This window comes from Lonchura striata, chromosome 12 (assembly GCF_046129695.1).
Source record: "Lonchura striata isolate bLonStr1 chromosome 12, bLonStr1.mat, whole genome shotgun sequence".
Classification (NCBI taxonomy): domain Eukaryota; kingdom Metazoa; phylum Chordata; class Aves; order Passeriformes; family Estrildidae; genus Lonchura; species Lonchura striata.
Genome location: NC_134614.1, coordinates 17,780,366 through 17,902,261, shown reverse-complemented (window position 1 = coordinate 17,902,261; position 121,896 = coordinate 17,780,366). Strand labels below are relative to the sequence as shown.

At 47.0% G+C, this 121,896-nt stretch overlaps 1 protein-coding gene across 3 annotated transcripts; it reads left to right on the top strand.

Annotated features, from left to right (window-relative positions):
- Positions 1–2,824: 2,824 nt before the first annotated feature.
- On the top strand, positions 2,825–106,195 carry PRICKLE2 (prickle planar cell polarity protein 2). Of its 3 annotated transcripts, XM_021537258.1 has the most exons (9): positions 2,825–2,932; positions 3,148–3,233; positions 73,993–74,176; positions 85,582–85,695; positions 87,388–87,525; positions 88,096–88,299; positions 89,964–90,150; positions 92,420–93,283; positions 103,537–106,195. In XM_021537258.1, the coding sequence occupies exons 1-9, from the start codon at positions 2,891–2,893 to the stop codon at positions 104,400–104,402; spliced, it is 2,685 nt and encodes an 894-aa protein (XP_021392933.1). In that variant the 5' UTR covers positions 2,825–2,890; the 3' UTR covers positions 104,403–106,195. The 3 variants fall into 3 exon arrangements, with proteins under 3 accessions (XP_021392933.1, XP_021392935.1, XP_021392934.1); XM_021537260.3 differs by lacking the exons at positions 2,825–2,932; positions 3,148–3,233 and adding an exon at positions 48,803–48,981; XM_021537259.3 differs by lacking the exons at positions 2,825–2,932; positions 3,148–3,233 and adding an exon at positions 63,985–64,473.
- The last annotated feature ends 15,701 nt before the right edge of the window (positions 106,196–121,896 follow it).

Below are 121,896 nucleotides of genomic sequence, written 5' to 3'. Positions count from 1 at the left end.
ACAGGGAAGTTTGGTAGCTTCATGGACAGCTTGGGAGGGGACCAGCCAGCCTTGTTTTAAGTAGCAATTTAGGACTTGCATCTTCATCAGAAGACTGGAGCTGTGATTCAGTACAGCCACACCTCCAAGGAATTTATTCTCCAACTTTGACTTACATTTTCTGTTTTAAACTCATAGCAGATGTCCTCACCAGCCCTGTTATTGAGGGCGCACAGCATCTCATGCAACAGCAAAGCAATTAAAGAGGATTTGCAGGTCACCTTTAAAGCTTTTCCCACAGCACGTTGAATCTTGTTATAAATCCTGTATCCAATACTGCTTTTATTTCAGCAGTTTTAATTGGAGTTTTAAATACTCTGACTCTTATGCAAGACACCCAAAGTGCTGGAGATTTTCAGGCCCTCTCTTGCATGACACCCACTCCTTGAAATCCCATTGTCCTTCTGTAAAGCTAACAGTAACTCAGCACCCTGATAATGTATTAGACATGGGATACAGGCTGTAGGTTGAGATGTTTCAACATGAGGTCCAACCCCAGTCTGCAGCCAGTTGCCCACTGTGTGATGAAATGTATACTTGGAGAGATTGCCTCTTCCCTTGAGAGTTTATAATATATTCATGCACCACTGTATGAGTTGGAAACTGGGAGAGAAACCAAGAAGGAAAATGATGAGGAACTTTAGCAGAAGGGAGGAATAGAGGGAAGCTTGGAGGGTTTTGGAAAGGTAAAAATAGCAACCACAGAAAAACAGAGCAGGGAGCATTCGATATTTTCTCAGTGCCATGAAGAAGGAAATTTTCTCCATTATAAAATTCCCTGTGTGGAGGGTTTTTTTTTCCTTAGGTTGGGTTTGTTTGTTTTATTTGGGTTTTTTGTTTTTTGCTTTGTTTTTGTTTTGTTTTGTTTTTGTTTTGTTGGAGGTTTTTTGTTTTTGCTTTTAAGGAAGCACAGTATTTATGGCAGGAAAGAGTGAAAATCTCCCTGAAACTTTTGTCTGAGACTCTTCAAAAGGCCACCTCAGCTACACAGCTCCCAGCCTCATTTCAGCCTCCCAGGGAAGAAGATACAAGAAAAGAATTGACAAAAATGAGAACGATTGAATGAAAAAAAGAAATTATCAAAGGGTTACCATTTTAACCAGCTGTGAGGCAGCAAGGCAAAGGAACAAAGAGGCAGGGAAGGAGGGGAAGGAGCTGACAGGATCTGCAAACAACCACAACCCTGGGTGAAGCTGTGAAATGCTAATGGCAAAGCCGCTCCAGCCCCACTGGGGAAGAGTTTCGGAGGAGCCCTGTGCTCTGTGAAGCGTTTGCTGCTCCTCCTCTCCCCACGGTTCATTTTGCTCTGCCTTGCGCCAGATGAGCTGTTTGATTGCAAACCCCAGGGGCATGGGGTGGGCATTGCTTTTAGTGCACTGTATGATAGGAGTGGGTTGATGTATGGGCAACCCCACGGCTCCCAGACCCATGAATCCCAGGCTACCAGCCCCATGGATCCCAGCATCCCAGCTCCAAGCCCCATGGATCCCAGGCTCCCAGCCCCATGGATCCCAGCTCCCATCCCCATGGATCCCAGGCTCCCAGCCCCATGGATCCCAGCTCCCAGCCCCATGGATCCCAGCTCCCATCCCCATGGATCCCAGGCTCCCAGCCCCATGGATCCCAGCTCCCAGCCCCATGGATCCCAGCTCCCATCCCCATGGATCCCAGGCTCCTGGCCCCATGGATCGCAGCTCCCGGCCCCATGGATCCCAGCTCCCATCCCCATGGATCCCAGGCTTCCAGCCCCATGAATCCCAGGCTCCCGGTCCCATGGATCCGAGGCTCCCGGCCCCATGGATCCCAGCTCCCGGCCCCATGAATCCCAGGCTCCCAGCCCCATGAATCCTGGCCCCATGGATCCCAGGCTCCCAGCCCCATGGATCCTGGCCCCATGGATCCCAGCTCCCAGCCCCATGGATCCCAGCTCCCGGCCCCATGGATCCCAGGCTCCCAGCCCCATGGATCCTGGCCCCATGGATCCCAGCTCCCAGCCCCATGGATCCCAGCTCCCATCCCCATGGATCCCAGGCTCCCAGCCCCATGGATCCCAGGCTCCCATCCCCATGGATCCCAGGCTCCCAGCCCCATGGATCGCAGCTCCCAGCCCCATGGATCCAAGGATCACAGCCCTGCTGCTCCACAAGCAGCTCTGGGAGCACCGTGAGCTCCGGGGCTGCAACAGGTGCTTTGTGTCCCGCTCCAGCATCTCAGGCCGCAAATCTATTTCCTGTGACAGTGTTTTTCCTGCACCCTGCTTTCGTTTGCGGGCTAAACCTGTCCTCCTTGAGGAGGGGCTCAGACGGCCGGCAGGAACCCGGGATGATCGCTCCCTGCCTGGGCCAGCAAAACCCCCGTGCACAGCGCAGGCAACCTCAGCGTGCGCCCTGCAGAGCCCAGCTCTGCCCTCGGGGAGCTCGGCTCCTCTATCGCCACCCGGATCGGAGCCTAACGAGGATGCGGCGCTGCCCACTGCACACGCGGCCGAGCGCGGCGAAATGAGGGCGGCGGGGCCGCGGCCGGGCCGGGCTCGGGGAGCGGGGCCGGGGCCGCGCAGGGCTCGGGAGCCCAGCTAACCCTGAGGGGAGCGCCGGCAGCGGGGCGGGGGAGCCGGTCCCCGCCGGGCCGAGGGGCGGGGGAGCCGGTCCCCGCCGGGCCGAGGGGCGGGGAGCCGGTCCCCGCCGGGCCGAGGGGCGGGGGAGCCGGTCCCCGCCGGGGCGGCGCCTGCGGGGCCGAGGGGCGGGTGAGGGGCGGGAGCGCGGCCGAGGGGCGGGCCGGGCCCGGACGGGGCGGCCGCTGCTGCCGCGCATTCGGGCTGGGCTGCGCCGGGCTCCGCGCCGGGAGCGCTGCCATGTTCGGCCGCGGCTCCCGCAAGCGGCTCTCCAGCCGCTCGGTGAGTGCCGGGGCGTCCCTCGCCCTCCGCCCCCCGCCCCGCTCCAACCTGTGGCTCTGTCCCGCCGCCCCCATGTGCCGCTCGCTTGGGGTGCGTCCCCGCTCCAGCGCTTCCCCTGCCCTCTCCCAGCCTTTCCCCCGGGCGTGCCCCTTCCCTCTCCCCCTGTGCCTGTTCCCTCGTCCCGCGGCCGGCGCTGACTCTGCTGTTCCTTGCAGCTGACGGCGTCGGGGGAGCCGGAGCGGGGCCAGCCCTGCAACACCTGCGGGGACCAGTGCCCGGGCTTCGCCCTGCACAAGTGGAGGTAAGCCCGGGGAGACCCCCGCCTTCCCCCGGCCCCCGCGCTGGTCCCATCGCCGCTCTCCCTGCGCGGCGCCCTCCCGGCTCCGTGCGCGGCCGGCGTGCAGGTGTGGCTGCTCTGGGCGGGCTTGTGCTAGTCCGGAGCGCGTTGCCCACCCACGGTGGGTTCTGCGGACACGGGTGGGCTGTCCCCACACGGGTGTGCCCGTGGCCGCCGTGGTGCGGGGCGCAGCAGGATCCAGATGCGGGACTGGGGTAACTGGTTTGGCAATTAACAACTCGCAGCTTCTCCAGTGCGGTCAGGAGCTCGTCCTGCTGCTCCGGGTCGTGCCGGGGGCTGAAGCCGCCCTCACCTGTCGGGGATAACCTGGGTGGGGTGGGGAAAATGGGGCTGAAGGGGTTTTTGCGGTCTGCACCAAACCGCTGCGTGAAACTCCGGCAAAAATAGTATTTCTGGTTATTTCTGTCGAGTCTCTGAACAAACCTGGCAGTGCCGGTGCCTGCTAAGCGCAGCAAGCCCTGGCCTTCTCCTGGGTCAGCCCTTTCTCCCCTCCCCATGTTCTGCTGCCTCGAAATGAGTTCCTGCTGATGTGCGATCTGGGACTTGGTGATCTTAAATCTGGGCTGTGGGCCCTGGGAGCTCCACACAATCTTAGTAGGCCAGGGAGCCCTTGACGACCTTTTAACCTTATTTTTCAGGGTATACCCTTTTCTCCAGCATCTGCTGTGCTTGGCGTTCCTCCCAGCCTCTGCCCTACTTCTCAGAGCTGTGTCTCACCAGATTAGAGCTTGGATTCAGAGCAAGGATAGGGGTTGGTATATTCCTCTTGAGTTGGATCTTAATGTTTAGCCTTGCAAATCATTGTTTCCTTCAGCATTTGCCCCAGGGTGTGGTGGGACGGGTTCCATAGGCTGAGGTCTGCCCTGAAGGATGCACAGCAGCAGGTGGGGCTTGCCATGGTCCTCCGGCTGTCCCGGATTTCCTTGTGTCCCTGCAGAGCCGCTTTGTAATCCTTAAAAGTGCCAAGGAGAACTTTCAAATGCAGGATAAAAAGCCGTGGTCACCAACAGCATTACTTCCCTGCTCCAAGGACTTGTGATGTGCTGTGCTTCGTGTTTCCTTATGTCAGAGAGTACAGCTGTACAGCAGCTTTTGAAGAATTAAGTGAATTTTTATAGGATCCCACCAGAGGCCAAATGGCCCAGCAGAAGGAGCACACCACTGCCTGGGGAGTGTCAGATGAAAGAGATGCTGCAGCTCTTTTCAGATTGTGCCCTCTGCATTGGCTCACTGTGCCTCTAGGCCAGATCCTGCCAAACCCCATGTGCAGGAGCCTCCAGCCTGCCAGGACTACCCATAACCATCCCCTTTGCTGAAGACCCCCAGACATAAGAGAGGATTTTTGCCAAAACAGTGTGGATTTTCCCAGCAGCTTTCTCTCAGGAAAGAAGTGGTTATGTCCCCTGGGGCAGGAGAAGGATGGGTTCCCTTTGGGTATGGGTGGGGTCAGCCCCCAGAGGCATTACAGCCTTTGTGCTCCAGCTTTGCATCCCACTGAGCCGGTTAGACCTTACACCAAGTTTCCTTACACCAGGACTCGATTAGCTGAAAGCCCTCCTGCAGACATTCCCATTTAATTGCCTTGATGTAGGAGTAATTACGCAATTAAACCAAATAAAGGCAGTCTATTTGCCAGAACACAATAGAGAGGAAATGTGTTCATTTTTTACTAGCCAGTGGTCTATTAATGCCAGGAATAGGTAAGCAGACAAATTATTCCCAGTAGTTTGTAGGTTGAAAACATGCTGAGGAGCCCTTGCCCTCTGTGCAGGAGATGTTACAGTCACTGATTGGTGGGGCTGCTCACCTGAATGAGACTGAAAGAAAACAAGGTTTGCAAGGAGATCCTCAGATTAGGGGTATAAATTCAGATCAATTGACCACTAGAGATTTGTAAGGCTTTTCATAATCCTTTGACATCAGAGTTTTGCAGATAAATATAAATGGGGTGGTTTTTGCTTCAAAGATGCAGAGTGGTGATAATGCTAAAGGGAATTTATAAACTTGCAGACACTGAAGCCATTGCTGAGACAGGCATGGTCTATACCTAATTATGCTGGACTGTGTACTTTCTACTTACCTGTGATTTTAGGTGTGATCTGCGCAGGCACTCCTTCAAGCAAGCAGATTGCTTTGTCAGATGAAGATTCCTGTGTTCCTGTGTTTCCTTAACAGCCACTTTTCTTAGAGATGGCTCTGAGCATTTGTTGAATTTATCATTCCTGGAAGCACAGGCATGCTTCCTGAGACAAGGGAGACCTCTTGAAAATAAATTATATTCTGCAGAACTCTTTTCAGAATAAGCCTGGTCTCTCTACTGTAGGTGATGTGCAAAAAGAAGATGACAGGGGATTCTTAAATAATTAAATAACATCCCTGGTTTTTGAAGTTTGTGGAATCTTTGTAATTTTATTCTGAAATTATAATCCCACATTTAAGGTAGTGGGTGAATGATCCTGTGGCAGTGTCAATATATTTAATGCTAATATGGTGGAAGCAAGGAATTGAAAACACCTCAGTTAAACTAGAGCACAACTAGAGCCTACATCTTCCTCCCTCAAAGAGCTCTCTTCCGCATGCCGCAGATCTCTGCCTCTCGTTGTGAGGCAGAAATTCAATTTTTAGATTTAAAACATTTAGTCCCAAAGAGGAAAAAGTAACCAGTTTTTCTGAGAAAGTCTGGGGGCAAAGTCCATGAAGATACATCTATCAAACTGTAACCAGTAAAACCCTGAATTTCTCATGGGCTGAGCAGAAAAACTACTCCTTCGTCTAGTCTCATCGCTTTCTGCTGTGGTGGGTTGTCAGCAAAGTGCCAAAGGACTGAGTTCATCTGTGTGGGCTCCAGTCTAGAAGATGGAAATGGCATGTACGTAACCAAATCCTCATTAAAAAAGGTGGCTTTGTGTAGAAAAAGGGAAATCAAATTCAATAAAAATTGAACTCCTTAGGAGCCCCGTTGCTGTTTTCTAATCAGATCTGCATTACATTAAACTGTGTGCCATTCAGCTTGTTAACAAGCTTTGGCATTAAATAAAGCTGTCACTGGAGTTTGGTGAATGAATAGCCATTAGCAGTGTCTTTTGCATAATGTCTTGCAGAGAAAAGCCTTCCAGGGAGGTGGTCCAGGAGCAGGGAAGGGAATTTATAACTTAGTCCCGGTGCAATTAGTGTGAATATGCAAACCTTAAAGGTGACAAATGGTTCGCTTTTGCTGCTGTTAAGCTTACTGTGAAGAACTAATTTCAGATTTACTCCGGGTGAAGTAAAATTACAGCTTTAGTGCCACAGTTAAAATAGTGGCTCCTTCGTGTTGGGAGATTGGCATGTGTTTAGCACACAGAGCCGTGGTTTGTTTGCTCCTGAAGAAAGCCAAAATACTCTTGCAGTTCAGCAGACCTTGCTGTTCCCTGCTCCCAACCTTCTCCAAACCCACCAACTAAAAACATAGATGCAGGACACCCAGGTCTCAGGATGGTGTTTGAGCTTTGGTGCGAGGTAGGGGGGATGTGCCACCTGGTTTGCAAAGCCTGCAGAGGCAGTGGCATACGGCTGGTTTCTGAGGGAAGGAATTTGGATACTGTGACAGAGAAGACAATTTTAAAAATAGAGTCTGAAACCCTTTGGAGAAGTCTTTGTTGCCATAGTTATTCTTCTGGTTTGCAGAAGCATTTGAAAAGCAGTAATAAACATGACATGAAGACAAAGACTGGCTTGCCAGAGTTTTATTTTCAATGTGAAATAATGTCTCACCTCTTTTCTTGGAGCATCTTTTTCCTTGCATACGTCACACAATCTTTGTCCCTTGGAATCACATTTTGCTAGGAAAGAGATCAGCTTCTCTTCATACGTTGCTGTCACACGCTGTGCTCTTAATATCAGAGGTGTGTGTTTGTACAGCCCTTGTGTACTGGCCCTTGCCTTTCAGGGCAAATTTAAGTGACCTGATGTAGTATTCAGTAGTATTAACAAATTCTGCTGCATACAGTTGTTTCAAGCATTTATTTATTTCCATAACTTGGCATCTTGCTATAATCTACTGCAGTTGGTCCTGCTGAAGTCTGATTTCATCTGGCCTTGCTGGATCAGGGAGTGTCTGCAAAGACAAACTTCTCATCTTCTCAGGAGAGAGTTGCCTGGAGATCCCAGGTGATCAGCCCGAAGGGTTGTGATTGACCACTGGATCACAGAAACCTATGGACAAGGAAAAGAGACCGTGTCTCATGAAACAGTGACCCAAAATGAGGTGGTGGGCCAGAATCTCTGTGATATTTGATGTTGGGTGATGGTGCACAAGTCGTTTTGCAACTCCCTTCTCTACCTTGTTGACTGTAGGCAGGGAGTTGCTCATGGCAGTGGATTTTTGATTTGTTTGTGAGTTTGTTCAGTGCTCTGGAGATTGCTGTGCACAAGCAATGAGAAATTCTGTGTGTCTGCAGCCTTTGTCTGCATTCCCAGGGCTCTGATCCTGCCCATGGGAGGTACACTCCAGCAGACTCCTGTGTACATCCCTGGGTGCCTTTGGCTCTTCAGTTTGCTGCCTAGTTCCTCATCCAGAGAGCAGAAACAATAATATTTGTAACGCAGCACATGAACGAATAATACCGAATTCTGAAGCATTTGTTTCTACTTCCAAAAAAAAAAAAAAAAAGAGTACAGATTATTGCTTCCATATGTTTTCAGTATTTCTCATAGGTTATGTCTCTTGCACACACACACTCCCAGCTTTTCCCTGGCATGAATAACAGGCTTTGTGCCTCTCTTCTTTAGGATTCAGATATTCCGCATTTCCTTGCATGTTTATTTGAAAGGATTTGGAGATGTGAGAATAGCAATACCTTATCTTGAATAGTCTGATGTTCCTATCACTGCCATTGTGAATTGTGCTGGCCTGGAAGCTTTTAGAAAATTCATCATGTTGCAGTTGGGAACCTGCTGAAATGGGCAGAATTCAGCCAGTGCAGGTCTAGCCCAGTGCAGATCCATCACAGCACTCCTGAGGTGAGGGCTGCTATCCCTAGGGGACCTGTTCCTGTCCCTAGGGGTGGGCAGGAGTCACCTGCTTCCCATAGATCTGTCACCCTGGCAGAGGGGATGCAAAAACAAAGGCTGGTTTTGTTTGCTGATTTTAAAGCCTTTCACAAAGCAGTTGGTATCATTAACTTGTTTTTTATTTATTTTCTGTGTGCTTATTTGGTCACAGGTTCAGAAAGGAGAAGCCACTCCCTGCCAGGCTCTTCAGTGGCAGTCAGTGTCCTTCAGCCCCTGTGCCCAGGGTGGTTTGGTGTGGGTGGCTGTGTGCACTGGAGCTCAGCTCAGGGGGATGCTGCACTGGCTTGGCATCAATGACTTCAGCTGTCCTATTTTCTTACATCTGCAAGGTTAAACATTTGTGTAAGTGTTTGGAAAATCAGGTCTAGTTTTTGTGGGGGGCTTTTCACCCCCATGGCAGCAGGGAGAGCAGGGGTAATGAATGATGGCTTGTGCTGCTCCCACTGTTCCAAAAGCAGCTCTGCCAGGGGCAGCTGGGCCACTGGGATGGGGGATTGGGTGGATTGTGGTGTAGGTATCAGCTTTGCCCTGCCTTGGGACAATTATTTTCCTAAATATTGAGTGCACAGTTACATTTAAAGAACTCCCAACTATTTTTTCTGACTTGTGGGTTCCATTTCTTTGTGCCCTGCTGCTGAAACAGCACTTGAAACAGCACTTAAGACAGCCAAGACTGATAAGGTATCCTGTTTGTGTTGGCTGGGAGACACAGTATCCACATTACCAGAGCATTATAGTGTCAGAGGCAGTGTTGTCCCTGGCAAAAAGCCTAAAATAAATTCTTTAATTTTTTGTATGTGATGTACAAAAGAGCAGGTGAGGTATGTATTTGTTTCCGGGCAAGCCCAGGGAGCCTGTTTGAAGACCTTTACAAGCCACTCAGGATTGTATTGCAAGAATTCAAAGGAGTTTGGACACTTGTTGATTGAATTTCAGCTGAGCACAGAGCCCTGTTCTGCAGCTGCTCTAACTGGAGCTGCTCTGCCTAGCTCCATTGCCACTGAGCAAAAGCCAGGAAAGCAGAATTTCTCCTAGGGAACAGGCAGTGCGGGTAGATTTTCTGTCTGTTTTGAAGTGGCCTTGTGCAGTTCTATTTTTATGAATGGTGTGAAAAAACACTTATAAGCTGTTGCAGGATTTGAGCTGATTTTGTGGGGTTTATTCTGTATCTGGTGTGATTGTGGATTGCACTGATGATGGATAGCTGTCTGCAGAGCAGATGCACTGAATTCTGAGTTTGTGTGATATTTTACTTCTAAACAAGTAATTTAAAAATATGGGGGTTTTTTAATGTGTTTTTTTTTTTTTGGTTTTTTTTTTTTTTTTTTGGAAAGTGACTACAACTGCTTCTTGGTTTGCAAAGAGTAGAAGCTTACCTGCTACAACGCAGTAGGGTTTAGCATCCCAAAGGCAGAATTGGGCTGGTGAGTGCTTTGCTGGTGCCTCAGCCACGGGGCTGTGCTGCCGGACACTGGCAAGCACAGTTCCCTCATGATGGAGCCTTTCAAGATGGATTTGCCCAGGAGAGACCCACAAAACTTGGAAGCAGGATGGATTGGCTTGCACTGGGATCTCCTAGAAGCAGACAGCTGTTGGTGCTGGGGGCTGCAGTCGTGGATTTGGGAGCTGTGTTGGCTGCGATTTAATGGAACGTGGTGAATGATTTAACAGCGCAGTGCTATGGGATATGTAAGGTCCTGAGCTCCATGTGCACCCTCCCAAGCCCAGGGAAAAGGGTTAAATCGCTGGTTGGAGCCTCTGCTGAGCGGGAGGAGGTGGGAGATGCGGAGTTGCAGTGGTGCTGTGACACATCCTTATCCCGTTCCTGGGCCGGCCGCACAGAGCCGCGCTGCACCCGGCGGTGCTGTGCTGCGTGTGGCCCGTGTTGGGCAGCCAGGAAAACTCCTACTGCTTTATTCGAGGCTTTGCAACACGCCCTTGTCCCCCAGCGCGGTGTGGCGTGAAAGAAAAGCTGGCAGCCACCGCTTTGGTGAGATAAAGGCTGGAACCCGCGGCCCCGCTGGAGGGGCCGGGCGCAGCTCTTTGGCTGACGCCCACTGAGCGCTGCCCTCCTCTTTGTTGCTCTCGGCTGTAGAGACTCTGCTCAGTGTTTTCGAGAGTTTTTCTTTGGTTTTGTTCTTTTTTCTGTTTGCCTTTAAGAAGTCAATCTGCAGTCTTTTAGACTTTTTCAAAAACATTCGCCCCCACTCATCCCCCCCCCCCCCCCCCCCCCGCCCAGTAATCCATCCTTATTACACCAGTGAGTCACTCTTCAAATAATGAATTGCGTTTTCATTGTCTGGCTCGTAAGTCTATCACCGAGTTTAAGGATGGCCGATAGTATCAGCTGAGACCTTTGGCAGCTGGCTTTGCAATTTGTGGTTCTCGTTTGGCTATTTGCTTTTTTCTCCAATGAATAATCTCCCAGCCGTGATGGTGGAAAGCCGGACCCTTCCTGTGCTTGTAGCATCTCTGCGGTCACTATCTAATGTTGAAGGAATTTGTAACATTAGCAGAATTGTCTGATGTGAGGAAAACTAATTTCAGGGTAAACCTCATGAGCATGGCTGTAAAGAACATTTTTCTCCTGCTTGCAGACCCCAGACATGCATCAGTGCAGTCCCAATGGCCAGAACCTTTCTCAGTTCCCCAGTGCTTAGGTCAAGAGATGTACAGAAAACTCAGGGTGCTCCTGTCAGCTGCTGGAGAGGCTGTTGCTTCCCACATGCAGCTCTGCTCTTCACAGGACCCTGATACCAAAGCTTATCACTTGGAGAGCTCCGTGTGACAATTATTCTCACTGCGGAGCGAGACACTTTGTACTCAGTCATTGCAGCAAATATTTCATCCCCTATCCATTGCCCTTGTGTGGATGCTGCCTCTGCAGTGATAAAAAACATAATGGCTGCTTTTGCTGATAAGGGGAGTGTGTAAGTATAATTACTGAAATCCCTATGCAGAGCTCCGTGGATGGATGGAGAGTCCCTCTCCCTGTGAGGGGTTTCTGTTGCTCTGGAGCTTGTTGGGGAGAGCATGAGCCTGCAGCTCCTGGCAGCTGAAGTGGGAACTGCTTGGACACAGCTGTGAGCAATTAGTAAAGGATGTCTTTCCCCCTCCCTCCACTTGCTTTCCTCCTCTTCTCTTTGAAACCAAGTCACAGGCTCCAGGGAGTCCAGAGGAGAGCTCAAGCAGTTCAGATTTGAGATGCTCCTGGTCCAGCTCGAAGGTGGCCGCTGCTCAGTGTGTTCACATTCCAGCAGCAAGGTGAAGGTCTAAGGATCCAACCCAACCTTGCAGGAAGCATACTGCAGCCAAGGAGCCAGAAATTTAGATCAAGACAACAAAAAGAAAAAAAACTTCCATGGCAGCGGTAACCATAGGAAACCTCCTCAGCATGTCTTGGGTGGTTCCTGTTTCCCTGCCTTCATCTGTTTGCTTTGCAAGCGGAGCAGTGGTTGTGCCCCTGGTGTCACCAGGAGTGGCCCATGAGCCCTGCTGTCCCCAGGGGCTTGGCAGCCGCACTAGGGGTTGTGTCACTGCTCCTTGATTTCTCTTTTGCTCTAGTTGGTAAAAAGATGCTTTGAGAGGCTTCTTTAGATGCAATAAAGTCTCAAAACCACTTCTTTACCTGGTGTCAGCTCACAAATGTGCATTTGATCCTTAAATACCCAAGGCATAAAAGCGAATTGTCTCCTAGGGTCCAATTCTTCTTCTTTTCTATAGCGCCTTATAAAGATACTTTTATATTCCCTCTGGCTCAGCTAGTGATGCTTGGCCTTCAACCAAGACAGGGAATCTAGGACAAGAATCCCTGAATGCTCTGAGAAGAGCAAGATTAGAAGTTATAAAAAACCACATCATTTTGTTGGCGGAAAAAAAATACTGGTAAAAGATTTTGTTTAAAAAAAAAATAATCTGGAATATTTTTGATCAGCTTCACGTGGACACATTTACAGGAGGGTGTAAGAGGAGGCTTGTTTTCCTGGGTAGTGCCTCCTCTAGGAAATCCAAGCTGTGAAGTGAATACAAATGCTGGAAATTGAGAGGTTTTGCAGTGAGTCACAGGAAGGGATGAGGAACCAGTTGTTCTGGTGTGACTGTGCTGATGATAACCAGCTCTTTGACCTGCTGGGGACAGGTGACTGTGTGAAAGCACCTGGGGGCTTGGGCATCTCAAGCCAGCACCCAAGGGTGCTTGGATCCCCCAGTCTCCCTCCCACCCTCCAAGGGCAGTGTGGAGGTGTCCTCACGGAGCTCTGCAGAGCAGATGGGCCCTGCTTGCAGTGCCAAGGTATTGCACAGAGACAGGTTAAAAAAAGATGTCTCCTTCTGTGGGAGCATGACACAGAGAGGGAGAAAATACATCGTGGTGCCAGGAACTGGGATTTTGATGCTTGTGTAGCAGACAGTGCTGCTCTGACCTCTCCAGGCTGCCGGGTGCTTGTGGCAGGGTTTGCTCTGTGGAGAAAGACCTGGCTGCTCTTTGACCCGTCTGCCTTGGGTGGAGGTGGAGCCCTGTGCAGGGATGCTGCTGGGCTTGGTGTCCCCTGTCTTGTCCCGACTCCTAGCAAATTATTTAATCCCTGTTTTTGCAACATTCCAACTCTTTCAAAGTCAGATTTTTGCTTGAAATTACACATTTGAAGAAGTAGGAGCAGGTTGGGGACAAGGCTGACTCCCTTTCTCCTCTTGCCTGTCAAACAGTGGGAGCACTCATGACATTGCTGTGGCTGGGCCCTATTACCTGCATTTGATGCCATAAAGGCCACATATCTAAAGTGCAGCCCCTTTAAATGTCAGATGTGAGAAGAACTGAGATGTGAGAAGACAATAAAAGTTAATATTGTAAAGTCAGGTTTGTGCAGCATAGCTTGGATTTTTAATATCAAGTGCATAATTTATTACAAGGTGTAGCAGTTCGAAATACATATATTTGAATATTATCTTTCCTTTCAGTAGCAGGAGCAATGCTGCATTACAATAGAAAAATGATTTCATATTGCCACGTGACAGTTTCAGCTTGTATCTCTAATAGATGTGTGATTTGCTGAAGTGTGAAGGCTATCTGATAAATGCCTGAATAATAAACCTGTATTGTTTGTTCGGATCTCCCTTTGTCATTTTCAAGTGTATAAATAAAACATTTTCACATTGGACCCCGTGCAGTTCCAGCCCAGACTTATTTACTTTCTGCTGATATAACTTGGAAGAGACATTAATCTTTTAGTCTGACAGGAGAAATCAGGTGGTATCATTATTGTATGTCACGCTTGAAATGGTCAAATATAATGTTAATAACTATTTTCCTAAGAAAAGTTATAAGTATTTAAAGAATATTTTTAAACAAAGAAGCATTTGTCTCATGTACAGCAGAGGGCACTCGGCATCGCTGCTGTACTACTCGCTGCTGCTCCAGCTGCCCAAAGGGGGAAAAAAATCCCTGTGCTTAAATTATAGTTTGCAGAAATGAAATACTCTGTGTGTGTTTGCTTATAGAGGGGTGTGACTGTGTATATAAAAAGACACAGGGTGGCGTATATATAAAAATAATCCCAGCACATAATGTAAAACTTAAATATTCATAGTGGTTGCTGAAGTTAGGTGAAGCACATGTTGTGTTGATTAATGCTCTGCCTGCTGTTATGCTCATTTTCAGAGGGGACTGAAGTGTGCTGAGAGGAGAAAATGAAGAGGCCCTGGCTAGTGAAGGGTTGCAATCTTCATCTTCTTGAAGGCACAGAGTCTGGTGGTAGCCTAGGATGCTGGCACAACTACCCAAGCAAAGGAAAGATCTTGAAAGATGGATAATATTGGAGGGTGCAGAATTAAGGGTCCTTCTGTCTAGAAAAGCAGCAGATCTGAGAGCTTGGGGGTTCTGTGTTTCTGTGCTGGAGTTTGCAGTGCTGAGGTCTCGTTCCCAGCAGCACCAAAGCTTGTGGTGTTGTGAGGCTCTTATGAAAGTCCCTGAGATTGTTCTTATCCTTACTGTAGAAGTTTATCTGTGTAAGGAGATTTAAAATACTGATGTTTGTGACTGGAGCAGAAGCAGCTCCAGCCCCAAGGATGCTGTGGAAGGGCTGGATGTTGGCTGGAGTGTTGTTAGTTGGAAGATGAAGCACCTGCTTGCTAGGGGAGGGACTCCATCCTGGAGGTATAGATGTGTGTGCTTTCAGAGATGATCACAGAGATTAGTGTCATCTCATCTTCCATAATAATTTTTTTTCCGAAAAAATGGGCTTTTTAAATTTTGTTCCCTTTAGCTAATTGCTCAGACACTGCCGAGGTACAGCCAAGGTGTGTTTCTAGTTTAACTCTCGGCGTACCTTATATTTTTCTTTTAAGAGGGAATAAAGAACTCCAAAGCCAAGTCTTTGATCAGCTTTTGGCTGCATTGTAATGCTGTTGAAGTATTCTGGGCAGTTGAATTTTGTGCCATGCTTTGGGTGACATGTTTTGTGGTAAAACCATATGATGCCATGCTGAATTTTCAGATTTTAGTAATTAATTCAAGAAGAATTCAGATTTCCTCCTGTCTCCCTCATTGAGCTGCTTGCATTGGGCTTAATTTAAATCTCTCAAAGCAAGGGCCCCTGCAAGAGAGTCTGGAAGTGTCAACGTTGTATAAAATATGGGCCTGGTAACAAGAATGAGGGTGCATGTCGTTCAAGATAACCAGTTTATGCAAAATACACAGCTGGGTGGATTTTGCTACAGAGTATCTGTGGAGTATAATGATCAGAGAAATATGGAAATGCCAGAGGGGCTTTTTAATAATGGGTGCTAATTATGATGAAATGGATTTGGGTGGTAGGGAGTAATCCAAGATTACAATAGTAAGGGTTTTTTTAAAGTAGCTCCTGCTATTTGGGAGGGCAGCAGAGTTCCTTGTTACATGGCTTAAAACAGCCTCTCCGTGGGATTGTCGCAAGCAGCGTTCGCCCTTGGCTGGTTATTTCACAAGGGCTTGGTGCAGCTCAGACATGACATATGTGAGTAATTCCAAGGATACAAGCTGGCCCACGTGCTGCAAAGCACCTTCTCACTAGGATAAAGATGATGTTATATCATTGTGCCTGGATAATTACTTTTCTGGAGGTGTCACTGGAGATGGGCTCTGGGATGTGGTATTTTGTCCCATTATGATGGTTCCTGGATTGGTTCCTGGTTGTTTTGGGACTGTGAGAACAATATGGTGCTGCCACCACCAGTTGCTCCTGCTTCTGCTGGTGGGCTGGGAAGTACTGGGAAAGCACTCTGGGAATGAAGTGTTGCAGTTCTGGGACTGGGACCAAAAGCAAGTTGTAGCACCACAGCCTGGAGCACAGGATCCTGGTTCTGCCCTTCTGGCTACACGTTTTTGAACAGGAGCACATGTGTAGAGCCAGGCACGTATCTACTCGTGCTGCTTGGCTTTTCCTTTCTTGTAAGGATTTGCTGGTCTTTTCAGTGTTGACCATGCCACAAAGCACTGGACTTAGCACACAGAGGGCCTCAGGTACTTGTCTCCTTGGGAAACAGTGGTTGCGAAATGTTTTGTTGTTGTTAACAGAGATGTGGCAATGCAGAACTTGAAAAGCTGCACTCGTGAATTGTCTGGCCTTGTGCTGGTGACCAGCAAGCCTTATGACTCACCTTAGCCAGTGTCAATAGAAATGAAACTATTTAAATACACAATTAAAATATGTTGTTATGTTAGCATGTGGACCTCCATGCAAGCTTGCTCTATAACTAGACCAATTAAAGGAACCCCATGGAAGAGATGTAGGAGGCTGGTTAAAAAAAAATCCCAGTCTTAACTGCTTGTTTGCTGCCAAATACATTTTGGTCTGAAGTGAAAGGCATAAAAGCACCTGGGTTTGGGGGATTTATCTCCACTCTGGGACTCCAAAGTCTTGTAGGCAGTGAGAAGAAATGGGTTAAAAGGATGCTGCATTCTTCCTTTCAGGGGATGAAATCCAGCTGTGTGCCCGAGCCCTGGTAGCAGAGAGGGTTGTTAGCCATGGCCAGCACATCGTAGTGGTTCAGCTCCACCATCTCCCTTGGCTTTTCCAGATGATCCAGGAGCTTGAGTAGTTCATAAACGGAGTGAATAGCCAAATGGACCAATAAAAGGAGTTTGTGGAAAGGCCCAATATATTTTATGAAGAAAGAAATGGATCCTCTAATGTGAGGGTTGTGTCTTGTAAAATTTTGCAGGGCTGCAAGTGCTGTTAAACACTGGCTTCCTGCTCCAGCCACTCCTTGGAGCGCACACAGCAACTGCCAAAACTTTCCTTTTGACTTGAACTCTTCCAAGTTTGGAGTGAAATCCTGACCTTGGGGAAGTCATGTCATGAATTTCCCAGGGACCTAAAAAGTAGTAGTCAGTGTGAGACCTGTGATAACAGTCTTTGAATAAAATCTGGCCTTTGTGGGATTTTTTTAGGCAATGTGAAACACAGCTTTATATCTTAATGCTCTTTGATGGCAACAACAGCAGCTGGAAGGCCAAAATTTGGCCTGACCATGGTTATTGCTGGGAAATGCCTTTGTGTGATCCAGGAAAAGTGAAGCTGTTGGATGTGAGCAATGAGTGACTTTGCAGAGTGGATTGCTGCATGCACGCTCAGTGCTTCCAATGATGGTAACCCAAGGAGTGAAATTTCAGCCCAGCATGGAGGGCACACACAAAGGTGATCAATGATGTAAATCTCACCTCTCCCAAGCTGTTTAAAGGGTTTGAAGCTGGCTGTGGCACAGGGAGCTGGGGTACCCTGCCACCTCAGGTGACACCATCTGTAGCTGCAGAGATCTCATCTCGCCATGCCCCCCTGAATGCTGTAGGATGGGGAGGCAGCAAGTGAGGCACAGCATCACTGCATGTGGCATTGAAAAGATGGGCAGAGAGCTGCAGGAAAGCAGAAAACAAGGATCTTGCTATTGATTCATTGCTTTCTGTGTCTGCACAGGAGTGTCTGCAGCTTCGATCTTGATGCTAGCCAACCTGTGAGATTTTCAGCTAAACCTTTTTTAGTATTCTCCTTGTGTAGTTTCTGATGTGGTGGTGTTCAAGCCAGGCTTGAGTTTCTTAACTGATAAAAATTTGATAACATTTCTTCTGTCTTGACCCCAAAGAGCAAAGCTTCAGAGCTCAGCCAATCTTACAAAATTCCCTGTCTTTTTGATCTGACAGCTTCTGAGAATGGTTTCTGCTGCACCCAGACTTTAAAATAGGACAAATTCCCCAATTTCCAACCTGCAAATTCCCAATTTCCAACCTGCAATTAAAATTTTGCTTCAAAATCAATGTCTTTGATTCTAAATGCTGAGCAGAGATAAATTTTGGGTTGTGTCCATCTGCAAAATGACCACAGAGATGATGCAAGCAGATGCATGGCCTTTCACTGAGCCAGGGATGGGGTGACCCCCAACTGCAACCTAAGAGAAGAGTCCAGATTCTAAGGAAATGGCATTCCACTTCCCAGTCACTGGAATTCTTTACAGTAAAGGGAGGATTACCTTTGGAGATGTTTTGGTCTTTCCCAGTTCTGGAGAACTGGTTTTGCTGAGATCTCCTCACTGGGAATGCTGAGCTCCCCTTCTGCTTCATGGGAACACAACAGTGTCTCCCCTTGTGGACAGAGATGCTAAAAAAAAGAGGTTATAGGACTATGTGAAGTTGCCATGCTTTTGCCTACCAGGCCCCTTCCTGTGAGCCTTCTCAAAGGCAGAGGTTGGGTTTTACTGCTGGAGCTTGGCTGTTGCTCTCACTTTCCCCACGGCCACCTCTTGAGGGGATCGATGGTTGGTTTTGGCAGGAACTGTTTTATTTTGTGCTTGGAAACACAGTGATCTCAGCTGTGTGCAGGTCTGCGTGAGGCTGGATATTAGAGCTGCTTTGATGTCTGCACTGATACATCTTAAGGCAGCTCAGGATGATTTTATGCAGTAGCCCTAAGGTGCTTGCAGAGAAAAAGGTGCTTTAGAAATGTAAATTCTGTTTGAGAACACATTTTCCTCTGCTGTTCTCTCTCAATTCAGGATGAGGTGGTAAAAATGTGGCATTTAATTAAAGTTTGTAAAGGTTTGGAAATGAATTGCCGTAAACATAAAAGATGTAATCAAATGTCTGCCTAATCCCCACCTTAAGGGCACATTAAATACAGAAAGAGTATAGTATGTTAGAGACCAGGATTGAAAAGCGATGTGGATTTGGGAATAGATCTTTTTTACCTGAAGCTTATAAATTATTTTACTTCAGGCTTAGGGATTTAGACATCTACGTACAATAGAAAGCCACGTAGCAGCCCAATTCTCAGTCAGCACAGCTGGCATCATTCTACTGAGTCATTTCAGCTCCAAATCCATACGGCACAGCCCTGTGACGTGCGTTACAGCGCACTGTCCTGACGGAGTGTGGCATGGGAATTGCTCCTCAGTTCATCACTGAGTAGGGGGCTGCTTCTCTGAAATCAGTAGGTAATTAGATAAAAGCACCTAACAGGTTTTCATTTGTTGGGATACAACAGGATGAAGAAGGGGATGTGATATTGCACAGTGCCAGCTGGGGAGCTGGGCTTCCTTGGCTGCAGAGATGCCTTCTGCCATCTCCAGCTTCAGTCTTAAATAAAAAAAAAAAAAAAAAAAAAAAAAAAATCCAACCAGTTTTTTTTTCCTGAAAAACTCAGCAGGAACCAAAGGCTGTTATCTCTCTGAGATATTTTTTTACCTGTGACATATTTTATTTCTCTCTAGAGAAATAAAATCAGGACACATTGGTACTGTCTGGCTCCAATTGCCATTGCCCCCATATCCATGGGAGCTAGGCATCCCAAATATCTGCTCTTTTCCATGGAACTGCTGGACCCTGAGGCTCCCCTTTAGCAGTGCCCTATCAGCAGGACCATGCTGTGGTTTTGGTTTGCAGTTAGTAATATTTGGCATTGTTCGGTTTTGGGTAGAAACCAGGCTGTGTTCTGTGGTCCAGCTGTGATTCCTGTTGTGATCTGTATGGAAATCAAGAATATTTCTCTTGGTGAAGAAAGAGCACAGAGGTGTCACCAAAACCCCAGCTACACCCATGTCTTGTGACACTTTGCTGGTGGCAGTAGAGCTTTGCATTCTTTGGGACCAAGGCTTGAGCATGTGGGATGGAAGAAAGGGCTGCAGGGAGCTGGCTGTCATGGATTGTGGTGGAGGTGGTGATGACAAACAGAGGAGCAGAGGTGGTGGTAGGCAATTGCCCTTGATGGTAGGTAGCAGCAAGGAACCAGCAAAGGATTAACTCATCCTCTAAATGACTGGCAGGAAAAGAGCCCGGGCTAAAGGGAAGGGGCCAAAATACTGGTGGTAGAGCTAAAAGTAGCCTGGTTAAAGGTAAAAATCAGTCCCATGTCTTATACTGCAGGGCCCCGTGGAAATGGGGAGGGCTTTCCTTTTCTGTTGAATTGGGCTCTATGCCAGGTGAAAGAAAACATTTTCCCAACACCAAATGGAAAAATGCAAGGCAGACATCTTAAATGAACTGTTAAAGGAGTAGAGCCGTGAAAAGAATACGTTTGCTGTGCACTGGGGTTATGGATTTAACAGATTTTTTACTATATGCGACCTTTGCAGTTTGTAAAAAGTGAAATCTGCTGCAGAAATTCAAATTGTTTCAAGGCTGAAGGCAAACATCAGGTTTCATCGCTGTTCCTGGCCTCAGCTTTGCTCAGGAGGAATGGACAGTGTATCTCTGTCCTCCTCAAATCTTACAGTGATTTTCCTTTCCCTTTTAGCCCTCTCCTTGCTCTTTCTACAGATCATTGGCAGTTTTGCTTGTGCTTTAAAATAACCCAGGCTAAAAAGTGTGATCTGCATTTCAGCGATTTTTGATTACACCCACGTCCTGTATTTATTGCCATTTAAATCATCTATGTTAGTTTGAGATGTGTTTCTTTTGAGCAAGGCAAAAAAACCATGACTCTGTTGCTAACTGTTGCTAAGGCAAAGAAGATATTTATTCATCAGGGCACTTCTTCAGTACTGCAAGGATGGTAGCCATGGAGGAGGAGTGGAAGGAAAAGAACGGTTATGTATTGAGCCCTTTCTGTTATTGTTGTTGGCCTCTTGCCATATCTGCTGATGGTCAGCAGATGTCTTTTTCCTCCCCTCCCAGCATTGTGCATCTTGGATTAGAGGTGCAGTTTGGGTTATGGTGCAGGACAGCTGGTCTGAGGAGCCTGGTGTGAAACCCAGAGGGTCCCTGGAATGATCTGCAGGGCTTTGGAGGGTCCACAGTCCCACAGGCGTTACAAGGCTCCCATGTTTTGTAGCTCTTTCCCCTCAGTCTCTTCAAAGACACTTTCTACTTCCTGGCTTCAGAATATCCTTTTAAAAAATCCCATCAAATCAAAGCCACCAAGAGCCAAAAATGATGCACATGGCTGTGTTCCCTCCCTGAGCTGCTGCTGGGGGATGTGCGGCAGTGCTGTTAGCTGGCCCTTGCCAAGGGAAGAGGTTTTCCTTTCAGCTGTCATAGCAACAAGAAAATATTGTTTTGATGGGGATCAAATTAAAAATTAAATTTGTTTTTTTCCTGGTAAGCAAATTGCTCACTCATGAAAAATATAAATCACTTTGATCAGGGTAGACGTCTTTTTAAGCACCTCTGTGGAATTCCAAAGTGAATTCTGCAAACGTCTCATGCCACGTTATGGCTCTGCTGGGTTTATGTAGACTGTCCCGTGAATCTGAGCTTTATTTAACATTAGACTTGGGTTGAAAACCTCCTTGGTAAAACTTCCTTGGTCCTTATAACTGGCCAAAGCATGTGGGGGAGAAGTGGGGAAACAGGTCTGAAAAGTCTGGAAGCAAAAGGAGTGACTCGTCAAATGTAGCATTTCTGTGTTTTCAACCAAAAAGCCAGACAAGCAAACTTTAATTTGGCAGTTTACAGGATGCTCTGGTTCTTGGAATGCAGAGGTGAACACAACCTGAGAGTGGAGAGGGGGGTGTGAGTCAGGTAATGGAGACTGTCTGTGGCAGTGCTCGGGAGAGAACAGTGTGACGGTCTCTCACATGTGTTCCACATCCAAAGTATTTCCAGTTTGGAGACTTTCTAAGCCATGGTGATTTCCAGGTATTAGGCATCCCTGAGTGCCTTTCTGTCCCATAAGTTATCTTCTTCCTTTGAGCCCACATGGACTTGTGGCATCAGCAGCATCACTTGCCATGGCTAGGGGCCCTGCATGGGGGACCACCTTGCTGAGTTACCTTCCTCAGATACTTCCTCAGGTACTACCTTCAGGCAGCTTCCTTCAGCAAGGTCACACCATCCAGGTGGGGAAACAGAGGGGGAGGGAAAGACCTTCCCAGACTGCTCACAGGTCCTTGCCAGCACCAGAGCTGCACTGATGGCCACGTTTCTTCTCAAAGCAGTACTTGGAAGCTCAAGTAAGCTGTATTTCTTCCATTATTGTCTCATAGCATAACAGCAGTTGCAAATTTACTCAGCCTATCTCATTCTCTCATCAGTTTATCTGTAATAAAGATTCCTGATAGATAAGCTTTGTGGTTGGATGTGAAGCAAAAAAAGGAAAAGGGTTTTCTTGGAAAGCATTTAAACATCACAGGCATTCTTCTGCAGAAGTGAACAACCCCCTGTCCAATGTTATTCAAATAATTGGGTTTGTTTTGTTCAAAAGACATCCTGGCACTGCGGATGCTTGCATCTGGATGTAGCCAGTTTTTTTTATTGCATGAATGACTCTGACCTGACATCTGCAGTGGAATATAATATATTGAGGGCTGAAGAAGTCCATGGTGCTTTGATTGAAAATGGTCTCCCAGACTTTGGAGACAGAGGGAGGCCAGGAACTTCCTACACGGTACATGGGGTGTGCAAAGAGTCCAGCTGTCTGTGAGAGGGGCTGTCCCTTTGGCTGTGTCCCTTCAGCTGCTCTTGAGACAGGCTCTGGCTTTGGGTTGCCAAAACCAGGGGAAGAGGGAGAAACCATCCAGAAAATAACCATTTTATACAAGTGAGTGGTGGGCTTTGGGACATCTGAGCTCTCCAGGTGCCCAGGCCTTGTTGCAAAAGTGCTGACTTTGCGTAATGACTGTGCCACACTCTCACACACTCTTGCACACTCAAATAAGCACTCACAAACACACAGAGTTACACACCCACTAACACACGGACACACTCACACACATTTTCCTCTTATATATTTGAAAAATCAATACTAAATTACATCTATAAATGGCAACATCTGTTACGGAAGCCTGGTCCAGGCAAATTACTGCTTTAGAAAGTCAGTGCAGATCCTCCTGTGATTCACTTTTGTGCTTGCCAGAGTCACATCATACCCACAGCGCATTTTTCCAGCTATGTTAGGTGTGTCTTTTTTCTTTTACACCCACATCAAATTCCTAAAATAAGAGGAGTGTAAAAGGGAAAAGTAACTGGAGTTTATTTTCCTCTGGAGTTCATGGGGCTCTGGAAGTTATTATTAGAGGTGAAGTCATCACAGAGGAGGCTGTAGCCCTTGGGGAGGGGTGTGGGCGATGCTGCTCTTGCAGAAAGAGGGATGGTGGAGTCCTGGGCCAAGGGGACACAGGCACCAGTGGGAAGACTGGAGAAATCCCTGTCTACACCTTGTCCATGTCCGTGATTTTGGCTGGATTGGAGACAGTATTCTCCTGTGTGTCCCTCCTCCAGTGTGGTGGCTCTGGCAGCAGAGCAGAACTACCCTGAGTGCTCCAAGCTTCCCCACATCTGCAACACCATCCCGTCACTGGCATAAATTGCCCTCACCACTACAGTAGCTGGATGGAGCTGTTCTTTATTTTTACTTCACATAAAAGAGTTGGATCCTTGTTACCTAGGAAACCAGCAGTCCTAATTACAAGGAGTTTGATTCACTGGATGTAAAATGCTATATGATTCTCCCTTTTCTCTTTAAAAAATAGAAATTAAAAATGTGTTTCATAAAATGATAACCCTGTACCTAATGTAAGGTTAATCTTGAATGTTTTCTGTATGAGTGGTGTCCTAGAAATATAGAAAATGACAGTTCTGCTGTAACTGTAGTGGTGAGCCAGGCTGGGATCATCAATACTATCCTTTTCTGCCCACTGTTTGTGCTGAACTATGGCTGTCTTCAGGCCAGCACTGAAAACAAATCAAAGTCATCACATTCTCTATGATTTTCTTGAGGGGAAAGGGGGAAGGTTTGGTTTGATTTGATTTTTGGGGATTTTTTCTTTGTTTGGTTGGTTTGGGCTGTTCAGTCTTTTGGCTGTTGCATCATGTGCAGCACAGAGAGAGGAGATAAAGCCAGAGGGCAGAAGTGAAAATATCTCCTGCCGGGAACTCCAGATTGCAGCCAGGCAAAGAGCTCAGCACTGCTTGGTGCAGAAAGGATTAAAGTCTGTGCAGGGCTTATGAATAGCCCCATTGAGCAACTGCTGGACTGGAAGCTAAGCAGTGGCTAAAGTGTTTTGCCAGATCTGCTGGAATTTGCATTTTTCAGACAGCAGTGAAGTAATATTATGGTTTACAGCAAAACAGGATGCGAGTCAATATGTAAATGCTGAATAAAGAATGCTGCGTGTGTGGAGTGGCCTTTGCAAGTGGTGTCAGAGTTCATCCTCCCCAACCCTCTGTCCTTTGAGGGTAATAGCTGAGAACTGCAAAAATTAGGGAGCGTTTTGTGCCTTGGCTTTCTGGCTTCCTTTACTTGATGCATACAGCAAGGGGACCATCCCATGCCGGTCAGAGCATTGGCTGTATTTGGGTCAGGAAGGTTACCAGGAGGGCAGAGATTTGCACATGGAATTTATTATTTTATTCCGTTTTTAGAATGTGCTTACTGTGGTTTAAGGCTAGAATTTGTCTTGTAACACAGATATTTAAATCCTGGCCTGGAACTGTAGCTAAGAGGAGAGCATTTAATACTTGTTAAATCCCTGTTTCAAATAAACATGTGTGAGAGGAGCTTTCTGGTTTATTGGTGAAGAAACAAAGCTGATATTTTAGAATGTATCCAATTAAATTCTGCAGAGTGGGCTTTCATGTGAGGATAAATACATTTAGAGCCATGTCCCTTCAAGCATGAGAAGCAGGGACTGATGAAGAGGTGTTTAGCTGTAACTTCATCCATGGTTTTGACAAGGACTTTTTCCAGACCTGGGTGTGGTCACTGATGGGATGGGAGCCTGTCTTCTGTTATATGTTCTGGTTATATGGCATCATGGAGGGAGCAAGGCTCATTATGCAAAATCTATGCTTGGAGTTGATGATCTTAAGGGTCTTCTCCAACCTAAATGATTCTGTGACTGCCACCCTTGGTTGGGTCTGCATCATATGGATGAGAAACCAATGTGGAAATGGGTTGGTGGGTCACAGCAGTTCAGGGCCTTTGCTGGGGAAGCCTGGGCTGCCTTGTGGTCTCTCTCCATGGGCTGCACCCTCTGAGGCACCAGCATCCCTCTGGCACATCCTGCTCTCTCATCAGGATGCTCCTCCATGGGAACGAGCGACTGAACAACCTGGGTAGAGGGAATACTTTCTATCCAGGGCAGCCCAAGGGTGGCTTGATGTGTTACTGCACTTAACTTTTGTGGGGATGCTCAGCACCACCAGACACTCTTTTAAGGCCTGGGGGAATAATTTGGGAGTGGGGAGGCAAGCAGCATTCTCTGTTTGCAGGAGTGGGATGGGTGCCTGCACCATACCTGTATGCAAATGGAATGAGGGAGATGGAAACCTCAAGGATGCTCATTCTGCCAATGGTTTTCAGTTAATGGGGTCCTGATATCCATGATTATGTGACAAATTGTGTGCTTAAAGTTGTATGCATGAATGGTTTATCAAAGGCAGCAGAACTGACTCCTGTACTCAGTATTAGGTGTGTGTTTCAGTGCCTTGTTGGATTGTAGAGAAAGCAACTAACCCCAGCCAGGACTTCAGCTGGGCTTTTTCTGGACTGAAATAATTTTTCAGCGTTTTAAATACATCAGGATTTTCACAAGACATCCATCTCTGGTTTTAAAAACCCATCACCATGGTATAGCCTATCAATGTCTGACAGCTGTGACCAGGTAAGAATTACCATGTCTTGAAGAGAATTTATGAAGCTACAAATTACCTTTTACCTATTGAAAATTAATGCAATGCTAGTAGTTTTGGACTAACACAAAGGAACCACAGTACTTTTTTTTTCATTTAACAGTCGACTTGTGACTGATACAATTTTTTAATGTATACCTCCCCAAATGTTTGGAATGTATAAATATATATTGCACGTTAAAAAATATATAAAAACCATTAGGCAAGAATAGCGTATTAAAATATATTTTACATGTTTTTCTTAGGCTCAGTTGGCCATATGTTAAAATAAACTTCAGCAATGGCAACAATTCTTGTTTGAGATTATGTCTTAATAAAATAGTATGTGGGTGGTAAATACAAGCAGATAACATTTCTGCACAGGAACTGGGATTCAGCTATTTTATATGATGCTTATCTAAACTATCCCCACTGAGCAGCTTCCACCTGCCTCTTCTAGGTCTAGAAACAGTCCCCTTCTCACAGCAGGACCTCTCCAGTGGAATTGGTAGAATGTGCTATTGCAAGGGTGCCTGTGGGGTAGATGGAGCTGGGCATCCCCAGGGGCATGGTGCAGAGCTGCTTCTCTCAGAGCATCTTAGAGCTCCTGCATCTACTAAAATCCTTGGTAGATACAGTACTGGGACAGCAGGCAGGACCTGCAGGGCTCAGTGCCTCACAGAGGCTGTCACATGCAAGGCTGGATGCAGGCACTGGGAACATCCCACCCTGTTTTCCAGTATGACATGGAATGGTTGGAATGGGGAGGATGCCAGGCAGGCTGGATAATAATTGCATTTTCACCTGTCACTGTAGTAGTGAGGTGCCATGCAGCAGAAAATGAACAGTTACGTCTTCAATAAAGAAAGTGAGCGGTGTCCTGGTGTCACTGTCACCAGTCTAAGGGTCAGGATGGGGACTGGCTCTACCTGGGGTCAGTTTGGAGACTGTGCCATCACCTTCTGTGGTGTCCCAGCCCTATGGCTCCCACCTCAGTGCCAGACCCATCCCTGTGCTATTTATCTTCACTGTTCATCATTTACTTAACTTCACATTGATTTGGGATTTAACTCTGCAGCCTGTTTTAATTGGTGGGGCTGCAGCGTTGTTGTGCTAAACTCAAGACAGATGGTGCTTGATCAGGGACCACACACAGAGCCCACAGAAATGGTGCTGGCCAGGTCCAGCCAAGCAGGGTCCTGTGTGGATACTGGTGGGTGGGAGCCAGCCCCAAGTCAGGGATGCTTTGCTGAGGCGCGTTAAACAGCATGTGGGAAAAGGCAAAGGGAAGGGAGCATGCTGGATACGAGGGGTAGCATTGCCTCTCCAGCTCAGCCACCTCTGTTTTCCCCATGGAATGGAGTTTGTCATAGAAGAGCAGTGGAGAGTCTGCCCGTGCAGCTCCATCACCTCGATGGGGAGCCTGTCGCTTGCTGGAAGGGCCCTGCAGTGCAAAGGCTGAAGTGCTCTCTTCCCTTTGCAGGGAGAGAGGGCAATGCCAGCAGAGGCTTTCTAATGAGGTAACTGTGTAATGATGTAACTGTGGCCAGGCAGCATTAGCTCAGTGCACCAGTTGCCATGGCATCTGGCACATGTTGGCACAAGGGCTGGGATAGCAGTCTGCCCAAATGCTCAGACAGTTTGTCTCATTGCTTGGAGCCCAGGAAGGGGCACAGGGATGATTCTCTACCAGGAGATCCCAAAACTTGTGCTCTTCTACAGCACCTGCCCCAGGACCCCTCAGGGCATCACACGCCAACCCAACCTATGTGGCTGTAGGGATGCTCAGGCAATCGCTGTGTCGGTGTCTCTCTGCACACTCTGACAGCTCTTTCTGCTGCTGGTGAGCTGAGGGTGAGGAAGATGTAGTCCTGGCTTCAACAAGGTGAAGCTGCTCACAGGGCTTTCTCAGAAGATGCTGGTAGAAATAAAAGGGAGGAGCATTCCCAAGGACTTAAGAGGATTGGTGAGTGAACTGGGAGGGGGCTCAGCCTGGAGAAAAGGTGGCTCAGAGAGGCTCAGTTTCTACAGTTCCCTGAAAGGATGTAGTGAAGTGAGAGTCAGCCTCTTCTCCCAGGCAGCAAGATAGAGGACAAGAGGAAATGGGCCTCAAGCTGCACCAGGAGAGGTTTGGATTGGATATTAGGAAGTAATTGTTCACTGAAAGGATTGTCAAGCATTGAACAGGCTGCCCAGAAAAGTGGTTGAGTCATCCATTATCTCTGAAGGTATTTAAAATCAGAGTAGAAGAGGCACTCAGGGACATGGTTTAGTGGTGGGCTTGGCAGTGCTGTGTTAATGGTTGGACTTGATTATCCTGAAAGTCTTTTCTGACCTAAACAGTTCTGCGATTCTGTAAACTTGTTCTCTCCTTGAGATGATTACAAGCACCGTGGGCACAGGTTTGTATGGTGCCTGCTTTGCAGCTGGGCTTTTTTCCCAAGGTGTGTGGGTGCCCTTCCTTCTGCCCACGCACCAGCTGTTGGAGATGTAGGGCAGAACATACTGAACTGAGAACACATGTTGATGACCTCAGACTGTGAGAGGCCATGATTCACCAGAGCCCTCTGATGAGATTAGAGATCTAACCACTTGAATTTCTTGAGACCTCTGAAGAAGGAGGAAGCTGCTGGTGAACTGACTTGTCCTCTCTTGTCCAGTCCTGCAGGCAGGCAGTGAAGCTGGTGGACAGTGTTTTTGTGAGCTGCCAGGAGAGCCAATAGAATGTGCTGACCTTGTGAAAGTGCAGGGTGGTGCAAAGGCTTTCTCATCTCCCTTATGGAAATTGGTTTGCAAGTAGAAACAGTTCTGCAATTAGAAGTTCATCTGTCTGTGACTCGGTTGTATAAAACACCTTCACACCTTCCTTGGACTAAATGCAAGGTAACAAATGCTGGGATGCTGACAGCTGGATTTAGGGTGATTATCACAGGATTTCAGGAGAATTAAATGACAGTAAAATCAGAAGAAACCCTGGGAAACAGTAAGAAGTACAACAGGAGAAGACCCATCCTGTCAGTCTGCCAAATGGCTGAGTGCTTGGTGTGGTCCAGTCAAAGCTGCTTGGAAAACGGGAGCAGATCCAGGGCTATGGACCTTGGATACGTGACTGGATGGGAAAGGCAAGAATCAGATATCTGTCTTGGGGTGTAACTCACCCATTATGGAGTAAAATGCAGTCCTGGACTGTTGGTTGTGCTGCAGCCAGGGTGCTGTTATGTGCATTTTTATGAGGCATTTTATCTAGAAGTGCTTTTTCTCTCGAGGACCCTTTAAATTGATTTTCCACACCAACTTATTTTTATAATTGCATCATGTTTACTGATTCTGGTTCATGAACTTATAACATCTGAATGCTGTAATTGCGAGGCAGCCAGCCTTTCTGGGGGGGCTGCCTTGAATAAATACAGTACAGAGGAACAGATAAAGTTAATTAATTAGCTTGCGCACAGCCTCAGTAATGAAGTGGCTCACAGGGTGTTTATCCAGGGAGTTGCACCTTGCCCTGGGCTCTGCTCAGGGACAAGCAGAGGAGAGGTTACCTTATTTCAATTGCCTGCAAGTCTGCTGGTGCAAGATGAAAAGCAGCAGAGTGGAGCCAATGTTCAAAGCTGAAGTCTGAAATCTCTGAATAGAAAATTGAAGTAAACAGAATAAGAAAAGGAATCTTTATTGAAATTCTGACAAACAGCTGAAGTAATGCAAAGTGAAAGATTTTGTTGTCATTCATGAAGTAAACAAGGGTCAGATGGGATTTTAATTAATTTGACCTGTAGATTTTTTTCTTTTTTTGTACTAAATTAATTTGAGTTGCCTGGTCAGTCATTCAGGGAATACCATTTTACTGAGGAATATTGGTTTTCATCACATCAGCTGCTGATATGTGGTGCAAATCTCTTGCCATAATATTGTAACTACCATTTCACTCGATTCCTCTGGCAGGATTCCCTCCAACTGTGGGGTAAAATGGTGACAACAAAGCAAAAATCTGTCCTGACCTTGCCACAGTCAGACATTTCCCCTCAGAAAAATATGCCTTTTTAGAACCTCTTAGGACTTGCAGAAAATGGGTTTGCATTTAGGGCTGGCTTAAGGTGCTCGGAGCTCCAACAGCTCCCTGGTAGCAAGCAGGGGTTCCCTCTGATTTACACTCCATCAAACCTTCCCACATTTCTCAGATTTTCTGCCAAAGTGTGGGTGCAAAGTTTCTCAGGCCTTGGTTCAGGTGTTGCACTCTGTCATTAATAAACATGATTTACATAAGTAAGAGGGTGGAATATTGCTCACAGCCCTCATCTGGTGTAGAGTAGCTCTCCACTGATAAACTGTTTATGTCGAAGAGGAGAATAATGTTTAAATAAGCAAATAGCTGGATTTGGCAAACAGATGTGAGAAGTGGAGTAGAAATCAAACAGTGTAACAACAGGTAAAATATTGTCAGGATTCAGTGTCCTAGTACCCCTCCTCCTCTGGTCCAGCCTCCAGGCAGACAGGAGGAGCAGCCACGTGGTGACCTGCCCCACAGCAACCCAAGCAGCTTGGGCTGGGAATTCCAACCCATAGTGAACATTTCTTTCAAATCACTGAGAAGCAGGAAATTTTTCAACAGCTTTGAGAACAGCATGTTGATGGCAACAAAGCAAGTTTTTAATAATGAGGAGTGGAGAACAGTGTCATACTCCCAGGATTTGTTGCTCTAACACACAAGTTTGTATTGGGATGATTTCCTAATGTGATTTGTTACCAGCCTCGTTATTATATGGCCTTTCTAAATGATATTTTATTAATTCCAAGTATTTGGTGCTTTTGAAATAGAAAAGAGCCAAATCTGACACTATGATAGTTTGATGTATTTATTGAGATCTCCGTGCTCTGGTTATCACTCCCTCCAGCTCCATGATAGGTTTTTTTACCCTGAATAGGTGTTTATGTACTGCACATGGAAGTACTATGAAAATTAAAACCTTTGTTTTTCTTGCTGTCTGAGCTCCAGTCTCATATTCCATGCCAGCCATCCAGAGCTGGGGGAATTTGGGGGGAGGGCAAAAGCAAGGTGTGGCCATTCTCATTCAAATTATTTTCTAAAGTAGAAGGCCCCATTTTGCATCAATAAAATGCCTTATGCTTAAAAGATAAGTCTTGGTACAAAAGTGGCACAAATTATAGGAGAGCTGTCATAAAGGCTCCTTGGAAAAATGTAAGCAAGATATATGTGTGCTATAGATATACTGTATGCGTAGATACTAATCTTTTTATTCTGTTTTATTTTAAAAAGAGAGGTTTTTTTCAATCTCTCTTTACCAGTGGTGTGGTCCCATCTGGAAATCATTCTTTCAGGCCTGCATCCCTACGCAACAGATCACTATTTTGTTGTTTAATATGAGCCCAATTCCCCTGGGCATTCCATATATCCAGGCACTGGACATATTTCTTATCATCTATATTGCCTCATTAATGCTGCACAAACTGACCCTGTAGCTGAGGAGCTGCTTTTGTGTGCCTGGTGTCACCTCCTGCAGGCAAACTGAGGCACGTGCCAGGGAGCCCAGGTCACAAATCCGGGCATGCAGTGTAAAAATAAGGACTTACAGGGCCATTAAACACTACAGCCTAATTAAAGTTGGACTCCCATTTTCTAACCTCCGATCCAACAGATTGCTGGAGGTTTTTTGTTTTGCTGGGTTTTTTCTTAAAAAACAAAAAGCAAAACAAGCCTCAGATGAGAAGTCTGAAGGAAGGGTACTTCTGTGGTGGCTGAAGGGTCACTGTGTGCTGAGCATGCAGACGTACCTTGGAGGCAATGGGATGGGGATCATGTGCTTAATTTCAGGTGCTCACCTGGGCCCTATTTTGGCACCCATGTCACTAAGCAGATTTAAATGAACCCCAAACAAATCTCCTTAAGGTGGGAATTACTTTTTTCCAGATGTAATAGAAATGAGAACTTTTTCTGCTGATGGATAGGAGAACATGGCAAGTTCCCAGTGCAGCTCAATGTGTAAGGGAGCCCACTCCAACAAGGAGGAAAGAGAAGTCAAGTCCATATGGAAACCCCTATGGGAACTGGGAGGAGGGCAAAGGTGTGCATGGGCTCGACCTTACTGAATCCAGCAGGATTTGTTATCTCAGTGAAGAGGCTTTTGAGCCTCTGTGTTTGTCTGGGAGGAATGATATGCACCCAAAGAACCATAGAAACAACAAATAATAACAGCGGCACTAAATGGCTTGCTCTAATCAAAAACAGACTGTTGTGGTTATATTTGAGCACTGTCATTACAAGAAACTCTGTAATGAGGGTTTTTTTTCATTGTTCATTTGCATCTGATTCCCTGTATTAGCATTAACATCCTTCTGTGGAGCCCAAGATATTTACAAATTCGATGGTGCTGCTTCAGTTTTGTGGGAAGATTTTCAGTTCTTATTTAAATCACCCAAGACAGTTACACTGGGCAGATTGGAAGCATGAACTACGTGGATAATAGCACACATAAGCTTTGCTGTCGATGAGTGCTCTTTAGTCCTATGCCTTTGGAGATCCAAAGTACTGATACATAACATATGTAATATATATAATATGTCTATTGACTCACTGTGTTGTGGTTGTGATGCCAAATGCCCAGAGCATCTGGGAAAGTAAAGATGGACCATCCTTCTGCTAACAACAAGTGCGTCTTTGTTTTCCTCATTTGATTAATCCCCTCTTGTAGGAAACTTTGCATTTTGATAGTTAGTAATTGGGTTTATTCATAAGATAGTGCTCTTATTAATTGAAATGTGAGTTGCCAAAAGTACTATGGTTAATCTGCTCTTTGTAGGGGGAGAAAACATATCTCAGACTCATGTTGACATTCTGGAAGCAGATTCTGCTGTGGCATTAGTTTTGTTTGCAAACAAGAAGCATGTTTATGGTGAAAGGAGTCTATCCCTGATCGCTTGGCATAAAAACGTGGCTGAGGATTCATAGGGGATTGTACACCCTCACCTCACAGTTACCACAGTGCTTCTGCTTCATGATGACTTCATTTCTTCAGCAGCTACTTGAAAGCAAACTGTCCTCCAGCCTCAGCCTCTCACCTCGCCAAGGGGTGAGCAGGAATCATATCTGCTCCTGAGTCAGTTATACCACAGATAGCCCCACCTTGCTGGTGCATTGCATGGATTTGCAAGTCCTACTTCTGCAGAGGTGGTGGCTGAGGATTTGATGTTAGGTCAGTCAGCATCTAAACTCTGCCCATGTCCTCTGAAAAAAAGCTGTAAAAAATTTAAAAAGTGTGAAAAAAACCTGGGCCAGCCAGTCTGTCAAGGGGTATCCCAGAGGGGTTTAGTGGAGGAGAAGGTAGTGGCCTAGAGAAATGCCTCCTTATTTCTAGGGACAGGTATAATGTGGTGATCCATACTGATTTGCTGTGGGTTAGAGCCTAGAATAACCAGGATTACTTTCTTTGGTAGAGGTCACAGCACATGGAGGGCATGTGGTGTCCTCCAGTAAAGCACAACAGTGAACGTTTAAAGGAATATTACAAGTATTTTAAGGACTTTTTACAAGTGTATTTGTCCATTTCCTGATCCTAGTTATGTCTGATGGACCTTTAAAAGCAAGGAGACTCAGTGAAACCATACACAAGCAGCATGGGACTGCCTGACAGGAAAGGACAGAGCTGCTCTGAGGTTTCCAGAAACAAAATTGCAAGCCAATTCAAGATTCTTTGGTTCCAGTCAAAATTTTGCATCCCAGTCAGTTGAGCACTGTGATTGCCCTGAGAAGAGAACAGGCCCCCAGTGTGGGGTGTGATGAAGAGGGACTTGAGGTCTCTCTCAGGGGATGTTTCCCCAGCAAACCCCCTTTTTGGGAGCAAGGCATGGCCATCTGCATCCTTGCCATATTTTGGTGTGCATGAAAGCTCTTTTGTATTGTTTTTTCTTCCCTCCCTGTTTTTTACTCGCCAGTACCCCTTAATTTAATGGCACTGTTTCCAGGGATCTGTGTTGGGGCCACTCCTGATTAATATCTTCATTGATGATCTGGACGAGCACATTGAGTCTACCAACAGTAAATTTGCAGATGTCACCAAACTGGGAGCATATGTCAATCTGTTGGAGGGTAGGAAGGCCCTGCAAAGGGACCTGGACAGGCTGGAAGGGGAAGTTTAGGTTAGAGGTCAGCACTGAAAGAATAACTGGGCAATGGAATTGTCTACCTAGGGAGGTGGTGGAGTCACCGTCCCTGGACGTGTTTAAAAAAAGACTGGATAGTTTAGTTGATGAGAAGGTGTTAGGTGAGGTCATAGGTTGGACTTGGTCATCTCAAAGATCTTTTCCAACCTTGTTAATTTTGTGATTCTGTGATTCCACTTGATCACTTCCCAGAAAAGAGTTCGTAAAGCAAAATCTCTTATTGTTTCTGCATTACTATGTGATCACTCCATCTTACAAGGTCATCCCTCATCAGCTGAGACATGGGGTCAACACCCTGGACCAACATGCAATTTAGCACATGTTTAAACTGGGAATGGAAAGTCTCCTTTTCAGGTCACGATATTTCTTTAGCTTTCAACTATCCAGAGTGTTTGCAGAGTTTTGGAATACTTGCATCTTGTGTCAGCTTTCATTCTCTTTGGCATCCAGATGTTAATTATGGATGAGCTAAGCAGCGTTGCTGATGAGCCTATTCCCACACATAAATGCATATGAAGAATAAATGAGTATCTTGGCTGGAGCAAGCACACGTTCCTGCTCTGCTTATATGACTCCACATACCTTTGAAATAGATTCAAGTCCACATGTCACCATGTCACCATATGTTCTCAATATAGTGAGCATGTGTGTCTTGGGAGATGGAAATAATAGAATCAAAGTGTAATTCAGGGCCAGTTGTTGTTGGTCCAATATAATTTATCATCATCATCGTCCTTATCAATTGTGATTCTGACTGTGGGCTGCTGTTGGGCAGATATTGGCTCTTTTGTGGATGGTGTGGTTGGTGTGTTTGGTCACAATGCAGCTATTTTGGCACCACAGCATGAACTGGGAAATTCCTTTTTCATAATATTGTTTTCTGCTGTTCATGTGTCTGGCGTCTTGGAAGTAGAATGTAATTTTGCACATGATATTTTACATTGTGGAGAAGTAGTCCAATCCTATTTGGTATTAACAAGATGTTTTTTAATGGGAAACATCTCTGTAGACAGAGACTCAAGTTTTCATAGCTGTCTGTTCAGTAACTATCAGTTGTGTGCTCATTTAAGCAGATGTGTCTACCCATTCCCTTCAGTTTGTGTTTATTAGGATGATTTGTTTGCTTGGGAAGCTTGGAGAATTTCAGTCAACCAATTTGCAATAGGAAATAAGAGAATAATAAACTTTGCAAAAGTTGGTGCGTGATCTGTTTCAGGTACAGGGATTGCAAACTGTTTTTTCAGACATGAGCACAGCCAAGGCTGTTACACACAACAATATCCTGCTGCACTTGATTTCTTCCGCTGCCTCTTCCTGCATGCACAGGCGTAGCCAAGGTCCAAGACACACACAATTACTCACACAATCAATTCCCCTACCCCTTGGGGCAGGTGGTTGGACTAAGGGACCTTGCATGAACCCTTCTTTTCTCATTATTAGTTGGTCGAAACATTGACTTTGTATCTTGTGCACACATAGTTTTGCAGCAGGCTACCAGTTCGATACCATTCCCTGCTCTTTAAAAGATTTGCAAGGTGTTACCATTCATCAGACATTTACTATTGAATTCTGTGGTTGTTCAAAGTTCCCAGCAGCTGTTGGCTTTGAATCTCCCAGATACACATTGCAGAAATCACTCTTTTCCACAGTAATCATTGTAGCAGGGAATATCTTGGCCCCAGCTGCTCTCCAGTGCTGTCACTGCCTGGTTTGTGGTGTGCATTTTGCCACCTGCTGATATCTCAAATACTGTTTTGCACACAGGTGGACAGAGTTCTTTTAGAAATGACCCTAGCACTGTTGTGTTCATCACAAGACATGAAAATTCAGCCTTTTTTTATATTGTCCTTATACATCATAGTCTTCTGTTGGGTTTTTGAAAGCCAACTGTGCAGTGCACAGTTGGGCTATCAATAAACATGCTTGACACTTTCCTGCAGAGGCTAGAGAATTGTTTGAATGCCTCTGTAGATTTCATGTGGCTTGATAAACATGCTTAGTCTATCATCCCTCCCTCTCTGTTTCCTGCAGTGATAATTGATTGTAGAAACCTTAATAAATAAATTCAGGCCAATCCATCAAATAACCAGCTTGAAATACATCATGTCTTTCTCCCACTTGGCAAACAGATGCCAGATATTAGGGCTGCGAGTCACAAACCTGAGTGAATTTAATGGGGAGGTTCTCATCATTCCCAGGGCCTTTTCTGAGAGTTGTAAAATAAATTATCCTCATTAATTTTAATATTTCATGAAATCTCACAAAGTGATGGCATTCTGGGCAGATTAATACAAAAGCTATAAAATTCACATGTGCCATATGTTATATGAGCACAAATGGGATGCCTGGGCATCAATATCCTTTTAAATTTGGCTTCAGCAGTGATTCATGACATGCTTGTCCCTGATGAGAACCTTGATATTGTGAGTGACATTATTTCAATGTGCATTTGCTGTGTTATTGGACTGCATTTATGAAATTCCACCATACATGGCTGGCTGGCTGTTTCACTGCCTTGGTCTGTGTGGTGGCACGGTACCACCAGTGAAGTCTCATTCACTCTGGGTTAAATAGCTGGGCTCAGTTGGCCAGGTAGGTGTTTTGGTGCACACCTGAGCTCTTTGACAGCTGTTCCACACTAATGAGCCAGCTCGGGTTTCTGCATTAAATCCACCCCTACTCTTTTGTTTTCCTGCTTGCAGCCTCCCCAGGCTCCTCACATTTAGACAGCCCTGGCTAAAAGCAGGTTGGTGTCCTCTCTTGGTCCTCCTGACTGTAGAGTTTATTTGGAAAGTGCTCCACTCAGTCAGCATTATCAGGTGCTGTTTGTAAACTTACAATATTAAACACAACTATACTTTGGATATTCCTCCAGTGTCTGTGCAAATGTCTGTAAAAGCGGTCTGCCGGCTGAGTTTAGCGGGTTTTATAAATTTTTTTTTTTTTAGTTCTTCCTTGGAAACCCTGGCAGCATCAAGGCTGGACTCTGCCAGCATAGTCACAGGCAGTGCTTGCTACCTGGCACTGCATTTTGCCCTGCCTCTCCTCAGATGCTGCATCTGTTCATTTATCTCAGAGCTGTCCATCATGTCTCAGGTCTCAGCCTGTCTCACCCAGACTATTTTTGGAAGGGGGATGCTGTGAGGAGCCTTGGCATGCCAGGCCCTCCCACAGTGCCTGCATCCTGCAGCAGCAGATCCTGGTCCCTATGCCTGTGCCAGCCCCAGCGAGGTGGCCAGGATAATTTACTCCAGCCACTAGCAGCAAAACAATGGTGTGGTTTGGTTGTGTTCTTTTGCTGAGAAGTTAAACCTGTCCCTCAACAGGGATTTGAGATCCACCCTTGACAGAGATGTTTTGATTATCATTATCTTAATGCACTTTTAACCTGGATGTTATTCTGCAGCTCACAGAATGGTTTTAAAAATCCTATCCCATGGGCTTTCCTGTCTGCTGGGGATTAGTGCCATTAACAAGGAGCACAAAACTATGTGGTTTTTTTCTTCCTCTGATTGCTAATATTTAACATAACGGTCTAATGTGCTTAAAATAGCCCATGTTCTTCCTAAGGCACCAATACAATTTATTTCTAAAATAGTCAGTTTTCAATTTTTCAGGCTGCTGCTTTTTCTCTGAAGAAACAAGTTTTCAGAGAAAGAGCTGCAAAACAAAAACCAGATATAGTTACTATGTAGGAAAGAGGGGATTAGTTGGCAACATACTTAGGTTTTTGTAGAAATGAGCCCATGAGGTGTGAGTCCTTAGCCCAGTGGAAATGTAGCTGCTGCTAGACAGGATTTTATACCCTTTGCATGCTGATTTGGTAGCACTGTAGATGCCCAGGGATGGTGTAAGCAGACCCAAGCCCTCGCTGCTGTGTATGTTCAAGAGAAAACAGAGCCCAGCACTCTGGGTTGGCACTGTGAGTTTATGCCTGTCTCTTGGATACCTCTTGAGAGAAAAGTCAAAGGTCCCCGAAATCATCTAATCAAGGCAATCCAGGAGCAATTAAAAGCCTGCAGGTGTCTGTGCTGCAGAGTGGGTGTGGGCATTGATGAGGAAAGCATTAAGAAGCAACTGGGAGAAAGGCATCGGGACTGAGGTTCAAAACAGAAAAGATGTGAAGTGTGTGGATGTGAGCATTGCCTCCTGCTGCAGCACATGCCTGAATCCCTGTGTGCCCCTCGCTGCCTCCTGGCTCTGGGGGGAGAGGGGAGAAGCCCGTGCTGGGAGATGAGTGGGAGCCCCACTGTACTCATTAGCCATCAGTGAGGAATTAGCCGTGTCTGGGATCTCACTTATCCCCTGGGCATCCTCATTCCTTGAGCATCCTTGTTCCCCTGGTGTCTTTACTAGGCAATGGCCGCCCTGCAGTGGTTCTCTCCTCTCCAGGCCTTCTTTGTCCCCTTCTTGGTCCAAGACAGGCAGGCAGGAAGCAAAGACTGGCAGGACAAAGGCAGGGTTAGGCTTTGTGACAGTGCTGCCATATCATTCATTGGTGCTGGGCAGGCAGCTTGCTCACAGGCAGCTCTCTGGAGGGAATAGAGTCATCTGGAAAGCTGAGGCACACATTTTTCCTGTGCTGCATGACAGTGGGGTATCACTTTAAATAGGTTTTCTTGATGCGATTTCCACTGTTCACTATCCCCTCGGGATTTTGGCGCGTGTGAGGCAGGCGGGGCAGGTTTCCTAGGAGAGGGACAGTGCAGCACTGTGCCTGCTCACCCGTCTGTGTCCCCAGGGTCATGTCACTGGCTGTCTCACTCCTGGCACAGCACTGTGACATCCCTCCCTGGCGTTATCCGCCTGCGGTGCTGGAAACCTCGTGAGGGTGCAAGAGTGTGGAGAGAAAAAAAAGGTGCAGCTCTAAAAGTGTTATAGGGGTGTCACTGTGCCAAACCCACCAGGGCTGAGCAGGAGTTCAGCCCAGACCCTGGTACAGATCCCTGCTGTGGGATGCAGACATGTTGTGGGGGTGTTGAAAGGAAACTCTCCAGCAAACAATGTGGTTTCCAGAAGGAGAGGAGGAGAAGCCATCCATGGGTCAGGCAGCCCTGGCCACCACCAGAGCTGTTGGAATTTTTCATCCTTCCCCTGTCCAGGGACACTTGTTTGGATTTTCTGGTGGCATTGCTGAGCTGGGTCATTCCTACCTGTCAGGACACTTGGGGGTTAATCTCAGCATTTCTCCACACTTTCAGCAGAAGGACAGCAAGTCCTTGCTGTGTTTTGTTTTTAATCAGTTGGCCAGTTCAAGTAAAGCAATGTCAGAAAAAGCATCTTCCAGTGACAATATGATTCATTCTTTCTTAAAGAAAAATAACAAAAAGAGTTGGGTGTTTTTCCATCCTTATTTTGCCATTACCTGGAAATGGTCTGACAGTAAAGAACCTATGATTAATTGCACTAAAGGAATTATAATAGACACCTTTTTTTGGCACCATCTGTATTTCGTATGATTTTGCTGTTATCTCGTTGGCTCCATGCAGAAAAATTATCTCCAAGACCGCTGTAAGGAATGTTAACTTCCTTTCCTTATTACAGATTGATCTTTGATATCTGCTTTTCTTCAGGAGCTCTTTTATTCCCACAAGTGATACAAACCCTTTGCTGTTTTCCATATATTACACTTAAGTAGTTCAATACCTTTGGAAGCCCATATGGGAACATTTAATAAAGACTCAATGATTGCTGTGTTTTGAAGGTTATATGACATGAGAAATTATATATTGTTTAACAGCTGAATATATCTGTGCTGTTGATTTCAGATAAACCAATATTTTTAATAAGACACAGAAACTATACCTTCTTTTTGTTGTTTATATCCAATAGAGTGTGACTATTTTCCCATCTGTGGTTTCCAGTTAAATGGATTTTCAATCTCTCTGAAATTTCTGCCCAAGTCTCAGCAATATTTGCTTAAAAGTAATCAGAGTATTACCCAAATCTCTGTTCAAAGCAACAGTGACCTTAGCAGTGGTAAGCAATAATTGGATTATTTTCAGAGCTGTAGTGGAGATTCACTGTAATAAGAAGAGAAGAAATACCAGATGATAACACCACTTGTCTTCAGCACTGTAAGGCACAGCACTTTCCATAGGATAGTTTTAATAGCTTAGCATATTATGGATACTGAATGAGAAAGGCAGATCTGGGGAATAGATGCTGTCTTGAAGTATGAGTTGATGCATATGCTTATGGCAGGGGAGTTCTTTTATTATAAAATCCTTAAGGTTGGAAAAAACCTCTAAGATCACAAGTCAAACCATTAACTCAGCACTAAACCTTATCTCCAACAAGATCCACGTGCCTTTTTGTTTATTATTATTATTGCTGTTGTTATTATCAGTATTGTTGTTATTGAAGTACTTTTGTCAGGGTTTGATGCTCTGTGTTTGTAGCCAGGGCAGTGCTCACCTGCCTGCAAGGTGAGTTTCAGCAGCGCTGCCTCACTGGTGGTGCACACACAGGCACAGCACAAAACATCCTTGGTGCTCCGTGTCCAGGTCCTGCTCACACAGCCTGGCCCTGGGGTGCAGGAATAGCAGTCCCATGCAAATACCAGTGGGGTTTCCTCCAGAAGACAAATTGGAAACCATTTGGGAGAGCAAATCCATACCCTGAGCCTGATTGCCTCCCTCTCTGCTTTTAATTGTAATGAATTATCTGGCTCAGCACAGCAGGGTGCTGAGACTCTTGGCTGAAACTTGTGTAATTCATGTAAGTGTTTACATAAAAGCCAAGTAAATGTTAAGCTTCCTACAGATTCCAATATACATGGAGCCTTGTTTGTATTCAGTTTGGGAGACTGGGGAAGCAAAGCAGCCCATATGGCTGTGCACTGGAGCAGGGAATGTGTGTGTCTGTGCATACACATGCACAGGTCTCTTGTGGCACTTCAAACAGAGTTCAGTGGTGGATGTGGTAGTACTGGTTAATGGGTGGACTCGATGATCTTAGAGGTCTTTTCCAACCTGAATGATTCTGTGAATTGCACATGTTAAAATAAAAATGTTGACCTTAAATTTTCCTCTGGAGTGGGTTTTGTAGGTACTTGTCTGGTTGCCCTGCCAAAAAAAGAATTCTGTATAATTTTGGTTTATTAAGAGAAGCTCATGGGTACAGAGGAGTTTTTGCCTGTTGACCACTAGAAAAAGAGACTTGTGCCATCGAAGCTACCAGTGTCCTTTGATGTCCTCCCATGTGCCCATATCATGCTTCTAATTACTACAAATGAGCCTCCTGCAGCCCAAGCTGCTGTGTAATTCTAACCAAGTCTGCTTGCCAGATGGGATCCTTTCTAGGCAAGACCTTGGCAGTGTCTGTCCCACACTGGGGACAGGAAGCATGTCACACAAGCAGGACGAGGTGTTGGTCCTGACCTGTGATGGCACCTGGTTGTGGAGCAGAGCTCCCTTAGCCTGGCTGTGCCCTGGTGGGTTGAGAGGTGACCTCTGGCTCTAACACAGGCTCTGCCCTGCAGAGCTCCAGCTCTCTTCGCTTCCCTTTGACCCAAGAGGAGCCCAAATTTGTGATGCTGTGCATCAGCCAAGCCCTTGTTATTGTCCTGATGAGGCCAGGTCTGCTTTGAAATAACCAAACCAGGCTGTTAGAGATTTTGCATTAAGATAATTCCCTGGGCACAGTGCAGCCAGGAGATCTCTATACCTGGATGTAATTTATTTTTAGAAGGCATGTTTAGGTGCATAATGACCTCATTACCGTGCCAGTTGCAGCCCTGCCTGTTTAGGAGTATTTAATTGTTTTCATTCCCTGCACACAGCCGTTTGAGTGGATAGGGCAGAAGTAGGAGAGAGAGGGAGGTTGCATGATGGGAAATAATAAAGAATGCTGAGGCAGAAATCAAAGTGCTTGTCTTGAAGCATCCTTGTAAGATTCCCCTTCCAAAGCATCCCAATATTCAGGGAGCCTGCAGTGTTTTGGAGCCCTTTCCTCCAAAAAGGAGATACAGCTCCTTTCATTGCCTTCTGAGGAGCCACAATTTTTTCCTCTCTTGGGTTTTTCTACTGAGAAAAAAATGTTTGAAAAGCAACCTGAGCTCCCCTTTGTCAAATGTCTGGAAGCTGGGGATTGAGGAGGGAGACAGTGTGCACACTGCCCCTTCCTAGCTGCTCCCCAGGGATTTCTGTCATGTCTGCTTGCCAAAATCTCGAGGTGTCTCTGCCTTTCCACAGAGAACCCCCCCAGCAAAGAGAGTAGCCAGCTGCACCCTTCCCCCTCCCAGCCACATCTTTTGTCTCTTAAGTTACTGTCGTTATCATCTCTTAGGCAGCAAATGGGACAAAATTCCCTGAGAGAAAGGGATAAAAAGGAAAAATCCTAACCTTCAACACCTCCTCACTGCTCCTGTGCAAGAAAGAATATATAAAAGCAGGTAAAAGAGAGAGAAAAAGGAAGAGGAAAAAAATACTTATGTTTCTCTGGCAGTGGTTTTCTAAGGAGCCTTGATTATTCAGCAGCAGTGGAAAAAAATACAGAAGATGTAAATAATCTTCAGGATTATGCTAAAGCCAAGGTTCAGTCATTTTCCTGGGGAAAAAAATGCAGGAGGTCTGTGCATTTAATAATGATCAACCAGCATTTCTCTAGGGCTTCTTATATTTTCATTAAAAGGATCAGTTGTCTTGAAGAGAAATGGTAATTCTGGTATCTACAAATACCCTTTGGTTGGGAAGTATGTGGTTCAGGTTGGTGTGCTTCTGTGATTGGACTTTTTCTTCCCGTTTTCTTTTTATGATACGAATGTACATTCACATCCATGGTTACACACTAAATTGATCAAAAGCAAAGGGTGGGTTTATCATGAAATGGCAAACCAGGGCTGTACTTTGTGGTGCAGGATGTATCAAGATAAAAATGCAACATGATTTTTAGCTTTCCCTGTGTTTATGTTTGGTGCCAGAGGTACTCAAGTGATTTTTCAATGTGTATACATTACAGTCAGGTTTTAAAAAAAAAATGATAGTATCTGTTGAAATCTATACAGGATCTTACCCTGCTGAGCTTAATTTTAGACTATTGAGTTTATCGTTCAAGTAGAAAAAAAATGGGTTTGTTGTGTGTATTTAATCAAGTGCAGCAAAAAAGTTTCACAGGCATCGTTCATCTTCACAAGCCAATTTTGATTTCTATTTTGTAGAAAAACCCTATCCCAGTAAAATGAACTCATTTATTGTGCAGATCTGATGGCACCAAGATTAGAGCTGCTGGCAGGTATCGGCTGGTTTATGGGAACACTCCCCATATGGATTTTTGTTTTTATGGGGTTTCAATGTTGAGAACTGTGTGTTTAATCACTGTAGAAATGCCGGGAGCCAAGGATTTAGGGATGCTTGGAAAAAAGGGAAAGTGCATGGTGTTCCCATTGCAGCTTCCAAAACACGAGATGTGCTGCAGATGCCTGTGGCTGCTGGATTACCAGCAACTGGTAGGGTTTAGGATGCTGATGCATCCTTAGGCAGCTTTTATCCTTCACATCCATTTGCCCTCCTGGGAAGCCCCATCTATGGAAGAGGCACTCATCCCTTTCGTGGTGAACCCAGGTGTGGTCAAGCAGTTGGCACTGGGCATGAAGGAGGTCTGTGGTCTTTCTCTGCTCAACTTGTGCTCCATTCCTCAGCCTCTGGGTGTTTCCATGGAGTGCAGTACCCAAGGTGATGAGAGGAGGGTGAAGAAGGGAATTGTCCTTCATAACTCGTGGCAAGGAACCACTTAGGCCAGCAATAAATCCATATCTTCTGTGTTATGCCAAGGTTATGCTTCCCAGCAGCTAAAGTTATGCTTCCCAGCTGAAGCTTTGTCTGGGGGAAATCCTATTGGCTACAACTACAGAACATTTTAGTATTTAATAAAGACTTGAAGAAATGTCGTGATTTGCCAGTCTGGGCTTTGGTGGCACATGGGTAGTTGAGAAGGTGCTTTGGCTGTGGTAGTGGTCACACATGCAAGCAGCAAGGGAGGTGTCTGGCTGGCATAGCCTGAGCAGCAGGCATCCATCCTCATGTGGGCAAATTTTGGGCAGGCAGGCATGAAAATCCACATCTCAGGAGCGGGGTTAGTAAAAATACTTGGCTTTGTATCAGGTAACCCTTTGTGTGTGGGAGATGCTCTGATTTATTAGTGCAAGAGCTTGTCAAAGTGGGACAGTGTGGCTCACATTGCTCACAAACAAATCCCGGTCATCACTACTCAGACACCCGCCTGAGGTTTGTTTCCAGCAGCCCTCAACTCAAGAAACGGTTTATGTCCCTTCTGGGTAAGACATAGGCAAAGAACTGGCAGGGGGAGAAAGAAATTATGTGTCCTAAGCTGGAGAAAGAGAGCACTGGTATTTTTCACAATTTGAAGTGCTAAAACCATAATCTTCCAGTTCTGAGCACCCTGGCTGTCTCATATATCTGCAGGCTGCTGCAGCATTATATTCTTCTTCAGGTCCAGACATGCCAGGGATGATGGCTTGGGAACTATTCTGGCAATACAAAAAAAACCCCAAAAATCCCAAACCAAACAAAACTAACAAACAAACAAAACAAAGGGAAAAAAACCCTGGGAAGGGGGCAGGGAGGGTATGTGATGCCAAGTGGAACAGCTCTGTCTCACCCGTCTCGAAGAGAAATGATGGAACACTGAAGGAGACAGGTTCCATAGCACAGATTAATGTGCAGTGTTTGAAAGCAGCCAAGAACATTTTATACACACACGGCGGGGCTGGAAGGAGCTGGGTGGCTCATCTCTGCAGAAACCATTCCTTTCCCTAAGACAGCATTTTTTAAAAAAAATAAAAAGGAGAGTACAAAGGTCTCCAGGAGAGCTCAGCTGCTCAGGCAGTTTAATTGGCTGAAAGTAGAGCTTTACAGTTGGGATTAATATGAATATTTCTTAATAATGTGTGGTGACACATTGTCAGGAGTTCCAGGGTCAGGACTGCAAGGCTGCACAGTGGTTGCAATGAAAATTCTTGCCTTTTCCTTCTGTTTTTTATTACTACAATAACTCCCAGTAGTGTGTATTGAAAGGAAGATGTTGTTAAGTTGGTTTCTTCATTTATTCCTGTGGAAGTAGTGAAAAAAGTGGAAAGATGAGAGGAAGAACAAACTACAGAGCCTGGCAGTGATGTCTGCATTGTGGGCTGGCTGGTGGATCCACTCAGGTTTTGACCTGCACACGGGGATGTGCAGTGCATCAGCACAAACCTAAGCAAAACCCACCAGAAAGCAAGTAAAAGTGATTTAGCAGTACTTGAGGTGGCTCAGAAGGACCTGAGACCATTAGTGTTTTTACAAGCATTTTTCAGCTGGCTTTAGTGCCTTTTATCTCTGTGGGTCTTCCCTGAGTGACTCCCAGCAGGGGTTGCCTGCAGGGAGGAGGTGGCTCTCCTGTCCCTGCTCCCAGGCAGCCAGGGGATATCTGTGGCCATTGTTGAGGGTTATTTTGCTGCTTCTGGCTTTTTTCCTTTTTTCCTTCTTTCTCTCACCTTCCCTTCCCTACCGGTAATTTTCAGAGCCTGGTAATTTCAGTTCTGGGAAGCCCGCCTCCTTGATCAGCATGTGTAATTGCCACCAGCCCTAATGGGATGCACTCAGAAGAATATTTCTGTAATTTCCCTGCACTCCCACCTGCCCTTGCCCCTCTCTAGGAGTGATTGCCTCCACAGCTTTATAATCAACATCAAAACCACAGAAGAGAGGTTCCTGTGCCTGGAGCCACTGCAGAGCAGTGATGCTGAAGCCTTCCCCTCTCTCTCTAAAGCCTGTGCCTCTCTAAATTAGTGCACAACAGCGAGCAGCAAGCACACAGCTGATAAAAGTGTCAGCGACACGTTTGTTCCTGCAATGATTGTCTTTTATGCATAGATAATTTTGATGGACTTAGACTTCCAAAGCCCACTGTCATCAGGGTGGAGTGAGCTGACCTGTTAATCATAAGGGGAATTAAGGGGAATTACAGCTGCTGGAGCCCCCCTCTCTGAAGAGCTGGGTTCAGGGGTAGCACTGGAGAGGAATTCAGAAACCAAGCAGCATGTGTTGTCCTTAGAGCAGATAAAGTGGCAGCAAGGCCCTTCCCTGGGGAGAAGGGAGGTGTGGAGGAGATAAACTCCAGGAGCACAAACACCAGATTAACAGCCCAATTCTCAGGAGCATGAGCACACATGCATTTTCATTGCATCCACTTGGTAACTAACAGAGACTTTTAATTTAGTCGAGGGAGACCAGAGCTGCCAGGATTTGCAACCTTTCTAGTGTCTGTATCCAGAGACCCAGGTGGGATGATCCTGCTTTACCTCTCTTGATGGGACTTCTGCAGTGTAAGTTGATTTAGCACCATTGATGTGAACTGAAATTCAAAGGATTCCTGCTGATGTTTTACCTCATCTGAGGTCCTGACTATTTACAGATATTAGCAAACAGCTACTGGATAAACTTCACCACACATTTTCTCCAAGTTTTCTTTTTAGGATAGCCTGCATTTAAAATGCCATGTATCCATGCAGCCTACAGAGATTAAAAAAATGTTTATCTCATCCATACAGAAGACTCATAAAGTCTTTAAATATGCTTTATATTGGTGTTTCTCAAAGGAAGGGCTGATTATCTGGTCTCACATATCCAGAATGTGGTCATTGTGTGCCTGGGCGTGTGTACACAAGAGCTCTCTGATGAGTAGTCAGAGAGGCTGCTCAGACAGACCACACTTAGGAATTTGTGAAGAATAACACAGCAAGTTGCATTGAAATGTTGTTGTCATTGTGCATTCCAAATGCACGTGCCAGGGCGTGGAAGAGAGGACAGCAATTAGTCAGTCCTGTTAATAATGAGTATGGTGCTGGGAAGGGAAAAATGACAATAGAATGAGTTGTTTCTTTTGTAACGGTAAAAGGAAGGTAAATGGCATTTGGTCAGTTCCATGTGTCCACTTCAGGAGTTTTTAAAGTCTGTTTATCAGTTTGGGTGCTAATTGATAGGAAGGAGGGGCAGGTTTAATTCAGAAGTAGCAGCAGGCTTGTACTTGGGGAAGCATGATGAAGTATTCCTCTTTCAGGGCAGCTGAAGAGAGATGCCCTGAGTGAAGTTGATGTCCTTGCCCAGCACAGGCACTGATGGGAGCATGGGCACCCCTATGCTGTGCCAGCCAAGGAGGAGTTTCTCTGTCCACGTGGCTCCCTCCAGCTGCAGTGGGATTCCCTATTTCCCCAGAGAGCAGCAATGGTCCTGCCAGTGCATGGGGAACAGCAATGACCAGAAAGGCTTTGGAAATAAAGGGCTGTTTCATGAGCAGGTACATGGAGCTGAGCGTCCTGAGTAGTAGCACCCACACAGTAAGATGATGCTTTCCTGTGACAGAGACCAGGAACATGGTTTGGAACACAAAACCCACAGCCTGAGCACATTGCAAAGGCTTTGTGGACACAGCCTTTACCTGAAGTTCTACTGTATGGTTGCAAATGAGGGTGTGAAAGTCCCCATGGAGAATACATGCTCAGGAAAGGGTGAGCACCTTTCCAAAATAATGACTTTTGGGATCTTCAGGATATCATTCAAGGATTTAAGACTGGGGGAAAAATACATTACACTGATCTCTGACTGTACTGTCTCTGGCTCAGCTGAGGCTCGCACCGGGTGGCACAAGAATGGCTTTATCTGTGTTTGTTATGGAGAAGCTCAGAGGGTTCCAGTTTGCTGTCCCATGTCTAATAGTGAGGTGATAACTGCTCACCTAGCGAACAACCCAGGTTAAATAACACAGCGGGGAAAACTCAGACTTGCAGGGGAGGGTGGGGAGAATATATTTTGGGTAGTCTGTCAGTCAGCTTGACACTAATTGGTTGCAGTAAGTAATCGTTCTCCATGTAAATTAGGCTCCAATTTCCTCTGTAGTCTGTCTGTTTGCTGTGTGGGCTTCGGTCTCTAATTAGGCTCTCACGTGGCAAACCTGGTTTGTAAGCTGCTTTTGTTCCTGGAGAGCCAGGCTCAGCCCGCCCCGAGGCTGCCAGTGCTCTCCGAGCCCCGCTCCCCAGTGGAATGTTTCTTAGATTAACACTGCCAAGTTCTAAGTTCTTCTTTTAATGTACATTTTGATTACTTCTATATTTAAAGCTTGCAATGGTGGTGGGGTTAGAATGCAAAGAGGCTTATTGGACTTGCAATGGGAATACTCCAAAATGCTTCCTCTGTGTTCCTGGAAGCCCTGCTCGCTCCTCCATGAATAGACCTCATTGAATCCCCAGGCTGTGCTAGGGCTGGGGCAGCTTGCCCACATCTGGATTCTGCTGCCTGTCTGCCGGGACACCTGGAGTGCAGACCATAGGCTCCCCCCTCGCTTGGAGGAGCTGTGTGAGCACTTTCAGAGGTCACCCAGATGCCAGCCCACGCCCTGGAGCTGCTCCAGGGTTGCACATCTGTAAGTGAGTGCAGCAATGTGCAGTTGCATGAGAGGCTTTTATCCCTGCCTGTCGGTTGTTTGCAAATGAATGCAGGTTTCCAGGTCGCTGCCTGCAGCAGGCAGCTGCCCACTGTGTAGCCCTGTGCTTTCTGAGACCAGAAACACAGAACCAGTGCAGCCAGAGTGTCAATCAGGGTCAAGCATCTAGGTGTGTGTATAGCAGAGAAAGTAGTTTCTCTACAGTCAATGTCTGCACCAGGCTGAAAAAAGTAAGGGCAAACCGTATATTTTGGCTGGCCAGGCTGTTTGCCAGCAGCACTTCATGATTCAGTAGTTACCTTTGTGAAATCCAGTATAACTTCAGGACCCATGTGCTGACGGTTTCTGCAAACCTTCTCCGTATGTGTTACAGTCCTGCCCCAGATGTGACAGGACCACTGGCAGGCTTTCTTACAAATAGCCTTTTATTGGCATCCTGATATTTACCATACTGATTTTTGATCTGGTGATACAGGCTGAGAGTTGCCAGCTTTCTTCAATGCTTTCACGTGGCTGTTGCTCCAAGTAAGTAAATAAGAAACTTGTTTTGTGAGAAAGAGGTGAAATAAAATTGAGCAGGGTTTTATTTTTTTTTGGTTTTTTTTTGGCTTCTCCTTGTGTGATTTTTACATTGGCGAGGTAACTTTGCTTTCATACCGCTAGTCAAAACTGGATCTGCAGAGAGCTACGTTTGGGTGAAGGGACAGGATTGGATCAGCGTGTAGAATTTTCACCAATAAGCTAAAGCTGCGGTGGGCGTCGCTCCGGCAGCCGGGGCAGCCGCCGGGGATCTGCCCTCCCCGGATGACCACAGCCACCGGCAGGGCACGGGCAGCCCCAGCTCCGGCTGCTGCCATCGCCGAGGATGCTCCAGGGTCTGTCCGGCCGCTCCTGCCCTCTGCCCTCCCCCGTTCCATGGGGCTTTTCCAGCCTGTGAATGCCTGTTTAGCCGGGGTAAGTAATCGCGCCCCATTTACAGCATCTGAAAGTATAAGTGGCTTCAATGCTCTACAAATGTTTGCATTAGGAAATGGTTTTCTCTTTCAGCTCTGATTCCTGCCTGCCTTTGCGAGCATCGGTTCCCTTTGCAGGCAGAGTCCAGGGGTTGGTGGGGACCAGGCACAGGAGCAGGGTTGTGCCATATGCTCTGCTAATATTTGGCTTAATATCCGGACACAGTAGAACTTTTCCTTGATGCAGATGTGACTTCTGTCGCTAGTCCCTAAGCTGCTCCTGCGTTTTCACTCTCTTTAAAACCCATGAAGAGTAAAACCCCGCGGGAGGCTGCAGCTTATCTTCAGCTCTGAGTTTCCAGACGTGCTGTGTGTCTTCTCAGCTGTTGCAAGGATATGTGTGGAATGACAGAATGCGGATTTGGGGGTCTTTGGCAACTCTGTTTAATGCAGGATAAAGGGGTATTTTAACTTTGGGATGTTGGATTTCTTATGCCTTTGTTAATATGAATTCAGGAGAAAAACTTCAATTTTCTTTGAGGCAAAACAAAAGCTTCTTTAGAAGGAAACAAAGTGGTTTAAGTACTTAATCAACTTGCTGAATTCAGTTGCTTTAGGATAAATTAGGAATTAAACAGAAGGAGGCTGTGTTAGTAACAAACTGCGGTTTTGGTTGGAAACAAGGATTCATTCCTGCTGGAGAAGGCAGAGGAAGCCGCAGCCTGTGGGTAGAGCTCCTGGGTCTGTTTGCTAGGCAGGGGGGTGGAGGTTTAACAGCATCCTCTATTTGCCTTTGTTTAGGCAGTGCAAATTATTTGTGTACTTTAGGATTCCTTCTCTCCTTGAGCAGATGTTTTGTCTGTGCAACCGGTGGAATAATTAGTGAGAGATGTGGCACTGGTGTGCAAACACCCCTTGGGGGTGGGTAGAAAAATCCCGGAGTCCATCCTGGGAGCAGCTGGCTGAGGAGCACAGTCAGCAAAAGATGCCAGAAGCAAAATTCATATGGCCCAACGTATTTGACTTTATTTCTGCAGAGGGTTTGTTCTCCCCGCTGCCAAAAACAGGCAGAGGCTGCTTCCCAGGGCAGAAGACCCTGCTGCTTCTGCTTATTGTGCATTTCTCTCAACATGTGAATCATTCACTTGGGATTTTTATGGTGATGGCTGGGGATGATTAAATGTTCAGACTGTAGGAAATTACCAGGAGATTTGAGTGTTTTGCTCAGTGGCTTTGGCCCCAGTGGTGGTGTGACATGGGAAGCTCTCCCTGTGCGGATCAGGCTGACTGTAGATTTTGAAGTCTCAGGTTGCATGAGCATGTTTTAGCTCAGCTGCCATTTAAGTAATGGCAGCAACATGCTGCTTGCTCTAATGATCTTGATTTAAGTTATCAGTTATTTCCTTAATTAGCTACTTCATCTGCTTACACCTTAAATTACTCTATTTGTTCACCCACAGAAGGGGGAAAAGTTGTTGTTTTTTTTTTCCCCCTTTTAGAGGGTGGCAGTGGAAATGTGCCGGCATGTGGAGTTCTGACTCCAGGAGATGTTGGTACTTCTTGTGGGCTGACTCTCCTGGCAGCATGCATTTGAAATGAGATATAGATGTACATTTAATCCTGGCATCTGTGTTATGCAGACAAACAAAATGAGTTGAAGTGATCCTTTGAAAGCCTTTTTTGTGTGTATTAGCCAGAGTGAGGCTGGGGTTATGTCTCAGGACCAGTTCTGAAGGGGATAGAACACCTTTTAATCGCCAGGGGTCTTTACATTTCCCATACATTATCACATGGCACTGTGTTGAACGCCCACTGTCTCCACACAGCACTTCAAAATCAACCTCTCCAGCTGGCACCAGCTCCTCACCAGTATTCCCCACACACCATCCTGTGCTGTGCTTTTTCCTGAATCTCAAAGAGACTCAAATGTTTCTCTTTGGAGACTTCTTGTGATACATGTGGCAGCAGCCTGTGCTTCAGACCAGTCTATTTGCTCCTGCTTTAGTACTGTTTATTACTTTAATGATATTCCCTTCGTTAGCCTTAGCTTCACACTCTCCCTGGTGCAGAACTCGCTGAAACACATATTGTGTAATGAGCCTGCTTCCATATTTAAATCAGAGGGACAAGAGCTGGGACTCTCCCAGCTAAAATGGAACTAAATGCTTGCCCTTCAGTTACATTGAAGCATCTGTGACAAAAAATTATGTATTTGGGAGGAATTACCTAAACTTCTGATGTACACAAGCTTTAGACATTTGAGTCTTCTACATTTTTAGCCTTCTGGCATGAATTTGGACTGTACGATTTTCCTCTGTCAGAGGAAACGTTTCCCATGTGAAAGGCTGAGCATTGCCCTGCAAAGCAAAACCACAGAGAGCAGCACAGACATGTCTCCAGCACCAGCACTCACTCCAGCTGGGACCTGCTTGGATGGCAGTGCTGGAAATCCTAGGTGTCACATTTGGCAGCACACACAAACCCCCAACCCCAGTGCTGCCAACCCCAGCTGACTCTGGGCTCTCAGCATTACTCTTGTGGTCTTGGGTATCCCAGGGGAATTGCAGCTTTTGGGTTGGTTTTTGAAATAGCTGAGGGTTGGTGGGAAGGAGTCAAATACAGGAATTCTAATGGTCCAGAAAACAATATCCTGATATTTCTATGTCGTGATTCCTAAATGAATGTCATGATGTTGTGCTAGCAGGCGTGGTGGATCTTGTGGTCAGCTGTGCTTTGGACAGCACAGTCACTGATTCAGCAGTGCCTCTGGGTGATCCATGTTCCCTCCCATGTCTGTCCTGGATTGCTTGCATAACCTTGGACAAATCATGGACACCCTCCAAGCCGCAGAGGCGGGAGAACAGCAGAGTTCCTGTTGCAGCTGTTCAGGAGTTGGTGTCAGAGCAGAGTCAGCCCCAGAGTGGTACCCAGGGATCTGTGTATCTGGAGGATACCTGCAGTGGACCCCCATTGTCACAAGGACCTCCAAATGCAATGGAAAAAGGCAGTAAAACCAAATAAGCTAGACTCAAGAAGAAAATATGTCACAGGCTTGTCCCCTCTGCTTATCCTGGGAGGAGGTAGCTGAGAGGAAATATTTGCTCTTAACAGGGTTCGATTTCTCTTTGCGTTCCTTGGAAATCTGTGTTTGGATTTTGCCCTGTTGGTGTTGGTTTATGCAGGGATGTTTCCAGCATCTCAATTGTATGGGTAGAGTTCCAACTCTTGATATTTTATGCAAAGATAAAAAAGAAGGAAAGATGGTACTGAGTAATGAGGTGGCTATTTAATCACAGCAGGACTCGCAGGAAAATATGCATTAAGTATTTATGGGACAGTATTCATTAACATTTTCACTCTGTTGGCACTGGGCAGTTCAAGAAAGCTGCCGAGAGAAGTGGAATCTGTGTTGAACAGCCACAGACCTGGAAAGGGCTGCAGCAGAGGAAAAGCATGAACGCTGGCTTTGTTACCAGACGTGCCCCTCGTAGCTGGCATTGCATTTGGAGCTGCAGCAGTAAGCAGGATTTCAGTAGTTTCACTTACCATTCTCAGAATGCTTGCGGTGAATATTTTAGGTCTGATTTTCCTGGCTGCCGTGTCTTACGAGAGTGCAAGTGGCTGACACCAAACCCCTGGTTCACAGGCAGGCAATTAGAGAGATAAGCCTAAGTGACTTCATGTGTCTCCTTTTTAGATTGCTCTGAGTTGATGTAAAGGGCTGGGATTAGCAGAGATTGAGTTCTCAGAGTGCTGGAAACCAGCTGTGGCCAGGGGCCTTATCCAGCATGAGCTGTAGATACAGAGTTATGGAGTGAGTTTTCTGTGGGCATGAAATGATGCCAGGAAGATTAGAACTGATGATAAAATGGTATTAATGCTTGCTTCATTAACAGCATAGCAGGTATCAAATTACTCTGGTGCTCTAAGTTTAATATTTGTTAAGTGAAGCTGTTTAAATGGTTGAAATACAATTGCTTGCTGGCCAATGCATCCTCAGATACAGGATCACAGCAAAGTGTACTATATTTCCCACAGTGTTAACAGAAGGTCTGAAGCACTAGCAGCCTGATGATTTAAATTTTCCTTTGAGATGACACGGGGTCTTGTGTTAGATTTTAGGATGCCTTGTTCTGGACCAGTACTGTGAGCCCAAGACTGGCCTCAGGCTCGTGTCAAAAGCTGTAGTGGTTGCACAGGTCTGCCAGATTTGGGATTAGGGGCCAAAGGTCCATGATGCTGGCCCTGTCCAGCCACAGCAAGTGACATGCCCAGATCAGGCTATGCCCACAGGCACCTCCCCTGGTGGAGAGAAAGTTCCTTTTAGGATTACTGTCATCAGGAAACAGCTTTGTCCTACCTTTTAACAAGTATAAAAAGGGCATACAGAGAGAAAATTACCTCCTTTACCTGAATGCCTGTTGGATAAAATAAATGTTAATCTTGACTAATTAGCAAATGAATTCAATGTGGATGTCTCTGTGATCCATTTATGTACTTGAAACCCCCATTGATTTCCACTAGAGCCATTCAGCAGAGCAGCAAGTGAAAGGTCTGACTGTAGCTCTTGGCTGTCTCATACCTTTCCCCTGTCCTTTGTATGAGAAAGGAAATCCTGATGGCAGTCAGGACAGTGGTGTGCTTTGTACCAGGCGTGCAGCACCCAGAGCTCTCACTGGGCCTCAGCCTCTGGTTTGTCCTGTTTTTCACTGTGCATGAAGCAATGCCTTGTGGCACCCCATGTAGATGGCTTTGATTAATTTGCCTCTGACTTTTCAGTGCCTAACTGGACATTCAGGGGACATTCAGCAAACCTCCTGGTTGCAGTTATTCCTGAACTCTCCTGCCCAGCCTGGGCTTCTTCCTTTCATGAAGGGGTAAATTTACTCAACATAAACATTTTCTGCTCTCCAAGCTTGTCTTTATTTGTTGTCTTCATGCTCTTATTTTCTTAAGCACTGCAGGAAACAGTCCCTTGCTTGAAGAGCTTAGAACTCGCACTTCCAAACATCTTCACAGGAGATAGTTTCTGAGTGTCTTAACACCCACTAAAAATCATTGGGAACTGAATCCTTAACTACTGCCAAAATATGCAGATACCCCGAGGAACCGACTGCTTCCCCTGACCACCTCCATCAGACCAAGGGATAGCAGAAAGGAAATGAGATGAGCATTCCCTCCTGGAGCTTGAGCACCAGAAATTACTCATAATTAGTCTGAATCTAAGCCACAGCATATTTTTGCAATTTAGGTCCTGTAGCTTGCCACATCAGCAGATTTGCAACCTTTGAGCTGACTGTGGATGTTGCTCCAGCCCCTAAAACTGGTGGAAGAACATTGTTTTTTCTGTGCTATGCACTCACTGCCAAGTTTGTTGTGCATCAGGGAATTTAGCTTAAAGATGTGTCAGGGAAGGACATTAGACAAATGCCCATTAGTCGAGGATGGTTATATATGCCCACCAAAAATTGTATTTGTCATGTTTTGACATTTTGTGTAGAACAGCTTGTCTCTGAGGGTTCAGGCACTTCAGAAAGTTGAGTATGGCAGGTTTGCCTCAGCACAGAGGAAACAATGTTTAGGTCAAAGTCACAGGCAAAATCATAGTTGACATCAAAACTAAACCCAATTTTATGTCCCTGAGTGCTGCTCACTCAGGTGGAGGTGGAGAGGCTGGAAAAGCACATATGTGCTGTGCTCTGTGTCCTGTGCGGAGTGAAAACTATCCAAGTCAGAACTTTTTTCACAGCAGAGACGTTCAGAGCGCAGCAAGTGTCAAAATCCTTGGCCGTGGTTGGTGCCGTGCGTGCAGCAGCCACCCGGGGAGGGCAAGGCAGCTGCTGGGCAGCCAGTGCTGCTTATTGCACTAATTACAATCACCTTGCTGCTATCTGAGCTCCTCTTCTCCCTCCCCCATCTGTCGGGTTGGCCATCCATGGTTGCTCATCTCTTTGAGGTGCATTTGAAGTGCTTATTGCCCCAGAGAGCCTGATGGTGCTCCCACTCCGCTTCTCCGTGCTGACACAAGGGAATGATCGCAGTTTGTACCGAGAAGGGATTTTGGGGGTTCAGCTGTTTGCCTTGAATTATGGCCATGGAAAAGGGAGGTGTTGCCCTTACTCTGCAATTCCACGTTTCTGGAAGTCACAGCCAGGTGTGCCACCCTGGTCTGGAGCATGCTGGCTTGTATGGGATGGAGGGAAGAGGACTTTCTTCCCACTTCTTTTTTTCTTTTGCCCTGTATCAGTGCAACCAGGCTAATTCCTGGTCAGAGCAATCCCCTCCAGTCAGGGCATGCTACTGGAAGGTTCCCAGCTTTAACCCATCCATGATGTTCCAGAAATAGCCTCAGATCTCTGCTGCAGGAGCCTGGCTAACCCTGCCTTCAGTCAGCTGCTGAGCTGACCCCAAACTGCTGTTGTTTTGTTGCAAGGAGACACTATAAGTTAAACACTCAGCAGAAAGAAAGCCTCACTCCTTGGATGCCAACCTGTTTTTTATTTCCCTAGGGAAGGGTTACACCTTGTCACAAGGTGCTGGCTTTGCAGAGCAGCCCAAAGAAGCTCAGCTTCCAAAGAAGCTGGTTGAGCCACAAAACAGTGGGACTCACAAAGTCTCCAGCAGCAATAGTTGCTTCTAAAAGGCTGATGTATTTAATCTGCTAGTGTTTAGCAAACATCCTTGTTTTGCCCTTTGAAGATAATGCTGTGTTTGACACAGTTTGGTAGGAGAAAAAAGAGGAAGAAATGGCCTGTATTTTCACCACATTTAATGACCAGTGGCTGGTGGGAGCCATAGCATTCAACAGTGCTGGTGTCCCCTGTTAATTGCCAGCAGCTGGGTCTCTCCACCCCTCCTGGTGCTTGAGCTGTGGGCAGGATGCCCTCGTGCGCTTGTGTAAGCCCCACAACTGAGGCTCAGGCTGGTGGGAGGCCAGCAGCAGCCTGGCAGGATAATGTGGTGTCTCTGCAAGCCATGCCTCAGGAAACAACAGTATCTTACAGGATGGCTTTGAACCTTCCCTAGGACTGTTTCCAGGTGTGTGGGTCTGGGTCTGGCACAGTGAGAAGGGATGCTCCTGTGACATTGGAACCATCCAGGGGAGTGGGGACACTGTGGGACCCTGTGGAGGAGGGAGCCAGTGTAGGAATCAGTGGCCATATTTCTGGCCAGCCCTCTCCTGATCCGGTCTTAATCCCTCCCTGGAGGTGCTGATTCCCACTGATCCCCCTTTCCCAGAGCAGACTATATAGTTGCATTTCCCTACAGATGATGATAAGATAAAAGCCTGGCCATGTTCTACAAGAAGAGAAGCAGGTTTAGGGGATGACAAGCTGCTGCAGGAGGAAGGGATGCAGGTTCCCAGCTGCTGCCAGGCCGCCTTTGATGAGGGCTGTGATTGATGCTGTGTTTGGAGCAGGCAGTGACGGGATGACCTTTCCCTGACAGGATGAGCAGCTCTAATGATCTTGATGGAGCTGGCGATTTGTGTATTGGGTTTGATGTACAAGGCTTGACATGGCATGGAGAGATGGGACTGGAGTATGACTGACAGCCCATTCCCATTAAGGATGGTGAGGCACAGGCTGTTCTCGTGTGATTCCTTTCAGTGAGAATTCTTTGACGAATTATATTGTAGCGGAGAAGTTTTGCTGTTAAATACCATCCATTTAATAGCTTCAAAGCAGTTAAAAACAGATGAGAATGAAGTAACTTGCAGGCCAGAAGGCTTATCACTAAAAAGGCTGTCCAAATTACACACTTAATTAATATCTAGTGAATTATTTTTACTCTGACTTTAATGTTGAGCCCTGAGGCAGATAAAACAATGCAGTGGCTTGCATCTGGGATTCTCTTTTTCTGTAATTCAGCTGTATAAAATTTCAAACCCTGGACTTCTTGCAGGCAACATTAAAAGCTTTTAATTTCCATGAGTTGAGCTGTGTATAAATCACACCCTGATTGGCACATCTCGTGGGTGCTTGTGGCAAGAGTAATGAATTTCATGGTTTGTTACAAGCTACTAAAACCAACAGAAACACAGAAAGCCTGTTGTAATCTCAGCATATCATTCAAGGAAGCAATTTATTCATAAGTATGAACAAATGTCAAGCAATGATAACAAGTTGTTATTACCAATTAAAACAAAGGGAAGAATAGCAAACATCTCCTGTCATGTGTGTGCAGTTGCCAGGCTGTCTGGAGGACACTGGAGCTCCATCCAGCTTCAACCAGTGGGACAGCCAGGCTGGGAACCTTGCCATTGCCTAAGACAGGACAACCCTCTCTGTGCATTCCAGGAGGGGCACTGGGCCATGATCCTAAGTGGGTTGGTGCTAGGAAACCATCCAAGCTTAAATAGAGATGCCACTTTTCAGAATTTTACTGTTTTCTATGTTTTGGGGTTTCTTTCTAAATTAAGGTTGGAGTTTAGGGTGTACTGAAACAGCACATGCCAGTCCATCTGCTGGCACTAGCTGGTTTTATATCATCCAGGGCCACTTCCTCTAAGCTGTGAAATAAAAACCCATTTGGGAAAAAACCCTTTTTCCCACTGTTGTGCTGGGAGGTGAGGAGCCAGGTGCATTCCTGACCATGTCTGATCTCCCTGTGCTTGCAGATATACTGGGAGATTTAAGACTTGAAGACATTGCAGAAATTTAAGAATTAAGGAAATTTAAGACTTGAAGACTCTTTGTTCATGATCGAATGTGCATGATTCCCTCCCTGACATCATATGAGAGAATTGGCTAGATCCAAGAATGTGCTGAATTTGCTACCACCCTGTGCATTTAACACAGTTTGGGTGCAAACAGGTCTTTTCTCTTACATGGCTCTGTGTCTCCTGGGAGTAGAAGCGTGGCCATCTCAGACCTTTGCTGGTGTCAGGGGACAGAGGTTTGTGCAGCCCTGCAGGACCTGACTGGCAGCAGGGGCTCCTGTGGTGCCAGCTAAAGTGAGGGAAGCACTGAAATCCTGCTGGCAGCCAGGGCAGATGTGCACAGCCTGGTTTAAGGAGGTAAATACCAGGCTTGTGTCACTTGTCCAGGACTGGGCTGGCTCAAGACTGGCCTCTGAGAATGGAGATGGTCAATTCCCCTGGTCCTGGGAAATGCACAGCTTTGGTGGTGGGGCCAAGCAGTGCATGACTTAGTGCAGAGGAGAGCTCAGTGACTTAAGGCAAGAAATCCTCAGTACATAACCACTGACCCGAAACACCCTGTTAGACAGGTTTGAAGCCAAAAAATAAAATAAAAATCATCTGATGTGACAGCGACCCTGACAGCATCAGGCAGTGAGAAGGGCAGCAGCGAGGGAGTCCTGAGCTGCTGCCAAGGCACATGTCAATGCAGACTTGCAGGATTAGTTGGTTATCCTGAAAATATATTTTCTGTTTTGTGTAAATGGAAAATTAATTTGTAGCTGATCAAAGGTTTAGATCTTTGGACAACATACCACCAGATAAGCTGAAGATTTATGCATTTCCTTTGTAATGTATTTTCAGTGAACACTTTATTGTTTGTGGAAAGGACCCAAGAAAAAGATATAATTACAAAAATAACTGTGTTGAGTTTATTTAGCTTAAATTACGATAGACTGCTTTAATGAGGCTTTTGTAGACATCATTAAAGGACACAATTAAAGTCTTCAGATGAGAAGCCTATCAGGCTAGCAAAGGGGAGAAAACCACAGGAGCATCTGGATTCTTCACATTCAGTTACAAATTTGATTTCAACATATAAAAGTAAAAAACATATTAGTGCCAAGTTGAAGCTGGAGGCTATGAAAGCCTTATTGTGTTAAGCTCTCTAAAGCTTCTTACATTAAGGTGATTAAAAAAAAAAAGAGAGAGAAAGGAAGAGATAGTGATTGATGAAACCCTGTTGTTGGTGTGCTCTGTGTGTCACACCAGGGTGTGCAGGGGTAGGGATGCTCAGTGGGTGAGGGTGCTTTTGGGGTGCCTTGCCATGGAGGGGATTGGGGTACCAGGCAGTGATGCTCAGTGCAATGCTCAAATGCAGGAATTATCAACAGTGTGCTGATCATCCCTGCATTTGTGTGGTTCAATGCTGCCAGAGGACATGGGCAGCACAGCACGAGCTCATGGCCACACCTCACTCTCCAGCTCTGGCTGTGCACCAAAGGGTGCCAGCCAGGGTCAGGCCTGTCTCGCTGGGTGGGTTGGCAGGAAACACAGAAAATTGTCTCCAGAATCAGCTGCAGTGTGTATGGGCTGTACCTCCCCTTCTGCGTCAGCTACTGCTGGGCTCAATGGTGTTTTAAAAACTAAATTCCTCCTTGCAGACTGACAGCACAAATCCTTACCCATGGCTCTGCCAAAAATGAGTGGAAGGCAGCAGTGGTGACAGCTGGAGCACTGGGTCTGTTGTGGTTGGTCTCAGGCAGCAGCCACGTGAAGGTACAAATGGCAACCCTGAGGAAAAGTGGAGGAGGCCAAGTTTGGGGATTAATGGTCTGCCTCTGATGTTGGTCTCCCTGCCTCTCTGTGTATCTCATTTTTCTTTGTGATAAGGCATCCCTGCTTCTAGCACTGAGAGCTGTGAGGAAGCATTTGCTGCCTTGCTCAAAAAGAGTAAATAAAAAACAAAACTCATCCACATTTGAAGTCCTGATCTGTATTTCATGACTCAGATTCTCCAAGGAGCTTTCCCCATACCTTGGGCACATGCTTGTATGTCTACTGAACAGCCAGGTATTTGGCTGAGCACAGTGGAGCTGTACCCTGCCACATAGGGTCATTTCCCTTCCCTGTCACTAACAGCTTTTTGCAGTCATCTTGCCTTTCCCATCCAGTGTTTGCAAAGCTGTGCCCTCTCCAGCCTGCTGTTCTGCTGTTTATCACTGCCTTGTGCCCAGGGACCACACTGGGCTCATCCTCTGCTGGCACTGGGCTGGGAGCGCTGGCTCTGCCAGTGGGGATTTGCTCTGCAAATTACAGGGTGAGTGTGGGAACAGTGCAGAAAAAACCCACTGCAGTGTCCAATTCTGCATTTCTGTGGTCAGAAAGAGCGATGGGAAAGTAATCTATTGCTATGCCTGTGGCTGTGAGCCAGGATGGGCTCAGTGGTGGTGGTGGTGGGGACCTGCAACCCCCAGTCCAGGACAGGCTGGTGGTGTGTGATGTACAAGGGACAGTCTGTGTCCCTGTGGACAGCATTTTGGGGTGGCAGTCTGAAGCCTCTTGTGACATCCCAAGGTAGCAGTGCTGTGCAGTGCCCTGGTATGCTGCAGCAGAGATGCTCACTAAATAATTCAGAAAGGCCACTTGATCTGACATTCATCAGGTTAGTAGCCCAGTGACCTTGAGGACACCAGTCTGCTGTTGCTGTGTGTGGCTCTGCTGTGCAGCCCTTGTCATCAGGAGAGTCAACATTGTCACGTGGAACTCTATTGATTGACAGACAATCAATACATCAAGATGATAAAACACAGCATTTATGAAACATGGGCTCTTGCAATGATTTGTTAAATTAGCCATAGGTCTGAGTTTGTGCAAATGGCAGAAAGTTTAGAGCTGACTGGGTTTGGCTCCTTGTCATTAAAACTAGCAACAAAGGGAAGAAAGATGGTGCTACATTTACAAGCAGAGCTGTCTGTCTCACACCTCTGCACTGAAGCAGGGGCTTCCTGCTCTTGATCTTTATTTTAGTTGCTTTTTACTTGTGGTCGTTTGCTTCATTGCCGGCAGTTGTCAGCATCCATCCCTGTAATGGTGCAAGTCCTTCACCTAACCTTTCATAATGTGCCCCACCAGCTCAGCATTCTCCTTGCTACCTAATGAAACACCCATTTCACCTGCATAATGTGCAGAATCCGTCAAGAAATCTTGTGTGCCTTCTGGAGTTATTCCAACACATGACCTTTTCACAAGCCTCACAGTGGGTAACAGTAATATGGAGCAATTGCCAGCAAACCGGCAGCTTTCAAAGCAGGAAGGCTCATTTCCATTTCCCTGAGACAGTTGTGTGTCCAAACGTTACACAGCTTCTGATCTGATTTCTTGTCTCAGAAGAGGCTGTTCGTTGGATTTTGTGAATATTAAGATTTGCAAGTATTGGAACAAGAAGTCTGTCAGGAGCAATGACAGTCAGAGACTCTGTTTGGAGACACAAAGCTCTTCTGCTCACATCTAGCCCTGCAGCTGAAGTGTTACAGACATTGGTCTTTTACTAATCTTTTACTTTAGTTTGTCATTCTCACACCCATTTTATCTTTGTGGATGAACTTAGACTGAAAAGTTTGCAGTTCCTGGAATGATCCCTTTGTGCAGATGATCAGATGGCCAAGAAAGCCAAGCAGAACTCACCTTTATGGTGGTTGGTTGTGTGGGGATGACACTGCCACGTGCCCTGGGGTGGGATCATGTCAGGCTGCTGCAGGGTGATTGAAGCTGCTGTAGATGATGGCACAGAGGGTGGGTGTTGTACAAGAAGTGTGGGGCTGGACACTCATGCCTTGCCAACCTTTCCCAAGGGTGAGGCTGGCTGATGGAGACCCTTGGAGCACAAATTGAGAAAAGTACTTGCAGGTAAAGGGCCTTTCCTCCTTGGAAGTTAATGTTGATAAAGTAGGCATTCTTATTTGTGTTGGGTGAAAATGAGTGCTTACAGGACGTGCCCAGTGGAGTAGGACGTGTTCCTTGTGCCGTTTGTAGCCCCGAGTCACTGCTGTGTTCTTTTAGGGATTTGTTTCCAAGGAACACACGTCATTTCTGCTCAACATTATCATTTTATAAGCAGGCTTCTTTATTTGCTTCTGCCCAATTCAGTTTTGTCTCATTCCCTTTGTGTTGTAATTAACATGTTCTGAGTGTAAGAGGAAAAGTAAATCATCTTGGGGCCATGGCACATGAACCACAGAGAGGCAAGATTGACAGCCTGCCTGCAAGGCTGATTCAGGCTGGAAGGGGCAAAATGGGCCAGTTTAGGAAGCTGAAGGATCAGGGAAGATTTTTCCTACACGTTCTATTGCTCTTTGTAATTGGAGGAGTTGAAAGAGACCATCCTCAGCACTTCAGCCATCTCTAGCAGAAGCCCCTGCTGTGTGAAAGGAAGGTCTGATATGGCTGGATGCACTAAGAGTCAGTGCTCAACTCTTGAACTTGCTGCTCAGACTTAATATGACTGAAAAAAAGGAAGAGTTCAGATCACTGCACATTCTTGGTTTGTCCCACTTGGCCGAGTAAGTTGGGGAGGCTCTTAGAGCTGGGCTGGTTTGTCCCAGCTGCAGATCTCATCCTTGAGATTTTGAGTGTAATTCCATGTAATTAAACCTAATTTATGAGCCTTAATAATAACAATTTAAGGCATTTGAGGCTGCAGAAAGACTCACAGCTGTAGTTTCTGCATCCTTCTGTGTTCTGTAAACATAGCTAATATTGCCAAAATCAAGGCCTCCGAAATCTGGAGTTAGGCATCAAAAGTCAGGAGCGTGCAACAGAATGTTAAGGAAACTTCTCAGCCAGACCATTCAGGAAACTCTCTGGCAGTCACAGTCCCAAGGCCAGAGATTTTGACTTCTGGAACTGAAGTCCCTTCATGGTGGCAGGCTCAGCCTAGAGCCCCACTTGGCATCCCCACACACCCCACTCACAGCCAGACCAGGTTTCCTCACCGGTTCAGCCCCAAGTTTCCCATAGCAGTCTCAGATGTCCTGTTCCATAAAGCCATTTATTCCTGGATCAGCAACAAAGACGTAGCCCAAGCTGGTGCCTCTGAGAACCCTCCAAGAAAGGAACTCCTGGGCTTTTATCCTCTCCCAGTCTACCCAGCTGCAAGTCTAGCCCTTCCCCCCAGTCATCTTCTGGGTCCTGCTCTCCTTTTCCTGTCCATCCACCTCACTAGCATCACTGGTCTTCAATGCCTTTGTTATCCAAAAGGTCAGCAATTCCCAGTTCCTGCAGTGTCTCTCAATGTCCATTATCCTGGCAGCATCCCCCATCTTCATGTCCTTTGTTATCCCAAAGGTTGGTAGTTCATGGCCTCTTGTCTCGGGGTCCCACCCAGAGTTTAAAGTGCATTTCAGTCTGCATCTCAATCTGCAGTTTGCCAGCCCAGCTACCTGGACCAGGTGAATTCCTCAACAAGAAGCACTATGTGTTGGGAACAGTTTTATTTCTTTTCTGTGGTTTTTTTTTTGTGTCCACAGAAAGGAGTTTGTTTAATTTCACGCACTTTTTGCAAATGCTAAAAACTGAGAAGTACGTTGTCCTCCAGACGACTCGAATGATTCATTTGTGACCACCGAATTCCCAAACAACGAACATAAAGAGCAGCAGAAGATATTTGGCAGTGTAGCTCCTTCTCTGCGGTTTCTTTTCCAAGGGTAAGCACAGGGGGAAGAGGCTTAGCATCCCCATTGAGGTGGTGTATTCCTGGGGCTCGCAGTACTCACCTGAGACACACATAAAAAGGTGTGAATCGTTCATCTGTCGTGGCCATGTGAGAGAAAATGTATTAAAATATGCAGTGACCAAAATGCCCCGCTAATAACTTGTATTCCCCAGAATATTTACCCTGCTGGTCACAGACATGCTGCGTCTGAAAGCCAGTAGGGAATCAAACTAGTGTAGAAGATAATTGAGAAGGCATTGAAAGCCAGGAGAAAAATGATCTGTTGCTCTGAGCCAGCGGATCATTGCGTTAATAGCCCGCGTACGTAAGAAGCGGTACCTGAAGTTTGACAGCAAGTTGAGGTTCGATCAGCATCAAATAAGAAGGGAAGGATAATTAGTGTCTTCACACCATTCCATTTAGGCTGCTGGTGCGCAGCCAACTCTTTGAAACACGCAAGCGAGCGAGGAGGATTTTTTTTTTTTTTTCCCCTTTCCCATTGCCCGAGCAGCCTACGGGATTTATTGATTTCGGAGAGCGGGCTGATTTCCATGTAAATACAGGGCGGGTGGCCGGGCCGTGGCGCCGGCCCGGGTGGGATGCGGTGACTTTGGCTTGCTGACATCATTGCTCATTAACATGCAGCAGAGGAGAGCAATGCAACAGCAGAGCCCCGCGCCGCTCCCGCGCCGGCAATTATTCTCCGCGGGCTGCATCGCTCCTCGTTAATGCCCTGCGCTCGGCGAGCAAATTGGACATCCTCTCGCCGCCTCCGAGGGTCACTCCGTGGAAGGCAGGCTGGAGGGGGGAGCTGCTGGATCCCTTCGCGCTGGGAGCAGAGAGGGAGGGACCCTCCGGAGCCGGGTTTCAAAGCCAGGCAATTGACGCGAAAGCTGCAGACGCGGGGCAGGAAAGGCACGTTCTTCCAGGGCAGCTTTCCTTGGGGAACGCGCCGCGGTCGGTGTGTGCCTGCTCGGAAAGGCTTCCACAGAGCCCCGAGCCGGGAGCGAGGGATGCTTTATGGCTCTGCGGTGCTCCGGCTGCTCCTGCCAGCAGCCCGCAGGCACCGGGCACAGCTAGGACAGCTGGGCAGCTCCGGACATCCTTCCCTCCTGCGCTCCCATCGCCAGTGGGAACAGGTAAGGAACTGCCTTTGGCCAGCGACTTCAGATTTGTCGTGGGTTTTTAGAAGGGATAGAAAGTAGAAGGGAGGACGAGGAGGAGGAATAAGGAGCATTCTATGGATGCACGCAGTGCTAACTTTGCTCAGTGTGCTGCTGCTGGTGAGCTGCGAGGGACTGCGCTGTTTTTCCAGCCTTTGCTGTTCTCTGTGTTTATGGATGTAAAAGGTTAATTGTTAAATTGTATTTTGCAGCCGCAGGACGTCAGGGTGAAATGCTGATGCTATTGTAATGGAGGTCTCGTTTTAAAAATAATCAGGAAGGCTCAGCTGGCTCTAATAGGAGTTGAAAAAATCTTCATCTCTCCGTGTTAATTGTATTGCTGTGGTAAATGCAGCCCCTCGAAGCCTCGGTTCTCTGTACATTTTCTTCATGCAGACTGCATGGAGGCTGGGGCTGTGAATGAGGACGTTGCCGTTCAGATGTTTATTTTGGTGGTTTTACCTTCCTGAGAATAGGAAGTTTTAAAGTAATAATCTTTCTAAGCCCTTGTTGTTCATGCCAGAATGGCAAACTATAAACCAGCCCAGAACTGCAACCTGGGGGTTATGTTTTTCAGTGCAATCTTTTCAAGTCCAATTTCCTTTCTTTTCCTGCCCCTTGAAGGAACATTTTAAGCAGATGTGACACAGACATGACCTGTGACCGCGGAAAGATTTTAATCCAGTTATTCTTTGTTTTCTAGTCATGATTCCTTGGCGGTGCTAAACAGTGATTGAATCTTTTTGAGCAGTTGAGGATTAGCGCTGGACAGAATAATGCCAAAATAATTATTTGCACCAGATGCAGTGTCATCCTTTCAGTTTTAGCTCTCTTATCTTGTAACTTATCTGACTTACTTTCATTCGGCGATTATTTCGCCTGCTGTGGGAGCACTTATGTGTCTCGCATCACTGCATTGTGTTTATAAGGGTGCCGGCTTGAGCCTGTGATAAAGATTGTTAAAGTAAAACTGTCTGCAGCTAACAAGATTATGTTTTGCTTCGTATTTTAATCTTCTCCCGTTGTGTGTTTTCTGCCAGCCAGACTCAGTTTAGCAGAATGACCCAGCCTTGCGCATTTGCTGTTGGCAGCCTGGCTCGGGCTCAGCCAGCACGGGCACGGATCAGGCTGGCAGTGTTTGCTTTCACAAGCGGGTCAGTATTGCCAGCCTCAGGGGAGCCGTGTGAGCCTTAACTTCTGGAATAATGACAATTTTCAGCCTCGCTCATCCTGCTTCTGAGTGCTTTGCCCATCAGCCAGGTTTTTTTCCTTTAGGATGTATGGCCTGCGAGATGCTTGGATTGCAGGATGTTTACTGGCTCCCGTGGTTTCTGCTTGTCATGCTGCAAATACAAGTGAAGGCCCTTAAAACAGCGTGTACAGCCCTGGGGCAGGTCGCTGGGAACTCACTTAGCTTAGCTAGTCTGGAGTGATGGCTTGGAGCCTGGAATGGGATGGGGGAAAGAGTGGGGCAGGAAGATGATAAATATTGCCTATGGAGAACCCAGAGTTATTAAAACTTAAGAAAACAGTGAAGATCTGTATGCTGAACAGAGATGGGTTTCTCAGTGGACAGCTGTGTTTGGATCCAGAACCCCAGGCTTGGCATTTCCATCTTCAGTTAAGAACAAAGCAGAAGGGACCTCCTGTGATACAGCTCTGCATCTTGTTAGGCTGAAAAGCCACCCAATGCCATAATTAAAATCTGACAAGATAACCTTCAAGGTAGGGCAGGGCTTTGTCACACAGACCCACATTGGCTCTTGGATGGGGAGCCCAGAGGGAGAGTTCCCCAGGGCCCAGCTGTGCCTGCTCCTCCACTGCCTCCCCTGTCCCTCCCCATCAGCCAGAGGCCCCTTTGGTCTCTGGGATCCGTGGGGTTGGGGTGTCCACAGCCCCTGCATCTGCCTGTCCTGTACCTTCTGCCATTTATAATCATGAGCTTGGCTTCACATTGTTTGTCCACCAGCTCAGGGTTATTACTGCTGCTGCTGAGCCTGTTCTTCTCTTCAACTTGTAAACTAGTGGTTTGCATTTCTTCTCCATGACTGGGGAAAAATATGTGGTTATTACTATTTCTGTATGCTAAGAGCTGGACGTTTAAGAGGGAAAAAAACAACCCTAATATAAATATGCTGAGAGTAGCGGTAAGCCTGTGAGCTGGCAGACTGCCTCCATCATCTTGGATGTGAGGGAGCAGCCTGTTGGATGCCTTTTCTCCTGGTAGCATGGCTGGGCAACAGGCTGGGGCTCACTGCAGCTTTTTTTGCCTCTCCTCTCTCCCTTTTGCTTGATCTGCAGCTCACATGGGTATAGCACTTTGCCCACTTCTGTCTAACCTCTATTATGAAAAAAAAAAAAAATTGAATCTTTTTCAAAATATTCTGAGAGATCCAAGTTGAGGGTTCTTCTGAGAGATGCTGAGTTATTAATATCCTTTAATTTAACCATCTCATCTTTATGCATCAGAATTTTCACAGTTTGTGTCAGGGGTTGTGGCTCATGGGAGCCGCCTGGCAGTGTGGCTCAGGTCAGGAGGGTGTTTCAACACCCTGCTGCTCTTACCCAGCTCACAAGGAGAAACTGGAGCCCAGGCAAGGACCTGTGTTCACTGCAGAGCACTGGGGTACCCCTGGACTCTCCAAAATAGCCTGTGATGCACCCCAGATCCCCCACTGTGGTTTAGCCACAGACTGGAAAGATTGGTCGTGTTTTCATTCTCATCCTGGGGTGTTGCTGAAAAGTCTGACCACAGCTTTGGTCTGTGGTTCTGTGATTCCTTGTTTGCCTAAGAGGGCACCAGACAGATCAGATGAGGAATTTGGGGGTTTGTCCATTGTGTTGTGTTTTGTTCTCATTTCTTGGTCTGCCTCTGGTGTGCTGGTGGTTGTTCTCTGCCCTGTGGTGCCTCAGACCACAGCAGGACTGGGAGCAGCCTGGAGGCTGCCCCAGGCTGTGCCTCAGGGAAGCAGTGGCTTAGGGACAGGGCAGTGGAACCCCACGGGCAGATGTTCTACCTGCTTGTGAAAGGAATGGTCCTGATTCAGGATGGAAGCAGAACAAATGGAAAATCCTCAAAGGCTGCTTTTGCTCATATTTGGCTGCAACTGGCAGTGCTGGAGATAGTTCTTTTTTTTATTCTTCTTTTTCTTAATTAAGCAAGAATAGCTGTTGCACTGGTAAAGGATGAGTTTTAAAATTAAAATTAGTCTCCAGCTTGAGGCCAAGCATGGACAAATCAGCTAGAGGAGAATTTTTCCAGGAGTGGAAATGGGCTTTGTCATAAAAGCTTCAATGCCATCCTGGATGCCTTCACAACTGCTGCTGTGGGCACTGCAGGGGTCAAGGCAGAACTACAAATAAAACAATACTGTAAAGAAAGTTGACTTGCCTTGAGCAAATTGAGGGGGGGAGACAAAAACATGGATGGGGAAGATGGAGAAGAATCTGATTTGCAACTCCTCCATCCTCTTAGTGTTTCCATACCTAATGTGGACCTTCATGCAAATGGGTGGCTACACGTGCTTTTCCTGTGGCCTTTGGGATCTGAGGGACTTGTATCTGTAGGATGCAACCACTTTGGTTGCTGGATTATTTCTCTCTTTCTCTTTTTCCTGACATTAGTGTTCTGCCAACTCTGTTGCTACCACCTGATGTTGATCTATCAAGCCAGCTGTTCCCACAACATGTTGTGTCAACTGAATGTTGGCATCCCTTGACTGTCCTTGCAGGCCACCAAGGGCACCTTGTCCTCAGACTTTGAATTTCTGCTATTATAGGTACCCATGTCTAATTCACCTCCTCCTGCACCACTGTGGGCAGGTAAAAGCTTTTGCTAAGCTTCCTTTTCAACCCAGGTAACACAGAGTCTGTAGCTCTTTCCCACTGATAGGTTAGGGGTTTTTTCACCTGCAGTGACTGGAAGAGCTAGGAAGTTGCAGAAATGTTCTGTCTGGAGAGATGCCCCTTTGTCACTGAGATCCATGGGCCTGGAGGCCCTGGACAGCAGCTGAATGGGGGCTGCTGGGGCCATTTGGTTCAAAAGACAGTGTTAGAGAAGTTGGGGAAGGAGTCAGAACTTCAGCCTGAACTGTCTGTTTTGAGCACAAAAGCTTGGGGCTCCTCTGATGTTTAGGAAGTCCATGGGGAAGCCACAGCTGGGTGCTGTTTGTGGTTTTTCCATGCCTCAGTTTCCCTGTGCTGGAGAAAAACTGCTGGGCTCTCCCCATTGCAGTGAAGAGTTGTTAATTTTTCCATTTAAGTAAATATTTGTGCTGCCTGTGGGGTATGGAGAAACAGATCTGTATAGCTGGAGCTCACTTGGGATGGGAAGATGCCTCATTAACTCTCAACTGAGGGAAGGAGACAACAGGCAGGGATATTAAGACACCCTTGTTAAGAGACTCAGAGGTCATAGGAGCTGCCCCAAATCCTGAGCCTCCTCTCCCTTTTCCAAGAGGTCTTGGGGTTTTGTGGTTTACTGACTGGCAGCTGACCCAAAAGCCTTATTGCAGTCAGAATGATGGCACGATGCTGGAAAGAGATCAGGCTGCCACGTATGCCTTAAGCCAAGTGAGAAGGGAATTGTCCATCTGCATTTACACACCCCTTCTGAGCAGAGCAGACAATTGCTTTTTGAGGGATTCCAAACCTTGCATGTTAATGTGTACACAAATGCATGCAAATCCTGTATCAGGGAGCACAGCAGAGGCGTCGCATGGCCGTGCACGGCCATGGCATTCCGGCTCCTCGCATTGTCTGGAGAGGGAGCTGCTCCCTGATACAGCCCATTTATTTCCATCCCAGAAGAAACAAGTGAGAAGCAGAGATAAGGACTTGCTGGTGGATGATAAGGGCTGTTTACTTAGTTGCTTCTTTGTCTGAGAGGAATTTTAACATTTCTGCCACAATTTTAAACTCTGCCTTCCTTGCTGCTGTTGCTGGGAGGCATTGGGCACTGCCCTTTCTCAGAATATCTGTGGATCCCAGCCTGGGCAGGCTTTGCCTTGGTGCTCTTTGCTGTTGTTATGTTCTGCATGCCCACCCACTGAACAGGAAGAGAAGAGCCCTGTGGCCAGGAGCTTTTCCTGCAGGCAGGGGTGTGCTGCCTTCAACATCTTAGGGAGTCCCATCCCAAAAGCCAGACACACAGGCTGTTCCCTGGGAGAGGCCAGCTTACCTGGCTCCTTTTCTGGAGCTACATCCTATTGGCAAGGACCCTCTTTGTCTTGGTGACAGACTGCCCTCCATCTCTCTTCACTGATTTTCAGCTCTGCTCATGATTTCCCCAGTTGGAGTCTGCTGGTTTTTCACAGCAGGGAGACGTCATCTCTCTTCAGAAAGCTGGGGTCACACTCGCAGCCCTCTCAAGAGCCTCTAGCACAGCACTAGTGTTTTCAGCACGGTTTAGCTTTTTGTTGGTGCCATTGCTGAGATGAAAGGGGCTGCAGGAGGCTTCAGAGATGGCAGAGGCTGTGCTTTGCTAACAGGGTAGTACAACAAGGGACTACCTCATCCCAGAGACCTTCGCAGGTCAGTTGGCTTCATGTCAAGATCCACGTAGGTGGACCAAAGCTGGGAGTGTACTTCATCATCCCAAGCAAGAGGTACTTTGAAGCCACGGTCTCTGCTTGTATGTTTGGCTCCTGTTTGCTTCAGATTTCCTTTGTTTGCCTTTCTCATCTGTAGGGAGAAAAGGGCTGGTGCAGGGTGGTGGATCTATTTGCACCTTCCACCTGCACCAGTATGTGGGTAAAGATGTGACTGGGAATGGACTTAAAGTCTCCTCTGAGGAGAGGACTTGCCCAATGTGCCAGGAGCACCATGTAAAAACAGCCAATGCAAAATAAAACACATCCATCATGTAACTTCGCTGGCCTTGAGGAGAAGAAATTTTTCAGTCTGTTTCTAAGACGTTGCTGCTTTGTACCATGTGAAGTCAATTCAAGGCAGGCTCCTTTCCAGCTAAATCTGACACCAGGAAATGTTCTTTTTCTCCCCATTTGCTTCCCGCCGTCCTGGCCCCAGTACAGGACAGCTCTGTGTGCAGCTCTGTGCAGTGCAGCCCTGCCGATGCTCCCCAGCCCGTGCCTCCTGCAGCAGCCTGGCTGCCGGCTGGCTCCCGCTTGCCTTTCCTCCCTGTCCTCGAGCTGCAGCTGCTTAAAAGCTCCTTTATTCACCCTCCGTGCTCAAGGCAGTCATGCTGTCAGCCATCCTGGCTTCGTTGTTTCCACCCCAGTGCTGGTGATATCTCTGAGTCACCGGGGCAGATTCTTCCCTGAGACAAGCCCGCAGACCTGGGATGGGAGCAAGATGGAAAGGCTCATGAATGAAGACGGGATTTCCAGACAGTGATTGGTGTTAATTTATTCTTGCTAAAAAAAATCTGCCTGCACTCTTCTCAAGTCATGCAAGGCTGCACAGGCAGCACAGGTTGTTGCTGAGGCTTTGGTGGTGGTGAGGCTTGGCCAGAGCCAAGCTAATGGGTTTCCCTTTGGAGGAGGTGCCACGCCACGTCCAGGTGTGTGACACCCCAATGTGCTGAGCATCTGCAGGCTCTGCTGCACTTCCCGTGGCAGGGGCTAAGGAGCTGCTGCTGGCAGGAGCTGCCAGCCATGGCCCTGCTCCTCTCCAACAGCCACCAGCGTGCCACTGTGGCACCCACATTGTCACTGTGGTCACTGCAGGCACAGGCAAGCGCTGACACGTGCGTTGTCTCGCTTTGTGCTGCTCTGCTCTGAGTGTGGCAGGGGGAAATGGTTTTTTTTTCAATTTCATCTCACATTTGAAATGTACATTCTGATATTAAATTTTTGCTATGGGGAATTATTTTAATTATAGTGAGCTGGAAGATGATAAAATAAAGTTGAGTAAGTGAGACCTATGTGAAGAAGTCATGGAAACCTGATCATAGAAGTGGAAAGACACTCCTAGGACACTGGTATTGTTCCCATGAAACAACATATCCTAATGTAAAGAAAATTGTAATTAAAGCTGTTAATCATCTGCTTTTAATGAGGGGGGAAAAAGCTGAATATCTCAAAGACAAGATCTTGAATTTTGTACAGTTTGCCCAGGGATGTGGCAGAAACACCACACCTAGAGATGGTCAAGTTTTAATGGTGCAAAATTGTCCTGGTTTGGGGACATCACTACTGAGTAGATAGGCTACCTGTGTTGTTTTCATCCTTTGCTTTTCTGACCAGGGAAGCCACTGACCAGCAGTACTCCCGTGGCTGGGATGGGGCAGGAGGGAGGGTGGGGTAAAACAGCTTAGTGACACAGTCCTCAGCCTGCTGGCTGTACGTGGTGTGGACTGGGGGGTGGGAGTGATCTCTGGGATCTAACTGATTATACTTCTCACCTATTCAGTCTTTGACACTGTTACTACAAGTCCTGATTTATTTAATTTATTGAAAGACAAGATGTCTGATGCTCTCCTGCCATGTCCCATCTCCTGAAGGGGATGTATCTGGAGTGGGAAGGAGGAAGCCTGTGGGCTGGCTTTTCCCCCATCATAATGCTCATGCTCCCACTGGACTGTTGGGCTTGTCCCCCTTTGAAGCACATGATCAATATCCCAAAAGTCAAAATTCAGTTAAGTTCCTGAACTCTCTTAGAATAACTAACTCTAGTGCCAAATCTGGGGCTCAGTGAATTATTCTTGAATTATTGTTTCCTATTAAGCTGCTTTTAATCATATAGTGAAATGAGATGCAAACAGCAATGGTACCAGTGACTTTGCTGAGGCAGAATACCCATTCCACACCTTTCCATGGTAGCTGATTAATTAAAATATTCACATGAAATTGTACCTCGATTATTTTTTAAGAAAACAGCCAGAGGTGATGCCGAGACTCTCCGAGTGGACGCAAACCAGACGTTGGAGTGTGTGGGGGTTGTTGTGTGGTTTAGATCTGATGAAAGGCAGGAAATGGGAAAATCTGGCAAATCTCCCCGGCTTGACTTAACGGAGCCTCTTGACTTTTGCTAGAGTGCGTTTTTTGTGCTGTAATGGCCAAATGGAAATTTAGACTTGAAGCTGGATCTGAGCACTGCTATGCTCAGCTGGCTTGTACACAGCAGTGAAAGAGTAGGAAAGGTGTTTAAAAATTCCAACCCCCAGGTTTAACTATTGCTTCCCTCTAAATTTCTTTGCTTTACTGCAGAGCACATAAACCTGCAATAGCAACTGTACATTTTCCCTTGATTTTGTGTGGTACCTTCTTAGTTCTGAGATGTCTCCCTTCTGCTACCCAAGTGAAACCTTATCTCATTCCTCAGAAACCAGTGGTGCTTCATTAGTGCAAATTAATTCAGAATCCTGTGTGGTTGCTCTAAAATAGATACCATTGACCCAGCGTGTGGAAAAGCACTGAGTTTTCAGAAATAGAAGCCAATTTATCAGCATTCCCTTTAACCTCTTTTTCTTTGTCAGGAGATGTTTTCAGCCAGGTTTGTCCTTCACTGTTACTGTGGTGAAGGGGTGTGATGATTAGAGGGATGGAACACCTGTCCTGTGAGGAAAGGCTGAGACAGTTGGGATTGTTCAGCCTGGAGAAGAGAATGCTCTTTGGTGACCTTATCAACCTTTCAGTACCTGGAGGAGCCTGCAGGATTGCTGGAGAAGAAGAACTTTTTACAAGGACATATAGTGTTTAGGACAAGGGGGAATGGATTTAAACTGAGACAGGTTCCTTTCAACCCAAACCATTCTATGACCCTGTACTGTCCTGGCAGCCCTGCAGAAAAAAGTTCACGTTCAAGCCTGTGAAGAAAATCTGTCACAGGCCACAAGCTGGAGGAACAACCCTTTTAAAGAAGCGTTAAGAAAAACAGATCCTTGCAGTGAATCAAGCTAATGGCTGTTGAATTGCAGCCTCTGTGGGCTGTTCTTTCAGTTCTTGTGCTTTCCTCCCAGTGCTGCTGAGCTGTGGCATGTGCCACTGAGCCAGGTGGTTAAGATTCCATTGCAGTGTGAGTGTGGGTTTTGTAGCCTCCCTTAATTTAATTTAGCTTTATATGTTCAGATTATAATCAATTTTTATGCTACTTTAATAAGCAAATTTATGCTGTTAGCATGCTAAAGAGACTTGTCATTCACAGCTTCCCAGTCAATCCACCATTTCCCATTTTAGCAAAGTGCTCAGTGGTCCTAAATTTGGTAATGGCTCTGCAGTTCTGGCTGGTAAGTCAACCCCCACCAGGCATAGCCTGTGCTGGCCCCTGGAAATACTCCTCATGGTGCAGTAAAGGGACAAGCAATTGCATATCCCCAAACTTTGGGCAGTCTGACTCAGATGGATTGCCAAGTGTTACAGCAAAAACGGACTTTCATTTCCCCCTCAAAAGAGAGCCAAATCCTGTGTTAGAAAATGCCTGAGCATAAGAAAGTGTTGAGTTTAGTCTCTGCAGGCCAACCACTGGCAGGAATCACTTTCTCATTTAAAGCACTGCTCACCGTGGCATCTCTTTTTCTCTCTCCTCGCCTTACAGGAAGATTTGCCTTCACTGTAAGTGCTCCCAGGAAGAGCACATTGTAACAGTTATGCCTCTGGAGATGGAGAAGACAGTCACGAAGCTCATGTTTGACTTCCAGAGGAATTCAACTTCTGACGACGACTCAGGCTGTGCTTTGGAGGAGTACGCCTGGGTTCCCCCTGGCCTGAAGCCTGAGCAGGTAATGATAACACCACCCAGCTACCAGAAAATAATTGGTTTTGCATGCTCTTTGGAAATAGTTTACCGGATTTTTCTCCTAGGGGTGCGAGCACTTGTTGCGTGTGGCTGGGTCTGGGTGCACTAGAGAGACTTTGCAGGGTCTGAATGCTCAAATGGAACAAAACAGACACGTGATCCTTGCAGGACCTGTGGTTTTCTGCGTCTGTGGATGTAATTGGTAATTGAGAGGGGGGAAACAAAATACCTCCAGGATGGGATTTCTTGTGGTTGTGCAAGGGAAAAGACATATCTAATGTTTCACTGGGAAAGAAGCGATGGGACTCAAGTATTTCCCAGGGGCTCAGTGCTTGTGTTCTGCCCTCCTGGACTGCTCTTCTCTGTGGTAAGTCCAGGGCAGACAGTCAAAGCTGGTAGAAAACTCTGAAAAATGGGCCAAAAGCTTTGTGGTTTGGGTTTTCCAAGCATGATGTTTATGCCTTGCTGGAAGGAATAGCTTAAATAAAGCTCAAGTCTCTTGGTGCAAGATTGAGTGGGACGGATTAGACCTCAGTGTGCTCTGTGGAGCGTGCATTGATTTTGCTCCCTCCAGTTTACATGATTCCTTTGATTTTTACACTGGTCCTTTATATGTTCAGGTCAGAAATTCATTTGCAGTGGAGATGGCAAAATGGGCTTAGCCTTGATAATTGCAGTATGATATGATACGGAAATAATTTTAAACTGTGTAAGGAGGCTGGAAGGGGGTGGAAAGCTTTCATTCTTACTGCCATAGTTTCTGTCCTTAAATACTGTGTTTTCCTGTGCTTTTATTCAGACAGGCTTAGGAATTTCCTGAAATATTTTGGCACCACCCGTAGGCTGTAAATATTATCTGTCTGATTAGAGAAAATCCAGTTGTTTGGTGGCTTGTTCCTTATTTTCCCCTTGTCTTTATAAGCCTTGCTCAGTGCTCACTTGAAACTCCACAGCACCATGTGTTTCATTTGGTGCCATCCAACCGTGCAAATCAGGCAGCAGCCTTGTTTTCTGTCTCCTTCCTTATGTCAGAGGCTCTCTTTCTGCCTCACAGGAGGTACAAGATGTGGTGTGTGGAGAAATGCAGATGGTTCTGAAGTGGCTCTGCTGGTCCTTCATGCTGTGGCAACATGAACTGCTTGGTTTTGGGGAGTCCCCTTGTAGGACCATACCCAAGCTGGTGCCACCTGTTCTCATTGCTGGTTTCTGGCCAGGCATGTCAGCAGCTTCTGGAGCTCAAGCTGGCCCATGATCCTGTAGCTTTGGGTGGAAATACAGGTATTTAGTGACAGGTGGCACCTGACCAGGTAGACATGGTCTCTAATGAGTACATCATGGCATGGGCAGTGATTGAAACCCACTTTCAGCATGGTGGTGACATATTCCAGGAGACCTGTGTGCTTCTTTGATCCCTTAGGTGCTTTTTAAGTGTGGCATCAGGGGGTTGGGGATGCTCAGGAGGAAACAGTCCATTTGCTGTACCAGTAGCTACTGACATCTCATGCATTACTAAGGTTAATGTGATTTTAGGTTCTTCCAGCATCTATTTCTTGCAGAGGTCATGGTGCTCTTCAGTCCTTTTCTCAGTACACTCCTCAGTCTGCATTGCTGGGCTTTTCAGCAAGTTTGCCATTTCAGACCTGTCTCTGATCACCATGGAGATAAAGAACAGCCATAAAGCAGAGCCAGAGACAGTCCCTGAAATCTATCCAGCAGAGCTCATCTGCCAGCCCTGTCATGACTTTTCACGTTAGATGAGCCACTAAGATGACAAAAGCGAGGAGTGACTTCCCTGGGCCATGCAAGAGCCACACTGCAGGCCTGGCGTGTGTCCCTGGGTGAAGAGCAGCACCCTGAACTTCATGGAATCAGAGTGGTTGTCCCATGGCTGGGGATGCCCCATAGTGCAGGAGGGGCCATTTATCTCCCATGCTGCAGAAGAAATGCCTCTGCAGCAGCTCACTGGGGACGTGCCAGTCTGCAGGCAGATGTGTGGCTTTTGGTCAGTGGTGTGTGCACGTGATGTGGAGCCTCTGCAAGGCTGGTGCTGCCATGGAGCAGCTGGTGGGCTCTGCCCTGCCTGAGGGTTTTGCTGTCAGGCTGGGCTGAAAATACAGATTAACAGGCAGGGAATTTTTCTCTGCCTCCTGCTGTTCCGCTGTTGTATTTTTTTGGATGTGAAACAGATTAAATGAAACAACTTTTTCCGCAGTATTCTACTTTATTAAAATTTCAGTGCAGTATATGAACTGGGGAGGTAAGTGTTCCCCTGAAAGACTAATGCAATTTTCTTATTTTGCTTGGACGACAGCCTCTCTACTTCACTATTCTTGGGAGACAGCGCTCATGTCTCACTCAACACAGCAATTTACAGGATTTCAGTGGGGAGGAGTTGGCCTGCAAACACAACATTGTTTTTTGGCAGTGTCCAAAGGTCATTTCAGTATTTGAAGAGTCCCTTCAATCCAAGGCTTAAATTACTAGAGAGGAATCGACTCAAACCTATAAGGTCTCAGTGTACTCCTGGACACTAACTCAGGCCTCAGCTGGTCTGTGGTACATGTCACTAGGGAAAATCATGTTGGTTACTCAATGCCCAGTACTGAAGACAAAAAAAGCATTGGTCCAGTGTTCACAGAAACTGATCCAAACATTGTAATGAGGAGTGGAGCTGGAAGTTATCCCTTATATTATGGCTCATCAGTGTGTAAGACTAAAAACTCTTACAGTGTGTAAGGCTAAAAAGGGTTTTACTTAAAAGCCATAGATACAATATGTTTCTAAATACACAGGGATTAGGATAGTAATTTAAAAATGATAGTACCCCTGCATAAGGTACAATAAAAAATTTTCAGGTAAACCAACTAAAATGTATGACATGTTTGCTCAAGAAAGAGGGGTATAAACTGGAAGGGCACTGGAATTGTTATTTCATTGAGGAGTCTCCAAGAGCTTATTTGTCCAGCCTAGCAAATTGTTTATTAGAATTGATCTTCCCCCTGTTCATTAGAGGGGGAAGAGCAGTTATCCAAGCTCCAACTTTAGCCCAAGAACATAGACATAAACTGTCTCCAAATGCATTCAGGCAGGAAATTGGAAGAGGTTTGAGACCATCCGAAGTGTAAGGCTCAGAGACAACCTGCCAGCCAGGACAGTGACAGGTAAAAACCCAGGACTGAGCTCCATAAACCACAATATGATAAGGAAGCAGAGTTTCTTATAGTAGTAATCAGCTACACAGGATGGCCAGAAGGCTTCTGTGGGGTCTAATCCTGTTGGATTGGATTCAATGAGAAGTTGTTTTATGGCAGAAGAGAGACTTCTCTTCTGGAAGATAGGGATGCAGATGGGAATGGCAGAGATGGGTGTACAGAAGCAGGGACATGGGTTTTGTGAAATGCTCTTTTTTTCTGCCTGCAGTTCAATGGCTGGATAAATAAATAAGTGTCAAAGTCTCGAAATGGGAAACACCTTCAGAAGTGTGTCCTTAGCAAAGCAAAATCCCAGGCTAAGCCTGGCTGCAGAGACAGAGGAAGACATCTTTGGGAGCCAGTTTGTCTGCTGGGGCTGGCAGTCTGACAGCTGATCCTCCTTGCACTGACATAAGTTTGAGGGCAGATGCTTGAAAATGAAGTCCTTTTGTGATGTGTTTTTCACATTTTTAGGCAAGGCATGTGTAAATACATGTGAATGTGCAGCCTTGAATTCCTTGGGCCTGTGGTTTGGAGAAATCCAAAGGGGTTATAACATGCCACTTTGAATTTCTGAATACAAGAGATTTTTTAGGATTTTTATCTTTATTGTGTCTCAGTATTAGGAGCAGCTGGTTATGGGCAGAAATTTCCAATTAAACAAAAGATGGGGCTCTACTTCAGCCTCGCTGTGGCTTTTTTGTATGGCTCTGGCATGCCAGCATCTGAGAACCTTGCATGTGCCATAATAACTTAATTCCCTCTTGTTGTCAACAAGAAAAAAAGTTATGAAAATCTCATCTGAGCTAAAATTAGCATCATGAAGGTTCAGGGACCATTTTTCTCTAAGGCAGCCGTTAGAGCTTGGACCTCAAGAGCTTTGCACTGGTGTGTGAAACTTGTATCTGTTACAGGGAATTTATTCAGGGGCTAACACACATGTTAATCCTTCTTCTGGATATTTTGCAAGACCTGTTGCTAAGGCTTCATCAGTTTCTGTTCAGGTCACAAAGTGAGGAAAGGAGAGCAGAGATGAACCTACACTGAACATGCTTTTACACCTTACATAAAGATTTTCACCATTCTGGTGAGGCAGAAAGTACATTATGTGGGCCAGGCATCTCTGGGGGACATGTGTGTCACTTGTGCCACGGTCATTGTACCACCTTGTTCTTTCTTGAGTCTTCAGAGTTCAGCAAACTATTTCACTCCTCAAGAGACTGAAGCCTTGCATGCAGCAAGGAAGGAGTAAAAGAGACCAAAGCAACCCTGTGCCCCACAGTACAGTGTGTAGTACCACACACTACTGCCTGTGTAGTAGTGGGAAGCAGACCAGCTAATTTACAACCTGGTAGAGGCAGGACAAAAGGCCCATGGAGAGCTTTTCCTTCCTGGTAGATCCTGATCCTGAGAGCAGAGTAGATGGAAAGCTGAGGACCCTGCGGAGAAGCTGTTCCTGGTGTACCCTGCTCCCAGGAGCTGCAGCTGCCTCTCATTTTGCCCACTTACACATGTGCACGCTGGAGCATTTTATCCAAAAGCTGCCTTTCAGCATATTTTCAAAAGCTCTCCAGTTTCACTTTGAGGTAGGGTCAGTCCATCACCTCCCAGGTGAACTCTCTCAGTATCTAAATAGCCCAGCAGTTAGCGGCTCTTATTTCAAGGCTGGAGCTGTCTAAATCCAGCCTCCAGGCATCAGACTGTGCTGAATGCTTCCCAGCTGCTGGATGGAGCAGCAGTCCCGCACATGGAATGCTTTTTCTGCGTGATGCCAGTGATGCATGACTTAGGGGCAGCTGGAGTGGGGTAGGAGGTCCTGGAGCTGTTCCCCTGCCCTGGAACAGAGTGGATGGAGAAGTGTGAGCACATCCCACGCTGCAAAAGAGCCCATGGCAAAACCACATGTCTGGACATTTGCTCAATTTCTGTATCCTGGAGTGTTGCTCTGATCGTGGTGAGCCAATGGAAGCTGTCAAAATTACTTAATACTTGAACAATCTAGGGAATCAGCTACTCTTGGTGGGTCACAGAAACAAAACCACTTGCCTGACATGGCTTGCTCATGTCAAATTCTGAAAGTTGAAGAATATGTGTGGAGGTCAGCAGAGGTGAGAGGCAGGGAGTGGAAAAGGAAACTGAAAACCCTGGACTACCCAATAGAAACTTCTCCTGGAGCTTTATTGCAGTGTGCAGTTACAGCTTTTCTGAGTTGCAGTGTTATGCAAGTGTGCTACCCCATGCCTTAGAAATCCAAGAGCATGTTATGTGGGATACCCAGGGGAATGATCAGTGATGATCATTATCATTCCTGGTGCTCCAAGGGATCTTGAGCCCTGCATGGACCTCGCAGCACAGCTCACTCTCGATGCTGTTTGAAATCACTGATCTGGCTCTTTTTAATCCAAATTCAATTTCTGCTTAAAAAAAAAAAAGGAAAATCATGTCATAGGCTTTCACAAGTCTAAAATGTGTGGACGTAGGGCCTTCATTCAAATGTTCTCTTTGATGCCAGCAGGAAGCAGCGCTTCCGCGGGATCTCCTGCAGCCCGAGAGCTGCTCCAAAGGCTTGGCAGGGATGGATGTCGTTCTCGACTGGGGAGCAGCAGCGCTCCGACGCCTCAACTGCCGTGGGAGAGGAGCGTGCGGAAAGCCGCAGAGCGTGCCAGAACAAATAGCACTTAGAAAAATGATTTTTCCTTTGTTCCCTGCCTTTGTCCCTCTGACTTAGGAGCGGGTTTCCAAGAGCAAGCGCAGCGTTGCGGGATGCCGGACTGCCCGGCGCCAGGGCTGCATCTGCCTCCCGCTGCTGTGCCGCCGATGGGCGCTCGCAGATCTGGGGGTGACAGGCCTGCTCCCAGCTGGGGCTTTGGGCTCTCAGGGGACACTCTGGATCCCTCCTCCATGCCTGCCTGCATCCCCGTGCTTGGCAGAACCAGCCAGCAGTTCCCACTCTTCATTTCAGAGCATCTGGCCCTGCTGTAAGGATTGTTTTGCTTTAAAAAAATAAATCGGTGCTTTGTATCCCAATGGCCTTGGAAAAGGAGGACGTGCCAGACTTGGGCCAAAGCACACTGAACCCGTTTTCCAGCCTCGCATGTGCTGTCATCTGTGGAGCTTGTGTGTGAGTCAACGTGTACAAGCACTTGCAATGTTTCACAGACATATTGGGAAGGTTATTTGCATGTGGTTTGTTTGGGATTTTTTTTTCCCCCTTCGCTTTTGCAAGGGAGGCCAGCAGGAATGAGAGACATACAAAAGCATCAGGTTCGTTTGTCTGTCACTTTTAAGTGCTCAGTGTAAAGGATCATTAAAGCCTGACGTGTGCTGTTCAGAAGCTGGCACTGGGGAGGAGCAGGCAAGCCACAGGAGCAGCCCTGCTCGCCCAGGCCAGCACAGGCTTGTCAGAGCCACTGGCTGCCTTCTTCCCTCAGCAGCCAAATCCCGTGGGAGTTTGCACGCAGCAGTGAGCCAGAAGAAGGGGCCACAATTGAGCACACAAACATCAATGTGGTACCAGCTCTCTGTGCTGCCACGGGACATCCCTGGATGTCATGGAATGGGCTGCCAGGGCTGTGGTACCCTGGCATGTTCCCAGGGGAAATGATGCTGTCCTGGGCATGGGTGGGACATTGGGGAATGCTGTATTTTGAACAGACTCTGCTGTGTGTGATGCTTTACTGCACTGTGCCTGAGTGCTGGCTGACTCACCAAGATCTCCTTTTTGGGAACATCCGTGTTCAGGCACCCTACTGCTCACAGGCCAGCACGTCCTTCCTTCACAGGGCTCTTTGCAAAAGCCTTGCTGTTGGTTTTGCAGTTGGTTTGGTTTCAGGAGAGCCAGGCAGGATTGCCCAGCTGGCTGTGCTGGAGCTGTGAGGGCTGAGCAAGTCAGCACCCGTGCCAGGACACCATGAGCTCCTTTGTAGTCCATCCCAGCCATACAGTCATCCCAAACAGCCTGGTTGGGTGGGTGCTTTAGGAAGGGGCGTTGTGTTCAGGGCGAGTACAGCCAAATGCTACTTCCCAACAGCAATTTGTGGCGTAAGAAATATGATATTTCCCCTTCACCTCCTTTAATTCATTGATCAAAGAGATCCTTCACCAATAGCTTGAATTTACAGGATGTTTGCAAACTTTTCCTTCTAGGAGGTGTAAGGCTTTGCTCACAGATATGCTCATGTGGGTTTTGTCTTTGGTCACCCTGGGACCGCCAGGACAAGCTGTAGTCCTGCCTTTATTTAGCAGGGCCAGGGTAGGTTTGTAAACTGTCAGAGTTTAACTGGAAACATACTCCAAACCTAAGAAGACCACAGAACACAAAGGCATTTGTAAACTAATGTAATTACTCTCCTCAGTGCCTTTGAATAAAGTTGGCTCCAGTTTAAAGGCTTTTTCCTACCCTGTTTTTACATTGTGTTCTTTCCTTTCTCCTGGTTTGTTACTTTTTTTAATTTCTACCTCCCCCTCTTCCCCGCCTCCCTTTTAGCATCAAGCAGCTGTTAAATTCCAAAATGCCTGTCAGTTTTTGTTAGCAAAAGTTGGTGTTTGGACATTTTCCTTGTGAAAGTGAGAATAACACCTTGGGAATCTGCTGTGCCAGGTTCTGGTAGCATGGAGCTTTTCCAAGTGGGACCTCCCTGGGGCAGGATGGAGCTTGCCCAGCCTGCCAGTATCCCATGGCACCTAGCACCCACAGCTCTCCCCGTGTCCAGTGTTCTGGCCAGACCATGCCCATGGCATCTGCGACTTTGAGATGTTGTGTGAAGCTTTATTTTAACTCAGCATGATGTTTTCCAGTCTCTTTTGGGATTTTTCTCATGCAGAAGTCAGAGTGAAGTAGGACAAGTGGGAAAACTGACCATGAAACCTAGTCCAGCCCCACAAGGGGGTCCTGTGTGTTAATGATGCTTGTTGGGATAACCATGGGCAGAGCAGATCTGTTGCGAGGGGCAATAGGAGGACGCAGAGCTGCTGTGTTGTACAGCAGAAGTATTTAATAATAAAACACTTACAGATACTGCATGGTTTAAAGAGGAAATGCTATCTCTCTTGGGTCATTGCCCTCTCTGTTATCCTTATCTGGGTTGCAGAGCCTGTAAAGGCAGTGAAGAGCCATCAGCAGGCATGTGGGGGGTCTGGCCCTGGCCCTGCAAGCTCACCAGCTACAAGGCTTGTGCATGCTACAACACAGAGCTGGATAGAGGAGGAGTTACTTTAACATAAAACAGTGACCTTTTATACAAAGGCAAAGTGCAGACTGAGCAGTTTTAGTTTCCCAGCAAGTTAACACTTTCTGCAGGCTTTTTCTCTGAAAAGCCAGGTTGATCTAAGAATCCCCTTTTCCTTCTTTGTTTTTGAGCATCACGCAGGTCTGTGCCAGCCCAGCTGCCAGCTGCTCCCACACCAGGTCAGAAATGCTGTCAGCAGCCAGCTGGGCACAGAGGCAGGGACACTGGCAGCCTGTGACCCTGTACCTCCCAGTCTTGGGTCTCCCATCCAAGGAGCTGGATTCATGCCATGGGAACAGGTGATGGATGAGAGAGTGATATATGTACAGGCATGGCCTAATGTCAGCCTGGGCAAGGGGTGTCCTTCTGCTCATCTGCCCTCTGAATGGATCTCTTGGGATAGAAGTGATGTCCCAGGTGAAAGGATCTGTGCATCCCTCTGGTTCAAGGGGGTGGTGGCTGCAGAAAGCCATTGGCAGGCGTTAAGGATTTTCTCCCCATGCGATGTTCCGCAGGTACTGGACAAGGATTGGCAGCTGCCTCTGCTCCATCCTCTTCTTGGGCACTCCTCTAGAAGGTCCCTGTGGCTGATGCAGATCCAAAGCAAACTCTTTCAGGTTATTTCAGGCAACAGAACACAGGTTGGAGCCTGTTGTATTTATTTTGTTTTGCTGCTCAAACCAAATTGCCCATCCCTGCCAAGCTATGTTGCTGGTGTGATGGGAACCAGTTCCTGCAGTCCTGCTGGGAGTAAATGGAAAACTTCCCAGCGGAAGCAGGAGCAGAGCTGGGCACGTATGTCCTGCTGGATTGTGCTCTGGGAAGGCAAGCACCCAGGCAGCTGAAGGAAGAGCTCCCATCCTTGGTTTTTGCCCAGGGTGAGCATCTTGGGGCTCATCACTTTAGTAATTTGGCGTCTCTTCAAGAAAAAAGTAATTTATGGTCTCCACCAACTTCAAGGACTGGGTGGGCAAAAAAACTTCATTGCAAGAAATCACAACACAAGCTAACCAATGTGAGCACAGGGCACAGTGAACAGCCTCTCTGCAGGTGGGGAGTTTGGCAGGAGAAGCCACAGGAGTGTGTGCTGGCCAGGCACGCACAGCGTGGCCGTGTGGAAGCCTGGCAGCCCAGGAAATGGTCTGGTGTGGCAGCTGGAGCATTGCTGGGAGATTTTCAGCTGTAAACTCTGCTGCAGACTTGCTGCATGAACTTGGGAAGCTCATTTAACATCATGATGCTGGAATTAGTCCTTTGCAATGTCTATATTTGCTACCTTGTGTAGCACGTCATAAGAATTTTAGTCTTTTTAATGTGCTTTGATGTTCCTGGATGAAGGATGCTCTATAAATGCAAAGTAAGTATTCTAATGTATGTAGTTTGTTTTCTTTTTAACATAACAAAATATTTTGCAGCCATTCTTTCTTTGACAGTTTCCATAGCTGGTGGGTCTGTTTCTGCTGTGCCTTAGCAAAACAAATTTAGGGTTTTGCAGTGGCATATGTTCAGCATGTTCCTCAGCTTTGCAACATGAGCAGTTCCCTTGTCATCAGCACTGCAGACCTGCATGTAAGAATCTGCTAAAATCTCCCTTTGTGGAAAACCTGATGATGGGGGAAGGAGGATGGTGATATCGGTTTGGGAGGAACCATAAATTGAGAAAACCACTGGAGCAGCTCTTGCTCTCAGGTAGTTTTGAATGAGAGCAGGGAGTGAGATGAATGCAGAGCAATTATTCCTGAATAAAGCTAGATTTGGATAGTTACTCTGGAATAAAAGGGTATTTCTTTCTGTAGAAGATAACTGTGTGTGAGCCACCCCCATCAGCCTGCAAGCCCATGGGTGAGCTCCCCTGCCAGCCAGCCCTGTGTGACCAGCTCATGTCCCCATTCCTCCCAGTGACCCACAGCACCCCGCCATCCCCAGATGCCATGGGGCTGTGCAGGCAGGGAGGGCTTCTCTGGAGAGAGCTGGCCCAGCTGATGCTTTCTAGGCCAAAGTCCAAAGCATACAGCAAGGGAAAAAGCTGATCAGAAACCACTGCAAAGGGCGTGTTATTTGGGAAAAGCCCTGTGAAAGCTGCAGGCAGTCCAAAATGAATTGCTGATAGCTGAGGGAGCATCTCGGGGCTAATCCCACCATGACAAAGGCAGAAATCTGTGTGCTCTGGGGGAACAGCCTGCATGTCTCCAGCCAAGAGCAGATTTAAGGAAGCCAGCCAGCCCTTTGCTTCTGCCCAAGCATCTGGAGACATCTGGGGCTGCAGTGAATCCCAATCCAGCTGAGCTTACCTTTACCTTGTCCTGGTTCTTCCCAAGCTGTTCAACATCACCGTGGCTGTTTCAGAGCGGATCCTCAGCCAGCGAGTCCCCTCCCGATGCTGGCCCGGCCCTTGAGTGCACATCCCAGGTGTGGCAGTCGGAGCAGAGATGCTGGGGTTCAGGGTGTGCTTCCTCTCCGGGCTGCACTGCGCTCCCAGCGTCGGGCACGCTGCTCCTCAGCCTTCTTAATAGCTGATTTTAATTACACGCTCTGAGACGAAAGAGAAAAACTAAGCCTTCCAACAGATTTTATCTGCTGTTTATTTCCACAAATTGCTGCAGAAAAAAGCCCGGAGGGGTTTGATGGAGGTGGAGGCTGAGATAGCCAGCAACACGGAGACTGCTGGGGCGCAGCCTTTTTAACCTCCCTGCCGAGGCAGGTGCCGACACATCCCCGCAGCCGGCGCAATGCTCACGCTATGGAGGCTGACAGAGCAAACGGTAACGTGCCCACCTCGCCGGGGCTGCCACCCCTCTGCCTTGGAGGACAAAAGAAAACAAACCTGAAGCAGTTCTTGGCAGTGTTTCCCTGCTCAGAATCTTGGGGAAGACCCAGCACTTGCTGCCTCAGGGGGTGGCTGCTGGCCGGGCACAGGGGCATGGGCTCGGCCAGGGAACCCCACTGCAGTCCCCTCTCTTGCTCCATAGGTGCACCAGTACTACAGCTGCCTGCCCGAGGACAAGGTTCCCTATGTCAACAGCCCGGGAGAAAAATCCCGCATAAAGCAACTTCTTCACCAGCTGCCACCACATGACAATGAGGTCAGTATCCAGAAAATGTCCTTGGACATCAGCACGGCTGTGGGTGGGGAGTGGACGCTCCTCCTGGGGTTGTTTGTGGGAAGCGTGGCTTTCCTTCCTCAACTCCTTTTGCTTTTCAGGGGGATATACTTGAATTTCGGTCACGTTGCTATTTAAGTTGCTGTATTTGCTTCCTGCTTTGATTGTTGGAGGTGGGGAGTTGTTTGTTTCTAAAGTTAAAATTTTTTAAAGTCATCTTTCTTCAGCTATCTGAAATAAAAGCATTTGCTCAGCCCTTGGAGGCCAAGTCCCTGTTAAAAGTGACTTGGAATGCTGTTGGGATTATTTAGAGACAGATCCAAAGTTGCAAAAGCCTTTTCCCAGGTGCTGCTTCCGACTCACCTTGGAGTGGGAGTAAGTGTGCTAAGGAGGGGCTTTCTGGGCTGAGCCTCACGAGCTGGGAGAGCCTGTGAGGCTGCAGGTTGAGTCAAAACCAGTCAGTGCAAAATAAACCTTCTTACGTCTCACAGGAATGATGTGAGGCAGCAAAAAGGGTCTGGTCTTTGACATCCTGATCTCACCAGTGAGAACACTGGCTTCTGGTAACCCACAAAATTTCCCTGTGTAAACAAAAAAAAAAATATTTTCATGTTATTTCTGAAGAAGCCGCTCTGGGAAATACATGCAGGTAACTTGTTTGATCTCAGTCAGATTTTAACAAGTTTGCCTGCGTGTGGCTGGGTGCCACAGGCACAGCACTGTCAGCATGGGGGGAGCTCCAGGCACAAAGAAGGGACTTCTTCCTGTACACCCTTGGGTCCCAACCTGCCTGCCTGCTTCCCTGGCAGCTGCTGGAAACCCACAGCCTGACAGCCAGAAAACATAAGAATAAATACACACAAATGCCATTACTGCAGCCTGTTTTCCTGCAAGTTTTCCTGCAGGTCTGTGTATATTTTCTGCAGATTGGGAGGTTTTACATCCAGTTTCCCTTTATGCTCAGTTTTGCTCCCTTTAACATGCAAGGTGTGCTGGTTGCTCATGTGAATAACCCTGCTCAGCTCCATGAGCCTGCTCTCCCAAGTAACAGAGGGGTGGATTGGGTGCTGGTGCTACATTTGACCTCCCTGGCTCTTCAGTTGTATTCCCCATTGAAATGCAACCAGCCAAGAGCTAAGCCTGCAGGATGGAAATAGCCAGGAAAACCTCAGAGTTTTATAAGCTTCAGGGAAATTGCATCATTCATTGTTTGTATCCTTTTATTTTACTTATTTCCTTATTACCTTGCAATGCAGAGGTTTTGCAAATGAGCAGTCTTGATCCTGTGGAAAAATAGTTTACAAGTCAATGGAACTCTGTCTTTTGTGCAGAGAAAAGGGTCTGTGCTCTAGAAATACCAGTGTAATATTATTAAGACCTCTGCCACAGAAGGCTGATGGAGAAGGCAGGAAAAGCCATCAGTCCAATTGCTGGTCTGGGTGTGACTCTGAGAACCCAGCTTTTAAGACTTTTCTACAAATCAAGCACCCAAAGAACAACAATCATCCTGCCCTTTTTTCTCATCTCAACCTTTTGAAATTCTGATCAAACCCCAGATTTCTGAAGCCTATTGTTTCTCCAGCCTCTCCACAGCCAAGGGCAGAGGTTTGCAGGGCCTCACTGGTTGGCAAGCCAGGGACACCCCAGGCACTGAGCATCTCTTGTGTTTTTTAGGTTCGTTATTGCAACTCATTGGATGAGGAGGAGAAGAGGGAGCTCAAACTCTTCAGCAACCAGAGGAAGAGGGAAAATTTAGGGAGAGGCAATGTTCGGCCATTCCCTGTAACCATGACAGGAGCCATCTGTGAGCAGGTGGGTAGTGGCTGATGAACAGGTACCTACATCATCCAGGTTAAGTGGGACACGTCTCCTCTGAAGACAGGCTGAGAGAGTTGGGGCTGTTCACCCTGGAGAAGAGAAGGTTCTGGAGTGCCTTAAAAACCTTTTCAGTACCTAAAGGGAGTACATGACAGCTGAACAGAGATTTTTTACAAGGGCATATATTGATAGAGGGAATGGCTTTAAACTGGCAGAGGGCATGTTTAGATTAGATATTACAAAGAAAGTCTTCCCTGTGAGGGTGTTGAGGCACTTGCACAGGTTACCTAGGGAAGTTGTGGCTACTTCATCCCTGGAAGTGTTCAGGCCAGATTAGATGAGGCTTTGAGGAACCTGGTCTAGTGGAAAGTGACACAAAACAAGCATCTGCCTGTGGCCCTGCCAGGTGTGAGTGCTGGGGTCTGTCAGGCACCTTTCAGGATATTTGACATGGACTTGTCAATTCATCTCCTGGCATTGTGCAGGGCAGTGATTGTGAGAGCATCCTGTTGGTGGCAGTGGGCTCACCCACACGCCTCCATTAATCCCTGGCTTTTCTGACAGTGTGGCGGCCAGATCAATGGAGGGGACATGGCTGTCTTCGCCTCACGAGCAGGGCACGGCGTGTGCTGGCACCCTCCCTGCTTCATCTGCAGTGTCTGCAATGAGCTGCTGGTTGACCTGATCTACTTCTACCAGGATGGGAAGATCTACTGTGGCAGGCACCACGCCGAGTGCCTCAAGCCCCGCTGCGCCGCCTGCGATGAGGTAAGAGACAGCTTCTGCCATGAGCTGCTGCCTGCTGGGGTGGCACAGGAGGGTTGGGTGGCATTTCCCCTCCATCCCTGACTTTTTCCTGGAGGCATACACACCAAACTGATGGCTTGGCTTTGCCAAAGGCTCGAGCAAACTTTTCCTGAGGTTTCAGATATCTGTAGTTGCAGTCTGCCTAGGACTGTTATGAGTTAGGACCTCATTTACACACAGGAAGCTGGGGGGTTTCCATGAGTGTTTCCAGTAGAAGCACAGCCCCTGGCTTCGTGTTTTTAGCCCAGCTGGGTGTGGTGATCCTCTCTTCTCCTCCATTTCCCCAGAAGAAGCCCCTGGTGGGATGAGTGCTGTATTTCTTACAAGTCAGTCATGTCTGAGTACACGCCGAGCTGAAATAGGCTTTGAGAGAGGCGATTAACAAGCTAGAGGAAGCTGAACAAATAGAATACAAAACTGAGATAGAAAACCGTACAGAGTCGCCTCTGAGCACTTCTCAAGTGTCAATCTCTGTTTAAAAGGCTTGTGAAGGAAATTGCTCTGGTTTTTAAAGTTATGAAAACCATAGTATAGAAAACCATATATGCTATAAAATACCATGTCCCAGCCTTGTAAGCATGTAACAGTAAATATCCAAGGCTATATGCACTTCAGATATAAAGAGCATTGATGTATGTGTGTGATTAAATTTGTAGTGTTACCAGTGAAAGACAACCCTAACCATTTAACTGGATCTATTTCTTTGTGGCTTAGGCTGGGTAATTTTTTTTCATGTATTTTTTATCCCTGCAAATTCTCATTTAATTCTTTCATTCAGCTCATTCTTCAGCATGCTTTTCTTTCCCTAAAACATCAAGTACTAATTGTGAGAAACAGTAATTCAGGGCTAGGAGGATCTGCAAGGGAAAAGCTTTTGGTGTACCCTGTGCCAGTATAGAGAACCGGGGAGCAGATCTGGGGCTGCTGGCTCCCTTGGTTTTGGGAGTTGAGTTGGGGTGGGGATGAGAAGATGACACAGCAGGAAAGCATCTGCTGAAGACATTTTAGGTGGCTGCTTCTCCAACTTGTCCTTAACAGCGTTCTGTGCCTCAGTTTTCTCACTGGTATAATGACTGCAGTCACTTCTATAGACACCCAGGCTGGGGTAGCAGGAAGATGAGGAGCCAGGCTAGTTCCATCTTTTCTCCTCTCTGGTGAGCTGCCACTTTTCCTTGTGTTTTTTCTCATCCTTTGTGGTCAGGTCCCTGTTTCAGAGATGAGTAAATGTGTTCAGGTAAGTGGCTGCTCTGTTCTCCAGAAGTCCACCAGATCGATAGGTTGTATATAAGTGTGTTTATTACCCTGATCGACCTCTCTGTTTGATGGGTGAGCTTACGAGCACATTACTGCAGCTCTGCCTTAACACTTTATAGTCTGGCCACTAACATGCTTCTGAGGAATTTGCATTTTAATGGATTTTCCTAAGAAATTATGGGTGCCCCAGCCACAAACCAAACCATGGGAGTTTCCCATGCAGGACTGGGGGCGTTAGCTGTAAAATTTGGAGGTTGCATCAGCAAAGGGGCACAGCTGCCATGCAGGGCAGGAGACACACAGGTTGGTGTCTGCATCCCGGTCTCTTTTCTGACCGACCCCCCGCCCCACGTTTGTGTTTCTTCCCGCAGATCATTTTTGCCGACGAGTGCACTGAGGCCGAAGGGCGGCACTGGCACATGAAGCATTTCTGCTGCTTCGAGTGCGAGACGGTTCTGGGGGGGCAGCGCTACATCATGAAGGACGGGAGGCCCTACTGCTGCAGCTGCTTCGAGTCCCTGTACGCCGAGTACTGCGACACCTGCGCCCAGCACATCGGTACGTGCGGGAGGGCGCGGCCCCCCGGGAGCTGGCTGCTGGCAAGAGCTCCTGACAGCACCGTGGGGCTGCGGGCAGGACTCTGCATGGCTGGGGCAACCAAATGTGCTTGTGCATCTCCCCCGGCCCACCAAGGAGATAACATGGTGATTTATTTGGTTACACCGCTGTTTATCCCTTTCTGGAGTCAGAGAGGGGAAGATTATCAGACGGCAACTTCAGGAGCAGTGGCAGCTAGGGAAAGCTTTCTCTGGCATAATAAAATTTCTCTGGCACATTTTTTTCCCTTTAAATCCCATTTTCCTGTAAACAGCCTGGCTCTTTGACTCGGATTTTTCCCATCCAAGCTTGGCAAAGGATCACATGATTTGATGAGCTACTGTCAGAAAAGATGCTTGTTCATTAGGCATCATTATTGTTTCCGAGCCTTTTTCAATCAACTTGCAGATAGATGTTCTCAGACAGAAAGAAATAATGCATCAGGGTCAATTTATGTTTCTAGAACAGTGATTTAAAATGCACTTCAGTCAGGGGCCTCAGTGTCCCTAAGCTGGGTGGGCTGGGAAGTCCCTTGCTGCTCTCCCCAGCCCCCTTTGCCACTTGGCTGAGCACAGTGAGCATGCAGACAGCCCTTCTTTGTCCATGGAGGTGAGCTTACATGTTCAAATACTTGGTATATTGAAGAGGGAATAAAACAAACCTTTTGCTCCTGTGCAGCAGCCAGATGGCACAGGGAGGGGAAACACAGGGTTTTCAGTGAAGCATTTGGAGGATGCATCTACTGTGACCTGCAGCACATCCTTCCCAAAATCTCAGCTGCAGAAAGGTGAAGAAGCAGCTGATAATGTTTCTTGCATGGTCCCTTCTCTTGTGCTTTCCCCATCTGCTGTCCTTCGCTCCAGCTGGCCTGCTGACTCTCAGGTTTTCAGGGCAAAATGTCTGGCTTGGTGCATATTTGCACATTTCTAGCAAAGGAGGGACTGCAACCATTTTGCTGCAAGTTGCTCACAGTAGTGAACAGGGCACTGTGCTGACAAGCTACATAACTCAGAGGTAAGCATGTGATGAAGCCTTGTAGGGCTTGGGTTGGGTAGGTGAGGATGGAGTGAAGAGGCTGCACTCCTTCCTCTGCAAGATGGCTTTGGGCAATGGAAAATGAGCTGATAAAATCCCACCCACCGTCTTGTCTCTCTTTTGCCCACAAGTGTAGCATGCTGGATAAAAGCATTTTGCTCACTATAAGGGGAGGAAAAAACCGATTATATTAAACCTAATTTAGCTTGAAATAAAACAGACCATTAACATAGTGTTCATTTATAAGTTACCTGGCAGCACTTGGCCCCACAGCGGGTGAGCAGGCACGTGCTGTGCACATGTGGTGTACACCCACCGTGCCAGCCAGCCCACACTGTGCATGGCACTTTCTCAGGGAACGGGGGCAGCAAGGGCTTTGGCCAGTAACAGCAGCTTAAACAAGTGTGCAAATGTTATAATTGAAACCTCAGGAGCTTTGTTCACAGCTCTGACTGAGAGCACTGTGCAGATGTTGCTCCCTGGGGTTTGGCTGGAGGGAGACAGACTGTCTGTGTCAATTCCTTTATTGAACCCAAGGGGGGCCTGGTGCAGCAACCCAGGAAATGTGGCTGGGTGCAAGGCATGGGTGTGTGCTCAGCCCCTAGGGCCAGCTCTTTTGAAGCCAAAATAAAGTTACGATGGGACCACAGTAGCAGCAAGGGACAGGGTTGTCATCTGCTCTGTTGCATGCTTAACCAAGGCAGCACAAATTCCTCATTATGGTTTAGCTGGAGGCTTTTTTTTTTTTTTTTTAATAAGCATCATATTGCTTTTACTTCAAGGACTTTATGGAGAACTTCTTGCATTCCTTTGCTTTATGATCGGAAATATCCCCATTTAATACAAAATAGCTTGAGGCATGGGTCTGCTGCCTTTTCCAACATTGAGTAACTCCCAAGCAAAGGCCTGGAATTAGAATTGGGAAGAATTAAAAATGAGATTAACTTCATGTATCAGAGAAACTGAAAAAGGGCTTTCAAGAGCGAGGCTGAGTGCATGTCACCCATGGGGGATCATAGAGTCATAGGATAGTTTGGGTTGGAAGGAACCTTAGAGGTCATCTCATTCCAATCACCCACCATCAGCAGGGACACTTTCCACTAGACCAGATTGCTCAAGAGCCCATGCAGCCTGGCCTTGATGCAGGTGTTAAGTGCAGTGCTAGATGACCCTGACACTGATCTTCTCCCTCAAGGCATTGACCAGGGCCAGATGACGTACGACGGCCAGCACTGGCACGCCACCGAGACCTGCTTCTGCTGCGCCCAGTGCAAGAAGTCGCTGCTGGGACGGCCCTTCCTGCCCAAGCAGGGCCAGATCTTCTGCTCCAGGGCCTGCAGCATCGGCGACGACCCCAACGGCTCCGACTCCTCCGACTCGGCTTTCCAGAGCGCGCGAGCCAAGGAATCGCGCCGCAGTGCCAAGATCGGCAAGAACAAGGGGAAGGGCGAGGAGGGGGCACGCAGCCCCTGCAACCAGCTGCAGGTCACCTCCAACCGCCTCTCCACCGACGTGGACCCGCTGTCCCTGCAGATGGATCTGCTGAGCCTGGCCAGCCAGACACCGAGCCTCAACAGGGACCACTTGTGGAGGAGCCGGGATGAGCTCTATCACTATGGGGGCAAAATGGAGCAAAGCCAGTCTCAAACCCCCTTGCAGCTTCTCAGCCAGTGCAACATAAGAACCTCCTATAACCCCACCCAGGTCCCAGGCTCGCAGTCGGATTTATGGGCGAAACACTTCAGCAACCAAAAGAGGAGCTCCTCATTGGCCATGAAGAGCCACGGTGGCAGCTTTATCCAGGACTGCAGAGAGGACTACTACTCAGGGAGGCTGCGCTCGCAGGAGAGCTACAGTGACATGTCCAACCAGAGCTTCCCAGAGACACGAGGAAGTGTCAAAGTCCCCAAGTATGAAGAGGAAGAGGAGGGTGGGATGCCAGCGTCGCAGTGCCGCACCCGTCACCCCATCAATGCCCTCAAGTTCACAGAGGACCTGACGCCCACCGAGCAGACTCCCCGGGGCTCCATGGAGTCCCTGGCACTCTCCAATGCTACAGGTATGTCACCCCTGCTCCTGCCACCCTGAGACCAGCCCAACACACCCTCCATGCAGTTGAATCCCTTGTGTTCTGGTGTCTTCCCACTACGAGGGTAACCAAGCTTGGGGATCACTTCTCAGTGACACAGGCTTGTCTGCCTGGTCCCGACAAGCCTGACAGTTCCTTTCCATTTGCTTGCTTGTTTACCAAATGCAGAGCTTTATAGATGGCTGGCCTTTCTGTGCAGCTTAAAACAAATGTTTTCAAAGTCTTTAATCCTCCCTTTTGTGAAGAGAGAGGGAAAAGCAAGGCCAACTGCTAACACAGAGGCAGATTCCAGTTTTCAGTACTTGAAGGACTGCTGTCAGCTGCCCTTGCAGGCTAAAAATATTTTTAATGCCTTGAAATAGGCCCAGTTAACCCCTTTTGAATGTTATGCAGTCCTCAAGCATGTGACTAGTTAAAAGAAGTTCCTCCCCCTCTCTGCACAGCTCTTTAATTCCTCTTCCCCAGCCTCTTGGTAGAAACTGCAGGGAAAAGCCAGGCAAGATGCTTGCCCCATCAGGCTGAGCTTGTTTCTCACGAGCACATCCCAGGGTCATATTTCTCAGTCCTCTCACCCTAAACATGTTTGGGTTTCATTGGTGGCTGCAGGGGTGGGTGGGTGTGTGCACGGACGTGTCTGTGTGCGGCTCTGGTCTGCAGCTGGCGCTGGGCAGGCTCTGTCCTTCCTGCAGCCTGCTCTGCTTCGCTCGCCCACCACAGCTCCCACGTCCCTCAGCACAAAACTACTCAGAAAAGAGAATGCTGAGCCTGGTTTGCTCACCAGAGAAGCTGCCTTGCTTTTTCTTTGCGTCTCCCCCTGGCTTTTCTCTGTTCCAGCCAATCAATGCTTGGATTTGGGCAGGTCCTGCATCTGAACCCCTGCAAAATGGAGCCTTTCTGCCTTATTGCTGGCAGGGAGTGTCCTGTGGGGTGTTTGTGCCTGGTCCTGAGGATCCCCCACAGGTTCCTGGCAATGGGTGGTGAGGATTGCTGAGCCCACAGAGAGCTGAGCCCCCCTGAATCCCAGTTCTGGGCTCTGCCCTGCCTGGATGGACAGGTTTGCACTGCTATGCCCATGCCTCCTCTTCTGGGGTTTGGTGTGTTTGTTTAGGGAAGCTGCCAGCCCCATGCCAAGATGTGAAATTATCTCTGTTCCAGCCAGGATCTCCCTATCCAGCAAATGGAAAAAGAGGGGAGGGAGAGGAGAAGCTAATGAGCTGGGAAGGGTTTTGCTTAAACAGTCTCAGATATACACAGAGGAAAAATAGATGTGTAATAGTGAGGGAATTGGGAATTGCTCTCCAAAACAGGGTTTCCCTAAGCAAAGCTCCACATTTCCAAAGCCTCTTGTGTTCCTGAAAACTTGTGTTGTGTAAACCCCATCAGTACAAAGAATCTTGAGCAACACCAAGCTTGGATGAGCAATCCCTGAGCACTGGAGAGGTTGTTGCATGCTTTGGAGCTGAAGTGTAACATATTATTGGGGATATAGGTCAAGACACAGAAAATATGGCAAGGCCTACATATCAAAGTGAAAATCATTCTGCCTTTCATTTTAGAAACCCTTTTTTAAAATGCTGGCAGGGAGACCTCCCAAATGCATCTGTCCACCATACAGAGCCAGAGTTTGAGTTTCCTCAGGGGCAGTGACTGCCTTGATGGCTCGCTGTGTTCAGCTTTCTGGAGCAGATGCTCAGTGTAATGAGGCTTGCAGTGAGTGTTCATCGTTCCTCTGCAGAGTGAGGTGATAATATTTTTATTAATGTGTTAGGTTCTAATAATTTTCCTTGCTCTGGGAGCTGGCTCAGCTGAGCTAGGGGCACTGCGGCAGCAACAAGCAGCTCCCCCAGGGCTATGTCTGCAATTATGGAGGACACAATTATCATCCCATTTAATTGGCAGTGTTTTGAGGACAGGGAGGTTTGGTGACCTGGATGAGGTCTGTGAGAGAGCAGGTTTTTGGTCAAGTGATGTCAGGGCACAGCACCCCACTGCCTGGCTTTTCCCATCCCTGCACTCCCTGCTGTGGCTGATCAAACTCCCCCCAGAGCTCCCCCAGCCACAGCCTGGGGTTCTGGCTCACCCCGTGTCCTCCACCCTGCATCCTCCAGCTCTGCTTTGCCAGAACCTCCCAGGCATCCACATACAAAGTCCCTTGGAGCTACCAATGCTGCACAGTTGCTCCACCTTTCACTTTGAAATAATTAACACCGCATCCATCTAAGGTTTTATGGCATCGCTGAAAACAGTCAATTTTTTATAGGGAGCTGAAGGGCAAACAGTCCCTGACCTGGAGAGCACATGCTAAAAGCTGGTACCTCCCTGGCAGTGGATTTTGCTGTGATGTTTCTACTAAGACCTAACTGCTAATTAGCCAGAGACAGTCAGTAATGCAGATAACTCAGGGCTGTGCAGCATAATCCCTGTCCTTTGGCCGGAAGGCTGCCTGCCGTGAGCAGATGTTGTTCCCTGTAATATTTCAGGGTCAGCCATTGTGTGGGTCAAGATCTACATGACCCCAATCTCCTGCAAGACCCCAGGTTTCTACCTTACCAGAAGGCTCTATTTAATCACTTCAAAGCCAATTCCCCATGGGTTAGTAAAGAGGTGAGACATGATGTTAATCCTGGGCACGTGCCCTTGCAGTGCTGCGTTGTGCTCTGCTGTCACCGTGGGCAGTCCTGCAGCAGCAGACGTGTGAGTGGCAGAGGTGGCTGCGACCCTGCTTGTGCTCTGTGTTGGGGGTGGAATTAGGTGGGAGTGGCTCTGCTGTCCTCTGGTTTGTGCTTGTGTAATTGCCATAAATGCTGATGGGATTTAAGCACATCCAGTGGCAAAGGGCAGTGTCTCCTGCTGGTGGAGGGCATCTCTCCTTGCATTCCATGTTTCTGTTAGAAAATCCCCATTCTGCCATCAGCTACAACAGGCTCCAATCTGCTACGGCTTCTTAGAGACTGTATCCTCCTGCACTACACGGCCATTAGATGGAGAAGCAAAAAGGAAACAGTATTTCTCAGCTTGTTTTCTGAGAGAGAGCTCATTTTTGCTGATTTTCCATTATCTTTTATGTCATACTTCCATTGTCTGTTTTTGGGGGTTTTGGATTGTTGGGTTTTTTTAATGGCAATAACAAGAAAAAAACCTGTGGATCCTGTAGCAGTGTTTGCCTTGTAGCTCCCTGCATTAAGCAGCCTGGACAATGCTAAGATGGAATTTGTCCAGGAAGGTTTTCTCATGATGAGAAGCCTGATCCTACCAGAGGTTAATCACTTCCCAAAAGACACTTGGCCCATCAGCCCTGCTCCCTGTGTTTGTGTTTTCCTCCAGAAAGGTTTTGCAGTCACTGCACGTGCCTCCAGTGGAATTAGAAATCAGGAGCTGAACTCTGCTGATTCCAAGCAGTTATTTCCACAAAAGATCAGCTGGTCAAATAGCCCACTTAAGAAAGTACCTGCAGGCTAAATGTTGTTCTCTGGGAACAGTCCCTTTGTGTGCTGTTTGCAAAAGGAGAAACAGATTTTAAGGATTCCTTGAGAAAATGAGTTTGGGTGAGGGGAACATCTCTCACAGGAATAAATCCAATTTAAATATATGTTAAACTGGTGCTATTACAGGGTGAGATGTGATTTCATTGGTATGGCACACACTGTGCTTGTCATCATGTGTTGTGTGATGCCCAAAGGCCCCAAATAGTTTGTTTTTCCAGACTAGACAACTGTGACATAACCAGAAAGAGGAGAGAACAGGGCTGATCCCTACATATCTGAGCTGCAGAGTGACCTGGCAGCATCATCTGTCTCCAGTCCCTTTTCTTTCTCTGCCTGCAGAGGAGCTAAAAGCTGCAGGGCAGGTGAGAGTACGAACAAGCCCTGACTAAGGGCCAGGGCTGTATTTTCTGGAGAGACATTAATTAACCCAGCCTCTCCTTCACTGGGGGCTTAGGAGCAGCTCCTGAACACCCTCAGGGATGGCAGTGAGGGGTCTGGATGCTAGTCTCCTTCCCCCTGTGCTCCTCTCCCCTCCCTGGGCTGGAGAGGGCAGCTGCCCCAAGCGCTCCAGCTGAGCTATGCAATCCAGAAAGTGACACATTGGCTGTTCCCAAAATTTTCTATGAAAAATGGAGGCTCCCAGCTCTTCACCATGTTTTTATCACTCTCTTTCTCCCAGACACAGCCAGCACAAAACTGCTTCCAAGTTGGAAGATCAGATTCCTTGGGGGAATTCTTGCAGTTTTGAGGCACAGGTATAGCATTTCCTAATCCAAAACAGATCATTTCAAAACCAATGTGAAGATAAAGGTTTTCACCTCAAAGGCCCAATGCCAAACCACTGTAAAACTGTCAGGAACATTTCTTCTCCCCCTCACTCACCTTTTGCAACTCAACAATGGGAGGTTTGGTGTGCCTACTGTGGGGGTCAGCCTCTTGCATGTCTTCACCCCTTCAGTGTCACACGTGGACAGTGCAGAGCAGGTGGAGTAATGCAAACCAGAGGGACAACCAAAACTGACTTCTGGAAGATATTATTGGAGGAGGCATCATCCTCAACATGGCTTGGGGATGATGCTGGCTCCATCAGCTGGGGAGGATGCAGGAGATTGGGGTGCTGATAAAGGAGCTATAGGGGGGCTTCTGTGTTAAACTCCAACTCTTTTCCAAGCAGCAAGAGACTTCTTCCACCAAACTGAAAAGGACTGATTGGGTGTGAAATACCCAATGATATCCATGTCTCACACACGGGGACATACCATGGGAGGCTGGTGGTACTGTGATCCACTTGGTAGGGGCTGTGTCTTCCCCAGATAGTTTATTTTCCATGATTTCCAGTTACATGAAGGTTCTGCTTTATTTCTGCATTCCCTGAGGCCGCTCAGAAGTGAGATGGGGCTGAGCTATAAACAAAGTTCTGTGCAGGCTGTTTCTTCTTAAATTTCTTTTTAGTTCTACAGATTGACCTTGAAATAAACCCTGTTTGAGGGGTGGTAAGTATGCCTGATGCTGTGTGAGAGAGAAGGCTCTGGCACCGGGGGCTGGACACAAGAGACACTGTGCTGTATCCTCCTGTGCATCTATAGCTGTATTTAAACACTGGCTGTCGGGGCTGGGTGCTGGGTTTTGGTGCTGCCAGGCACCTCTGTAGGGCTCTGTGGTGAGAGCTGTGATGCACAGATGTGTGTGTCTGCTGTGATAGATGTTAAGGCAAGAAGCAAGCGTCAGCATAGCCCTAGTTGTTTGCAATATCCTATGTCAGGATATTTTGCATTCCCTGGCTGGTGCTCTCCTGCAGTGCGATGCTGGCTCACCCCGTGTTAGCACAGCTTCACGGGGAGTTTGATTTAATGGGGGCTGGGAGCTGCTTCCCCTCATGGGGGGCTCCATTCCCAGCCTCACACCCAGCCCACGCGCTCTCCAGGGCCTCTCTGCTGTCATTTGCTGAGTGCTTTAATAATTCATAATGCAACTTGCAGCCCTGTTTAGCAAAGCACACAGAGGGACTGAAGCGCCTCCGAGTGCTTTGTTGTGGCAAGGTTGTAGAGGTGATGTTCACCAGGAGTATCTTTGTGCTGTGGCTTTGCTTATTTGGATGTTAATTCCCTTGGCAGTGTTTATGGGATAAACATGGTTCTCAGGAGGGGTGGGGACAGACTTCAGAGGGGATGTACAGGGTGTTCTTAGTGAATCTGAATGTTAACCAGAAACCTGCTTGGTTTTCTTGGTGCTGCAGCTAGCTCCACTTCTGTATCAAGCACCCAGAACCGAGCTGCAGCTTTCCCTTGTGCTCATTGGAAAAGCATGTGTTTCCATGGCTCCAGGGTGAAATATTGAGCCTGGCAGCCCCATGCAGTGGAGAGCAGCAGCAGAAAAACCTGCTGTGTCTGTGTGTGCTGTAGTGCTGGCACCAGTCTGGCTCCAGGCCGGCCACCAGCCGAAGCACCGTGCTGGAGGCAGCAGTGACATCTTTCCAGTGCATGAGCCTCTGGGGCAGCCAGCAGTCTCAGAGCATCATGCAGAAGTAAATTTTGGTGGGGTCAGCATGTTATATCTGGGTTTGCTCCCTCGGAACGGTCTTGGTGATGTGGTAACAACCATCCCACACCACAGGGCTCCTGTTCCCTTGGATGGCCTTGGGAAACAGATTCTCACATTTCTTTGTTGGGAGAAAGTCAGGGCTGCATGGTGGGGTCTCCCTCGTGTGCTCTTCCAGACTGCAGATCTCTTGGGTTATTAGATGTGTTCCCAGATAAAACACTTCATTAAGCAGGAGCTGCAACGAGCTGCAGATAAATACTGTCAGCTCGGGAAGATGGGGCCTCATGGATGGGTGTAGCTCTGGAATGGCAAATGACCTCAGGAGACAAGGGTTGGTGCCACCTTCACCCCACCCAGGGCAGTGTGGGACCAGGAATCTGAAGACACCCTTTGTATGCCTGGGCACCCACTGCCTTTGGGTGCCCGAGAAACCCTCCAGTGCCAGAGCCTGCCTGAGTCACCTTCTGCTGTGATTACACAGGCAGGGTTTTCTTCTTCTCCAGTCTGAAACTTTGGTTGCAGGAGTCAGCAGACCTGGAGAGTAATGTGTTTCCCTCCTCTTTGCAAGCATTTTTTTCTGCCTTTGAAGGTTGTTACTATATCCCCTTCAGCTTTCTCTCCTCTAGACTAAACAACCTCTGCTCTTTAAAACTTTATTCCCAGGTCATGTTTTCTAGATGAAATTTTTTTAGACAAATGGTTATTGCTATCCCCTGATCTCACTGTGGTCAGACTGGAACACTTTTGGCTTGTTCCCACTATGCCTCCTGAGGTCTTGTGGCTCCACAGAGAGCCATAGAGAGGGACATTTTGAGACCTTAGAAAGACTAATCTGGGCATAGCCCTGCTCATGATGCCTTGGCATAAATGTTAAACTCAGCTTGGAGACATCTTTGTGTTCTGCAAGGATTCTGCATTGCATCCTGGACCTGTAACCTGCTGTGGGCTCTGTAAGAGCCATGCAGAGCTTTCAGTGCCTTCAGTGCCTTTTCTCAGTGCCTTTGCTTTGGAACAGCAAAGCTTTGCTCCTGAGCGAGTGGAATAAATCCTTCGCTGTCACCTTGAGCAGATAAAATAGTTTTCCTTCTCCCAGCTGCACAGCTTGCTGGGTCACTTCCAGGCGTGGCTCCCAAAATAGACTCGTGCATGTGCAGCCTGCCCAGTCTACCTGGGAAAACACATTTTGCCCTCAGCATAGAGCCTTTTCCACTCTGTCATATGGAGAGATGAAGCCACTGGATGTTGCACTGGCTTTGCATCAGAGCCTCCCAAGCACAGGCTCCATCAACCCAAGTTCTGTGTGCTGGCAACAGTGATGGACATGTTCAGTACTGGATTCCTCTTACAATCAGCATTTTCCCAGTGAATAAAGATCTCAGAACGTTTGTGCTTAGTTGTAATCAGGCTGTCTGAATGATCAGCCAGAAACATCCCTATGACTGATTAAACCTTGCACTCTGAGCATGAGCCATTCATGTGGTCACAGGATCATTGTCTGAGCTCACTGCCCAGTGCTGCCTTCTAAGGGGAAGAGACTAAAGCACTCATGGTTGTCTGCTGGAGGTGCGTGAGGGGCTGCAGACCCTGCACAAACTAAAGCAGTGCAGCTTTGGCTGTGCCCTTCCTGAGCCGGACACCTCACTTATCACATCCTGCTTTACTCTACACAAAATGAAACAGGTTTCCCTCCTGGTTGTCCCACTTGATCTTGGCCACATCATTCCTGTCTGTGAGGTGAAGGATGCAGATATATCTTGTTTAATTTGAAAATACTGTTTCACTTTTTCCATGTCTCCAGAGCCTGTGCCCAGACACTTATTTTATTCTTGCTGCATGCAGGAGCACAGGAGGGAGATGGCTGTGAGGGGCAGCTGAGACACACAGGTACCATCTGATATGGCTGGCACTGGGAGCAAAGCACCAACTCATGCCCCACACCCCTGTGAGTGAGGCAAGGTCAGCCCCTTTTAAATGATGCTGCCAAAATCAATGTGTTGATGGCACAGAAGCATCCTGTGGCTGTGGTGTTGGACTGTATTTCTGCACAGCACTGCTGTTGCTCGTTCTTATTGTGGAGCTGCACCGGCTCCCTTAATGAAGTGCTGCATAAATGTCATCGAGGGCTCATTTTCCTTGGTGTCAGCTATTGTCTGACAGATGTGATTAAGGCCACATTGGGCTGTCAACAGCCATGATTCTCATTGTGATCAGTTCTGCCGGCAGTCCTGCTGTTGCTCTGGCTTTTCAGGAAGTCTTTGTGCATGTTACCAAGTTGCTCTTCCCTCCCCAGAGGCTGCTGGGCTCCTCCACAGTGGCACAGGAGGGACGTGGGGAGTGGTGCCTGATGTGACAGATGCCTTCACAGGCAGAAAATTGCAGCTCCAGCGAGGAGGAGAAACATAATGGGAGTGTGGAGAATGGGTGGGCAGGTCTTCCAAGAGGACAGGAAGCCCATCCACAGGGCTTTTTCCAAAAGGCAGTGGGCAGGCTTGGGCTGCTCACTCTCAAAGTCAGTGTGACTTAGGGAGGAAAAAAGAAAGCATGAAGTTGACTTGAAAAGTGTGTCCTTTTAAAAAAACCCATGGTTTTCCCTTCTTTCTAGCCCAGCATTTCCCTCCTCCTGTGGCGTTCAGGGATCACCTTCACTCTGTAATCATAAATTCCAAAAATATCTCCATTAGCAACAGAAAAGCAAAGAAGCTGGGACTCAGGGAGCAAAACCAAGTCCTGTGAGGGCCAGTAATGGCTAAAGTGCTCCCTGATGGCACCAAAAGCAAGGTTTGGAAAACTGCCCAAAACCTTTGCAGGTTCTGTTGATCTTTTCAAGGCTGAGCCCAAGGAAACCCTGAAGCAGCTCATGAATGGGGTTAGTGACAGCAACCCTCGTTCTTGTTCAGGTTTAGCAGCAGCAGATAATGCAAAAAGAGCTGAGCTCTTGATTAAATGCAAGCAGCTTTTGTTAAGGGAAAAAAAGCTTTATTCTTGAATTGTGGGCTGGGTTGTTATTTTTTATAATTAATTTACAAAGTCATAAATTGTTGGTGATTGCATAAAGGCTGTGCATCATGTTGGAAATTCTGCTGACGATGCACAGTGTTGGGTCTGCACTGGGATGTTGTTGGAGAAGGGATGGGGAGAAGGCTGCCAAAGCAAACATTCCACATTTGATTTGGGATGGAACGGATTTTCTTTGAAATAACTTGCAAAACATCTTATCCTGAGCTTGCAATGCAACCAGTGACTGCTGCCAGTTGTCAAGCCAACAGGGGGAGATAGTCAGAAAATAATCAGGAAACACTCATGGAACAAGCCAAGGACTAGGGCACCGTGGGGTGCATTGAGTTTCTTGTTGACAGGCAGGTGCTGAGCAGACTCCTCACTTCTTCCCTGCTGCCAGGTGAAGGCTTCCTGGGCTGAAGGAAAGCACCTTGCAGGAGTTCAGGGCTCGTTGGCACATTGGAGAGATCTAACAGGTCACCTTCCCAAGCAGGGCAGCCCACCAAGGTGGAGCTCACACTTCTGGCTCCTGCCCATGAACAACTCCTTGGATATCTGCAGGGAGGGATCCAGGGACCCTCCCACTGTCCTGCTGCTCACAGGGAGCTCCAGCAGACCCTCTGGTGCTTGGGCGTTTCCATCCTTCCTGGGAAACCCAACTGCAAATTTGGTCTCTCCATGGGTGTCATTCAGGGGACCTGTGAGGTGCAGCATAGTGAGAACCCTGAATTAAGTCAGTGGCTGTGTTTTCATCTGCCACCGACATTGTTTAGTCCTCCAAAATGTGTTGTCATTGCAGAAAGTGTGAGTGCTGGATCATGGCACCCTAGTTAGCTCGGTGTGCAGGAGGCCTCAGGTTACCTCTGACGCACGATTTCTCCCTGGCACCGTTGGTTATTCCTATCAAGTCGCAGACAGTGTAGACATATGGGAAAGGAAGTCGTGAAAGCAGCTTGGAGGCCGACTCAAAACACCTTAAATTGGTGTGATTTCCCCAGAGGAGGAACTGCCTGCTCTTAAAAAAAAATAAATTAAAGTCCTCCTCTTAAAAAGGGCTCTTCAGGACAGGATCGATACCACTGAGATACTTTTTAAAGCAAAAGTCTTGGGCCAAAACCAGCCTCCACCCTGCATCTTGGCTGACAGAAAATTCTCTTTTTTAACTTCTTTTTTTTCCCCCTTTGCCCTTTTCCTGCAAAGGCCTCTCAGCAGACGGTGGAGCCAAGCGCCAGGAGCACCTCTCCAGGTTCTCCATGCCTGACCTGAGCAAAGACTCGGGCATGAACGTCTCAGAGAAGATGAGCAACATGGGCACCCTGAACTCCTCCATGCAGTTCCGCAGCGCCGAGTCCGTGCGCAGCCTGCTGTCGGTGCAGCAGTACCAGGACATGGAGCCCACCCTGCACGACCTCGCCAGCCCCCTCGGCTACCAAGAGCGGCCGTCGCACGGGCGGATGCACCAGAGCTTCGACTACGGCAGCGGCGTGCCGGGGGGCAAGCTGGGGGCTCAGGAGGTCCCGAGGCACACCCCCATGAGCGAGCGCACGCGCCGGAGAACCGTGCTCCAGGACGAGCGGCACTACCGCCCGCACCGGCCCCGGCGCTCGCGGCGCTCCCGCTCGGACAACGCCCTGCACCTGGCCAGCGAGCAGTGCTACCGCCTGAAGGAGAGACCCTCGCTCCGAGCCAGGGACGACTACGACCCCTTCGTGCACCAGAGGAGCTGCAGGGAGACGGTGGAGCAGGGTCCCTGCAGGGATGTCTACGGCCACTGTCCCCGGACGGTGTCGGATCTTGCCTTGCAGAACCACTTGGGCGAGAGATGGGGGCCCTACTTTGCCGAATACGACTGGTGCTCCACCTGCTCCTCCTCCTCGGAGTCCGACAACGAGGGCTACTTCCTCGGGGAGCCGATTCCGCAGCCCGCCCGCCTCCGGTACGTGACCAGCGAGGAGCTGCTGCACAAGTACGGCTCGTACAGCATGCCCAAGTCTTCCACGGTGGGGGCCAGGGGACAGTTGCACAGCCGGAAAAGACAGAAGAGCAAGAACTGTATCATATCCTAATGGCATCCTTGCCAGGCACCTTGGGAGAATGTAAATTAACTCACGATCTTGCACTGTTTTAGATCATGTAAGTGCTTTTATTGTAACAAAAAAAAAGGCCCGAAGAGTAGGGATTTGTTAAGAAGGTTGTAGACCGGCTTCTATAAATAGTCATAATCCTGGGCACAGTGAATATATTTTGCACATCTTACTTTGGAGATTAAAATTTTAAAAGTTCACTTTAGCCTGTAATATTTACCCAGTAGTTTCTCTTCCTTCTCCCAAATACTGCCACTCCCTTGAGCTCTGTTTGTCCATACGTTTTGGTTGCCACTGTTGACTCTCAGCATCAGTTTGCTGGTAGGTTTTGTTTTCCACCACATTTTTGTTTTCCATTAGCCATGTTGGTAGGTGATTTGTCTCTTGGACAGTGTGGGAGCCTAAGTTATTTCCGTGATTGTTGTAAATGCGATGTAAATGAGAGTTTGGAGAAAATATTTTTGTATTTTGTAATATCAGAGGAATTTCTATATCTTAGGAGTCACTGGGAAAATGCATGCACGTTCAGAATTGTTTTCAGTCAGAGCTAACCGAACAGTACTTTGGAACCCCCCTTTCCATTTCATCATCACTTAAGTTTATCAGTGAGAGTCTGAGTTTTCATTGGTTTTGAGGGTTTTTTTTTTGTTTTAACCCTTTTTTTCTGTTTATTTGTTTTGATCCTGGTCAATAAACAGAAGGTTTTTTGATTCATTAAATCTTGCCAAGCCTCAGTGGCATTTTGAAGTCTATGATTTGCAGGTATACTCCATCAGTCAGACACAGGAACCCCTGACAGCTGCAAAAGGGCCTTTTTTTTTTAAATTATTACTATTACTAAATAGGAAAGACCAGAACTACCAAATGTCTGCAACATTGTAAATTACCAAAGCTGGAGAAGGAATTTCACACCTCTGTAGAGAACGCTGAAGTTACTAAACATTGAACTATTATTTGGAGTAAATAAAGTGTAAATGGTGCAATTGTGTGATGTCAGCATGACGTTGTTTTGAATATAGACTTGTCTTATGGTGCTCTAGTCTCCTGGGTTAACTGCTGTTCATTTCCAAGTGGAAGTCTCAGTATTGCCTCCTGCCTACGACATGAGAACACCTGCAAACTGCTCCCCGTGGGCCCCTCCTGCCTGGTGAGATGCCCTCGCCCCTCTGGGGCTGTGTGTGGCCAGGGCTTGTCCCTGGGGCAGAGGGCCCCTGCATAGGGCTCAGCTGTGTTGTATTCTGGTGGATGTGAGTTTGTTCTCTGTGTGCTTTAATCCATTGGGGTTCTGCCATCCCAGCTGCAAGCCAAGGCCAGGTTGTCCCAGTGCTTCCCAAAAAGGAGCAAGTTTGCAAAAGGGGCTCTTGCCACCCAACGCACCTGTGGGGGTTCAGATGAGGCTGAGCTTTGAGCCACAGGAGGGCTGAGAGCTTAACCAGCTGCACTGCCCTCGCCCTGCTGGCACCTCAGGGTGTCCCTGCACCTTGAGGCCAGCCCCTCCCTGCACCCTGGGAATGTGGATCCCGCTGCAGGGATGGCACTGGCAGCCCTGGGCACACACAGGGACACCCCCATGCCTACTCAAAGCAGCAGATGCAGAAAAATCTAGAAGATGGATGTCTCCATACCACAGACTATTGCTAGGAATTTTTTTGTTGTTTGTAAAGGACAATGTGATAATTATTATTCCTTTAAAAAGAAAAAAAAAAAGAAATGATACTTAAATATATTTAAAAAATGTTTTTTCCAGTTGGAATAAATGGAAATATTCATCCAAAGGGAAGAGTCTTGTGTACATTTTTTGCTCTTAAGGAGTGTTGGTTAATCGTGAATAGAAGAGATTTGATTTTTACTGAGTTGGTCTTGCAATAAAAGCACAAAAACCAGCTCAGCTCCATTGTTGGCATGGTTTTGGTGGGCAGGGAAAGCTGGTGGAGGAGCTTCTCCTGCACACCACGCACCTTCCCCAGGATTGGTGACCTGGTGTGCTAACATCTGGACCCATTATTTGTTGTTAAAAAAGCCACATCATAGATTCATTTAGGCTGGAAAAAAACTCTAAAATCATTGAGCAAGAACAACCCAACACCACTATGTTCACCACTAAAGGATATTCCCAAGAGCCATATCCACACAGCTTTTGAAATCTTCACCTGGTAAAAGTCAGCACAGCTCAGCTGAAATCCCTGCTGGGCCTTTGGCATACTGGGGGAGACTATCAACCTGAAATGTGTAAATAACAGCCTTTTCTTAGAAGTTGACAGATTTTGCCATGCTTTCTAAAACAGACCTGTTAAGCTGGATTGGGGTATTGCTTACAGCAACAAATATGCCACTGTAACTACAGGTTATTATATAATTGGAATTTAATATGTACAGTTTAATTTATTGTCAGTGATTAAAAGCACAACAAATGTCTGTCAGCTCTGGTACAGCTGAGCTGCTCTTGTGCAGCAGGAGCTTGGGTGGCTCAGCAAATGGTAAAAAACTAATCCCCAGCCTTTCTCCTTTCCCTGCTTGCTGCCTCTCACCAGGGGTAACAGAACAAGTTTAGAGGCTCCTCACAGCAGAACTGCAGCACTCTGCACGTGCAATTTTTCTACAAAAATCACAGGCACAGTGCCTCTATTCACACAGTGGTTTTGCTGCTGGAAGTAACTCTTCAAAATTTGGTTCTCACTGCAGAGCATCTCTGCATCCCTGTAATGCACTCCAGTTTTAAAGCAGTGCTGGAATTGGAACAGATGGACAACAAAGGGGGGAGAAAAGAGTCTCTCAGGTGATGCTCCCCTCTGATGGACCCTTCACCAGCACCACAGAAAAGTGGCAGATCACATTTTCTAGGAAGGTCAGAGTTGGTACAAATTCCAGCAGTAAATGCAAATGCAGCTTCCAAACCCTTTTGATTTTTCATATGGGCTCCAGAAGTCCAGTACACTTTGAGGCACGTGATTGAAAAAGAAAAAGGAAGTTATTTGTTTTTCTGCTTAGCCCAGTTGGAGTATGATTAACCATTTCTGACAAACCCACTGAGCTTGAGGGATGGAGCTACAAGTCTGTAAAATCTTGCTCCATTGCCATCTGGCCCTGCTGATTCCCCTCTCTGTGCCCACTGCAGGTGGAAGCGGGGCCCGTGTGCTGACGTTCGCTTTTGCGTCTCCAGTACTGATGAAGGTGACACCCCCTAAAGCTTGGGGTGAGTGTCAGGGTTCCCAGTTTCCCTGGGGTCACCTGCAGTTTCCCTGGTTTGGCCAAGCAGGAAGCTTTTTGCTGGGCTCCTCCAGCCAGCTGTGCTACCAGAGCCAGCCTGGCACACTGTCACTGTTGCTTGCAAAAATAATTAAATCTGATTGCTAAGGTCTGTTGCTAACCACAATTTTCTTCTTTAAAATATCTCTTTTATCCCACTTTTTTCTCCAGAAAGTCCCTGGCAAAACCCACCCTGGTTAACCTCCATTGCAAAGCCAAGATTCACATCAAACACTTGGCTGTGAGTTGTGTGATGGTGGGAGCACAGCATCCTTCACATCCATGATCCCCAGCAGACATGGGGGCTCTCTAAGGTCCCTGCAACACCTTATGAAATACCCCATGACAACACGTTGGCCCAAAACCCACTAAAACTGAGCAGAGATGCTTCCAGCACACTAAGGCTTGTTTTTCAAGAAGCCAAAAGCCACATAGCCTTGAACCTGGTAGATACATCATAATGAGATGAGCAAAGCCTCTGCAGAGAGATCAGAAGTGTAAAGTTAGAAATATTCAGCAGCACCTTCTCTGGAAATTATCATCCATAGATAATTCCACACTTGCTAAAGGCCCAAGTGGCTCTGGCATAGCCCAAAGCACTCAGTGGCTTTGAAAACCCAGTTGCTTTTGAAGGGAGGGACAGCATTGCTGAGTGGAGGGTTAATAAATTACATCAGTTTGGCAAAGACCAAGTGCTCCTGAGAAACAGACACATTTACCCTCACAATTTAATACCCTAAAAATCCATGCCTATGCAGTATGGGGCTGGCAGCACCCACCTGGCACTGCTGCTGTGCCCTTTCCCCAGCTCTCAGGCAGTCTGGGCTCCTGGGCTTTGAACTGCCCTGGTATCTGATGAACTTTGCTCTTTCAGGCTAAAAAAAAAGCTCCCAGTTCCTTGCATTTACATACAATTATGCTATTCTTGAAATCTAGGTTGTCCTCGTTCTCCTGAAGATTATCTGCCACCTATTAGATGACCATCCTCCATGTTCAGAAAAGCTCATTAACTTAGAGCAATTCCAGAGGATTTTATTTTAGATTATACTTTTTTTTTTTTTTTTTCCATGCAATACACTTTTAACCTTGATCCTTAAAACTATGTAGGAATTCAGATCCAGTTTGAGTACAAAGGGGAGTCACTGGAGAGCTGGGGCCCCTTTCCAAAAGCATGCACAAGTGGTGACATTTTAGTGCAGGGGAGAGGAAGGCAGGAAGGAATACACTATTATAGTAATTTCTAATGCCAAGAATGCTTGTCTGAATTTCTGAAGAGGAGGAAAAAATTTAAAAGTTCAAATTATTTGAATTTGTTGCCCCTGCCCATCAACAGTGGACTCCAGTGTTGTGCTGTGTGTTCCCTCCGTGTTAAAGCATCAGCTTCATCTGCAGCCAGGCTTCATCCTCAGCTGGGAGGAGCAGAGGAAGCCAGGTCACAGGCTTTACCCACCTATGGGACACTGGCCCTTGGGTCAGTGACCAAAGGCAGCTCCACCTTTCTGCTTCTTCACTCCTTATTATGCACTCAGCAAATTACCAGTTTCCTTGTTCTAGGCAAACCCAGTCAGTTGCTAAAGCCATTCTCAGGAGAGTTTTCCCCTTGTAAAAGCAAATATTTATATCTGCTGTGCTCTTGGAGGCTCTGGATATGATCAACTCTTAAGGCAAAATTTAGCTGAAAGAGATGATTTATTAAAATGGATAAACAAAGCCCTGTGAAGCAAGTTAATTCAGTCTAAATAAAGCATTACACTCTGAAGAGCACACATCAGATCACAGTATATATGTATATGTGTATATATCCCATGTAAATCCTGCAGTCAAAAGCACAGCGCTCTGGACTGGGATCCCATCCCAAGCCCCAGGAGAAAGGCAGCCCTGAGGCAGGCAATGAATGTACCAGCACATGCCCTGCTCTCTAAAAGCCCAGCCAGGCAATCCACTCCCACCCCAAACACAGCCATCCCTTCAGCTGCCAGCCCTGCATGTGCTGCGTGCCTCAGTTTCCCCATCTCCAAACCTCCACCACAATCATACTTTTGACAACAAGGAACTTAAAATCTGGGTTAAAGGAGGCTGGAAAATGAGTTCTGATTTAAACCAGTGGCTCAGGGTTTGAGCCAGCTTTGTTGGCACTGCCAGGAATCTCTATTGGAGTTGTTTACTCCCTTAGATTCTTTAGAACTTTAGCTTTATACAACTTGGGTTTTTCTCTTCTTTTCTGTAAGTTGGGCCTTAATTGTCAATTATCTGCTTATGAGAACGCTTTCATGGCTGATACTGGAGCAGACTCAAGCAGTTTTTATTTTGGTACTTGGATTAATTAGCTTTATTGGAAGAGGGAGGCAGGGCAGGGATTCATTCTTGCTGCTCATCACATATTCATTATTTACATTTTTCAGTATCCCAAGTAACTCGGCACACAAAACAAGCAAATGAAGACTGAGACATACACAAAACATCTGGAGCCGCTGCAATTCTGTAATTAGCACTGCTCATTCACAATGCACAGAGTGCCTGTTGGAGAGACCATTCATATATTGGCCCAATGGAGATTTTTCCTGTCAGATGCTTCCAATGAGTTCCCCCCTGTCCTCCTGCTCCATCTGCCTGACTTAGGTCTGACCTCCACTCCCCACCAAAAGCCAAAGCAGCAAAATTGCTCATTGTTGGGAGCAGCAGCTCCTGGCCCAGGACAGTAAACACAGCTGGGCACATTAGGGTTGCTGAATAATGTATGTGATGACTCTTCAAAATGGTAAATCCTGCTCCCTCAACCCACTCCATCCTTCATCATGTGTCTGCTGAGCAGTTTGTGAATATTTAGGAAGTTTTACTAAATTCATAGACTCCTGGAGCAAACGGTTTTAAAATATTGAGTGAAACACTTGCATCTCACACTGCTCACTGTTCATGTGGCCACAGGGGAGCAAAGGGGATTCAGGGAGTGTCACTGCAAAATCCTCGTGGCTTAGATGAAAATTTTCAATATTTTGGTCCAGCAGATGTGATGCTGCCCCGTGCCTCCCCTGCAGTTCTACACCCCTCTGCTCACCACCACTGAGGAGTTAAATTAAAACTTCATCCTTGGATAACACATGGATGAAATAGCAATTTTTTTATATGCCAGGAAGCCAGGTCTAGGCACAGCAGCAATAACTTCAATAAGACCCTCCAAAAATGCTGATGTGGCCCCAGCCTGGGGTGGAGATGGCTCAGCTGGCAGCACTGGTAGGGTCTGCCAGCCTGAAGGGAAAGGAAAAAAGGAAAAGGAAAAGGAAAAGGAAAAGGAAAAGGAAAAGGAAAAGGAAAAGGAAAAGGAAAAGGAAAAGGAAAAGGAAAAGGAAAAGGAAAAGGAAAAGGAAAAGGAAAAGGAAAAGGAAAAGGAAAAGGAAAAAATAAATGAGCAAGGGAAAAGCAGAAAGGCAAAGGAGAAGAGGAAGTGAAAGGGGAAGGGGAGAAGCTTTCTCCTCACTGGACATACAGCAAGGCAGCCCCTGGGCAGGCACACTAGAGCAGCCTCCTCTCCCAACACTTGGGAATTTTGTGAATTTTGGAATTCACAGTGCTGGGAATAAATGTGCCTGGCTTCACAACCTGGCCCAGTTGTGACAGTAGAGGGTTTTGCTCAGAGGAAGCAAATCTCTGCATATTTATGAACATAATTGTTTATAGCAAAAGATACAAAGAGGAGAAGTAGATTTGGGATGCACAGAGAACTGGAGCAAACAAGCCTGGCTCCCCACAGGGCTTCACTGCAGCCCCAGAGATCCCTGCCTTTAATGCTCCTGGATTGTTAACAGCTGGGAGAGAGTGGGGAGAGCCTGTCTAGGGGGAAAAAGGCAAAAATCTCCCAGTTTCACTTTCATAATTTGGAGTTTCAAACCAATGTTTATGACAATGTCATTATTGCTGAGCATCCACTGGGCTCAGGGAATAAAATTCCTTTTATTCATCTCCAATGTCAGGATTTGCAAGTGCAAGAGATTTTCAAGAGCTTGTCTCAGTCCCTGTTTGTATGCAAATCATGTTGTAACATTTCTTAGACTAAAAGACCTGATTTTTGCTGTCATCAGTCAAAGCATCTGTCAGCCTTGTCAGAAAAGAAAGACTTTGATTCTTTCAGGTCAAAACAACCCAAAATTATTGCTAGAATAGTGAGATTGGTTTAAGACATGAAGATTACAATGAAAATTGCTCAATCCTCATTTTTCCTTTCAATGAAATTTAAATTTTTATTTTATTTCCACATGTAATGCAATTTTTTTTTTCCAGGTGACAGTTTTAAAACCAGAGTTCAGTGCAATATTCCATATCTCCATAACTGGGCAGGGAGCAGTATTGGATTCAATCACATGTACAGGAGAAAACTGGGATGAGGAATGAAACAAACTAAAGAATGGGCAAAAATAATAGAAAATTTAGTAGGAGTTTGTGCCAAGGCTTGAAGGCAGCAAGTGAGGCTCCAAGATCAAACACTTCCAAAGATGCTGTAAGCACCAAGTGCTTGGGAATAGGGTTCTCTCCAGGATGTAAATCCTCTTTCCAGAGAGGAAAATGTGCCATTGTGCCTGCACATACGGACCCCAGAAGTCTGAGATTTTGTTCATTATAAAAACAAAAAAGGGCTGGTGCCTACAGGAACACTTTCCCCTTGGTGTGGCCTGGGTCTATCTTTTGGCAAGACAATCAGAGAATCCTCCCTGTGACGTGGGTTGGCTGGAACTGGAAAACACTGGTTAGCAAGTGACACAGTCTTTCTAAGAGCAGGATTTCTGTTTTCTCATGAAAATTATTTTTTAACAACCTGCTAGACAGGGAGCTCATGATGTTCCTCTGGGTCTCTGTGAGGGGCTGTTACTCTGCTCTCAGCAGAGAAGGTTCCATCTCCTTATAAATCCCCACTCACCCACTCACTTTTCATTGTGGAAGTTGCTAAAGCCTGAAAGACTTCAGTGCAGCTGCCAACAAAAAAGTCACCTCCAGCTCCACACCTGGATGGAGACTGGGAGGACTGGGATGTGGATCTCCTCCAGCACCATCAGCAGGTTCCCTGTCTGTTGGCATCAAAGTGGAGTTCAAATCCCCAGGTTTGCTGGGAATAAAGAGACTGGTTTGAGGGTCTGTCCTGGGGCCAGTGTTTCTCCATGAGCCAGCAGGAGGAGGCTGCCCAAGGTCCTGTTCTGTGGTCTGGAACAGCAGTGTGAGCACCCCAGCATGGCCTGGTTTGTCTCATCTGGATTCTCTCCCCACAGGACCAGCAACAAGCTCTGCTGCAGAAACATGGAACCTCCCAGGTACCCCAAGCTGCTGCTTTGAGCAGCTTTAGGATCCGGGAGGTTGCCAGAGGAGCCACATCTCTGTCCTCAAACAGGTACAGCAAGCTTCTCCCTCCTGGTGCCTGCAGCTTTACACCTTCAACTGACCCCTGCCCACTGTGACCACCAGAGCAAGCAGCCTCTGCCTGGCACTGAGCAGCCACTTCCAGCACAGAAAACAGATGGATTTTCATTTACAGAGGCACGAGTCTCTCTCTCTCCTGCACATAGACACACAGACATCACAGCCTCCACCATTTATACAAGGAACTGTGAAGAAATAACGTATTATAATAACAGCATGAGTATATCCCTTAAGCTCTGAATGATAAGTAATCATTTCACCAAAGTGAAGAAAAATTTCCCAGCACTCTTTCCTAAAGATAAGCATGTTCTGGGACCAGCATGATACCCTCTCCCCACCAGCATGATGGTTTTCCAGAGGAGTGATGTTCCCAAAAGCCACTACATTAACCCATAGGCAGAGCAGCCAGTTCCAAATCAGCTCCAGATGTGCTTTCATCTAACAGCCCTGATAAACACCTTGCCTGTATTTTCATACTGCATTATTTATTCATGGCACCTTGGGAAATGAGGAGCCTCAGGAGCAGTGGGAGGACACTACACACCCACAAAGTAATATTTCCCTCTCACTGATGCGTTACCATCACTTTCCCAGCACAGGACTGTGCAAACACATTGCCCACCAGCATCTTCCCAGGCCTCGCCCACTTGCAGAGCACATGCTTCTTGTTCTTCTCACAACACAGCACAAGGCACGGGGGGCACTTTCTCAACCTTAACCTGATTGCTAATTTCCTCCCTCAGTCTGTGTGTCTCTATTTCAGAAACCTGAATTTCTGACGTTTGTGGCTGGCTGACCCATCTATCCTGCCAAATGCCACTTGTGGCAGCCAGCTGGAACCTTTGGATGGGCAAGCACTTGAGATGAATGTGAACAGTCACTGCTGGCTGTGCAAACATGACCCTGCAAACACAGAATCTTAGAATGGTTTGGGCTGTAAAGGACATCAAAGATCATCGAGTTCCACTTCCCCTGCCATGGAACACCTCCCACCAGAGGTCCACATGGCCCATCCCACCCACACACAGTAAGGATGAACTGACAGCTACAATCATGGTATAGTATTGTGGTGCCACTGAATTTTCCCCTTCTAAATTAAGCACATGAAATGAGCAGCTGGTATAAAGTACAACTGTATATGTGGTGGTGGTGATTATAAACTCCAATTTAAAATGATAGGGAAAAAGCCTAATGGCTTTCCTTGACTTCACCCACATTTCCAAGGTCAATCAGCCAGTCCTGAATACCAGGAGGGAAATGCAAACACATCTCCAACTCTTTTTGGACAACTGAAACATTTAATGTCAAGGCCATTTGGTCCTTGTCTCCAACTTTGAGCTAAAAATATACTGATTTCTAAAAGGTTCAGGTGAGAAAAGAAAAGAGCATTTAAAGTTCTTTGGGGAAAAAAAAAAAGAAGAAAAGGAGATACAAATTCCTAGGAGATTTTTACCTATTTCATGCTACAGCTTCAATCCCATAATTAGGTCTCTTGTCACTTCACTTGATGCTCTGTCCCATTTATCTGCAGCTTTTTGACCCTGTTTTCATATCTGGTAATATTTTTTTTCCATTATCATTCTCAAAAGAAGACAAAAAAAAAAAAAAGGATTCTTGACCTTCATTCTGATGCCTGAAATATGTAAGAACTATTTTAGCTTTCAAAGAAGGTGATCATAGTGTCAAGGTAGGATATCTATAAAGTAGGATATATACATATATATATATATATATATATATATACACATATATACATATATACATATATATATATACATACATATATATATATATATGCAGATATACAGAGAGAGATAGGTAGGTAGATAGATAGATAGATAGATAGATAGATAGATAGATAGATAGATAGATAAAAGGTGGGATGTGTTTAAAGAAATGGCACCCACAGGTGTCATTCCAGTCAGTGCCCAGTGGTCTGAAAATTGGACCCTGAAAGGAGAGGGCAGTACTGGGTGCAAATCTGATTTTCTGGGCAAGCCACAAATGCGAGCAGTGGCTGCAATGAAAAGCTGGGGCACAGAGGGCACCTGCTTATCTTGCAATTAAATCTCAGTCAGAATTTATTAACAGTGAAGGACCTTTCTGCCTGTGAAATGATACACACTTCCAGGCAAATCCAGGCAGTGAAACCATGTTCCCAAATGCCAGATCTCAGAATAGATGAGCCTGATGCCAACTGCATCACCCTTTTATCTGTTTATTAAGTGAAGAGAGAATATCTGTTGCATAAAAGCAAGCCAAGCCACCTGCTGCCAAAAAGCCACCTTCCCTCCACCACAGAAAAATGTGTTCACAGCTAATTTATGCTCATACTGTACTTCAAGTCACATTGTGCTTGCCAGATTTTGAAAGACAGGATTTTTCACTGCTACAACATAACCCCAAAAGGAGTTTCCTCCTCCTCCTCCTCTGGGTGTGAACACCCAGTGACAGCCACAGCTCCCTTGGAGCAACTCCTAGGCCAGTGAGACCAACCAGAGAGAACCTGCAAAAGGCTGGACCCAGGATATTTGGGACAGAGATCTGGTGTAGCAAACCCCTCCTGTGGCCAATCTCCTTTTGCAAATGTACATCTCAAACATGTCTGTATTGCTCCCAACAGCTCCACCACTCTGGTGATGGGTCCTGCTCCAGCCACCAGCACCTGGCTTTGATCCCTCCCGGCAGCACGAGCGCCCAGGCTGAGGCTGCTGTTCCTCCCACCCCGGTGTCAGGCTGTGTGGCCATGTCCCCCAGGAGGGATGAGCCAGCAGCAGCAGGAACACTTCACCTGGCTTACAATCAGTCTTGGCATCTCCATGGCAACTCCAGCAGACGCTGGATCCCTAATGGCTCCCGAGGATCCGCTGCACTCTCACAAGCAGCAGTTGCAATCAACTTCTGTCTTGGTCATCTCCAAGGGAGCTAGACGATAATGCAGAAGAAATTATTAAGAGGCATTGAAACCACTTTGAACAGTGTAATTGCCTCAACAATTCCTCTGGATTACAATTAGTCTGTTCCTTAAAATGCACAATATTTCTTGTGTCTCTCAGCTTTTGTTCTGCTGCTGCTGCTGCTCACTGCTGCCCAGTGCATATCCATAGAGAAGGCAGAAGGGGACTGTCTCAGTTTTGAGACAAATTTCAGGGGGAAATGCCCTGGAATGAGCATTTCCTCTTAGTAGAAAGGGCTTGAATATCTCTCATTTCTTCTGACAATGACAGAGGAGATAACAGGGGGTGAAAGTGGAGAAAACCAACTGTTTACTAACAACAAAGAATCCTGGTCCCAGTGCCCCGCTGGATAGCGAAAGGGGCTGCAGCAAAAAACTGCAAAAAACTGTTTGAAGCAGCAAGCTGGAATGGCAGAGCAGGTTCCCCCAGGGCAGCAAGCAGAAAGTCTGCAGCTGTACCCAGACTGAGGGCCTGAAAAAGCTCCAGTGCAGCAAAAACCCAGAGCAGCAGTAGAGGCATGGCAGGGACTGGGCAGCAGCAGCCTGGCTCCCAAACATGAGAGACTCCTTGGGATTTCTCACTGGTGTGGCTGATCCCTGGGTCTGGGCTGTGCAGAGGATGGGGCAGTTCTCAATGGGAAAACAAGGATGATCCCGAGTCCTGGCTCTGGGCTTCCTGACAGCAGAGCAGCAAAAGAAGCCAAGCTGGCAAACTCAGTCACAATGCTGAAGCAAAAAAAAAAAAAAAAAACCAAACAAAAAAAACCCCCAAAACAAAACAAAACAAAACAAAAAAAAAAAAACCCAACCAAAAAAAAAAAAAAACCACAAAAAAACAACCAACCAAACAAAGCAAAAAGCAGGCAAAACCCACAGAAGCAGCAGGATCCCTGGTCAGAGGTACCAGCCACATGTGTCCAGCAGAACAGAACACACTCAAGGGAAGAGCTGCCTCTCACCCCACACCCAGCTCCCCCCAGAAACCCCAGCTCAGCTCCCATTTATTGCAACAGCCCCAGAGCCAGGCAGGATGGGGGCTGGGGCAGGGACAGCAGCCCCCTGGGCACAAACAAAACAAAACAGATCAAAACCCCCAAAAATGGTATGGGATAATAAACCATCCCCAAGACATGGAATGAGTGGGATGTGCCACGCTCAAATGCAGTTATTCTACCACGATGAGGTTTCACCACCAGAACATGACAGATCCCAAATGCAAGCATGGAAAATCCAAAATCATTACCCTAGTGTGCCTTTCAACTTCAGCATGTCAGGGGGAGATGTGACCGAAAACCTGCTGGAGAGTTTTTGCAGTAAAAACACTTAAACCAGTCTCATTGTAAGACACAAAAGTGTCTTGACTTAAATTCTACATCAAGGGCTCAGTTCTGCCCACAAGAGCACCTCAAATCCCCGACCAACCTGCATCTTTTCTGAAATCTTTCACAGGTGGATGATCATACTGCAGCAACACATGAGGGATTTTATCTTTTCAGCTAAGTGAAAAGTGTATTTTTTTCTCATGCAAAGCTGCTGGGCAGCTCTCCTCAGGGGCCACAATAACACTGGAGTTTGCACCCAGTTTTGGGGCAGGAATACACAGGCACCCCCAAGTGATGTCCCCCCTCACTGCTGGGTGCATCCCTGGGCAGGATTTAGCTATCCATCACCACTCAGGAGCCAAAAGTAATTTCTGTCTCATGGCCCACATCCTACTCACCCCCAGACTCTGTGGTGGGAGTTCTCTCTGCCAGCTCCTCCAGCTCCACACACCAGGATTTCAGGAAAAGCAAATTACACTGGTTTTAGGGTTAACATGTTTACATTCATATTCCAAGACTTGCTTTCACATCTATAACTCATTTTCCAGCATCTTCAAGCAAATTTCACACTGTTGGAAAAATGTCAAGGGTTTAATCTGATATGTGTGATACTTACTGATGCCACTAGGGAGGGAGATGATTGTATCTTCCACTTCCCATCATGTTTCTTGCAGGAGTGAAAACATGTCAGGAGAATTCACTGGGTTTCACTATACTTGGTACATGCAAATGAACACAAATCAAACTCTCTGAGGAGCACAGACAAATAACTTTGCATATAAAGAGACCCAAGCTTATATGACTGAAAGCTTATCTGTTTTTTCCAGCTGCATGAGATGGTCTGAGGAAATGTGGCTTTGCCAATGAGCCTTGCCATGGCTGTGACCTGCATCAGAGAGCAGGACCTGAAGCCTAGGAGCAGCCTCCTGCAAGCCTCCTGCTTGGCTTCAACTGGATTAAGAGAGGAATAAATACAGTAAGAAAAAGATGAAGACTCTAATGAATACATCAATACTGGGATTTTTGCTCAGATTAGTGTATTCCCTGCAATAACAGCAGGAAAATATTCCTTCAAATCTGCAAGAATTCCAGAGAGGGCTTCCAAAAACAGCAGATAAGTCAGTGGCAATCTGAAGAAGCAGAAGAAAGCAAGCAGGAATGCACGTTCTTTCTGTTCTGAATTGGTTTGAAACCCCAAGTTTAAAACAAAGTGGCTGCAGACTGGAAGCTAATGGTTTGCAGAGCTGTGGTGGGGCTGGGGCTCCCACAGGTCTCATGGAGGGGCTGGCATGGCTGATTTGGGCATTGTTGCCCTCTGTTCTGGGCATAATTTTCGGATGAGCAGCCAGTCCACAGAGCCATGCAGGAGAGTTTGTGCCACGAGAGCTTTGTGCCATGAGAACAGCTGAAGGGTCTCAGGATGCCCAGTGCCAGAGGGAGCAGGGACATGCTGCAGGCTGGAGCCCCAGCTGCTCACACTGAGCTCAGGCAGCCAGGCTTGCACCACTTCACATCCCAGCAGAATGGAGTGGCTCCAGTTAAACCCTTTGCTGTGGCAAGTCCTTCTCTCTACTGAGAAAATAAATGCTCTGTTTTAAACCTTGGGATTTGGGAAACAGAGGGGAAAGAAATTAATATTTGAGTTTTGGTCCTAGCCCAACCACCTGCCAAGCCAGGGCAGGGAGGGAGGCAGGAACAGGCACTGGTACCAAATGGTGGCTGAGGAGGAACCCATCGCTGGATGGAGGGGACCAGGCATGTCAGATGTCACCCAGCATGTCAAATATCAGCCAGCCTGTCCAATCCAATACCCAGATTGCTGCTGGCAGCCCTCGTGGGCCTGTGGATTAAATTCAGCTATCACTAATGCATGGCATTACACTGATACCCAAATATCAATCAATATTATTGACTTCAGTAAATTCTCCTCTGAGCTTATAACTGTAATTTAATTTTGCCCAGACCAAATTAGAAAAAGCAGGCTACATGAAAGCAATATTCCTACGGCTTCATTTCAGAAAGACATTTGGATCTCAGAAATAGGACTTGAAGTGTTTGTAGCAAGGAATATGCTTAATTAGATTCATGTCTGAGAAGTCCCCAGCTGTTCTGCAGACAAACAGAAATATCTGAAATTTCTTCCAGCTCTATGGAGACACAGAGATTGGCTCTTCTCCCTGTTGCCCCAGTCTGAGAGATTTGCACTTATGATTATTATCTGGTGTTGTTTCAGACAATACAAGATGCCACACAATCTCTGAGCACAGAACAAATATTCCAGCTTTTTTTTCATGATTACTTCCACCCTGTTCACTTCAGCATCTGAAATATTCTTTGCTTTTTTTTTTTCTTTTTTTTCATGTGAAAGGCTTTCTGGAAGTTGGACATAACATACATTCATTATGAAATGAAAATACCTCATGTGTTCAGGATGGAAAAAAAATCCCTAGCTTTCAAGAAAGCTTTGTGAACTTATTAAAAACAAGAGTTCTCGCTATGCGTGTTACTCTGCCAAATGAAAAATTCCCTCCTTGCTTCTCAGGCTTGTAAGCTGCTTTGTGTGCTCAAGATATCTCTTTCCAGTGTCCAGCACATTTTCATCATTAGTCCAACTTGGAATAAAATATTAGCTGCCTTGTACCAACAGAAGGGACTGCAGGCCAGCCATACCTTGGCTCCATCTTCTTTGGAAGGGTATTCTGAAAAAGTCACCAGTGACAATGCCCATGCAGCCCTCAGACTTTGGGAGCAGACCCCTGTGCCACAGGGAACCTTCATACCCAAACCATGCATGTGGGGAGAGGCTGAAACAGGAACTGTGTGCCAAAACCACAGCAGGCCATAAACACCCCAGCTCCAGAATGACTGCCTCCAAAATCCACATCCCTGGGGCACTGCGGTAAGTCCAGCCACACAGGGAAAGATGCAGTCTGCGAGCTTCAGCTCCAGATGCAATTTCCAGGCCCACCTCACCACCCTGGCTACCTTCCCCTTCTCTTCCTTGTCTCCCCGTTACTCACCCTAGTCCTTTTTTTGGGGTCCCAGCCCCACTCCTGGCTAATGCTTTGAGAAAAATCTGTGGTGCCTGGTGGGGGCTGGTCAATGTACAGGTTGGTCCTCCACTCCTTCTTTCCTCTAATTTCCTCTGCTACTGTTTGTACTTCCCCATAGCCCATCCAACACCCCAGGCTGAGCTGGAAGAGGTGTGGAGAGACACTGTCAAATCAGGCAACCAGCCACTCAGTGCCCATGGAGGAGTCCAGCTGGGCATCCTGGCACAACCAGCTGCTGTGCTGCTGGGTACAGCCCTGAGCATGGGGCATTATGGAAATGGAGCTCTTACTGAGGTTGTACCAAGGAGCTGGGGCTGGATACAGAGCAGAGCATGGGGACAGGAGAACATCAAACATGAATGATCCTCAGGAAAGGGAGGTTAACCCCTTACTGCCAAGGTACCCACAAGGGAGTTTCTCTGGTGAGGCACATCAGAAAAGCAATATTGCCTCAAACTCTGCTGTAGCTGGGCTGGATCTCACAGTGAGCCATACACAGTGCAAGGATCAGACTGATAAAGTGCATCTATGCAGATCACCTCCAGCAGCCAGCAGAACAAGTCAAGGAACTTAGCCAGCAATTCACCCCACATGACTGCAAAACCCTGCATTTCATCTGCCTGACGATGAGATGAGTAACAGCAAATACCAGGATGAACAAACATTTCAGGAGCTTTGAAGAGCTGCCCTCAGTAACCAGCAGCTGCATTAATTATTCCACAACCTGAAATGGGAGCTCTCAGTCTCTACAAGCCAAGTCAGTCCATTGGTCAGAGGTGCCACTTGGGCCATTGGTCAGTGGTGCCATTTGGATGGGTGGGTTGGTAATTTGGGGCTATTCAGTACTGAATCACTCACAGCTCATGTGCTGTGGGAGATCACACTCTCTCTGAAAGAGCTTTCTTTCCCTTGGTTCTTCATTCCCATTTATCTTACAAACAATTAAGACTCTTTAAGAAGATAATCAATTTGGACTTTGAAGCTTTTTTCTCTGATCTGTGTTTTTCCTTAAAATATAACTTCAAATATTGTGGCATCCTGGATGTCTTCTGTTTCAGTAACAAGCGACTAATTGTAATTAGTTTTATCATGTGAAAATTAAAAAATCTGCTCAGAATGCGTTCCTTTGGATTAGGTTAAAAGGTACTTTTTGAGTTGACAATTACTTTGACTATAGTTTGTGAGAAAGAACCAAATTTTAAACTTACAGGAAAAGCTCATTTTACTGCAGGGCTGAGAATCCACTGTCCCAGAGCTCACTGGCATTGAGAGGTGCTAGTGAGAGCCAGAGCAAATATTTCTCTGGGCTTCCACTTTCAAGCAGTATGTTTTAGATTACACTTAAGTGGATTCAGGAGAGGAAACTGGGGGTGGTGGGTGGAAAGGATGCAAGTAGGTAAGAATGAAAGGAGGCAGCACATGGAAAATTGGAAGGAAACAGTCAACTAAAGAAAAAAAAAGATGCACAGAAAGGGTGAGGAGGTACTGGCAGGATT

Excerpts from the sequence above, each read along its gene's own strand:
- PRICKLE2 (XM_021537258.1), top strand. The coding sequence starts at position 2,891 with ATGTTCGGCCGCGGCTCCCGCAAGCGGCTCTCCAGCCGCTCG. Across the intron at positions 3,234-73,992 it reads TTCGCCCTGCACAAGTGGAG|GAAGATTTGCCTTCACTGTA; the intron begins GTAAGCCCGGGG and ends CTCGCCTTACAG. Across the intron at positions 87,526-88,095 it reads CAGGAGCCATCTGTGAGCAG|TGTGGCGGCCAGATCAATGG; the intron begins GTGGGTAGTGGC and ends CTTTTCTGACAG.